At 41.8% G+C, this 140,805-nt stretch overlaps 9 protein-coding genes and 1 long non-coding RNA gene across 25 annotated transcripts in view; 6 read left to right on the top strand and 4 right to left on the bottom strand.

The window, feature by feature from the left end:
• Positions 1-12,643, top strand: part of PARD6A (par-6 family cell polarity regulator alpha) — a 16,003-nt gene extending 3,360 nt beyond the window's left edge. Inside the window, exons 2-3 of one of the 2 annotated variants that reach the window (XM_042438791.1) lie at positions 1,921-2,143; positions 11,350-12,643. In XM_042438791.1, the coding sequence (XP_042294725.1) occupies positions 1,921-2,143; positions 11,350-12,140 (1,014 nt within the window). In that variant the 3' untranslated portion in view covers positions 12,141-12,643. Of the gene's footprint in view, positions 1-1,920; positions 2,144-11,346 lie in introns of both variants that reach the window. The other variant, XM_042438790.1, reaches the window with a different exon arrangement.
• Positions 12,644-16,701: 4,058 nt separating this feature from the next.
• On the bottom strand, positions 16,702-30,812 carry ENKD1 (enkurin domain containing 1). 4 transcript variants are annotated; one of them, XM_042438273.1, is made up of 9 exons: positions 30,708-30,812; positions 24,250-24,423; positions 22,405-22,585; positions 21,777-22,001; positions 21,502-21,674; positions 21,089-21,253; positions 20,136-20,305; positions 19,545-19,681; positions 16,702-18,543 (listed from the first exon to the last, which is right to left on the bottom strand). In XM_042438273.1, exons 3-9 carry the CDS (start codon positions 22,487-22,489, stop codon positions 18,383-18,385), a joined length of 1,116 nt encoding a protein of 371 aa, XP_042294207.1. In that variant the 5' UTR covers positions 22,490-22,585; positions 24,250-24,423; positions 30,708-30,812; the 3' UTR covers positions 16,702-18,382. The 4 variants fall into 4 exon arrangements, with proteins under 4 accessions (XP_042294207.1, XP_042294206.1, XP_042294208.1 ...); XM_042438272.1 differs by lacking the exon at positions 30,708-30,812 and adding an exon at positions 25,460-25,547; XM_042438274.1 differs by lacking the exons at positions 24,250-24,423; positions 30,708-30,812 and adding an exon at positions 26,951-27,041.
• LOC121914670 lies at positions 30,273-32,781 on the top strand. The gene is made up of 3 exons (XR_006100556.1): positions 30,273-30,473; positions 31,261-31,422; positions 32,283-32,781. It is a non-coding gene; the product is annotated as an uncharacterized LOC121914670 (long non-coding RNA).
• A 116-nt stretch (positions 32,782-32,897) lies between these two features.
• GFOD2 (glucose-fructose oxidoreductase domain containing 2) lies at positions 32,898-40,320 on the bottom strand. Of its 6 annotated transcripts, none has more exons than XM_042438276.1 (3): positions 40,247-40,320; positions 38,602-38,946; positions 32,898-35,370 (listed from the first exon to the last, which is right to left on the bottom strand). In XM_042438276.1, the coding sequence occupies exons 2-3, from the start codon at positions 38,858-38,860 to the stop codon at positions 34,472-34,474; spliced, it is 1,158 nt and encodes a 385-aa protein (XP_042294210.1). In that variant the 5' UTR covers positions 38,861-38,946; positions 40,247-40,320; the 3' UTR covers positions 32,898-34,471. The 6 variants fall into 6 exon arrangements, with proteins under 6 accessions (XP_042294210.1, XP_042294211.1, XP_042294212.1 ...); XM_042438277.1 differs by having other exon boundaries at positions 40,210-40,309; XM_042438278.1 differs by lacking the exon at positions 40,247-40,320 and adding an exon at positions 40,165-40,223.
• Positions 40,321-42,310: 1,990 nt separating this feature from the next.
• RANBP10 (RAN binding protein 10) lies at positions 42,311-84,667 on the bottom strand. 3 transcript variants are annotated; one of them, XM_042437489.1, is made up of 14 exons: positions 84,385-84,667; positions 84,049-84,160; positions 74,540-74,592; positions 67,251-67,418; positions 60,256-60,278; positions 56,106-56,290; positions 54,824-54,936; positions 53,637-53,745; positions 51,913-52,061; positions 50,444-50,639; positions 49,798-49,922; positions 48,989-49,134; positions 47,260-47,371; positions 42,311-46,535 (listed from the first exon to the last, which is right to left on the bottom strand). In XM_042437489.1, the coding sequence occupies exons 1-14, from the start codon at positions 84,635-84,637 to the stop codon at positions 46,405-46,407; spliced, it is 1,875 nt and encodes a 624-aa protein (XP_042293423.1). In that variant the 5' UTR covers positions 84,638-84,667; the 3' UTR covers positions 42,311-46,404. The 3 variants fall into 3 exon arrangements, with proteins under 3 accessions (XP_042293423.1, XP_042293424.1, XP_042293425.1); XM_042437490.1 differs by lacking the exons at positions 74,540-74,592; positions 84,385-84,667; XM_042437491.1 differs by lacking the exons at positions 60,256-60,278; positions 74,540-74,592; positions 84,049-84,160; positions 84,385-84,667 and having other exon boundaries at positions 67,251-67,388.
• Positions 84,668-85,803: 1,136 nt separating this feature from the next.
• Positions 85,804-99,357, top strand: TSNAXIP1 (translin associated factor X interacting protein 1). 2 transcript variants are annotated; one of them, XM_042438009.1, is made up of 17 exons: positions 85,804-85,912; positions 86,537-86,569; positions 86,927-87,032; positions 88,053-88,150; positions 88,845-88,974; positions 89,786-89,879; positions 90,424-90,620; positions 91,335-91,470; positions 91,981-92,150; positions 93,063-93,222; positions 93,484-93,614; positions 93,995-94,123; positions 95,078-95,239; positions 96,291-96,400; positions 96,721-96,838; positions 97,657-97,763; positions 99,096-99,357. In XM_042438009.1, exons 1-17 carry the CDS (start codon positions 85,884-85,886, stop codon positions 99,355-99,357), a joined length of 2,172 nt encoding a protein of 723 aa, XP_042293943.1. In that variant the 5' UTR covers positions 85,804-85,883. The 2 variants fall into 2 exon arrangements, with proteins under 2 accessions (XP_042293943.1, XP_042293942.1); XM_042438008.1 differs by lacking the exons at positions 85,804-85,912; positions 86,537-86,569; positions 86,927-87,032; positions 88,053-88,150 and having other exon boundaries at positions 88,850-89,117.
• A 1,006-nt stretch (positions 99,358-100,363) lies between these two features.
• Positions 100,364-111,031, bottom strand: CENPT (centromere protein T). Of its 2 annotated transcripts, none has more exons than XM_042438007.1 (13): positions 110,438-111,031; positions 109,892-109,982; positions 109,097-109,190; positions 108,104-108,237; positions 106,772-106,805; positions 105,872-106,017; positions 105,125-105,658; positions 104,588-104,809; positions 104,205-104,438; positions 103,655-103,751; positions 102,669-102,833; positions 102,159-102,263; positions 100,364-100,691 (listed from the first exon to the last, which is right to left on the bottom strand). In XM_042438007.1, the coding sequence occupies exons 1-13, from the start codon at positions 110,510-110,512 to the stop codon at positions 100,562-100,564; spliced, it is 2,061 nt and encodes a 686-aa protein (XP_042293941.1). In that variant the 5' UTR covers positions 110,513-111,031; the 3' UTR covers positions 100,364-100,561. The 2 variants fall into 2 exon arrangements, with proteins under 2 accessions (XP_042293941.1, XP_042293940.1); XM_042438006.1 differs by having other exon boundaries at positions 105,125-105,661; positions 110,438-111,028.
• THAP11 (THAP domain containing 11) lies at positions 111,015-115,355 on the top strand. The gene has a single exon (XM_042438010.1). It carries the CDS (start codon positions 111,367-111,369, stop codon positions 112,204-112,206), a length of 840 nt encoding a protein of 279 aa, XP_042293944.1. The 5' UTR covers positions 111,015-111,366; the 3' UTR covers positions 112,207-115,355.
• Positions 115,356-117,710: 2,355 nt separating this feature from the next.
• Positions 117,711-131,455, top strand: NUTF2 (nuclear transport factor 2). Of its 3 annotated transcripts, XM_042438197.1 has the most exons (6): positions 117,711-117,867; positions 121,465-121,589; positions 124,307-124,378; positions 126,092-126,190; positions 128,959-129,112; positions 130,908-131,037. In XM_042438197.1, exons 2-5 carry the CDS (start codon positions 121,491-121,493, stop codon positions 129,067-129,069), a joined length of 381 nt encoding a protein of 126 aa, XP_042294131.1. In that variant the 5' UTR covers positions 117,711-117,867; positions 121,465-121,490; the 3' UTR covers positions 129,070-129,112; positions 130,908-131,037. The 3 variants fall into 3 exon arrangements, with proteins under 3 accessions (XP_042294131.1, XP_042294128.1, XP_042294132.1); XM_042438194.1 differs by lacking the exon at positions 128,959-129,112 and having other exon boundaries at positions 117,712-117,867; positions 130,908-131,455; XM_042438198.1 differs by lacking the exons at positions 117,711-117,867; positions 128,959-129,112 and adding an exon at positions 123,345-123,465 and having other exon boundaries at positions 130,908-131,455.
• A 5,604-nt stretch (positions 131,456-137,059) lies between these two features.
• EDC4 (enhancer of mRNA decapping 4) overlaps positions 137,060-140,805 on the top strand; it is a 29,984-nt gene continuing 26,238 nt past the window's right edge. The window contains exons 1-2 of the mRNA XM_042438041.1: positions 137,060-137,255; positions 140,070-140,226. Coding sequence (XP_042293975.1) covers positions 137,180-137,255; positions 140,070-140,226 — 233 coding nt within the window. The 5' untranslated portion in view covers positions 137,060-137,179. The remainder of the gene's footprint in view (positions 137,256-140,069; positions 140,227-140,805) is intronic.

Genomic DNA, 140,805 nt, shown 5'->3' with positions numbered 1-140,805 from the left:
TACAAGGGCTTGGCTATACGTATTTCCAACCGTAGAATTTTAGAACCTTTGTATCCCGCCTAAGAACTCCCTATGGCAGTTTTCTAAATTAAAAACACTTCACTGTGATAGAACTGATAAGTGCTACAAGGAGTAAATGACATTCAGTTTTAAAAAACAAATGTGTGATTGCTTCTTCCCAAGAGAATAAAGTGTTTGTATGATTAAGGTATGTATTTGTAGATGAAGCGGACTGTATGTGAAAGAAAGAGACAGAGAAATCTGTGTTGTTGTTGTTGTTTCTGTCTACTTCAGTTATCACGTTCGTGTAACTGGCTATTTAAACATGATCATGACCATGTACACTGAGCAGGCAGGAAAGAGAAGCATGTTGCCTCTCTGTTAACAGAAATATGATGTACTTTCCATTCCTGACTTGCTCAAGTCCCAAGGTTTTGAGCTCAACTAAGAAGAACTAACCAGGTAGCAAAGAATGTCTACAGGAAACCCTGCAGATTCTGTTTAACAGTGATCCCTGGGATACAACGCTGAGTGTCATAAAAGTATTGGTAGGCGACCACAACTTTATTACACTTCTTCAGTGCAGAACAACGTCTAGTAAGATCCCCACTTTTAATACAATTATTTCATAAAAGGACAACAAGAAATATAAAACAGATATGCAAAACCATTTTTGTTGCGCCAAATCCTAGTATTTAAGTCTAAGCAATTTGATCACACGGAATTCTTTGTTAGTTATATTGGTTACTACTACAGACTGTTTTTACTGCCTTCAGTGAAGTGCCTCAGACAGAAGTTGTCTAGTATGGTTTATTTTTGTTGAGTGTTCATTTTGATAAATTAGCTGGAGTTGCAACAATCCCTGAAACCTTAGGATTTTACTGTTTGCTTTATCCATCTGCAATAAGGGATACTTCCAGACTGGGCTTTTATCATTGCCCTTCCTCGTCTTAGAATTTTACAGGAGAAGTGGTCCAGACTTTGTTGTTTCCCATATTTCCCAACCACTGTTGTTTTTATTTCTTACAACAACAACAACAAATGTGGTAAGGAATAATAGACCAAATACATATAATCTAAAATCCTATTGTTTCGGGCTATGTGGCCATGTTCTGAAAGAATTTATTCCTGACGTTTCACCAGCATCTGTGGCTGGCATCTTCAGAGAACAAGAAATATAAAACAGATATACAAAACTATCGTTTCTCTGAAGATGCCAGCCACAGATGCTGGTGAAACGTCAGGAATAAACTCTTCTAGAACATGGCTACATAGCCTGAAAAACCCACAAAAAACTATGGATGCCGGCCATGAAAGCCTTTGACTTCACATTAAGACCCTATTGTTTGTGATGACTAGAATAGACCATTGAATCAATTTTATTTATCAACACGTTGGCTCCTTTTTCAGTGCATCTACTCTAGTGGAAATTAGCCATTGAGATTCTGGACAATGCGTTTTAATCGGTAGTGTCAATAGCTCTTCCTAGAAGCACCAAAAGTTTGTCTATTTAGCTTATAGACATACCTGGTAAGAATATTTTTAAATGTCCCAGTTTCTCTCTCTTCCTCCCACTTTCCCCCTTCATCTTCAGCTTACTTCAGTTGTTGCAAACTGACCTTAAAGTGCAAAACTCAAAAAGGCGGAGAGGAGGGGATAGAATTTTCTCCTTCCCCATAGATTTGAGCAAAGGCAAACACTGCAGCCCTTCCTAACTGGTCTGTTCTTCTGCATTAATAAGTATTGCCATCTTGACCACATTCTGATGTCACTTGGCCACATGTGTCCTGACTTTCATCTGTGAAATGTTGAAGGGTATGCTCTTTTCTGCTCTCACGCTAAAGCCTATGCCAAAGAAAGCATGTTGGATTTTGCAGTGCCACAATGCTCTTCCTTGTTTTCTCCTTTTGTCTTATATAGTTTGATGCCGAGTACCGTCGCTTTGCCATGAAGCGCTCTGCTGTAGGTGGCTTCCAGGAATTCTACCAGCTGATTCAGAGAGTCCACCAGATCCCCTGCGTGGATGTCCTTCTTGGATACACAGACATCCATGGTGACCTGCTGCCCATCAACAATGACGACAATTACCACAAGGCACTGTCATCGGCCAATCCTTTGCTCCGGATCATCATCCAGAAACGAGGTAAGGAGGTGACTAAGGGACTTCCACTCACTCTTCTTTTCACACAGCACATTCAATTCTACTTATATCAATGCTTGTTTCCTGTCCTTCATCCAAGGAGTTTAGGGCAGGCCAAAGTTTCTACTGGCAGATCACCAGGTGATTTATAGTAGGATGTACATTTCTTGTCTTTGTACTGTACAGTCTGTCCTTGCCTTATGCAGACTTTGCATACACTGCTTTGAGTGTACACGGTCTGCAGGTGGCAAGGGGGGAAATGATGCACGCTCCATGGGAGCGCACCATGATAACAATTAATGGGACTTGAGCATAGGCAGTTTTCAGGTCCGTAATGGGTCCTCCAGATATGGAGAGGGCAGACTGTAATTTATTAATAGCAACTAAAAATGAAAGTCAGTTTTAAAAAGAATTCCCTGCCATGGCTTGAAATGATGGTGAAAATCATTTGATTCACATTATAGCAGGCATCCACATTTCAACAGGAAACCATACTTCCTGAATAAATGAATGAAGCTGAATGCAATTATCCTTCACAGTTTTCGCACTTCTCTGAATTTTGTAATGCAAGTCTCTGATCCAAAAATAGCCCAAACAAATGGACATGTTAGGCAAGGATGCACACCAAAATGCATACCTTTAGAGAAAACGCTCACAAAAATGTGCCCAAATTTTTATACTGACCCTACCTTACCTTTTCCTTTGAATGTCACCTGGAGTGAAAACAGGATGGAGCAAACGTGAGCTTCAGAATTTTATACATTTCAGAAAGCAAGACAGGCCAGTTTGTCCATCCCTAGCCATCCCTCTGTCTCCAAGTTCACCACTCTTCAGGCAGTTACTTTTGACCAGGCCTATGTTTTAGAGCTGTGTTTAAAGTCTTGGATCTAAAGTAACACAAGTCTAGATCCCTCTCCCCATGTTAGCCATGTTAGTCTGTTGCAACAAAATAGGAAAGAATTGTGTGGCATCTTTAAGACTAACAGATTTATTATAGCATGAGGTTTTGTGAACACACAGTTCACTTCCTAAGATGCATTCTCAGGAAGAGGGCTATGGGTCCACCAAAGCTATACTAACAGCATTATTATAGTGCTGTAATAAGCCACCAGCCTTAAAGATGCTGTGTGATTCTTTATTATTCAAAACTGCATGCACATATCATTCCAGTCAGTATATCATGTGTTGCAGTAAACAGGAATATCTCCGTTGCTCAGGGGCTGAATTCCAATTTGGGTGCATTCCAGCATGGGCAGGGCTGAGACTGCACAGGGCAGAACCAAACCAAAGTGGTGGAGCAGATATAACTGTTATCAGTTTGGACATTTTGCTTACCACCCATACGAAGAATAACTCAGTTCAGTGCATATCTACTCAGAGTGTGCTCCGCTGTAACAGAGTCCAGGCTATAAACCAGAGCTCAGTTCCATACATCTTCCTGGACTAAAAGCCAGAGCTCAGTTCCCGGTCTTTAAATAACCTCTTACCCATAGGTTGAAAAAGTTCCTTCTTTTGGATAATAAGTCCAGAGTCCCCAACCAACCAGAATAACAGCAAAAGAAGCTACAAACTGAGCAACATACAACACTCGGTTCACGGACTGAAGGTTCCCTGTAGCAGACAGTTGGCTCCAACTCTTTAGCCTGTATTTTGAATCTAGCTCCTTCCGAACTCTGCTACTATTTGGCACCTAGGAGTTTATCACACTGGGAATAAAGATGGGAGCATAGCGGGATGCTCCCGTCAATATAGCACAATTTGACAAAGATTATCACACAATGTTGTGCGACATTGTTTGATAATCTTTGCCAAATCGTGTGCTCCTGTCTTTTTCTCCCAGTGTGATAAACTCCCTAGCTATACAGTTGTCCATCCGTTTTTGCAGGACATCTGTTCTGGACACACACCCCAAAAACTGGAAATCCATCGATATATAAGCCCTATTGGTTGAATGGTGCCATAGGCCCATGGGCACGCACCCCATTCCAAGTCCCTCTGTTTTTCCCTCATGAGTAAGCAAGGGACGCGGATCCGAAGACCGCACAAATGGAGAGATGACTGTAGTTGGTGAATCTTGAAAGAAAAGAGGTCAGGTAGGAATTTTTAAAAATCCACAAGACTGAAGTCTGCACATTTCTGCTAGAGAATGCAAAAGGTCATTATGCATTTTGGTTTCTTAAGCACCACCACTTTATCTATATAGTAGCCCTGTAAGTTAGGTAGATAAGTGGGTTATGTATTTATGATTTGTCTACAGCTCCCAGACCTGCCAGGGCCTCCAAGGTGACGTACAAGAGCTTAAACATTTAAAACACTAAATGCATGTCTAAAACAATTTTAAGAGGCTTCTTATTAAAATAATTTTTAAACTAGAAACAATTTTAAAAAGCCAGAGCAGCAGCCCCTCATTTTAATAGCAAAGTGTTAGCTGCCTTCCAGAAATTTAGATGGGATAGAGCCAGACAGTTCCACAGTCAGAGTGGTCTCTATTGTGGTACTGTTACTTCTTGTTGTAACAGTACCACCATAACTCCTGGTTGGAGTGACTGCGTTTAAGGCAAGAGTGGGCAAAGTGTGGTCCTTGGGACCCCTAAATGTGGTCCAAGAAGCTCCCAGATCACCAAATGTTTTAAATTTGGGTGGCCAGTTTTTCACTTGAGTGCTCTCCCAAAGCCCCAAATATTGCAGTTGGCTTCCCCAAACAAACCTCAAATACCTCTGCTTGATTTTCCAGGTTCCTAACCTGCATAGAGAACTCCCATGAGTCAAGCAGCATCTTCCTGGGTCAGAGGATCTCTTTCCAACTTGTAGAGGATAGCAAACAGGGAATAGCAGAGCTAGCATGCTTTCCTCTATCAAGGATAGTGAACCTTTGGTCTCTCATATTTTTGATACAAAAACTCCAATCATTACTTACCAACAGTCATGTTGGTCAGAGCTTCTGGAGACCAAAGTCCAAAACGTTTGGAGGGTTAGAGAGATTCCTTGTGCCTGATCTACCTAAAGGAAGAAAAGGCATCTACTTTTATTCAACAGTTTAATTCAACTTCACCAATTGATAAGATGAGCCAGGATGGTGTAGTGCTTTGAACACTGTATTATGATTCTGGAGCCCAAGGTTCAAATCTCTGCTCAGACATGGAAACCCACTGGATGATCTTGGGCAAAGACAACCCCGCTGCCCCAAACAAATCTTGCCAAGAAAACACCAGTATAGGCTTGCCTTAGGGTTGCCAAAAGTTGGAAATTACTTTGAAGGCACCAATACAATTGGTAAGGTGCCTTCTGAAAACTGGAGAGCCTATGCAAATTTAATGCAATTTGCTTTTCTTAACCAACTAGAATTGTCCTTGCGAGGAGGTTTTTGCTCTAAACAGGAGAGATTTTTGCTCCCTTGAGCATTGCTTCCAACATGTAATCCACAGAAAACACCACCCAGTTTATCTCTGGGCTTTATAAGGCAATAAACAGTTGTAGGAGAGGCTATTTTAATAGCTACTCAGAGTCCTATTTTTCTCTCTCTCTTTGTTTGCACTGGAGTATTTTTGAAAATCCAAAAAGACAGAACCTTCCCCAAACTGGTGCCCTCCAGCTGCGTTGGCCACTGATGGGAATTGTAGCCCACGGCTGCCTTAGAGATCTAATCCACTGTAGGCTTGCTGTAACAGTGCTTTCCTGCTTTAGAGTTCAGAATATAGATTTACTGTTTTCCTCTGACAAAATAATAAAACAAACCTTGCAAACAAACCAAAATGAAATGAAGCTCCTTGCAACCTGAAACCAGGACTGTTCAATAATCTGTTGTTTAAAGAAGCTGTAGAAATCAGGGAAGCCACGTGAAACCTATTTGACAATAGTTGCTAAATCTTAGCATTTGCATACTGGAAGCTTTGCTCTTGAAGATTAGATGGCAGGCAGGCGGGAAGAGATGAATGAAACATTGAGGGCAATGCTAGTCATGTCATACTGAATATTTACCTATGGGACTTTTCCTGAATCTTATTTGCCAGCTGATTCACCAGACAAAGCCATGAACCCAAAAATGAGGGGAAAGGGACTGGACACCCCCCAAGTTACACTAAAGATGGATGGACACCCCCCCCCTAAACAAAACCCAATCAGGCACCTAGGATCAGAACCACTTTACAGCCGTAATAGTATTCCCTTAACAGAGTCTTATATATTTCCCTCTTTTCTTGATATACATTATTGTTAATACTTTAAACAATTTTATAATATTTAATATGTTATTTCTTTCATTATATTTATAGAAGTCACAAGGTTAACTGCTTTGTTGTTGTTGTTGTTTCTGTTGCTGTTGTGTGCCTTCAAGTCACTTCCAATGTACGGCAACCCTAAGGTGAACCTGTTGTGGGGTTTTCTTGGCAAGATTTGTTCAGAGGAGGTTTGCCATTGCCTTCCCCTGAGGCTGAGAGAATGTGACTTGCCCAAGGTCATCCAGTCGGTTTCATGGCTGAGCAGGGAGCTGATCCCTGGTCTCCAGTCATAGTCCAACACTCAAACCACACGGTCACACTGGCTATCTAACTGCTTTAGCTGGTGGTATCATTGCTATTTTGTATTCTGAGTTTTTACTGTTTTGTGAAATGCATACATGCAAGTATGCATAATTCATAGTGACCTCCCCTGCCATAAAGGAATTCAGAATCAAAGCATTCCTGACAGATGGCCATCCAGCCTCTGCTTAAAGACCTCCAAAGAAAGAGACTCCACCACTCTCCGAAGGAGTATTTCCACTGTCAGCCCTTACTGTCAGGAAGTTCCTCCTAATGTTGAGCTGGAATCTCCTTTCCTGTAGCTTGCATCCATTGTTCTAGTCTCTGGAGCAGCAAAAAACAAGCTTTATCAACCAATAGTCTATGCCACAACCTTACAGGGCTTGCAAACCTAGCCTGCTGCCTCAGGTGTGATGTTGAGGTGAACTTCAGTCACCTGTTGTAGATGGACTGGGAAGGGAGTACCATCTTGTCCATCACCACAGGTAGCGAAAGGCCTTGTGCCAACCCTGAGTATATAATTGATATAGTTACTTGGAGACTGGAGCTACACTAGGAGTTGTCATTAGTGGACACTTTGCCAGGGTGTATTGTTCAAGTTGGCGACAGCCCTGTGTGGAGAAGACCAAGAGGAAGCAAACTATGATGGGCCAAAGGATAGGGGGCACTCAAGGAGAGTCTGCAAAATGATTCAGAATCTGGCATAGCTTGGATTAGTTGCTGCTGCAGGGGGGAGCAAGACGACTTCCATCATCCATCAGAGTCTCCCTGGGCTAAAAATAAGCTTTTGCGCCAAACCCACAGTGCGATATTTATAACTTAAGAGCTTCGTCTGAGAAGCCCTGTAAAATGAAGGCTGTGCTGCTTAGGCACAGTGACCTGGTAAAAGCCTCTATTCCTTCCTCTTTGGGAGGTTTCTAATAATTGGTAGTACTACGGACTCAGATGAATCAGTGAAGGCCGTTCGGTCTGGGTGCAGGCTGTAAACAACACATACTCAGAGCTTGTGGCCAAGGATCCCTTCCAGGCAACCAGGCAGAATAAAGCCATAAACAGGCTCAGCATTGGTTATTACTTCGTCCAGGCTGACTCTTTGCCAAAAACGACTGCTAAAACAAGTGGACTCATAAAATCTTTGGACGCCAGGACTGACTGCTTCTGTGGACTCAGAGTTGCAAAAGATGGGTGGCCCAGATGGTGAAATGGGTCACGCTCCTCAGGGTGTGTTGTGTAGGAGATTTCAAGACAATGCCAGTGTTGCCTTCTGGGATTTTTAAGCTGCAGACAGACACACTGGTTTCGGTGCTGGGCACCCAGTTGTTCCCAGCTTTTATTACAGCTGTGCTGCCAGAATTAAAGCACTAACTTGTTCCAACCCAGCAAGTCTTGTTTCATGATCATCCTGCCGCTTGTCACAGATGTCTGCAGCATCTTTAGTGAAGTGGATTAATCATCCCTTCTGCTAGGTACGAAGGAGAAGAGTGTGTTGCCAGCAAGGTAGTATAGATATTTGTGTTCTGAAGGTACAGACAGATGAAGCTATCATCTCCATCTAGCCAAGGCTGCCTTTTTCTTCCTCTATTCTTGTTTCCATTCCAGTTAAATATGAGAAACTTTTCCCCTGATATAGACATTACTATGTCTTTTGGGGAGGGGTTATGTTTTTGAAACAGGATCCTATTGACTAAACCATTTCATTAATCATTTAGGACTGTACACAGTGAGGTTTTTGTAAAAGTATGCCTCTTTCTTCAAAATTATTTTAGAGCCGCTTCTCCCTAGTCTTAATCTGACACTTTAACCACTGCATCAGACTTCATATTTAGATTCCAGTCTGGCAGCCTCTCACCTCTTGACAGGGCCTTGGTGGTGGCATATATATCCAGCTCCTTTTGTAGCATCGGCACATGCTGCATCATTTGCAGAACAGCAAGGACTCTGAAGGCATTCTTTGGTGGTAGGAAAAATAGGAAAGAGCAGCCCTACTGAGTTGAGTCAACCACTCAACTTTTTTAGAGCTCAAAGGGTGTGTTTTTTCCTCCAGCAAGGCTGAACCAAAACGTTTTGCTACCTGAAGCAAAGGCCAAGATGGTTCCTATTCCACATAAAGAAGCTGACTATGAAATCCTATTTCTGTACTAGTAATAGAACAGGAGCATTGTCCACCACATTACAGGTAGCAGACCAGTCAAGGCTTAGGACAGGCCATATGCCATGTACAGCGCTAGCATCCAACAGAGAAGAACAGATGGGAGGCTCAGCACTTATAGCTAGGGGATTGTTGTCGCTCCAGCGACTGCTGCCAAAGGCAGTTGCCTCAGTTTGCCTTTTGGACCTGCTCTTCAGTTAGTACAGTGGGCTCTCAGTATCCACTGGAGTTTGATTCTAGGACCCCTCCATGGATACCAAAATCTGTGCACGCTCAAATCCCATTATATACAGTGGTGTAGTAAAATGGTGTCCCTTGTATAAAATGTCCAAATCAAGATATGCTTTTTGGAATTTAAAACAAAAATATTTTCAAGGCATGACTGCTTGACTCCAAGGATACAGAACTGTGGATACTGAGGGCTGGTTGTGCTTTCCTTTGTAGCTCTCTGGCCATAGGATGGTTTTCTCCTTCAGTGTCACACCAAACTGAAATGACATTTTCTTCATAGTCTCAATTTTCCATTATATGAAAGAGGAGCCTAATCATTTTCAGATTAATTAATTACGGTACCTTTAATCCAGGTGATTAAAGAACAGATTTCTCTATTCCTCCCCCTTCCCAATATACATATATCTCTGGCTCTACCATTTGTAGTTGCCAATCCTAAATGTAATCCCAACTGATTTTTATGCCGCCTTCCTCCTCTGGACTGTGCATGTTTCATTATATGCAGCAGCGTAGTGGTAAATACTGAAGAGCAGGTATCCATCATGACAAGCCCCATAGGCTGCTGGTAGATGCTTGGTTTTGCTGTGGGGAGGCTGCAATCTGCCCTTTGCGCTCTGAACTGGCAGTTATTGAGTTAAGTCTGCAGGCCATTGCTCAAAGTGTGATTAAAACTGAATTATTCATATCCCTTTTAATCCGAGCCTGGCATGCAGTGTGTAATCCCAGAAGGGGAAGCTGGGTTCTCCGGCACTGGCAGGTACCACACGTCCGGGTCTGGGTCAGGATCTGACTTACATAGAGGAGGAGGGGAAAAGGGAGCCAGGCCTGCCTAGGATTTGAAGTGGTGGCCCTTTCTGAGGCCCTGGCAATGGCATCCTGGCCTCTTTTACATCACAAAGAGTTAGCATCTGTCAGGGATATGCTGATGACTTCCAAACATTGCTGCATGAGTGGCACAAGATACTTCATTGCCTGAGGCAAAAGACAAGGTGGCACTCCTCCCTATTTTAGATACAGAAGCCAACTGGACTGGCACTAGTGATGGGAAAATATCCCCCACTGTACCTGGGCATCCAGCTGGTTTAGGTGGTAAAAGAGAGGCTGTGTGCCAGCCATAGCTCTGCTTGCCAGTCAGGGAAATGAGTTTTCAGGGGTGACTGATGGGAAGGTGAGGCCCCATGAGTTGCTTTACCCAATGAAAATATTTTGAAAGTATAAATTCCAAATAGCAAACCTTAATTTTCCATGTTATGAGAGACACCATTTTGCTTTGCCATTATAATCCATGGATTTTGTTGTCCACAGAGGATCCTGGAACCAAACCCCAGTGGATAACAAGGACCCACTGTAAATTGATGTAACACACAAGGGGCTCATCCGAGTGTAGAGAGTAAGCCAGGTCGTGTGGGGCTGTTCTTTACTTGGAGGGTCTGTAAAGAGCCACATTTAGCTGGCTTCCCTTATCTAACTTTGGCACTCTCCCAGCAAGAAAGACACATTCAAATTCAGACAATGTGAATGACAACATTTCTGCCACTAGATGATACCGATAATGCTAAAGCACACAGCGTTTGCAAATCCCAAGCTTGTGAAAGAAACAGAACTATCCCAAGGAAAATATATCAGCTGACAAAATGCAGATAGGTAAAACTGAAAAGGACCCAGCATGGTGTAGTAGTTTGAGTGTTGGACTATGATCTGGAGAACAGCCATGAAACCCACTGGGTGACCCTGAGCTCTTTCAGCCCCAGAGGATGGCAATGGCAAACCCCCTCTGAAGAAACTTGCCAAGAAAATCCCATGATAGATTCAATTTAGGGTCGCTAAAAGAAACGACTTGAAGGCATGAACAACAACAAAACTGAAATGCCTGCTTCAATTCAAGGTGAAAATCTTAGCACCTGACAAAGATTTGTGCAAAGTAGCTACAAAACAGGTTCAGTTGGTACTGATCTGAGGGGACTTATGGGGTGACAAATGCAGAATAAAGTGGTGGGGGAAGCAGGACAAAAACATTTTAGCAAATGATTAATTGGGTGGATGAGCATCGGCTTTCTGTGAGGAATATTAGGGGAAGCTATGGATTTGTTTGGAGCAGGGTGATGGATAAACAGGGGATAAAGAAGAGAATGTTGTCCTTTGCATTCCAGTTCTCAGAACTGAACAGCCAACATTGACAAGGCCCAGTCTGACTGAGAATTCTGAGGGATTCCAAGACAGAAATCCAACAAAGGATGAATGGTTGAGTCTCAGCAGCACATACAGTAGCTTCACATCTGACCCATGCTCTCTTTTCTTCTCCCTTGCAGCAGAAGCCGACACCAGCGTCTTTGCCTCTAACTCTCTGCAGCGGAAGAAAAAGGGGCTCCTCCGTCCAGTGCACCAGCGGGCCAAGCCCCACTTGCTGATTGGAATGCCCCAGGACTTCCGCCAGATCTCCTCCATCATTGATGTGGACATCCTACCAGAGACCCATCGGCGCGTGAGGCTACATAAGCATGGGTCAAATAAACCACTGGGCTTCTACATACGGGATGGAGTCAGTGTGCGGGTGGCCCCCCATGGGGTTGAGAAGGTGCCTGGCATCTTTATCTCTCGCTTGGTTAAAGGGGGTCTGGCAGAGAGCACTGGGCTTTTAGCTGTGAATGATGAGATCCTCGAAGTCAACGGCATTGATGTGGCGGGAAAGTCCCTGGACCAGGTCACGGACATGATGGTGGCCAACAGCCACAATCTCATCATCACCGTCAAGCCGGCCAACCAGCGCAACAATGTAATCCGCAGCAGCAAAGCGTCTGGCAGCTCTGGCGTGTCCACGGACAGTACTCCCAGCCAGCAGACACCCAGCCCGGCCTCCCAGTACCTGAGTAACTGCAGCACAGCAGAGGGGGAAAGCGATGAAGAGGGTGACCTGGTGATTGAGAGCGATTTGCCTGCCAGTTGCCCCAATGGTGGTCTCCTTGAGAGCCTGCAACACAGCCTGTCTCTGTATAGCTCTCAGGGCTCACTGCCCTCACTGAACAGTCACAGCGGTAGTGGCAGCCCCATTCGGGGCAGCCGAGCAGGAAGCCTCCGGGAGGATGGCACGGTCTTCACGCTATAGCCCTGGGCAACAGCCTCCCCTATCATATGTGAAATCACCTCGCCAAGGTCAGTTTGGCAGTAGCCAGATAATGGAACTGGAATCTGGAGCCCATCTGGAACGGACTCCTCATGGATGTGCTGTCACAGAACCTTCTTTGGAGACTGCCTGCCAAGGCCAGCGGTGCTCTCTGCAGCCACAGTAGCAAAAATGGCAGATGGGTTGGGAGCAGTAGGGGCCATCCCAACTTCCCTGGAACAGTTCCCATGGGGGGGGGAGGCCCCTTCCTCCTTGTTGAGCCAAAACAATGGGAGTTTTATTACATTTGCTGTTCCTCCTCTTCAGCCCCTGGCCTGTGTTCCAGGCAGAATGGGGATCTATCCCCCTCCAGAGCCTGTTGTCCCTGCCTCCATCCACTGTTGGCACTCATAAAAGTGTTTTGATTTTAGTTGTTTGTTTTTATGAAAACATGCATCAGAGATTAATATAGTGCAACAGACTATTAAACATGGTGTTGTTTTTTTAAAAGGAAAGTTCTCACGTGATTTTTTTAGAAGTGTATTGCAGGAGCAAAGAGGAGAAAAGGAAGACAAAAGTAAAAGGCCTGTGGTGCGTTCAAGTGAAATGGACATGGGTTAGCTTGTGTAGCAGCTTACTCTTATGCTGTGGTTCCTAACTTCATACTTTACTCCTTTTTCCCTTCAGCAATAACCACTGGGGTCTTTAATTTCTGTGAACAACCAGCTTCAACTTACCCCCCAGTAGTTCTCTGTTCTTAGGACCTTTCCGTGAATCCTTGTTTTTCCCTTCATAGGAGCATTGTCATTATTAACAACAACTTTATACCCCACCTTTTCCTCAAAATTGGGACTCAAAAAATACTGAATTAGGTTATGGGCCTTTTAATGATATACATATACTGATGATGGTGAAAGAGCAGTAGGCATTGATATTTTATTATAATAAAATCTAAAGATACTCAAATATGTATCTTTTCCTAAAGCTTCAAGTACACTGTGAGTGAACAAAGTGCATGCAGCCTGTCAGATCAAAACTGTGCTCCCACCACCTCCTTCCACCCCTTCACCCTCTTCATTCCCAGTTTAAAGTTAACCACACTTTAAATAGCTGGGTTTATATTTTAAAAAATGAAGTGGTGCACCTCCTTGAGTAGTTCCAGATGATGCCTAAATGTAGCCTGCAGTCCTGGGCACAGTTGCCCACCCTTAGTTGCATTAGTTGCATGTTTAATTGCAGTGTGTAATGACATAACAATACTGTACAGTTCAGTTTCATTGTCCAGAAGGTAGAAGAGGCAGCAAGAGGATCAGCTATTTCAGATCTGATCCTAACTAACAGTTATGACTTGCCTAATTGGATGAAAGGGATAGGATCCTTATGCGAGAGTGACCATGTTCTCCTGGAGTTTGCTATACAGCAGAAAGGGGAAGCCAAGCATAGGCATGCATTCCAGACTCCAAGGGCAAGTATGCATGGGCCAAAAGGCGTGTATTCTGCCTGGCCTCACATCATCCTGTCTGGACAACACAGGCCATTAGCCTTGGGCCAGGATAGCCCAGTCTGAATGCCAATCTGGTGGTCTCAGACTGAGCCCAGCTCAAAGAGACTATAATCTGGTCCAAAAAGACCAACTGTTTGCCATATACTGTGTCCAGTTCTGGTCACCGCAGTTTAAAAAGGAAGTTGACAAGCTGGAATGTATCCATATAAGGGTGACCAGAATTGTGAAAGATCTGGAAACCATGCCCTATGAGGAGAGGCTTGGGGAGTTGGGTATGTTTAACCTGGGGAAGAAAAGGTTAAGAGGTGACATGATAACCATGTTTAAATAGTTGAAAGGATGTCATATTGAAGAAGAAGCAAGCTTGTTTTCTGCTACTCCAGAGGCCTCAACACAGGACAATGGATTCAACTGCAGGAAAAGAGGTTCCACCTAAAAACATTTGGAAGAATCTCCTGATGGTTGGAGTTGTTCAGCAGTGGAAAATGCTGCCTCCAGAGTGTGGTGGTCTCCTTCTTTGGAGGCTTTTAAACAGAGGCTGAATGGCCATCTCTTAGGAGTGTGTCTTCCTGTATGGCAGGGGATTAGACTGGATGGCACTGGAGGTCTCTTTTAGTTCTGTGATTCAATTCATTTGTGATCTGCGCTTATTCCCAGTTAATCTCAGATCTCTCGCTATCCCCAATGATCATTTTATCTTCTCCAGTTCTCCCGCTCTGCATCCCACTTACTGTTCCTCCGAAGTGTCTCATTTCACCCTTCCCCATTGTTCATCACCCACTCTTTTCTTCCCTAGTAAGAAAATAATCTGAGTATCCAGCCCAATAGTATTTAATGTCATAACCAAATTTAATTAATTACAGAAATTTTGGCTACAATATGTACCTTTCTTTGACTTCTGAAAGAGAGCAGAAGGTAGCAGCAGACTCCCTCTGAGTCAGAAAATTGGTCCATCTATTTCGCTATCATCTACACTGGCTTCATTCGTTTTTTATTTTTGTTTATATCCCAGCTTTTCCCCAACATAAGGCCCAATGCACAGATAAACACAAAGCATTGTTATAAAAGCATTTGCAAAAACATACATTGCAAAAACAGGGGCATTATATAATGTAATACGCTATCATTTAAAACAGTATAAAAGCATTTTCAAAAGCAATAAAGTGGAACACACACGCCGATTAAAAGGCCCTTCTGCAGAACCAGTTAATCACCAAATACCTGTTTAAATAAAATAGTCTTTAACTGCCAGCTGAAGGACAGCAAAGGTGCGGTTTCCCGAATTTCATAAACAAGCTGTTAATCACACACAAACCATACATTCATATTATGCTTGTGCCTGTATTTTTCTGCTGTGACAGAGGTTGGTCTATTTCCCTCTGCAACATTCAAAGCTCTCCCAGAATTCACTGTTGTGTTGCAATATCCCTTCACCCATGACAATTTCATTCCTAAGGGGATCAGAAAAGCCTCTGGCTCTGTTCCATACCAATGATATCATTTGCTGAGATGTCTGGAGGACCCGAGTGGATCTTGCTGGAAAATGTCCTCAGTCTGCATCTGGCTATGGAGACACAGCCGGATGCTTCTTTGCTCCCACTTTCCCCAAACAAGGAAAAGGCTGTGGGAGGACAACTATTGCAATGCAATGGTGACTCCTGTTGGCTCTCCTCTATGTCCTGCAAGTGTGCAGCAACCAAAACAAACAAAAACTAGGCCCAAAACAGAGGTGCCAATGTTCAGCACTGTTTGAGGTGCTTGACCTCAATAGCAGCTCACAGCAGAGTGCAGAAGTACAACCCAGCATGCAGTATTTAGCAATAAAGCACTAACCAACCTGAAATAAGGCACAGGCATAGCTGACTTCTTCCAAAGTCCTTGGAGGCTTTGATCTTCCTGTTGCAAAATATACACAAAGCATTTACAACAGAAGCTCTGACATCTGTCAACATACACTGTTTGCTACAATCCACTTCTCCAACAAACACACCAACTCCTCTCTTCAACCCACACCTGCTCTGGGTTTCAGAGTCCTTATATACATTACTAACAACTAAGGATTGACACCTGGTGTTCCTCACCATTTACAACCATATAATTGTGAAGTCGAAGGCTTTCATGGCTGGCATAACTTTTTGTGAGTTTTTCAGGCTATGTGGCCATGTTCTAGAAGAGTTTATTCATATAATTTATATAATCTTAAAGGGACATTTTGCCCAACAAATCCTAGGAGTGTTAATGGGAACATGTGGAACAGCAACACATGGCTGCATAGATTCTCATCCAGAGAGTTCTTTCCAGACCCTAGCAATGGTCAGGGGTTAAATCTGGAGCTTTTGTGGGTGTAGAATCTTTTGATGTCCAATTGTTGTGGACTACAACTCCCACAATCCCTTACCATGGACTATGCTGGCTGTATCTTCTGACAGTAGTTGAAGGCAGTAACATCAGGAAGGCCAGAAAGCATCCTCAACTCTGGCCTACCAGCACCTCTGATGCAGCGCACAGTATGCCGAGTCCTTACCTTTTTCTCTAGTTCCGGTTTTAAGAGAGAAGCTGAAGGGTGCCATATTGCATAGCTGCCATATTGCACCTTGGAAGCACTGTGAGACTATGGGAATCTGAACCTGTCCTCTTGGAAAGCTGGAAGAAGGTTCAGACTTCTCACATTCATTCACAAGAGAAGGATAGGATACTTGTCACAGGGAACATAGTGCATGTGAAATTTCAAAATTCTTTCATTATCCCCAAATTTGAATGTATTTGGATACATTCGAATGGGGTTTGTTGTGTGAGGCACCAAACTAAACACACCTAAAGTTTGCTGTAGAATTCAAAGATATAGCCATGTTAGTCTGTAGAATCAGTACGCAGAGAGATCTTGTAGCACTTTTGAGACTAACTGAAAGAAAGAACTTGGCAACATGAGCTTTCATAGATACCACTACTTCCTCAGATGCATATAGTGGAGTGGAAACCAGGGACAGACATATATATGTCATTGGTATGTGAGAATGTCGATTCAAATTCATTGCTTCTTCATTTCCATACACAAAAGGATTTTGAATTTGAATTGACATTCTCACATACCAATGGCATATGTGTGTGTGTGTCCCTGGTTTTCACTCCACTATATACATCTGAGGAAGTAGACTCAAGTCTAGGAAAGCTCATGTGTAGGAGGAATGTGAACCACATAGTAAGTTATAGTACTGAAAGAAAGAAAAAAACCTACGTTAAGCAATTTTCTTCTCTGCATTCCTTTTGCATTTGGGTATTTTGTTGGTTTTGACGTTTCAGCAAAAAGAAGAAACCACACATTTTGCATGCAGGAGTTCTCCTGCTTTTGCGGTAGATGAAGAATGATTTTGTAAATCAGCTCAATGATATTTAGATTAACTGCCCTGTGCAAAATGAGAAGGGAGTGGAGCTTATCGTTCTCTCTCAGCACTGTCGGATGAAAAGAAAAGCCAAGGCAAAGAAATACATAAGCCCTGCCACTCCTCCATCTGATGGTGGTAGAGAAATGCAGCTTGGACAAATCTGATAAGCCCACACTTAACACAGTTCATGCATCAATGTCTTGACATGACACCATCTCACATTATCCAGGTACAAATGTCAACATTTTTTCTGTCCCCCCCACCAGTTTTTAGTGTTGGATAAGTCATTTCCTTAAGGAAAGACTGGACATTAGTTTTCACCAAGGAAGAAAATGTGCATATTTTGAGATGTAATGTGGGAAACTGCACATATTAAGAGTCTTTGTCCATCTGCATTCTTCACTCTTGCCAGGCAGTGGCCCCTTCTTAGATCTTGAGCAACATCTTTTCCCCACCTGATTACCTTTAAGGTAATATTTTGGGGTGCATACTTGGGAGGCCACATGCAGCAGAATGAACCAAAGGGCTTTACCATATAATTGTCTGAAGAATTACACATAAGATTTAACTCCAAAGTGAAACTACCCAGCAGCACTATGGGGTGCCATGGACTGCATGCCATTCCCCTGCAGGCCAAGCATACGCTGTATCAATGAACTGTATCAATGCAAGACATGTCATTTGTGTTAACACACGTAGCAGTTACCAACCAAACTAAATATAATTGTTACATGCACTAAGCATCTATTAAAATTTACACTACACAAATGCTTGTGAAAGTGCATAGGGTTTCGGCTTCTGTCCTGTGACAAATGTTTATTAAAAAAAATCTGCTTTAAAACCATCCATTCACTTATGTTATAATTGCACACACTCCTCTAAGTTTCAGCTGTTTGTCAATCAGATGTCTGTGGCTTTTCCTGCACTACCTCACAGAAAGATTAAGAGTTCCTATGATGCAGGTGATCGCTTCCTCTGGTACTGGCTCTGATTTGTCTTAGCACTCATTGAAACTGCCACTGTCAAGCATTCAACCTGTGGCTACCAGGGTTTTACAAGTCACACTCCTAGGAACATGGACATCTTCTCTCCCCCTTCTCCATATCACTCCCCTGCAAGTTTTTTAAAATCTAGCCCATTTGCTTGTAAAGTACGAAGCAGACAGCTATGGGGCCACGGATGTGGAATCTGTGGCTTTTCAGATATCGTTTTGCTACAGCTCCTGTCATCCTTAACTTTGCCCACCCCATATATAGATAGGGTGGAGGGTTCCCCAATGTAGCTGGCCATCTTTTGTTGTTGTTCTTCCTTACAGTCCAGAAAAAGAGAATGGGAAAGGGAGCACCGTCTGCTTCCAACTAAGAATCCAGCTTAATGAAGACTTTGGACCGGGAGAATATCTTGAGTGCCTCCTCAATCTGTGACAGCTTCTTCTCCAGAGCAAGACGTCGGTTTTGGACGCTCAGAGTGTCAACTCGCACTGGAAGCAGCAAAAGGTCTTTCAGGAGCTGCTTTTGGCCTAAGGCAGAAGGAAGAGAGAAGGAAGTAGGCAGGTTATAATTCAGACAGTGTTCAATCTGTATTGATTCATCAGATGCATTCACACAAAAAAGGAAGCCAAGTTGCTGCAAAATCCATGGTTTACCATGAGGAAATTCCCAAGTAAGCCAGGTACAAACCTGGTTGGCAATCCTAAATGGTCCAATAAGCCAAAATCATTGTTTCTTACATCTGGTTAATTTAGCCAGTTGTTCTAGTGCAGGGGTGCGTATCATGTGGCCATCCAGATGTTGTTGGAGTCTTAACTCCCAGCATTCACCATCAGTAGTTGTGCTGGCTAGGTCTGATAGGAGTTGCAGTCCAAGAATACTGGAAAGCTAGATGATTCTCACCCCTGCTGCAGTAGGAGGAGCCAAGAAAGCACGAATGAGTCTTATTTATGATCAGGCAGGATTCTGCAGAGGTCTCTAGCTCTTTGGCTTACCTTTCCATGCAATTGCACAATCTTCTTAGTATTGTAAGCGATTAACTGTGCTTATATAATATAACAAGAGCCCTGAAGGGGAAAACATTCCTCAGCCCCTGTACAAGAGAAAATAGGAAATGCCTCTTTCCAAGGTAGCATCTGCCATTCATGATTTGTATGCAGTTTTAAAATATTAAAAATATGTTGTCCAGTTAACTAGGGACACTGGTTTAATAATTAAAATGACTAAGCAATTAATCAATTGAACATCCACAACCCCTACAGATGCCATGGGTGGCCCCATTGTACTTAGTTGCAAGGTACCTCCTGCTCCAGATTAATGGTCAAGGGCACCAAAGGAACCGAGTAGCAGTAGGACAGAAACAAGAGTCCCATCCCCACAGAAATCTTTGTCTCCAGTTCTACAGACCTAACAAGGTCTTTCAGGGTTGGGGAAGACCACTGCTCAAGAATCTGCAGATCAGATACCTATCCAGAGACAACCTGACAGACACAGAAGCAGCTTGGTGTGTTCAACTTCCAGACCATCTTACTCTGTTTCAGGTTGTTGAGTGTTTCCAGCCGCTGGTTCTCTGGCATCATGGCATGGCCTGGAGGCATAGCTGGGTCAGGCATGTTGCGCTGGCGCTCTTCTGCCTCCTTGCGCCAGTGCTCTTTCCTCTCAATCAGGCTAATCATAAGGGGAAAAAACATCATCAGGGACATGGAGAGCAAGGCAGAGAAAGGTAACAGGGAATGGCATCCTAGAAAGTAATGAAAGGAACAGGGTATGGATTTTACCTTCTCTGCTCGGGATTCTGCAAAGCAGATAGTGTACAACAAGCACTAAGCTGTTAGGAGGGGAGCTGGAGGCAGCAACAGACACTATGATACTCTGTCTACCTTGGTTTTGCCATTTTATATAAGGGATACAATTTTACTATGCTGTTATTTTTAATGGGTCTTGAGCATCCATAGATTTTGGTATCCATGGAGAGCAGAGGTCTTGGAACCAAACCCCAGTGGATACCAAGGGCCCACTGTATTTCCCTTCTCTCTCAGTACCTGTCACCTAATTTTTTTGGGGGGAAGGGGCTTCCCTCCTTCCAGCTACTTCTTCACTGGGAAAGGGTTTTAATACATACTAGCGTGGGACATGGCCCTTCTGCTTGATATTGTATTCTTCCTGCTCCTTACGCTTCTGCTCCAGCAATTCAGTCAGCGACTGTAAAGAGCGTGAACGCCGCATCTGAGCTCGTTTAGCATTCTGGGCATTGTGGCTGACAAAGTCCACCTCTTTGCTGCTTTCCTGGACCTGAAATAAGAGAAAAGCACAAAGCTAGAAGGCAGCAAGATTCTGATGCTGAGAGTCTGGAGACAATGCTTTTCCAAAGAGCTGGATTGGCTCAGAAGACAGACCACTGAACTAGGACCTGGAAGACCTGGGTTCATACGTCCACTTGGCCATAAACCTCATAAACCCTGAACTAGTTGTTAACCTTATCTATCTCACAAGTATACCGCCCTGAGATCCTTGGAAGAAAGATGTGATATGGACGTAACTAAATCAATAAATATATAAGCTAACATTCTCTAGCTGATTTGCAAAAGATCAGAGTGTTCCTGATTCAATAAATTACATTATCTGCAACAAAAACAAGTCTTACTTTCTTTCACCTACACAATGCCCCAGAAATCCAGAAAACTTGGGGATGGGGAGAGAAACAGAAGTAAATATGTGCATGAAAGAATTGAAGTTCAAGCTTTGATGCTGGTATGGGGGTGCAGGACAGACCGCCTGTGTTAGCAAGTGATCAGGGCACCTTGTTCTGCAATTCTTCTTCCTGAGCCACTGTTTTGCTCCTGACACCATGTGTTTGGATCTTGGGAGTTCTAGCATAAAACAAAAAGAGATTCCACAACCCTCAAGGCCTGTTCACCCCGTCATAGATTTCCATTGGTTGTTGCATTCTTAGAAAAGCAGCTAGGATCTGCTAGAGCACCAGCCATTTATGAAGAACAGGAAGCACAAAACAAATGACACCAACACTGGTGAATATAAGCAGCATTTCACCCCCATCCATCCAGCTTCACACACCTTGGTACTGTTGTTTTGTGCTTCTGGTGCAGCTGCTGTATCAACTGTTGCCCTTGACTGGGTACGGTTTGGCGACATTGACCTACGTGGGTGAAATCCTGTGCCACAGCGAGAATACGCTCTCAGATACTTTTGTGCTTCTGGATTTGGATGAATAGGACCCTCCTGAAGTAGTCAAAAAGAGAAAAGTGGGTATGAGACAAAAAATTAATGCATGAGCAGGAAAAGGTCCCAACTAAAACACTAATGCCCTCAGTGAATTAAGCTCAACTCAGTTTACTCCTGAATAATTGATTATCAACTTAAGTTTCTTTAAACTGGGCCACTGAGTGTCACTGATAAGGTGTGTTGCTTCATGCAACTGCAACTAAGTTGGGGAGAACAAACAAGGGACACAGCAGGCTGAGCACTACCTGCAACCGGGCCTTCACTTTGGACTCCACATTCTCATACTTCTGGGACTTCCAGAGGGCTTTCACAGGCTTGGGCTGGTTGAGCTCCCTAGCCTGCTCCTTCTCTCGACACTTCCTCTGAATCTCCCTCATGCGCTTCAGATTCTCCTTCTCATAGTCCTTGTGATCTCTGCCTGTGCAATGAGAGGAATGAAGTATAGCAGCTTACATGCAACCCTGATCTGCTGGGATCAGTAGACTGGCAGCCATTCCTCAAATAGCCTCCCCAAACTTACATCTTCGTGTCCACTCCTGACAGAAGGAGACTCCATCCAGATGCAGCAAAGCACCCACCGTGCCCTTCTGGCCTATCTCCAGAATTTCCTTGGCATTGGGTTTAATTCGTGGAGGAGGGTGGAAGAGACGAGCACTGTGACACGTAGGGTAAAGGCTGTACTCTGGAGGAATGGGGCCAGGGAGCAGGTCTAGCTTCAGAGAGTTCCCTTCCAGCCTCCCTCTGGCTAAGCATAAAAAGAGAATTCTGTGTCAAGTTCTTGCTTTGTCTGCAAAAAGTCCAAAATTCAATCCCTTACACCTTCACCTGGTATTCACTGGCAGCCTCCCACTCAGTTAGCTTCCTGGAAGCTATATTTCATGGAAGGAACTAAGACCACCTCTGAATATCCCTTGCCTAAGAAAACCCTATGAAGTTCATGGGGCTGCCAAAAGTCAGCGGACAACTTGAAGACACACGCACTTCTCCAGCTGTCCACTGAGCAGAAAGCAGGCAGGGGGATAAGAGTTAAGAAGGGGATTGAACCTGCCCACTTTTAGCTCTGGCCCAGCATACCCTAGCATGTGCCCCCACCCAATGTACTATCTCCCATGACACATAATAACTCGGCAAACATGCAGCACACTCACCTGACAGAGGGCGCATATAGTAATCCGGACACAGAGTGGGGTCTGGGGGAATTGGTCCTGTGATCCTGGAGGGCCCCTCTGACATTGCAATCTCAGCAACCAAAAATTGCCAGAATTCTCTTATGTAGGTCTTTGCAGCAGAACTTCTCCTCCTTCTATAGCAATGACAGCTGGGAAGATGCTATAAAGAAAAGGATAATTTTAAGCATTTGTATCCCCTTCAAGAGTCAATGTGGTGCAGTGGTTTGAGTGCTGGACTATGACTCTGGACATCAGGGTTGCAAGGCTTGGCCATAGGTGAGAAAGCGTCTGGTCCAGAGACAATCAATGACATAATGGTTCTTGAGCTTCTTTGCTGAGAACAAGACCTCACTCATTGATTTTTATAAGAGAAAAGCCATAGGCTGACTATATAAGTGGGAAGACCGCAGGCTTCTAGGCCATGTTCTCCTTTCTACTAGCACTGTGAGATCCAGTAACTGTAGCCTGATACCAAAGACGTACACTAAAACTTAGAAGAAATTTGTTTGAATATCAGAACATAACTCAGCTAATAGTCCATCCATGCAGAAATCCATCTTCATGCTGCTACCCCAAGCTTTATTTATCTCAACACTATAATTTAAGATTGGGATGGTAAAAAGCAGATATCTTGTTGCTGTTATTGTTAAGCAACTGAATCTACTGCAAATCACCCAAAGCACTAGTCCAGTTCTACTTTCTGTTGAGCCCTGATAGAAAGAGCATGGCACAAAGGGAAAAGAAGATGAGGAGGGATGAAGGAAAACAAGCAACCTTAAAAGCATCTGTTCTTAGAATTTTCATTGGAAAGATGGTGAAATAAAGATTTCTTCTTTACCTGAACTCTTCATTAGCTAGGTTAGGATATGGCCTCTATGCATATGTTGATTAAAGCCATTAGTAAACTTTTGTTTAAACTGCTACTTGTGTTGTTTTTGAGTCAGTCTCAGTTCTTAGGAAAGCATAGTTAGACAAGGACAAGTCTGCTGATTTAAAGCTAGACCTGAACAGGCTTGGCTTTGATATTTTTTGATATTTAAATATTCTTTGCTTCCTTAGCAAAGGCTGAAGCCTTAGGAAACTTGAACTGCCCTACAATAACTTTTCCACCATTTTCCATGTGTATTAAAAAAGGCAACAGCACACTCATTTCCCCACAAGGCAAAGCTGTACACAAAGCCCTGGAACTGTGCCTGCAACAGACAGGTGCAGCTGTCATGGCTCCAGTGCCATCAGACATCATAAAATCTGCCAGCGCAACCAAGCAGACACAGAGGCAGCAAGAACAAACACCTTTCCTCCCCGCTCAAGCTTTATCAAGATATTCTTAAAGTGCATTTTAAGCATCACTCATCCTACACTGCCTCAGGTAGGATAACACAGGTAGACTGTCGCTGGTTTTTAGAGGAGGGATGGCTTGAGTCCAAGGCTAAACCAGAAGCATTTATTGTAAAGAGTAAAGCAGAGCCAAGTTTGTCCAATCGATAGGTCAAATGCCATCCTCACACCTCTGTTTTAAAAAGAAGAAAAGAACAAGCAAACAAGATAAAGCACTTAGCAGGGCACTCTTGGCCTCACTCCAGGCCTGAATACAGAGCTGTTTATTCTGTTAGCTTGGAGGGCAAACGGCTGTTAAGAGCCAAGTACAAAACAAGCTGCAGGAAGACTGCTTGCCTTTTTTGTGTTCTAGCAATAGCAACAGCAGCTTAATTTATATACCACTTCATCATACCACCTAAGCAGTCTCTAAGCGGTGTACAACTGTAAGCTAACTCTAGTCTACGTTCTATCCGACTCCCACAACTGAATAAATATGCTTTATACCTGAGGCCTTAATACCACTCAGTACGGCATCCAAAGAAGCGAGTTTATATCCACAAAAGCTCATGCAAAAATATAAGAACAGTTCATCTTAAAGGTGCTGCTACATTTCTTCTTCTTTTTCCCCACTTTCCCTGCCTTTTAATGCTTGCATTACAATCAGGTAACGGCAAAGATCTGAAAGAGAAGGAAAGGAGAATTCTGAGATCGGATCTAGGACAGACCTGGAAAGCCTAAGGCCACCTGAAAGAGGGCAATCGTGATAAATTTTTCAAGTGTTAGCCAGTTGCTAAAGCAATGGGAATATTAAAAGAACCCAATTGAGCCCCTCTGTACAATACAGTAAGAATGGAACAGACTGTGTCCAAAGAAAGGTGACCAAATGGTGAAGGGTCTGGAAACCATGCCCTTTGAGGAGTGACTTGGGGAGCTGGGGATGTTTAGCCTGGAGAAGAAAAGGTTAAGAGGTGTTTTGGACTTCAGCTCCCAGAAGCCCCTGACAACTTGGCCCAAAGACAGGAACTCTGGGGGCTGAAGTCCAACATCTGGTGGACCAAAGTGTGGGAATCACTGATCCAATCCATTGGAGGTACACCTCACTGTGAACACAATGACAACAACTTATTAAGTGACACTTTAAATCAGACAGATTACTCTTATAGCACTGCTATTCCACTTTAACTGTTGCATTCTGGGATTTGCAGTGTAAGGAAGGGGATTTAGAATGCTCAGTCAGAAAGCTCTTAGGCCTCACTGAACTACCAACCCCAGAATGCAACAGGAGGCAGCCAGAGCAGTTAAAGTGGAATAGTAGCACTATAAAAGGGAAGTGCAGCAACGTGGTTTGTTTGTTTGTTTAATTTCTATGCTGCCTTTCTCCCAATCTAAAAATGCATTAAAACAAGCATTTTTTTAAACAAGACAATTAAAACAACCTAATTAAAACACTACAAAGTTAAATGTTAAATTTACAGTAGTCCCCAAACTGTGCCCTTTAAGAGATTTTGGACTTCAGTTCCCAGAAGCCTCAGCCATCCCAATAGCTTGGGATTCTGGGAGCTGTAGTCCACAATCCCTTAAAAGAGTAGTTTGGGGACCACTGGTTAAAAACACAATCTAATCCCAACCCCTTCCAGTTAAATAAAGCCTCCTCCCATTAAGACCATTAAACCCAGTCTAAAAGACGGCTGGGAAAGATGTAGCCCCCCCTCACCCCTTGAAGGACTGCAAGGCCTATCATCCACTGGCTCCTGGCCCCAGGCCTCTCTTCCCAGCAAGAGGCTCTCAAGGGAGAAAGGCACAGCCAGAGAGGCTCAGGCAGTTTGATTCTCCCCGCCTCCCGTCTCTAAGCAACCGACACTTCCGGTTGCAAAGCCGGAAGTGGAGCAAAGCCACTTGGGAAATGTAGTTTTCCCCTCTCTCTGTCCTGAAGGGAAAAACTATTTCTTGACATTTATCTGTAAATTCTGTTGAGGTGCAAAAATCATAATTTTTTTTTAAATAATCAAAATATTTGTGTATAAGTTACAGGATTTTATAGCTGTAAAAAGGACAAACAAACAAACAAACAAGTGATTATATGAGTGTAGGATGAACAGAATTCATAATTAACATGCAGGGGTAGATGTGTTGGCCATTTAGCAAATTAAAACAGAGTCCCACCAAACAGTGATGCATAGTTTTTTTGTGGGCTTTTCGGCCTTTGAGGTCTTGTTCTAGAAGACTTTATTCCTGATGTTTTGCCAACATCTGTGGCTTTGGCATCTTCAGAGATATTCTGGGTACCAGCCATGAAAGCCTCCAGCTTTAAACAGTGATACCTTTATTGGCCAACCCAAATGCACAATATGCTTGTTGCAAGCTTTCAAAGCTCAATGGCTTCTTCTTCAGGCAAGCAAGGCGTTACACACTAAACAGGAGGAAAGCAGTGTTACAAATCAAGGAACAGGAGAGGCACTGCAGATTGGGTCAGCTGGAAAAATCAGTGGTAGAAGAACACGTTATGCGCCATCCTGGGCATAAAATGCTCTTTGAAAAAACTGAAAATCTTTACCATGCCAACATGAGGCCAGAATGCACAGGGAAGCCATTGAAGCCCACAAACACTTGGACAACTTCAACAGGAAAGAAGAAACCCTTAAAGTAAACAAGGTTTGGCTACCGGTCCTGAAAAACACCAAAATCAAGAGCCACCCAGGGTCAGGGGTTTTCCCAGCAAACAATGGATCCCCAATTAAATAGATGCCCTGAGGCCTTGTCTTTCAGTGCTGGGGTATTGTAGTATTCTACCATATCCTTTTCTTTGATGCTTAAATTGTTTTTCTAAACGGACAACTGCTATATTAGAAACCTGGAGATTGCAGGAAAAGTTCACAACAACTGCTGTGTTAGAAATTTGGGGATTGCAGGAAAAGTTCACAACAGACAGACTTTTTATTTGGGTTACGCTATCCTCCCCATGATATACCCTTGGTCCCTATGCTATAGCTAGAAGTGAAGTTATGTCATACAGGATACAGTGACAACAATGTTGTACTGCACCATCACTTCTGTCTGGCCTACCAACCACCAGCGGAGTGGCCAGAATGCTGTAGTCCTTGTGTAGCCTAGCAACTGGTAGTAAGGGATGGCAGAGCAATAGCTATAGGGCCTACCAATCACTACTACCAGATAGACCAGGCTCTACTTCCCTGGGAGACCTTACCTATGCTTCAGTCTAGGCAGACTGCCACAGCCTTGGTAGAGATCACATCCTTTCCTTAACTCCACTCTTTGATAAGAATGCCAGCTCCAGGTTGTTATTAGGAGGAACTGCAGGTCTTTTTAGAGATCGCTACAGGGCCCCTGTGTATAAGCTGGGAAATTGTTTTCTATCCCACTAGCATATTTTAACATTCAAAGATATAGCTGTGTGTTAGTCTGTAGTATCAGTACGTAGAGAGATCTTGTAGCCCCTTTGAGACTCACTGAAAGAAAGAAATGGGCTGCATGAGCTTTCGTAGATACTGTATCACTACTTCCTCAGATGTACCTGGAACGGTAGACTGAAGTCTAGGAAAGCTCTTGCTGCCAATTTCATTCAACTAGTTTCAAAGGGGCTACAAGATCTCTCTACTTGTTTTAAAATTGTTCTTGTTATTTGCCGTCAAGCTGACTTTTGGCATACAGTGACCTTATGAATGGGAAACCTCCACATCCCTGGTCATCAACTATCCTGGTCAGTCTTGCAAACTCAGGCCCATGGCTTCCTTTTTAAAAATCAATCCACCTGTAATGTGGTCTCCCCCTTTTCCTACTGCCTCCCGCCCTATCAAACATTGCTCATGATAGGTCCAAAATACAACAGTCTTAGTTTAGTCATCTATGCTTCTAGATATTTTAAGATATGTCTGTATATTTCAGATATTTTATCTCTTTGTGATTAGGAAAGAGAGATGTTCCTATTGCATGTTATGTTCCCACTGATGATGTCTTTGTAAAACAGCATCAGACAAAGAAAACAGTGCTAATGAGGCATGTTTCTATATATGTACTATTTTCATCCTATTCACCACTGTAACTCCACAAACTTTCAACTACTGTAGAGCTATCTATATATCTATTTTGAAATGGTGAGGAGGAGACACATCTTTATTTTTCAAGGCTGTAAGGATCTCAGGTTTTACTGTTTTGTCAAATTCTTTGGGATTCTTTACTCAACAACAGGATGCGATGAGACAAGCAGTAACCCTGTTGTCTGCCTTAATACTGGGTAAAACTCCCAACAAAAGTAGTTCAGTTGAAAGAGAGGAGGCACATCTGTTAAGGAAAAATCTGTACAAAGGAGAAACTGTTTAGCCTTGACAGATCAAGCATATGTAAAGTGGCAGGCCTTCTGTGCTTAGGATTCCCAGATCAAACTTGGAGCAGACTGTTGTGGTTTAATTCAGAATAGTGCTAACAAATTGTGTGGCCAACAGAATATGCATAGATGCAAATAGGTAGGAATGCAGTCAGGAGAAGCGAAGACAACTGAACTTCAATTCAAAGGTGCTGCTTTTGGAAGTTTTACATAGCATTTCTAGTAAATGTAATAGCAGTTGCCATTAATTGCATCACATTTTTCCGGAGCTTGCTTGGATCTCGACAGAGGCCTTGGATAGAAGCAATAACAGTTAAGCAGAGTGGATCTCCGTCTTTTTCATCTGAACTGCTGCGCAACAAATATAAATCTCAGCACAGTGCTGTCCAGAGGGAGGGTCTGGCTGGCCCTGGTCATCTTGCCTGTCCAGGACATGCAAAATCCAAGAACCATTTAGTTTGTACCATTTCTGATCTTTCCCTTTTCACAGACAATGGCTGCCCCTGCAAGGAGTCCCAATGAGAAAAAGTCTGGAGCGAAGGCAGCACCTCCGAACTTCCTTTTCCAACTGGCTGCAGCTTTGGATAACTCCACTATCAAGTCACTGGAGGTAAAGGATGAGCACTATTTCTGAGAGAGTATGTGAAGGAAGAGAGGGCAAGATATCATACCCTCCAATTAATGATCTGCCTGCTTTTCCAGCTACTTTTAAAATATCCCAGTTTCTCCTTCCTCCTTCCACTCCTCCACCTTGACATCAGCTTACTTCCATTGCTGCAAACTATATTCAAAGTGCAAAAGTAGTTTGCGCTGTGAGAAGTTATTATATGCAAGTGTTCCCAGCAGAACTTCCATAAAGTGGCAAAAGCTGCCAGGCTGTTGCTATCTCAATGTAAACCCAAATACAAGCTTTGCAGTTTCCAATGTAAAGTCGAAGGCTTTCATGGTCGGCATCCATAGTTTTTTGTGGGTTTTTCGGGCTATGTGGCCATGTTCCAGAAAAGTTTCTTTGTTGTTCGATTGGCATCCTCCACATGGTAATGGTTCTGTCTCATCCATTACAGTGGCATGAAGATGGGAAGGGCATTCTCCTCCACACCAAGTTGTATGAGGAAGAGATCCAGCGGCACCAGGAACTCTTTCCAGAAGTCAAGCATCTGAAATCTGTTCCTGTGCTCCAGGCTTGGCTTACAACTTACGGTTTTAAAGCAAGAATGACAAAGTAGGTCATGAGAGATTTCTGTATGTTTCCCACTGTGGTGGTAGGACACATGGGGAAAAGAAGTGAGGTCAGGTCTTGGCATCTTGCAAGTTTAAGGATATCAGTTAGCAGTACTGGTGTAAACCTCTGTACAACTAAGCAGGCAGAGGTGGCAAAATGGACCAACTATTGGCTTCAAAGCAAGACAGCTTCTTAAATATGTTGGCATCACCGATAAAGCATTCTGGTGGTTCAAGGAAAGCAAACGTTTCTGAGGTTTTGGAGAAGAGAACCAGTAGCCTTTAAAATCATCCCTCCAGCTATTTTTCCTATTGGTAGACAGTTGTCAGTGGTATACTGTACAGCCTGCCCCATATTCTCAAAGCTAGTCTTTGCCCTCAAGTGAGAATGCTATCCCATCAACCCGTCTTATTCAACTCTCAGCCCAGTTGGCTTCAATATATAAATAGGAAGAGCACAGAGCTTGCCAAGGAAAGTTCCTTTTTTGGACTACAGTTCCCAGAATTCTAAAACTAGCCATTTTGGCTAGGGAATGCTAGGACCGCTATTCCAAAAAATAAATGTTTCCAAGATTGAAGAATGTACCATCATGTCTTGTACCACAGGCAGCAGAGTGGCCTTGCTCCTATCAGTGGACTGAGAATCCAAGAGTTCCAAGTCTACAAATGTTAATGTTTGAATACAAATGTGTTGTTTGCAACTGCCTGGTTCTTTTTCCTGCTGAAAAGTATTTGAAAGGAAAAGCAGGAAAGAGCAGCTTTTCTGGTCCATCTCTGAGGGAATGGCTAATTACCATTCTCCCTTGACAAGTTGATTGGACTACAATTCCCATTATCCAAATGGTGTCCCAGAGTCCTTAACAGGCCACAGAAGTTTTGCCGGAACAACTTCTCCTCTTCCTCCTTGCTTCTCATCCCTCTCATCCCTGCTATCTTGTCTTGTTTCCATCCCATAGAGCTGACTCTGATGTGCTCATTTTCCAACACCCAGACTTCAAGAAGCTCCCTATAAAGGCGGAGGAGACATTGGTCCCTAAGGCTGAAGTTCCACTCTTACCAAAGCAGCCCAAGAAATCCAAAAAAAGGAAAAGCACGCTGGAAATCCTAGTGGCTCCATCTGCCAGTACTGGGAGTGTACTACCTCAAGAGTCTGCAGGTGTAGAGAGTGAGTGGAAAGAAACATGCAAAGATACAAGCTAGGTCTTCCTGGGCTGGGAGAGATGGGGAAGAGTATTTTATCCAGGGTGGGAATATGAGTTGTAACTGATGTGTAGAAAATGAAAAGATTCTACTAGTTCCTATAAAGCACTAATGAAGAAAAGACAGTGAGACCTTTTGAGCTGCATATTTTACCCACAAACAGGCAATTGACCGCAGCAGTTTAAACACAACATCTTACCAAGTTTGTGTCGGATGCACTGGAGATTTCTTGTAGTTTGCAATCCCATCTCCAAAAGCAGCTTCCCCAACATGACCTTCTCTAGATATATTGGATTAAAACTTCCATCATTCCCAACCAGCACGACAAATGAGGGGTGGCTGCCACAAATGCCTCTAATTCCTAGTTCATTTGCAAAGCTTCCCAAAACCAGGTAGTTGTATTTTCCTGGTCTACCAGAAATATCTTCAGCAGAGGAATTCTGGTTCCAGAGACTTTGTGCTGCATACAGGGCAAAGTTCTCTCTTCCTCAAAAGGCAAACCATTCCTGCTCCGCTATCATATGGCCTTGCAAAACTTGTTGTTTGTTGGGATAATTGTCAAGTGAAAGCAGATTGGGTCAGGATAGGAGACATTTCTTGTTCTCAAGCACCTTCTATGATGGAGAAAAGGAAAGGACAAAGGATTCCCCCCCCGCCCCTCTTTTAAGTAGGCACAATAATATTTATCCCAATAGCCTCATATGATTCAGAGACTGCCTTGCTTTTGAAAACTGACTTCATCTTATTTCTAGGAAAGTCTCAGCGCCTGCGGCCTTTGTATCAATACATCAACTATGACAATCCAGAGATGAACAACCCATCAGACAAGGAAAGTGATCTACCCCAAACAGAGGTTCCTCCCACCTTAGAGAACAAGACAGGCCCTTTGGAACTGAGAATAACTTCAAATATAGGTAACAAGCTGGGAACCCACAAGGAGGGTAACAGTACACTTCTCCCTCCACATCCTAAATCATCACGAGGATAGAATGGCATAATGGGTTCAGCTTTGAAGGACCCATGAGAAATAGAAAAAGACAAAGGAACTTGTACTATAAGGTGGTGCCAAGACTTCTTTCTTTTTCAGTCAGAAGGCACTGAGTACACACTGGCAGTGGTGGGACAGAGTCAAAAAAGGAACCAGTCATCTAGCACTGGTGTAGCGGTTTGAGTGCTGGATTAGAACTCTGGGAGACCAGGGTTCAAATCCCCCACTTGGACATGGAGACCTACTCGATATCTTTGAGCAAATCACTCACTCAGGAGAGCAACTAAATGGTGATGGGTCTGGAAACCATGCCCTATGAGGAGAGACTTAGGGAGCTGATTATGTTTAGCCTGGAGAAATTTAACAAGTAACATGATAGCCCTGTTTAAATCTTTGAAGGGATGTCATACTGAGGATGGAGCAAGCTTGTTTTCTGCTGTTCCAGAGACTAGGACCTGGAGCAATGAAATCAAGCTATAGGAAGAGAGATTCCACCTCAACATTAGGAAGAACTTCCTGACAGTAGGAACTATTTGACAGTGGAACACATTTCCTTGGAGTGTGGTGGAGTCTTATTTGGAGGTCTTTAAATTGAGGCTGGCTGGCCATCCGCTAGGGTGCTTTGATTGAGAGTTCCTGCATGGCAGGGGTTGGACTGGATGTTGTGGTCTCTTCCAACTCTATCATTCTACCATTTGAAGACACACAATAACAGCTCACCTTGCCTTTCTATAGCAATTCAAGAGACAGATGGATTCATACTGAGTTTTTAATTTTCTGTTGCAGTTCCATATGACAAAGGTAAAGAACTGAGAAGTCCAATAAGTGCCACTTCAGGAGCTTCAGTGAAAACAGAGGTAGACAAGTCCACTCAAGTAGACATTGATAAGATGCTCAGTGTCTGTGCAGCTCATCTTGTCCCACCACTGTCACCACAGAACAAATAGCACCATCCACTTAGATGTGGAGCTACTCAATGAGATAAGCCTAAGGGCAGCAGAGCTAACTTAGCTCCTCACATTTTTACAATGTTTGGATACTGTTTATTTTATTAAATGTGCCTTCTATCCCTACTGAGTGTATTTCCCTAAGCATTCTTTATTACATTCAAGTGTCAAGCCAGTGTCTGCCTTTGTCTCATTTGTAAAAGAAAGGGGAATTGAATGCCAGCTCAACTGGTTCCTGAGCAACTGCAGAAAAGGACAAAAAAAAAGATAAGGACCTTGTACAAGACCAGCATCTGCAGCTGGAATTAAGGATACAGCTGTTAGATTTAAAAATAACTTCAAAGGCTCAGAAGAGAAAAACCGGGACAAGAAAACAGCTGATCAGTTTTTGATTCTTATCTGTACTTGGTTTCCCTTCCACAGTAAGTCATCACTTCCAACCAAACACAGGAGGTTACTTATTAATGCTTTATATTAATGCACAGGATTAAAACTTAGTAGGAAAACATAAAAAACATTCAAGTAAACAACGTATTTCATATAAAAGTTAGCAACCTTTCTCAATTTCAACCCAAGCAAAGAACAGGTGTGCGATCTGATCATTGCACATTAAGAACTGTCTGAAAACAGCCCCGTGTCCCACAGAATACAAGTCAAAAGGGGCAGTGAACACTATCCAGGGCTTGATTCAGAACATGAGTTGGGTAGCTCTGAGTGTTTCTGTCCAAAAAACAACTTTTCCAAGTTCTGTCTTGATTAAACCTGCTTACCTCACTAAAATAGTTGTTGCCTCTAACAATTATCTCGCCAGCACTCAGTGGAGGATAGCAATGGTCTACTTTTTTCCCCATCCAATCTTCCATCACTTGACAGATTAAATACCTGCCTCATAAAAGAGAGCTTGATTACTAAGCTGTAAAATATTTGATTAGCAAAACTGTCTGTGGGTTTGGCTTCCATTCTGCTAAAGCAACCAATGTCAGAAGACAACCACTGGTGCAATGTGACAGCTCAGTGCAGGGTAAGAGAGAGTGTCAGAGGAGTATGAAAAGCCTTCCAACTCTGACATCTGGCATGGGCGAGAAGCACATGAACTCCACAGCACACTTGTCTATTTCTAGAAAGAGGGCAAAACCTGTTAGTTAGAGCAGGATTTAAATTTAAAACATTTTAATACTGAAACCCAAATAAGAAAGATGGAGCTGTCATTCATGTGTCCATCCTGTTGACATACAAAGGAACAGATACTATGTGTGACAGGTTTTCTTATTTTAACAGTAGGATGCTGACTACTCTCCCTACCAAGCTTGTTCTGAGCCAAGTGCTGCTAGGTATCTTTATCCACTCCCACACAGTAACAGTGTGAGGAACAGGAAGAAGCACTACAGCTCATGGCTACTGAACATAAATCATGGGGGTATTCAGTCTCCCATATTTCTTTAAGTGTTGTAATAAGGCCTCTACTGCTTTTCTATACAAATGGGAAAAAGTATGAAAAGAAGTATGTGTGCTACCTAACCTGGCCCTAACTACAGAAGCTGCTATCAGTTCCTTCTAATCTTAAAGACCAAATTTAATGTTAGTCTCATTACAATTCCCTGGAGGGAGTGTTCATCAAGAAATGTCAGAAGATACATCTTGCATTTCTACAAAAAACAGATGCTTCTCTACCAGTATATGCCATTGTGTGCAACCTGCAAGAACACATATAAGGGAGACTGACTTGCCCACAACGGCAGAGAGTCCACTCTTTTGTTTTAGCTATTTTGAGTGCAAAGGGCAATTCAAGTTTTCTTAATGATACACAGTTCAGTAAGTTTAGCTTTAAAATAACCAATGACACATAGATCCACAACACTTAAAACATTCTACATTAGATTAAAAAACCGAAATGGTTTGGATGTTTTACCCACAAATATAACTGACCATTCTTCCCCCTCCTCCATACCCATCACAAGTAATGAAATGTATCCATCCTAATGATTTCTTCATCCTTCCAATTGGTTCTGCTCTCCAGGAGTCTTTCTATTATAGGTTATTTCGTTGTAGTGCTTCACAGAGGTTTTGATTGGCATCTGGTTCCTCAGTCATGACCTCCACCATTTCCCAGTCCCCAGACCGGCTGGATTTTTTAATAGCATCTACTACACTTTGCATATAAAGGCCATCTTCAAAAGAAGCTGCCATAGCCACTGGCTTGGGATCCCAGGTTCGCTGGTCTTCCTGTTCCTGGAAGGAGTGACGAAGTGCTTGCACTAAGTATACCATCCCTTTGAGATACAACAGGGGGATGTCTTTGAATCCTTTATCTAAAAGTCCTGCATGGACATTCAGAGAATCTGCAAACAAAATCTCCTCATGGGAAGCAGTGTTCTTCTGGCCATACAAATCTGTCCCACGCGCTATAAGGCGTCCAGCCGACCCAACGACCATAACCTCATGAACAAACGACCCAGGCATGTTGAAGTTCAAAGTCACTGTACTACATACGCCTCCTGTCATCAGCATCTGGAAAAAGCAAAAGTCGTCACTGGTGACATGCCGGATGCCACTGATGGCAGAGTTCTGTTTCACAAAAGTTTTCAGCAAGCCATGGACTTTCTCAGCCTTTCGGTTTGTCAGGTGCGTGAGGAGGTCTATGATGTAAGTCCCCATTGTATGCAGGCCACCCCCACCCATCAATTCATCACAGATCCAGTTGTATTTGTGGCTGAGAAGGCTCCCCCAGTACACTCTGACATCGCAGACCAGGACATTGCCCACATAGTGTTCTTCTATTAATTGCTTCATTTTGACAAAAGCTGGTAGAAATCTCAGCACATTGCCTACAAGACTCATGAGTTTGGGATAATATCTGGCAGCTGTGACCATCCTGAAAGCATCAACAGAGGTGGCAGCTTTCTCACAGATGACATTCTTTCCAATACCTGCAAAAGAAGGATATTTCAATTCAAATTCCATGAGTAGGTCCAGACAACTCAAGCAAACATAAAGGTGTGGATCATTATCAACCAATACAACAGCATCACTAGACATGGGGATTTATAAAGAAACAAGGACAAAAACCTTTCATTCCATTTTTTCTGGTAGATCTGTTTTGATTTCACTCACAGAAGAACAAAGGAAGGAAGAACTCTGGAAAACTTCCGGAGCGATTTTTGTTTAAATAAACAAATAAACAAAAATAAAATAAACAACTATGAGCTTTCAGAAAACTAAAATAGTACTGAGACAGATGAATAGATTTCTACTAATACCAACTCAGTTTCACAGCTCATTAAATTACTTTTTAACTTTCTATATATTTTTATATATGTCTTTTTAATCTGTATCTGTTTTCGCTTTTGTAAGCCACCTTGACTGCTGGGTCTTGGAAAATGTAGGAAATGAGTTAATGAAGTTAATTTACCTTAAACTACTGCCTTAAATGTCACACTGCTAAGCCCAAGATCAGAATAACCTGCTCTCTGTCTAAAAATATTAATGTACAGTAGAAGGCACATCTTGAAAAGCTACTGTTATCCAATGGCAGCAACGTCAACATGCATGCTTCAGCATGAGGGCATTCATGTCACCTCCCTTGGAAAATATGGGGTGTGGCGATCTGTGGGTGGTCAAATTTGCAGACTGGAAGCCTGCCCACAGGGGAGTCCCACTGTATATTCACTATTGTATCACAAGTGATTAATGCTTACAAAATGAAAATCAAGATTTGCAGGAGAATGTGCTTTGCAGAATTGTGCTTGGCCACATATAATATATGTGCTCTTCTTCTCACACTGCTAATTACAAGATACAGAAAATCCTTGGTTCATATTATTTATTTTATACCCCTCCTTTCTGCAAGCCTGGACCTCAAAGTGTGTTCATAGCGTAGATCAGTACTTCTCAAATTTTGGGGGGCTACTGCCCTCTTTCCACTGAGGCAACAATCCTAGCACCCACCGACACTTACTTCCTGATACAGTATAAGGTTTAATGTTCTACTGCAAACTCATAACAACCAACCTCAATTGTTGTTCCCTTTGCACTCAGTCACCTTGAGACCAGGAACTGAGCAGCTTGCTGAGCAGCAACAGAGAAGCCCATGCCAGCCTTGCAACAAAAGATGGAATAGACAAGATGCTTCCCAGTCAATGCTTGACTGCTGCTTGCTTGTTGATCTCATGGTGACTGGGTGCAAACGGAGATGCTCCTGCAAAAGGAGGATATTTTAATTCAAATTCCATGAGTAGGTCCAGACAACTCAAGCAAACATAAAAGCGTTGATCATTATCAACCTCACAATCCTTCCTCATTGAGGCAGAGTGGGACACAGCCAGCTTCCCATTCTTCTCCCTAGTGAAGAAGGTTCTCAGCCTGAGAGACACAAAGAACTCTTTTAAAGAATAGACCCTGGATACTCCCCTCTCCTTCCTTCCCCAGAAACGTGCCTTCTCCACACAACTTCAAGTTACCTCCCCCCCTTACACACACAAACATTATTCCTTCTGCTACCTCCTCTCTTAGCCTGTCTGATGAAAGAAAGTAGGATCATTAGTGCAGGTTCAATCTGCCAGCCAAGTCCCAGAGTTTAAGGGTCTCAAATGTGAAAGCCCCTTTTTGCTGGTGCTTCTCCTCCTTCGCCACATGCTCTAACTCTTCCTGCCAGTCAGTCAGTCAGTCCCAAAATGGTGCGGCCAGAGTCAGCTCATGCAGGCAGGTGAAGAGCAGGATAAAAAACAGCTACATAGTGGTTTTGAGGGACCCTGAAAAGAGAGGCTTCATGCAACCCTCATTCCCACAATGGCCCTTAAGGCCACTGTTTCCCCTTGTCTAAATAACCATAATTATAACAAAAAGGTTTAAAACAATTACATAAATTGTCCTATTAAAAACTGCGTATTTAAAACAAATTAAAAGTATTTAAAATGTAACAATGAGAATAAAGATACATCACACACACTCATCATATGACCCTTCTGCAACAATATGTTAAATTGCCAAAAGCCAGACTAACTAAGCCACCATGGTATAGCAGTCTGAATGTGAGACTGCAACTCTGGAGACCAGGGTTTGACTCCTGGCTCAGCCATGGAAATCCACTGGGTGACACTGGGCAAGTCACCCTCTCGGCCTCAGAGAAGGGCAATGGCAAGCCCCCTCTCAAGAGACTTACCAAGAAAATCCTGTGATAGATTCGGTTTAGAATTACCATAAATCGGAAATGGCTTGAAGGCAAAAACACACATACACACAACTAAATAATATTTGTTTATCTATACAGTTGAACAGCCCGGTATTTTCAGGTCAATGCTTTTAGGAGGAACTGCTACCAAATCCTCACCTGGCCATGAAAACTCACGAAGTAACCTTGGGAGAGTCACACACTCTCAGCCCGAGAAAACCCTGTGATGGGTTCGCTTGGCTTGAAGGCAACAACAATAACAAAAACAACAAGTCAGTCTCTATAAAACGGTTCTTGTTTGGAGATCTGCCATCTTGAGTCAGCATTCCTTATGGAGGAATGTAAACATTTCCCCAAGAGATCCCTTCACCTCTCTGTTTCCTGTTTGTCAGGATCCTGAAAACATTCAAATCCTTGCCATACTTGGTATTAAAAAGGAAAGGTATCACACGGCTCAGAAGTCAGACTGCTTTCTACCTCAACAAGTACCCAACAGTTATTTCTTTCCCTAATTTCCATGGGTTAATGAGTAACACACAAATCCCCTCAGCATATATCAAAAGCTATCCTTCAACATCTAAAAAAGAGCTAGCTCTTTTTGAGATCAGTTGAAATACAGCGCTAACAGTATCTCTGGCTGTTTAAAATAAATCAAAGAATGATTTTTATTTTCCTTTCTTCCCAACATTTCTGTCCGCCATTTGCATTGCTAAGCAAATCCGCTCTCATGAACACAGTTATTAAAAATCAACTGGCAACAGGAAAAGAAAAGCAAGAAATAACCTTAGATCCCAATTTATGTTAGCAGCACATACGACTTAATATTTTAGCATTCTTCAGTTCTATGAAAGAAAGATAATGCTCCAAATGAGGCATTCAATTTTATGGTATCAATTATTCAGCCACAGCCATCACCTCTCAGCTGGGATCTGGCAGAGAGAAAATGAACTGTCAATTAGCACCAGAACTACTGGCAAGAGGAAGACACTACCTAGAGCCTTCACTGCAATCTGCCGCGTGAGGGGTGGGGGGATGTTGATGCAAACCAGATCTACGTCCTGGTGCAGCAGAACATCATCCGTCCGACTTGTGTAGAAGGAAATGTCCATTTCCTCAGCTAGCTGCTTTGCCTCCTCTTCAGTTTTCCCCCAGAGAGCCTCAATGGAGAAGCCTTCTGCTCTCAGCAGAGGCACCAGCATCCGAGCCGAGCTCCCCGTCCCAAAGACCCCCACGCCGGGAAGCATCTTCATCTTGGGTTTGGCCCCTCGGTTCACTTCTCAAGGGCTGGACTCAGGCATAAAAACCAGGCTCTTCAGCATCTTAACTCATCCAGTTCCTAAAACAGGAAGAAGAAGAAAAACGTTAGCAAAAGGCACCTTTGGCATACTCTACAAAAGTCATATTTATTGTATATACTCATGTAGATGTTTTTAACTCTTATTAAAAAGGGAACCCTTCCCTGGTGAAAGGCAAGAGTGCAATCTGTCTTGGAAGCACTGATTTCCCTCTCCTCTCTCCTCCATCCAGCCTTTCATGTGAGCCAACACAGCTATGCCTGCCATAACTTTGTAGCTTCTTTGGCATTGTTTTCCTTGGCTTCATCATTCAGATCCTTTGTTGCATGTTGCAAGCTTTACCCTCGACTTATCCAAGGGACATAGCAAACTCCACAACTTTGGCCCCAAAACCTGCCCTCGACTTATACGTGCGGCCGACTTACAGTTGAGTATATAACACAAAAGTAGTCAAAGGCTGGTCATTTAAGTTCAGCTTCACACAGGTTCGATTCCTGGTTTGGCCATGAAACCCACCGAGAGACTCTCAGCCTCAGGGAAGGCAATGGCAAACCTCTTCTGAACAAATGGTCTTCTTGTGCATTACTAGTATTTGTACACGCTGCTATGGCCTTTAGCTCTGAGGATCAGATTTAACTTCTCCTTGAGAGGTTAAAGAGAGCTAAATAGGCATATGTTGACACACAAGCATGTGTGTGTGTGTGTGTGTATGCATATGTATGAATACATGTGTATGTGTACATGTATGTAAATATATGTATGTGTATATATATGTGTGTATCAAACAGCTGTGTGATGCTGAACTTATATAACCAGCCTTTGACTTTATACATATACTGTACTGTATGTGTGTATAGCTGTGTGTATGCATATGTATCTATATATATGTATGTGTGTGTATGCATATGTAAGTGTATATATATGTGTGTGTGTATCTGTGTGTGTATGCATATTGTGTATAAATATCCGTGTGTGTGTATAACACACGCACCACCCTCCACTCACCTGAACAACTCGCCCCTCCACAAAACGTCCCCTTGCACCAAACCCACGAGTTGTTAAAGACCCTCAGGCTCCTCTTTTGTCCGATCAGGAGCAACAGACGGCCAAAGGCTCAAGAAGGGGGCTGCCCGACCAATCCAAAGGAAGAAAGGAAGGAAGGAAGGAAGGAAAGAAGGAAGAAAGGACCGCCTTGGGCGTGTTTGCTGCAGCCAAACGGCCCCACCCCAACGCAGCCCACGTCGTCATAGAAATGTTACCCAGGGGGCACCCCTTCTTCGGGGCCCTACTACTCGCTCCCTTACGGTCGTTTTCGCCTCAGGAAGGCCTCCTCTTTCGTACCTTTGGCTTCCCGCCTCAGCGACTGAGGAAGACTGTGAGGGGAAAAAGAACAGCCGTCGGGTTCGAGGGTGCGCCCCGCCCCCTCTCCCTCGGGCTCCTCCCCCGCGTGCGCGCGCGCCTCCCTCGAACCTGACGCCCCCCTCCCTGCCTCTTCCCTCTGCGCACGCGCAAACTCCCTCTCGCCTGAGTCGCCCTTCTTTTCCCAATCCCTTTGCACTTTTTAAAATTCGAGTCCGCGCATGTGCATAAGGGAAAAGCAGCGCCACAGACGCCATTTTTTGCCCGGTTTCTTTCTTTAAAGGCGCCGCAGGCCCTTTTTCCCCCCTCTCTTTCTCTCTCATTCCTGACAGGAACGTAGCTAAAAACAAAAGGAAACAACCCTCTTCCTCCTCACACAAGTTGAGCATTGTCAAAACCAAAAACTGTGGAGTCCCGACAACATACCTAAGCATTCTAAGCTCTTTATATCCCTCTCTGCCCAGGCTTATAAGTTAAAATACACAACCCCATATAACAATTAAACCATTCACACGTTAAAACATACCTTAAAATAACAGATAATGATTTTGTTTATATATTTTGTGTGTGACTTGCTTAAGGTCACTCATTGGGTTTCCATGGCTTACTGGGATTCGAACCCTGATCTCCATATTTGAATTAGAGCATAGGAGAAGTGTGTGGTGTTTTCCCGTAATCTGTTTTAGGCCTTCTTATTATGCAAGTGTTTTGTTGCTTAAATGTGCCTTTTAAAAAGTCTGAGGGCAGTCCTGAGGGAATGTAATTAAAACACGTAGCTGTAGAAAACAGTTAGTTACTTGAAATATGTAAAATGCTTGAGTTACTGAGGAAGTAGTGAGTGTGTTGTTGTTGTTTTCTGAGTGTGTGTGGCAAGGCAGTTGCCAATTGGGGATGTAGCAGCCAAAGGCCACTCCAAGCCCTCTTCATGTTATCAGACAAGGGAAACTGGAAGTATAATCCAATGGCAATCCAAACGCAATCATGGGGTTTCACGTTGTTGTTGCGTGAGAGGTGATCACACACAATTTCGGGCAATGGGAAGCCAGTTCAAACACAATTCGCATTCACGTAAATTAGCTGAATTAGCGAATTCAGGTGAATGTGTTCTGGCCCCACTTTCTTTTCATTTGAAATTAAGAGAAATTCCTCCCATGTGATAAACTCCCAACATGAAGTGGAAGAAGGAGGCAGCATTTGAGCATCCTTGCCTCCGCTTCCTCCATGATTCCGGGTTTCTTCAGTCTTCTTCTTCTTCTTCCCTCTTGTTTTCTCTTCAGGCTTTCTTTCTCCTTTTCTCTTTCTGTTTCTCTCTTGAATCCTGTGTTGGAAAAAAGAGCAAAATGTCAATTAAAAAACAGGGAAGAGAGGAAAGCCCCTTTCCTGAGGTAAAAAGTTGGCTTTATTGCCTCATGCAAGTGGCCTGCCTCATTCAGAGGATGCTGCAAGATATCCAGATGTTGTCATCTTTGTGTGATTTCTTACTGCCTTGCCCCTTTTTCCCCCTGCATCACAGAAAAATTCAAGTGAAATATGACATAGCTGGGCCTCTGTTTCCTAGCGTCTGCAGCAGTCTACCTGGAAATGTCTTAGTTTTGCATGTGACTTGCAATGACACATTTGCTTCAGTCGCACATCTTTGTATGTATCCTGTTTACAGCTGAACTTGGTCAGTTTGCACTGCAGGACACACCGACAATCTAACTTTTTATACTTAGCAGGGAACAGAGAAGCATTGAGCAGGAAAGTTATCCTGGTAGTTTTCTGTGAGTTTTCCAGGCTATGTGGCTGCATTTTGCCATTTTAAAAAAAAAATACACACAAGGATCTGACATACTTCTCTGCACATTTCTTAAAATATTTTGTACACACTAGTGTATGCATGTTTCAATTTATATGCATGTTGGTTATCCATTTAAATACGTACAAACACATTTCTGTATCATATGCATTTTCTGTACTCTTTTAAACGTGCAATAAAAGCATTAAAATGCACACACACACAGCATCAAAATGGAAAACAGGAGAGTGACACAGGACACCGGCAGCTGCACATGGATGTATATTTTAATAAAAATAATTCTGTCAAAATACAACAGAATGTGGGTTTCTTTACCATATTCCCAGTACATTTTTCCAATATTTTTTATTTTCTTCAGTTAAAATTTCCTCCCCTTGGAAGGTTTCATGCTAGTGTTGGATAACTGAACCCACAAATACTAAGCAGAGACTGAACCACTGTGTGCATGGCTTGGCAGGATGTCCATCAAGTCATCATCCCCAGTGAAGAAAATATCCCAAGTAACGTCTGAAGCCTCATAGACCTCAGGTTCTGCTCAACCTGTCTGGTGACTGGGGTTTTTATTGTCATACAGTTGATGAAACTACCCATTAAAAAGGAAAAAAAGTAACCGGAAAATAAACCCAAGCGTCCTGACATTCCATGCTAGAGCTGGTACCTGAGTTTTGAACAACAGGAAAAAGGGATCAGAGAATAATTCAAAGGTTAATCTATATTTTATTAGGTTGTTTCCTATTTTCATCCTAGCTTGAGATCCAAGATGAAGTCCAGTATCGTACTGTCAGCCACCCAACGTATTGCTGTCAACATACTGAAGATGAGAAAATACACCCCCCCCCCCAAAAAATTAGATTCAAAGAAACAACTCAACCCAAAGATTTGAACGTTAAATATTCCTTTGCAATTCACTTCACAGTACTCACACACCCACGCACACAAATTGGTTGCATCAAAGCCTAGGCAGCAACTAGTTTTGCTGAGGGTTGATGGGGAAGTGTGATAGGCAAAGCGTCAATGTTAGACAGTAGCTTCCCAACAATTCCACTGCCAACACTTGTTGTTCCCTATCCATTTTTTAAAAAATCAAGGTTGGCAACCAGCATCCTAGATACCCAACTGGAACCCACCCATCACCAATTGGTTTGGGATGAAGTCCTAATTTGAACTGAAATTACATTGGAGTTTGCAGAAATATATGTATGGAAGACAAATGTAAGCAGAATGCTTCATGATAGATTGATACTTCTCATTTTCTGATTCAGGGTTTAGTATGACTTTTAAATCATTAATCTTAGGAATCTGCGTAGGTCTCATCTTGCAAGTCATATGGGCTGGCTAAAAAATGCTCATTTGAAAGCCGAGCACTCTACAAAAGGAACTGGTTTGGATCAGAGCAAAGAGAAATGAGTCCACAACATCCAAGAGAGGTTTTGGCATGCCTCAGAAAGATGGTTTCTCACCCAAGTTCTAAACAGATGATGCCTTTCCCTCTACATAACTCTCTTGCCACTTCTGTCACAATTCCTGTTCCTTTGTGAGCTTTTTTGGCTCGTATGTTTATGGGTGGGGGACAAGGGTAGGGTTGAGAGAGGTACTCTCTTGATTTGGGACCATTCGTCAAGATTTCAAACCATAGGCAATTTTAAAGCTATTGTATTAAACAGATAATTCCACCGTTGGATTGGAGATCAATCACAGAGAGACACCATTAGATTCTGGAGCTGAAAATTCCTAATGTAAATTTTACAGGCACCATAACAAAGGACTTTCCATCTATAGGATCAATGTCTACAAATGGGAAGATGTTACGAACTCTGCAATTTTACCCCACAACCCAAACAAAAATACTACCTATTACACTTGAATGCCATCTCTCTGAAGACCATTTATAGAAGAAAATTAAAATCTAGGGCCGGATGTATTGCAGTGAAATGGTATGAGAGAGGGGGAAAGAATCCACAAAGGCTGTCAAGAGAAGTATCTGAATACATAAGGGACAATTTTGTTACACAAGTGTCATGGCTTGAATAAACTAATTTTCTTTCTGCATTCTCTAGTTTGATCTTCTAAAAGGAATTGTTATAAAAGGAATTAAAAATGTGTGGCTTGTTAGGGATGAAATCCCATCAGTTCTATTCAGTATGACCAATAAGGAGTGTTGGCAACTGCAGTCTGACCACTCCTGAAGGGCTACATAGCCCCCATCTGTGGATTGTGGGCCTTGACATTTAAAAAATCACATTTTCTAGTGGAAGTTTCAAGTGTTTCTGAGCCTAAACATCAGCTGCACTACAATAAAGAAACTTGAATCATGCACTGATTTATACTGAATGTTTCCCTATATTGTGACAAAGAGCTCCTGCAATTTCTTCAGGATCATGAAACCAAAACCCAAGCAGATTGTCTTAGATCAAGAACACATAGTAATCCTTGTTCTTTTCGAGGGACAAAACCAACACAGACAAGCCCTGGTGGGCTGCAGGCAGGTATAAACTGCATTATGCCCATTACTGTTGTATTGCGCTTGCATATATGCATCACTCCCATTCTAAGCCAAAGGCCTACTTCCCATCAAATATGTTCATTTGTCTCTAGGTTACTTCCTGTTTGTGATATGAAAACTATCATATGATTTGAAACAATACTTTATGTAAATACTTTAACCTGTTGAATTTAAGAGAATTTCATTTTCCTCCAGGAAAATGCAAATGTTGAAATGGGCCAGCAACCCAAAGATGATGAAGTTCCATTTATCTACCCACATTCTAGATAAAACAGTTTTTAGTATAGCATGCTTTTCCAGAATGCACACTAACATAGGTACGCACATCCTCACATACATTCGCTGATGTGTGGGTTTCCTAGCCCCAGTGTCTCTAATACTTTACAGGGGATATCATTTTGGAAATGGACAGCCTACCATTAAATGAAGACTACTCCTTGAAGTAAAAATTGCCAATTAAAAAACAAGAAAAAAATATTGGCTTATGTCACATTTTAGTTTGCAGCTAATTAAATGAAGCTAGTTTTTCATCCTGTTGTCAAGGAAACAATCAACAATCTTATATTCAATGTAAAACTCCAGACATGCAGGCAACGAGGGAAGTATAAGTTGCTTTCTATATGCCTGTCTCAGTTTCAAAGCTAGGCTCATCAGCTACAGCGATCCTATTAGTCACAGGTTAATGAACAACATATGAAGAGGCAGATGTCAGCCAAAATTAAGGCCCCTAGGCAAGGGCCACTAGCCCAAAGAGGCAAAGAAAAGACTGATGTTATCGAGTTTCTGATTTCCATTCCACTTTAAATAAACCCTTTGGATGTCAGAACCATGCAGCCAACAAAAAGAAGACACTCTGTACATTGAACATGGCCACTTCTTTGAAATCTGCTTTATACACCTCTCCCTACACCTCTCTACATCTGTCTATGGGGAAGCCCTATTTGTAAAACCAGCTACCTAAATTATTGGAAGTGTTTATGAAGCTCTACTGAACCTGGAATTTCTTGGTCTAATGTATGACTGCTAAGGTCATCAACTCAGTACAGTTCTAGTTGTTCCTCATAGCGTTTGGAGTTAGATTCCAGTACAGTAATACTTTTAGGGGACAACTGAATTAAGGGCAAATCAATGTGTTGGACACCTTTTGTTCTATTTCTTAACTTCTAGGATGGAGATTCCAATTAACTTTCTGTCAAGCACATGCACACACACACGCACGCACACATACACACACACATTTGTACCACATGGCACAGAAGAAATAAAGTGGGACTGACTATTCTGAAACAGTAGAATTTTGGTTGGATGGGTCAGACTCAAATGAATATAGTAAGACCTCTTGCTCTTAAAAAGAGGACTAGTGCTAGAGAACAATACTGCGTAGGTAGGTTTGTATGCTGACAGTTTCCTCTTGTAAAAATGAAAACAAAAACAAAAAACTGGGCATCACCAACTCAAGATACACTTTTATCTCTAAATTAATAGAAACCAGCTCAGCACAAACTCTCCAGATATAAATACTGGTGGCTCAGTCAGAGAAATAAAATAAAATAAAGATAAAATCCTAAAGTCAGAAGGCGCTACACATCAGAACGACCAGTGAAAATACTGAGTGCTGCAGCAGCTGCAAGGCAGAGCAGGCTGTGGTGATGATGGAGGGTCCTGCCAAGCAGTTTCCATGGTAAGAAATGAAGGCGCAACATGGATGCCCCCCCTTCAGTCAGCAATGTGTCCTTCTGCTGGGCAGCGTGTGGGGAGCCTGAGGGGGCAGTAGGAAAATGCGAGGCAGGGGAAGTGATGGTGGCAGCACCGGAGGGGTCACTCTGTTTCACTCAGTGGCTAGTGCAAATAGTCGTCCACTCTGGCAAAGGAGCAGGAGCCCAAGCCCACGCGAGCCATGAGCCGCAAGCACTCCGAGGCCTGGCCCAGGGCAAGCAGCAATGGGGGCTGCTTTGGCAGGTTCTGAGACTCTGAGGACAAAAGAAAGAGAGAAGACATTACAACATCTGATGGGACATAAAGAAAGTACCACTCATACAACTTACCTGCTTTTCTCTCATGCCCCCAAAGACTAATAAGATGCCTATTGCAGAGAGCTAATTCCCCTCTGCCAAAAAATCTTGTTTTTTTGGGAGATGCCTTGCTACACAGCTGGAGAAAACAGGTTGCATATCTGTAACTGGAGTTTTTTTAGTGTTCCACACAAATGGGTTATCCTATGCCTGTGCAGTGCACAGTACAGAACCTTCCAGAATATCAAAGCAGCATTCTTGGCAATAGACCCACCCACCTCCAGTAACTTTATATAAGGGGCTTCTCACCAAAACCACTAGTCCTATGAAGACCAAGGCAGTAATCCATAGGACCAGCAGGACATGATAATGGGAGAATGAGCAGGGTTGTGTGAGTGCACAGACAACTACTCAAAGAACCACAGTTACAGGTATGCAACATGTCATTTTTCATGGTCTCTATGATTCACAACAAATGGGAGACTAGTAAGCAATACACATGAAGGAGATTGGAGTGTCATCGTAAATGAGTCAGATGTTTACTGGACATCAAGTGAAATGCAAAATATCCAACATGAAAACATAAGTATAATGCCTCCCACCTATATAAGGCAGCAATGGTATAGAAGCATTTTCAAGAGACAGAACTATCCTGAAACATGACAGCCATGTATCCACTTACCCAATATAGCGCTATTGAGTGCAGCACACACAGGTTCCCTCTGGGTTGGATCCAGCTGCTGTCCAACAGGGCAGTTCCATGGATCAGAGTAGGCAAGCAAGCTGAATGCATCCTGTGAGAGGAGAAAGGTATGACCAACACTGTAATAAAAAGAGATTCTGGTTCTCAAAGCTGTTTCTTAGCCCAGTTAAAATAAATGATTAATTTTGCCATTTTAGAAAAGCATAGTTAGGAAATGTTAACTTTGGTTTGACGATTAGTTATTTTCACATTACAGCCTTCAAAGTCAGTTGCAACACCAAGGCTGGAACAATGAAGATGCTAAGAGGGCAGAAATGGAAATTAGTTACTCCAGTCCAGGGGTGACCAAATGGTGCGAGGGCCACTTTTCTCCCCCAAAGCAGGTCACACTGCTGCAGTTTTTGCTGAAAATACAACCTGAGTATAACTGAAAGGAACTTCTAGTTTTAGTTTCCTGCATATTTCTGCCAATATTCAGTTTTTTGGGGAGTGAGTGGGTTGTGAGGCATAATAACACCAAACTATTGCATTTGAGTGAAGTTTGGTGACATCTGGGGCAATTTTCAGGCAGCTGTTTGCCAGGAAAAAAATGAAAGTATCCAGGAGACTCGGGGATGCAAAAAAGGAGTTGCCAATATGTTTTCCTTATGCCTGATCTAAACCACAGTTTGCTTATTTTATCTTTAGTTCAGACAATGGTTTGTGTCTTTAACTATGTTTATGTTCAAAGCATGGGCTAGTATGATCTCAGAACTGAGATCATACAGCCCGCAAGACCCCTAGGTTGGCCGCTGAAATGCCCAGAGCCTCCTCTCCAAATTTTGGTTTTTTTCTGAGATGATTTTTTGAGTGATTTTTCATCCCTAAAGCAACCCAAAGCCTGCAAACTCACCCAGAAATGTGACAGTTTGCTTCCCCCAACTCCTCAAAGCCCTCTAATTCTTCCCAAAAATGTGAAAAGAAAAGGTCATCTGCAAACCAGCCAAAATGGTTGCTGGAAGTGACTTTACATCACTTCCAGTATGTTTGAAATGTGTTGGTGCAAACTGATGGGATGGGTGCCCTAGGCAGGGAAATGGTTCCTATCCCTCTTGGCATTCATTTACGTTTTAAACCCACTATAGTGAATGCTGCAGCATGGAGCAGAGAAGAAGGAAAGACTAGTTGAATGGTCTATGAAGCTGCCCACACCTCCAATTCAATACACTGTAACAATCCAATCACCAACAATGTGTAGAGGAGTAAGCGTGTTATCCATGACACTTTATTAATCTGCAAGCAAGACAGGCACAAGCTTTCCTTTTTGCATAGCCCATGTCAATGCAGCAATTCCTACCACCTTCGCATGAAAAATGGTAGACCCTCCCAAAATAGGGCTGTCTTGGTAGCTGTACCTCATTTGTGAATTCCTTCCTCTTATCTGTTCTCTTAGGTATCAGATATGATGTTTTTTACATGCTAGGTCAAAACAAGGGCTTTAAAGTGGTTTCTAGAGTAATAGAAAACTGATTGTGTTGTGATCCTTCTATCATTTTTTATAATTGCTTATTACAGTACTTCATTTTTGCTAATTTTACTGTCTTTTCTTTTCATTGTAAGATATTCTAAACAAACAATGCTGTAAGCAGACTTGGATTTTTTTTATCGAAACACAGGACAGAAATATTTTGAATGAATAAAAAATAGTAACAGTTGCTGTAAAACACACCTGTAACATTTTTTTATGTGTTGTATTCTTCCCATATTCTCTGCACAGCTGTTCACTCAAGGTCTGCAGCTCCCGTCCAAACTGGATCATCCGTTCAGTGGCAGCATGGTTTCCTCCACAGAGCTGCCTCTGGGGACAGCCATCCTCTAGAGCAGAAAAAGACAGAAGAAAAGTGTAGGTGAACTGAGGTGTTTCTACACAACAAGGCAATTACCACTGCCTAGGCCCCATAGAATTGTTCACTTTTAGTCAAAAGGTACTTTTAAAAAGGTCTTAATTAAATAAATATCCTCTGAGGGTAAGGGACTACATCACGGAGATGCAGGTCTCTACGGACATGCAGAGGAATTGATATGCCACCAAACATTTGGCAGTTTCTCACAGCTGTTATATATGGTTTCAGTAAAACCAAAAAATGCCCAAAGAGGAAAGAAAACATGGAAACGAAGAGCAAATAAATGAAAACAAGCACAAAAAGAAAAAGAAAGGAAGGAAGAAGCTTCCTTGATCAGAATTTGTCAAAAGAAAATACTCCTTATGTTACAGCTAGTGCAGCAGAGGAAAAGGAAGTAAGGAAACAAACGGGCATGCCTGCCTAAGCATGTGCACTGATGATGGCAAACAAGACTGCCATCAAATGCAGCTCAACTCTGCGACGATCTGTGTGAAGTTCCACACAGATGCAAGACCCACACGTGAATCACAGAGGCCACAGAAAAAGAAGTATTCTCATTCTCTCATTCAATATACACATATATTGCTGTTTTCTAGAAAGGAAAGGAAAGCATGCCTTCCACCATGCACCCTACCCATGCTGGAATCATCTGTCTGAAGGATCTCTTCATGCTTGTAAGTGCCATTCATTATCCTTGTAGCAGAATTTTCCAGAACTCCGTTGGGGTAGTGTTCTGCTTCCATCTCCATCTCACTGTCACTGCATTCAGGAAAGAAAAAGGATACTATAAAAGACTGAAATACACAGAGAGTCCTGTTTGAACATGAAAGACAATCTCAATGGCTGAAACACACTGCAAGATACTGAGCATTATCAGCAGACTTTCAAAATGAAATTACTTGCACTGCTATGGCAGTAAAGTACAATTTATACTGAAAGGAGTTAAGTTGGCTGGAGGGGGCATTATTTGGGTGTGTCTGGGGCTTACACACAGCAAATTTACTGCAGTATCTTCTCCAACTTGACGCACTCCAGATGTGTTATAACTACAATTCCCATAATCCTACAGGCAACGTAGCTGGTCTTCGGTCCATTGCATCTGGAGGATGCCTATAAAGGCAAAGGATGTCCATTATGGGCAAAGGGTACCCATAAGCATACAGCTTGAATGTAAAATACATAACCCAGTATCAGTTTCCAAACTCATTGTTGAACAGCTGGCCACTACAAAGTTTTCCTAGAAAAGGAGGTTCTCTTCTTCCTGGTTTTTCTGTGCTAACCTGGTTTCTTGGTTGCTGGTGCTGCTGTGCTGCTGGGACTTGGTAGAATCTGTGGAGTTGGACTCTGAGTAGTTCACTGACGAAGGGGATGATGAGGAAGAGGATGACGATGATGAACTCAGTGCAGGATATTTACTGTGGCTCTGTTTGTTTTTTATGGAAGTGACTCCATTACTACAGCTTGGGCTATCTGCTCCTGAAAACAAAAGAAAAACAGTCAAGGCTAGAGGACCCTGCTCTCTTCCATTGTTACAAGTATCATCAAATAATAATAATGGGGAAGGACCTCTAAAAGAATCCTTTGAAATAGCCCAGTGAGGACTGAGCATCCTCAGTAAACACAGAATGCTGAATGCTGGAAGGAGAGGAAGAAACAGCTGAGACAGGAAAGAGAATTAGTATCCTGGGAGGGGGGTTTTCAGAAGAAAATGCATCCTTACAAAGCCTCAAATGACTGCCTAGTATAGTGTTACACTTTAAAACAACCCCCAGCCTTCTTGCTTTTTTCAAATATCTGCCAGATACATGCTGGAAAAGCCTGGAAACAAGAACAGGAAGTGATTTTCATCTTCCTGTCTCCATTCCCGGAACAGGGGGATTATTTTGCCAAGTCCTTCAATGACTCTCTTGGTGCTGCTGAGGTGAGAATGAATTGGAAATTGAGGACTCTGATAAATGAAAAGTGATTTCTCCAAGAGAGGAGGACAGGGAATGGAACTTTACTCAGAGAAAAGACAACCAAAATGGCAGTAGCAGAAAGAGAGAGTTTGGACATGAGACAATTGTACATCTCTATTTATTATTGATTAATCCAAGGTTTGTCCCTCACTGTAGCCACAGTACAGACAGGCTGAATACATAGGTACAAAGTATGGGATAATACTAGCTATTCTGTATCTAATATGTAATTCCAATGATGGACTTTTTTCTCATAGCGCAACATCATTTTAGAGACTTTTTAGCAAGCAAACTTAAGTGTAAAAACAAAGAATTCTTCTTGATCGCTAATTCTTTGGTGGAATGGTGGTTCTTTATGGATGTGTAGTACACAAATAATTCCCCCGGGGAGTCTGAAAAACACTAAAAAGGTTCCTGCTATCTATTTCTGCCAAATTCAGCATATGCTCTAAGGCTCTTTACAAGTCTCCCACAGTGCTACACGGATACTAATAGGCCAGACAAGTTTAGGTACAAAGACTTTGGCATAATGCAACCATTTCCAGTGCTACAAACAGACACTGATGTGGAAGTTGCTTTTAAAATACTGAGGGGATATGAAGGGAGAGGAGAAGGAAAGATGTTCAGACTTGATGCAAGATAAGGTAAAGTGTACCACTCAAATTTTATTCCACAAATGACATTTCTCAGAATTTAGGGAAGATGTTGTAATAGTAGCTTCCAGAATAAGGACAAAATAATTAGAACAATGCTAAGTAACTGACTGACATAGCAAAGAAAGAAAAACTTACCAGTACTGTGAAGGTGCAAGTTATTAGAGCCGTGCCTGGGACTTAGGTTGGGGGAGTTCGGATAGCTGTCCTGGGATTTGGGGCTGCGGGCGCTGAAACAACGTACTTCACTGTCAGTTCCATTCACCATCTCCACAAATTGCCGGCACCTGTGCACAAGGGGAAAAAATAGGGAGAGTTAAGACCAAAGTGGCCGTGATATATCAGAATGGGAAAGGATCCTCTGAAAAACCACTTTGAAGAGGTCAACATTGGCCTGTTACAGACAGCCAAAATAAAGCTGCTTCAAGTCACAGTGGAGGTATGGTGTTTCAATGATGCATGCATCCTAAGAGTTCAGAAGTCGCACCAAAGCCACGCTCCAGCCCTAAGGACTGGAGCGTGGCTTTGGTGTGGCGTCTGGACTCTTAGGACACATGCATCATTGAAACACCATACCTCCACTGTGACTCGAAGCAGCTTTATTTTGGCTGTCTGTAACAGGCCATAGAAAGCAAGCCTCTGAGCCAGTGATGACCAATAAATAGTTAGAGCTCACAGGATGATGCATTATGTGAATGCCCGAGTCAAACTCCTGTGGCAAGAAACTGGGCACAAGCTGTATGGACTCAGAACAAGTCCTTTTCCAAAACAAGTGATTTGTATGCCAAGACACGATTGCTTCCCCGATTGCTAGAATCCTTAGTAATGGGAGTGGATCTCTCTATCTCTCCTTTTACATAAGATAAAGTTAGGAATTCTGAACTATATCAACCATATATAAGCCTGGGCATGTATTAAGATCTGCAAGGGAGGGCTATCTCATAGTCCCACCATGCCTGCAGGAGAGGTTGGTGAGGAATCAGGAGACAGCCTTCTCTGTGGCTGCTCCCAGGCTGTGGAGCTCCCTTCCATGGAGGCCCTATTGGTCCCTTCTCTTCTGCCTTTTTGTTGGCAGGTAAAAACATTCCTATTTAGGTAGGTCTTCTGAATTTTAACTATGGAGTTATAATGTGTGGGTAATGTGGTGTGTTGTACAGGGTGCTCTTCTCTTATGCGGGGGATCTGTTCTGGACCCCTCTGCATAAGGGAAATTCCGCAAATGCTTTAAAACAATGGGGTCGTACATGTGGCGTAACATGGCACGCACAGCGTGGGCATGCACATCATTGCCCTTTATGGCAAGCCTTTTATGCCCTCTGCCTTTTATGATGCGGGTGCTCTTTACTTTTTAATTTTTAATTTTTTTAAAACCACGTTGGGTTTTAAATGTCCAGGGAAAACAGCAGCCCCCCTATCCTGAATCTTTATTAAGAATATTTTAACTGTTTTGATCATGTTGTTAATAAAACTGATACTTAATTCTCTTTTAACTTGTAATCAGTATTTTAAATGTCTTTGTTTTTTAAACTGCTGTAAGATGCTTTGGATCCCATTTTGAGAGATAGGATACAAGTGCAATCAATCAATCAATCATTTTTATTCTTCAGTTATGGATTATTGGCTCCCACTGACCTGATTGTGCTATTGTTGCCAGGATTGCAAATAGATTGAGCAACCTTTCACTGAAAAAACTGCCACCTCTTATCTTTTCTGCGGCAGACTGGAACTTGGTTCGAGGAGGGTCACATATTCAGAACTGCACATTGCTAATAATAGATCATAAGGTCTGATCTGGTTTCAGTCTCCAGCTATTCTGCATGTTTTACATCTTAGGCTGCCTTAACAGATCTGACCATACTCACTTTAACATGAAGAGAAGGTTAGGATTGTGCTCTAGAAGTCCTGGGTATATCTGCTGTGTGGCTTCAATGGCTTCCCCCACTCTCCCTGTCAAAACCAGCTTTTGTATTCCTACAGTTGAAAGAAGAATCACTGAGATGCAACCTGCCTTACTATTCCAATGGCAAGCAGTGCGTAATTCCATATACAGACAAAGAATCAGAATTCAGTTTGTCTACCAGACAGCTCACCAAGGCAGGCACTTTTCTCACTCAAAATCACATTATGAAAAAATACACAGGATGCATGGAAGGGCACAACAGACATGAAGCTAATTTCTTCATAAGGTCATCCCATGGGCATCAATATTTGGCATTAGATCCTGTCCCTGCTACAATTAATGAGAAGATATGGCAATCAAAGAGCAGGGCTTTCCTTATGATGGCTTCTAATCTCCCCAGATGTTACCAAGGGTGTGACTGTTCAAATGTGGCTCTTTGGAAATGTCCAAGGAAAACAGCCCGCCCCATCCTGAATGTATATTATTTAGAAACCAAAGCCAGATATAGTAGACGATGTCTGTATCCCTGAGGAGGTAGAGCATCACCACATATGGGAAGCTAGAAAGTTGCAAATTTTCCTGATGGTTGGTGCAGGGATACTTGAAAGTTCTGGGTCAGAGATGGGGAACTCGTGGAGTCCAATAACTTCCACTGTTGAATTCAAAGTCCTATCAGTCCCAATCATGACTAGTGATTGGGAACAATGGCGAATGTAGTAAAACAACATATGGAGAATCAGAAGTTTTCCCACAAATGTTTTTGTGGGAGGGAATGATGCAAAATGTCCAGTCCCTCAACTTATCTGCTAGTGGTGAGTTGTGGGGCTTTATTTACAAATACATAGTTTGGACCTTGTAAATGACCTCTCCCTCCCTGTCCTGTGTGGCTTTACTCATTAGTAAAGCTGTGCTGGTGAAGGACAAAGGACCGGCCCTCTCCCTCCTTGATGCATGCTATGATGCACGTCAGGGAGGTGGGGGCCCGCTCGCTGGATGTCATTCCCCTTGTGGGGTGTCAACTGGTGTAGTCCATATCCCCCACACCCCCTAGTGACACCACTGCTCTCCATGTAAGCTTGCAGACATTGAACCAAAGTCACACGGCAGGCAAGGAGAGAAAGTAGTATAAATTATAAGAAAAATACTTACTTTGCCTATTCTTTATAGAAATCTGTTCTTCCTGGATTGTACTCTCTGTTACTCTGGCAAAGGCAGTTGCTGTGGCACAGTACCCATGATGAACCAGATAGGAGGAGACCATACTGGAAAACATAAAAAATGAACAGTACAATGGGCATCATAATCAGTGCAGATCCACAGCAACATTGAAAAAACTATCTCTAGGAGGATGGAATTAATGTGAGGTCAGCTGTGTGGGTCCCAGGGCTGCTCTTGCTCTGCTTCCTACACTGAAAGCAGGCTACGTATTCTGTGCTGAACAAAGACATTCTGGGAAGGGAATGACAGGCCACACTGCCATGACATTCACATAAATGAGCCACACAGAAATTCAACTATTGAAGAAGAACAACTGTGCTGCTTCTTTGCTTTAATTTCTATTCATATGAATAGTAAAGCTAAAGAATACTATGAGCCTAAGGAAAATGCGTGGGAAAACCCAAAATAAATTTGTTTTAATAAAAGTAAACAGCAAATGGCACTGGGACAAATGATTAGGAAACCTATAATAAACCAGGAAATATACCACTTGCCTCACTGAGGTCTGCAGCTGTTCTATCACTCTGTCTCGTGCTTTCTACAAACCAGATCTCACATTAGACTAACCAGTGATTTACATCACCCAAAATAAATTAAAAGAATGAGTATAAAAACCTCAATAGATATACACTTTTATGCAAATCCCAAGCCAATAGATTCCTAAGAGAACATGTGCTAAAATAGGTTGCCCATTGATTTTGTCAGGCTTCATCTAGACTTGGTTTTACAGGAAGCAAGAACAATCAGATTTTTATCACTTCTAACTTTCTGCTGCACAACAAAACGTATATAATGCTTTTTCCCCTTACTCCATTGCGGACACAGAGAGAAGTTGTTAGTTTTCTCTGAACTACCATCTTCCCTTCAACATCTGGTTTCTTTGCATGCTAGTAACTTGTCCCCATAGAACCTAAAAAAAGTCATCGAGTCAAACAGGTTTCTGAAAGCAGCACATCACTCTGAAGGTGAGGCATGTATGGTTTTAGAAAACAGCACAATAATAAAACAAGTCCAGGGCAAGCAGTCAGCTCTTTTTTTTGTTTTTACTCATTGCCATCCTGATACCTCTCAAACACCAGCCTACTCATCAGTGTAAAGATGATAAATACCAAGGGAGGGAGTTGGAGGATGTACTTTTACTATAGACAATGCTAAAGTAACAACTGGTTTAAATTAAAGTTTTCAGGCAAAAGCAACCAAAGCACCCACTCACTTCTGCAGCATGGTTTGCCATTCACCTAGCCGGTCACCTATGGGAAATCTCTTAATGGTGCCCTGAATCTTTGTTCGCCACTCTCTCATATAATCTTCAATGTCAAAAACAAATGGCTGCTGCCCAAAGTTGGCATCCACTATCTCTCCGGGTGTCTGGAGCCCGACAGTGGGATACAGATTGGCCTGCCAAAAGAAGAAACCCACATTAAAATCCCAGGCCCTTTAGGGAAGGGAGCAACAAAACAAAGACAAAATGTTTTTCTAAGGGCAGAAGACTTAATCTTTTTAAGGGAATCTTGAATGAAACCATCAGGCCAGATAGATGTGATGGATACTGTGCAGAAAGCACATTGCTGAAATCTATTTATAAGCAATCAACTAGCTAAAAAAATGTTTAATATAAAAATCAGATTTTACTGGATCTTCTGTGATTTCCAGCACTAGTTTAGGACCAAATGATATAAGCACGTCCTTATAAAGGGGGGGGGGGGGACCTGCACATTTTCCTGGGGGGCTTCAGTTTCTAGAATCAGACAGGAGAAATGCAACAGAGAGCAGTATAATGGGCAAAAAGTAATGTGAGTCTTGTATTTGGAGAAATGCAGGTTAGAATTAAATAAATAAAATTTAATACATTTCTGTCCACTGACAGTTACAGAATGCATTTCATAATGTGTCAAGGCTGAAATGTCACTTTTCCCTTTACTAACTATTTATTTCCTTTATAAACTATTCTAGTTACCTGTAGCTAACATTTTTCATAAGCACACTCCTACACATCTTTGCAAGAGAAACAAGCATTGTGTGGGGTAAGCCTTCCCACCCATGACAGAAAAACGAGAGGACTGCTTAGAAAGCAAAGCTGGTAATGACAACTGGAAGAAAACTGTCCCCAGAATATGAAGACAGGAAAGATTTTGAAGTCCAATCCAAATGGAAATCCATGGTCATAAATGAACTTTCAAATCTCATACAGACATCAAATGCCCCTTGGCTGACAAGTGAAGAATATTCTAGCAAAACAAAGGAGTGGCCATGCTTAGAATCAGATGGCCAAAAGCAACCTTCTCCAATGTGCATTCCTCCAGATGTTTTGGAGTACAGTTCTAGTGGGACTAAGAGTTGTAGTGCAAACAATCTGGAAGGACACAGGGTGGAGGAGGTTAGTTTAAGCTTTAAAGAATAATAGAGCTGCAAGACATGGTCTTAAGTGGATTAAGAAGATGCTATTTCACCCACATTTACATGCCCTTGCTGTAGGAGTTATACCAGTTAATGAATACTGGTACTGTACTCTTCAGTGCATTGCCAGACCACAGAAGGAAACCAAAAAGCTAAATGAAAAGATTTAGGAAAACCCTTTCAAGCAAAAGTATGACTAATGAGAAGATGAAAATATTGGGGAGGTTTGGATAAAGAACATCTTAAAGGTAAGTGAAGATCAAGGACTTTTACTAAGTGCTAAATAGCAAGGCAAAGTGTTTAGAAGTGAGAGATGATTTCTTGTGTCTAATAGGTGACCATGAGGGCAAAACAAATTTAATATAAGCAAGTATGCCACTGATTGCAGTCTAACTGTATAACATCTCATCAGTATATGATGAAGCTGAGGTGTTCAGAATGCTTTCCCCCGAAGAACAGGGACCACTCACAACTATGCAACTTTTATTCTAATGCCACTGAAGAAGACAACATACATTAGTCTTGAATTTGTAAAAGAGTACATGTACTCCATGATATTCTAGATAATGAAGAACTCTATTTTTCTCACAGAACTCTGAATTATCACAGCAAAGAAGCTGGTCAAGGCAAAGATGAATATAAACAGAGTAAGTATGATACTCTACACACAGGTTATCTACCTAGTTCTCAGATATGGTAGAAGAGAGGGGAGTAAATCAGAGAGAAAATTAGCCAGGACAGCTATTTAAATTACTGATATTCAACTGAGAGTGAACACTGTAATGATCTAATTTGACATTTACATAGAGACTCTGCTCTTCCATTGGTTCCTGAACTCTTTCTAAAAGAAAGAAAAATAGTATTTACAAACCATCACCTGAAGAGCAGGTGCACCTGTTGTTGCAGGCAACAACAATTAGAGAGGCATCAATGGATAACAGCAGTGGAAACCTAGTATCTCAAACCTTCAAAGCAAATGCAGATGTATGCTCTTCACTGAGTAGGAAAGTGACACTTACTGCAAATGAGAAAACTTTCTGTTTTTCCACAGTCAGAAGAAAAGGGCTTCAAAACCTAATTGGACTACAGTTCATATACTCTCAGGAACTTCAAGCACAAACAGAATTTCCTCCTGGGTTGCTGAAAAGGTGCCTCCTAAGTTAAGCAAGAGACACTTAATATTTGTACTTCCCTATAGGCTTGCTTGCTTTTCAAGACAACCTGTCATCAGTGCTTCTAGTTTCTACCTGGTGTATAATTCTGCTTTCTCTTCAATCATACCTGAACAGTAAGAAACAGTGTATCGGCCATCATCTGTGTCTATATGTATCTGCATTTTTTTAAAGAGGGAAAATAATTTACATGTACAGGGTAATGTTTCTGTCTGAACCAATAAATGTGTAGAAGCTGGTAAGTCAAGTTTTAAAAATCAGTTCATTATGTAGCTCTCATTGCAAAGGCCCCCAAAAAGGAATCTCTTACCATTAATAAACATTTCTGTAGGAACGCATTAGGTTACTCACTGCATTACTCATTAGCCATTCTGTTTTATTTTGGGGGAAGGGAAAATTAGGATTGATAAAGTAAGATTGAGAGTGTACTAGTTTGAGCGCTGGACTACAACTCTGGAGATCAGGATATGATGTCCCACTTGGCTCAATGGGTTTTCCATGGCCATGAGGCTGGCACTTTAATTTATTTTAATTTCCTGATCCTGACAACACACAAGATAATAGTGTAAAACTTGAACATTTCCACTCAAAATGCCACTAAAGCCAAGCTTTAAAAAAGTAACTAAAACGTTATTTGGTACCCTCTGCAAAAAAAAGTTGGTATAATTCCTATTTGTTACTTTTGAAATGTAATTTCCTTGTACCCTCATAATAGACACACACACACACACACGATTTAATGAATCACAAATAGTTCTATTACTTGTCACTTATTACTTCCATATGTTCTGATGTATTGGAGCTTGAGTTTAAAAACATCAGTGAACAAGCAGCCATCAGATTAACATCTACAATAGAGGCTGGCAAAATATGACCCATGGGACACATGTGGCTTTCCCAGGTATCTTGGACTCTATGATGCATTTTTGGCAAATAAAGGTCCGTTTCTACATCTGAGGGCACTCCTCCACTTTCTTGTTTTCCTTTGCCCTTGAAGTCCCACCAAATGGACATGAAACAGATGTAACTTTTCCTTCTCTGATGTTTTTACGGATGTTGTAGAGCAGCATGAGTTCAGGGGAACAGAACTGGCTCCTGGCCTATTTCACCCATACATACCCAAAATGGCCCTAAACTGCTCCTGAGTAGTCTTGCTGCTCATGTTGAAAAGAAAGCCTTAGTTCACCATGTTCACTGAAGATCAGCTGCTCCAATTCGTGAGTTAAGGGGAAAGGGGCTGTCCTGACTGCAATATATTTTGCATTACACAACATAGCAAAACATTTCAGAAACTGGGAATCCCCCTTTGTTTCCTTATTGAATTTGTGTTGCTCAACAATGCACTAACAAGTTATTTTTAGTTTGCTAAAGGGAGCCAAGGCAAAAATGTAACCGTCTGGGCTGTGTTCTTTTTTTTAAAAGGCTTAAGTCTTCTATTGTTTACTTTGAAAAATCAGGCCATATCCCTGCAAAAAGCTTCAAGCTGCAAAGGGATCTTCCAATACAATACGATTTCCATACAAGCATTGTACTTCCAATACTTCTGTTATCATAACATTTTAAGTTTTTTGTTGGTTCTCGGCAAATTCCAGGAAAAGCTTAATAATTGCCAGCACCTTTCTGAAACTGTTTCTCTAAGGAATATGCCAAGCCTGACTGCAACCGGAGCACATCAAGCACACAGTCTAATCCCCTTCCAGATGGCATAGCAAAGGCAAAATGCCAGTACATCCCAGTCACCCCCTCCCTTCAATTTGTATCTTTTATTACAATACTGAAAACAGTTGTACTTACAGGGAGGTCTGTAAAGGCTATACCTGTGGGGGAAAAATATTAGAATTAAGACAACAAACTTTCCCTCCTTTCTTACTACTTCAGCTTTACACATACTACAGTGTATCAACAAATTCTAAGCTGGCCCCTAGTAGACATAAGTGGACGTGACATAACAGAACCTCCCATTCATTTCAATCTTCTGTGACAAAATGCCCAACAAGAAATTTTATACTATAATCCTATTGGGTTTTACCCTAGAACAAGTAGGGGAGAAATCAAGGGGCCCTTTGGTGGTGGTTGGACCACAACTATCTATGTTGGCTAGGGTTGCTGGGATTTATAATCCAGCAATATCTAAAATGCTACATAATCTCCTCCCCGGCTTTGTAGGTTGCCATATTCAAAAGAAAACCATATAGGCCCACTTAAGCATTGCATTTTCTATCCTTAAACGATACTTCAAGGCACACCTAGAAAAAGACTTTTTGTGCTCTTACTGATGCAACACTCATGGACCATTTCTGCCTTATACAATGTCCTCTGATGGTGCATGTCCTCTATCTGAGGCCAGTTACAAGCACATTAAGATGGTGTCCCTTGCATAAAATGGCAAAATCAAGCTTTACTTTTTGGAATTTATCTAGTTTAAATATATTTTCAAACCTTGAATCCATGGATAAAAAGAATCCGTGGATATGGAGGGCTGACTGTAAAAAGATGTCCCTTATATAAAATGGCAAAATCAGTCCCCAAGCTGACGACCACAGAGGCTGGCCTGGGACTGCACCGCTGTTTGGAAAATATCAGTCAGTTTGGCTCCTTTTCCCCCTCACTCACTCAGTCAGTTGTTCATGGTGCCTTTGCGACTGTGGACAGATACACTGGGCCCTGTGCATTGGAGCATAAGGCACTTTTGCACATGGAAGTCAATAACTCTGCTTCCTGGAAGTGGAGGATCACGAGGCAATGTGCAAAAAGGCTCTGCGCATATGGAAGTCAATAACTCTGCTCTCTGAAAACAAAGTTCACAAAGGAGTGTCCAAAAAGGCATTGATGCACATGGAAACCAATAACTCTGCTTCCTGGAAGGAGGAGATCATCATGAAGCACTGTCCAAAAAGGTACTTGTGCACCTTAACTCTCCTCCCTGGAAGCAGGAGATCATGAAGCAGTATCCAAAAAGAGACTTGTGCACATAGAAGTCAATAACTGATGACGCACTGTTCAAAATGTGACTTGTGTACAAGGAAGTCAACAACTCTGGTCCCTCAACGTGGGGGATCATGAAGCACTGCCCAAAAAGGGATCTGTGCACACGGAAATCAATAATTCTGCTGGCTTCCTTTTTGAACAGTGCACAGAGGGTTATTCTACTTCTCTTGTGTTCTATTCAGAAGCCTCCTGCACACAAGAGCCTCAAGCTTTGGGGGTGGGGGGCAATGGCAAGCATGCTGCGCCCCTGCTTCTAAGGAACAGTTATTGACTTTCATGTGCAGAGTTACTGACTTCTGTGCCTTTATAATAAACATCAACTTCTTATCCTGGATTTGCAGAAGTCTCTACCACAATCTCCAAGTATATTTTTAAAGGCTTTGCCCCCTAGCCTACTCCATCCTGCACTGTCTGCCTTCTGTGTTAGGGAGACACCTGAGAAATATTGCAAAGCAGACTCTCAGCTGGTCAAAATGTCTACCTTCAGAACACAGGAGTAGGTCCCTCCTACCCGCTTCTCTCCAGGAAATCTCAGTGTCCCACCCATCCCCTCCCCCATGTTCTTAGCAAGCCTCCTCTATCTTCCACACATTCCTTTCAGGAAGCCTATTTTCTTCCTCCCCAGCAGACCTCCCAAATTTGCTGCCATCCATCTCTCAACTCCTCGTGCCTCTTCAAGCACAGTGCGGACCCTCCACATCCTCAGAAACTATTTCACTTCCCTGGAAGGAGGAGGCGGTGGCACTGGGAGTTGCAATTGCAAGTTAACATGGATACTTGTGAGAGGGTTTGTGAGGGAGGAGAAAGGGAAATTCTCCCTTCTTGCCTCTGCACTGGCCAATGCTCCAAGGCTGCCACACAACCTTTGAGCAAGACCTGCCTCCTCACATGCACTGCTGTCCATGCATCCACCAACCCTTGACTGCAAGTGCCTGCCCAACTAACAAAGAGTGTTCCCCCCCCCTTTGCACACTTCTTACCCCAGAACCAGGAGCATGCTACATGTCTATGTGTCCAGCTGGTGACTCCTTCCACTGAGCAGTTGGTCAGATGCACAGTCAGGGGGATGTGACCCACTTGCCGCTCCTCTGGCCATGGAGGGCACCAGGCCAGACAGCAGAGAATCCCCTGCCTTGTCCCTCGCCTAAACTGCAGGAGCTCCCTTGCCCACCTGCTTTCTTCCGTTCCCTGCTCTCATCACTTTGTCTCACACTCAAAACCTGCCAGCTCCAACTCCTCCATTCCAGACAGAAGTGCCATCTGGGAGTAGCTGCTGCAGCTCTGAAAGTGGAGACTGCACATGCTCCTCATAAGATAAGCCAGGACAGCAGGGAACCCCCTGTAAGGACACCTTAGGCCCTGGAGGTCTGTGGACCACAGGATAAGAAGTGCTAATTTAAACGATTTGTGTCAGTGCAACAGAGAAATCCAAGAATTGTGCATCTGACCAACTGCTTGAGTTAACCGATACAAGATACTGTTTGTCCAGACATTCTCAGACAAGATCAGCATTCAGATAAATCTTTTTTTAAAAACAGGACAGCACAGGTTCAGACGCCAGGAATTCATGCAAATGGCCTGTCTATAGTGTATCACCTTATTAGAGGGATTTCCATAAATATACAGTGGGCCCTTGGTGTCCACTGGGGTTTGGTTCCAGGGCACTTCCCCCACTAGTGGATGTTCGGGTCCCATTAAATACCATGGCATAGTAAAATTGTGTCTCTTACATAAAATGCAAAATCAAGGTTTTGTTTTTGGAATTTATATTTTTAAAAAATACTTTAAGACTGTGGATGGATGAATGAATGGATATAAATCTGTGCATATGGAGGGCTGACTGCACAAAAGCAGGCCAAGAATATGTTACAGATGTTTACATTACCAGAATGAGAGTTTACCCTATTTCTCTCCTCCTGCTAGAATTGGGGTTTGCATGAGAGGCTACCCATCTCTGGTGACACAGTTGCTCTACAGGCATTTAGAATGCTGTCACCAAAACAGGAGCATGTCAGGACAGATTGCTTCCCATTTTAGCAAAGCACAGCAGCTTTAACACGTACAGATGAGCAATGCTGCAGGCTGGAGAGGACAAGAAGAACATCATATAGGAAGGAGTGGTGTACTAAAACCACAAATGCTAGTGTGGTGGTAACACAGTATTTGACTGTGAAAAGAAGTCAGTTAGATGCTCCAAAGGTACATAATTATTCCTCCCATGATCAGCAAGCTCTTTCAGAAACAGTTTGCCATGACAACTTTCTTCATTCGCCACAGTAAGAGAAAAGTTCTCTCTTCAAGGTTGCCAGAACTCTTAAGATCTTCAGAGGAAAGCTTTCTCTTACCAGCCACTACCATATGTTTGCTCTTGGTGAGGACACAAGAGAAAGCCTTCTCAGTGGCTACTTCCACCTATTGAAACTCACTCCTGCAAGCTAAGCTGGCCCATCCCTGCTCTCCTTTCACCAGATGGGCAACACTTTTTCTTTTCAAGCAGGCTTTCAATATATTTTAAGTACTTGGAAGGCTTCTTATTCTGGGGTGCTTGTTTTTGTATATTATTAGTGGTTTCATCTTTTTAACTTCGTATGTTTTTGTTTTATTTTTATTTATGTCAGTTTCACAAAGAATACTAAATCAACCACAAAATGTTCGTAACTTAGTATGTTTTTAATTATTTTACATTTCTAACTTGCTATATTAATGTGATGTTTTTAATTCTGGTTTTAAAATTGTATTTTTTAAAAAAGTATCTCTTGCCTTAGGCCCAATTTAGGAGAAAGATGGAATATAAATAAATAAATATAGCCCAGCATACTAGTTTGCACCCAGATGCTTAGTAGAATCCACCAGGAAGGTGCGATGGCAACAGTCCTTTTGCATTCTTCTGCTTTTAAATATGGTGGCACTTTGATTCCCAGCTTGGCCATGAAACCCATTGAGTGACCCTGGCAAGTCACATGCTGTCAGGGAAAGGCAATGGCAAACCTCCTCAGAACAAATCTTGCCAAGAAAGCCCCCTGATAGGTTTGCCTTAGGGTCACCATAAGTCAGAAATGACTTGAAGGCACACAGCAACAACAAACATATTGGAGGATCACATCTAAAGCAAGCACCAAAATAAATCTACATTAATTTCGCAACCTTCCTTTTATAGCTGTCTAACACATCTTGTGGCAGTGAATTTCAAAAGACGTTAGATGAGAGGATGGATTTTCAATGGTCTGCCCAAATATACTGCCAAATTATTTCACCATGTATCACAAATTTTAGTGCTGAGAAAAAGAAAATAGCCTCTCTATATTATTCACACCATGCAGAGGTCTATCAACATATTATACCTTAATTTCACCAGTTTAGGCTTCCTTTGTCATTTTTCAGTAAGTCAATGGTTTATTTCATTCTTCCCAAACTTGTTACCCTCTGGCTGTGTTGGACTACAACTCTCATGCCCTGCAACAGTATGGCATGATGGCAGTTTAATCCAACACAGCAGAACCGATTTAGCAATTTAAGACTGTACCCCAAATAGAGCTGCAAAGTCCTAGAAATAAATAGGGGAAAATTGGACTGGAGGAGTTGAAATTAAAAAAAAAAAATTAGGGGCCCAGAAACAAAAGCTGAATGCAACAGAAATTGTGGAATCAATAAAAAAGATGAAATCCAAGAAGATCCAAGGATCAGATGGACTATTAGTTGGACAAGATATTGGAAGATCAACTGCTTTTACTGTTGCAGAAAAAAAATGAATTAAATTTTAAGTTCAGGTAAAATTCTAGATTCACGGATATATGCAAATATCGCTTTGATACTAAAGGAAGAAAGAGATTTGACTAATTAAATAATTAGCAGCCTATTTCTTTACAGAATAATTATTATAAGATTTTTTCCTGATATTTCAATCCATCTGCTAATCGAAAACAATTTTGCAGAATTGGATACATTCAGATCAACATGTGTTTTTTTTTTAACCTAAAAGGCAATTAAGAGATAATACAAGATGTGTGCTACACATTTTAGACTATCTAGATAAACATAATGAAAAAGAGGCCATGCTGATTGTGTTAGATGCTGAAAAATCCTTTAATAACGTAAACTGGATGTTCATGTTAGCTTTGATGGAAATAATAGATTTAGCTAAACATTTATTTCTGGATAAGGATTACAAAACCCAAGTGGCTCAAATTTTGATGAAAGGCAATAAGACAATACCTTCTGATATTCAAAGAGGTACATGGACAACTTCCAAGATTATTATTTAACTATCTTTAGAGGTTTTGATGAGAGCAATCAGAGAAGAAAAAATTATAGAAGGAATTAAAATAAAAGAATTTGAATTTAAGGTTAGAGCCGTTGCTGATATCATAATTATTTTGCAAAATCCTTTAATGGGAGTAAGTTCTTTGACAAAAATATTGAAAGATTATGGAGAAGAGTCTGGCTTGAAAATAAACAGAAAAAGCAATCATGATGACTAAACATATGATAAAATAGATAAAAAAATCTTTTGATGGAAATGATGAGATTTAAGATGAAGAAAAATGTAAAATACTAAGGTGGCACTCTGACTGGCAGTAATACAAAATTTATTTTTGAATAATTATGTAAGAGTATGGAATCAGATCAAATTAAATTTGCAGAACTGGAACACATTAAACCTATCACTTTTAGGTAGGATCTCTTTTGTAAACAATTTACTAACAATACTCTTTTTGTTTCAAATAATTCCTATTCTAACAAAATTATGTTCCTTTTAAGCAATTGCAAAGAGACATTTTGTGTTTTATCTGGCAAGGAAAGACACCTAGATTAAAATTTAAGGTCTTGCAAGATGAAAGACAAAGAGGAGGTTTAGACCTCCCAGATTTGAAACTGTATTTTCATGCTTCTACATGTGGTCTTATTAAGCCAGGTGTCCCTCACTGTATATCTATGAATTTCATTTTTTCTGCCTAAGTATAGTACCTTTCATTTCTTCCTGTTGAAATTCATTGCTGGTGCCTTTTGTTTCCTTGTTGTTGTTGTTGTTGTTTAGTTTTTATAATACTTTTGTGTTACTTTATGTTCATTTTAGTTAGTTTTGTTTGTCATTTGAATCATAGAGATTCTATGGAAGAGACCACAAGGGTCATCCAGTCCAACACCCTGCCATGCAGGACAGGTTAGACTTGTTGTTGGGTTTTTTTTTTAAGGTTTCCTTGTATGCCTTTTAGATATGGAAATGTACATGTATTTGTTTGTATGTTTTGTTCTTTAATAAAAATATTATATTATATATACCCCAACTGGAGGAAATGAACAAGCGAGTAGAGGTCTGTTTATGCCAAACTATGATTCCATCTTGCCTGAAGAAGACTGTGGAGAGACCATTGCTGAAAGATCCCTCCTTGAACCACAACAATTATTAACCATACTGGGCCATTTCCAATCTACATATGATATTCCATATTTTGGCAAGGCACAGACTAGTTTGGTGAGATCTCAGCTCTAACGTTTCTGTATATTATGGATAACATATCTGTTTCTATTGGACTTCAAGCTTAGCTTTAAGACAATGTTTTGGTGGATGATCTGCCCTGGGCATGTATGTCACTTGGATCTCCCAGCAATTTAAGATATGCAAGTTATTCACACCTACTAGCATTAGTACAAATAATTATGCCAAGCTATTATCCTGGTTTTGTTTCATCCCAGAAGTTTTGTTCTTGATTGCAAGATAGAGCTTGAACAAGGAGGGTGGACAGTTGCTTGGTTTAAAATTTGAAAAGAAAAGTAAGATGGAAAAACGTCTGCTTGCCTACCTAAGCTGTGACCATTCTTTGTGTAGAAGCAGGTGTTGTTGATGAGGTTCACACAGCAGCCTATCACATCACCAGTTGTGAACGTAGGGCCATAGGGCTGCCCTGTCCCCGATGAGCAGAAAGAGTGTCCATCATCACCATGGTAGCCATAAGAATGCTTATCCCAACCTAAAAGAGAACAAACATCAAGGGCATGTTTAAAGGGTGGCAGTGATGAACACAGGAACAGACAGGAATCACAGAATGTAAAAGCAGGAAATGCACATCACTTGTCTCATACTAGTACAAAATGGCAATATACAGTAGTCTCATACAAAACAAGGGTGTATACAGCTGTAGTTAACATTTCTTAGAGCCAAAACACACTGCAGAAATAATCCAGTTTGAGACCTCTTTAACTGCCCTGGTTCAATGCTAGGGGATCCTGGGAATTGTAGTTTGTTGCAGCACCAGCACTCTCTGCTAGAGAAGGCTAAATGTATCACAAAACGACAGTTCCCAGAATTCCCTCGCATTGAACCAGGGGAGGTAAAGTGGTTTCAAAGTGGATTATTTTACCCTCAACTTATCCATGGGTCATATCAAAATCCATAATTTTGGTACTAAAACCTGCCCTCAACCTATACATGAGGTCGACTTATAGTCAGGTATATATGGTGTACACAGTATGTTAAATATGCTTTTCTTGTATGACAAATTTTCCCCATTCTCTGCATTATTTCTAGCCTCTTTCCATGCCTGCTTCCCCATGGCTTCCCCTTTTCTTTTTCCCAATTTCTTGTTCTTATACATTTCTCTTCCCCAAATGCTTTGAGACCATTTTCTTCTCTTCAGCAAAATATACTAAGTCGTAGAGCAGAACAGGAGTGCTTACTGTGCCTGCAAGATAAGAACATCTTAGCTGTATCATAAAATGTCCTTATATGACCCACTTAGGTAGTGTGCCCAACTCTGCTTGCAGCTAGAATAGCTCAGAGAACCATCATCATCATATAAAAGCTGAAAGGATCTTCTGCTGAATGTTCTGGTCTGGGGAGTTATTGGACATACAAATTGAAATTATACATTCTAGCTGCCATTTTTGTATACTGTCATTGTTTAAACTCAAGAGCTTGGTTGGGTGTGTGGACCGGGGTGAGTCAAAACGGCTGCTTAGTTCTAGTGCTCCACGAAACACCAGCAATTTTTTTCACAGCTCTCTTCACAATGTGAGCACTACGATTAAATTTTTGAGGTGACCTAATCCGGGGAATCTTCCAGTCACCATTTGGGAGCATGAGCCATGATTTAAAAGGCATGTTCTACCTAGAACCTGCTGACACAGAGTCTCTGCCATAAGTGGAGGAAGACAATATGGTGCATGATGCCCCCCAAAATAACAAGGCCATGACAGGCAAGACAGACCCCAAAATGGGCGACCATCTATGAGAACTTTTTAAAGAGCAGTGATTAGATTATAAGAAATAAATTAACAATATTCTATGTCTTAACTTTAACAAATTTACAGCTTGCATTTCTAAAATTGAGACTAGTGTGTAGGAAGTGTTAGATCTTGTTTGAAGCATGGACGTTTACTCAAGCAACTCCATATATGTTCAAATCTCCTCGAGCATAAGCTCAGGACGAAGAGAACAGAAACCACCGGCTTAACCTGAACTTTTGCGATATGCCTGAAGGCAAGGTGAATAATGGCAAGATGACCAAATTCACTATAACATGGCTTGCCCAACTCTGCCCAGACTTGGGATTAATTGTAAATGGTTTAGAATGTGCACATACTGTAGGTCTCCAAGTATGCAACCCAAGCAGTGGGCATCAGAGAATATGGGATGCGACTGTAAGATTTATATGCTAGCTCCTCAAAATGCAAGTTCTAAGGATGCTTAATACCTTGACCAATCTACAATATGAGCATATTGAAGTGCAGATTTACCAGAAGAGAAAGGAACACAGACCTGTTTAGGTGTAGTGTTATTGGTTGGGGGGAGGAGGATTAGGTGGAAATGCACGTGAAACCCTAAGGGCTCCTCAGAGCACAGGTTGGAAACCACTGCCCTACAGAAATTAATCCTCATGCTACCAATTTATATTTGGAATAATCCATTGAAGTAAAATGTTGTCCAGTAATGGAGCAATAAGAGCATGGTCTCTTACTCATGACTGCAGACGGGAAAATCAGAAGGTTTAGACATGATAAGGTTTAGACAACCTTAACTTAGGATGCTCCTCTAAAACTCTTCATGGTCCAGGTGTAAATAAGGGGATGGGATAGCAACAGAAAAATGAATAGTACTACCATAAAATGTGAAGGCAGAAAACTAAAACAGTACCAAGAGTGGTACATTTTTGTCCAGCAAATGAGGTTCAAAGCAGAACTTGAACATTTTGCTAGAGGTTAGATATAGCAGTCAAAGTACATCATGGTCAATATCAACTTTCAACACAAGGCAGGCATTTGATCAAATGTGTTCACAGGTACTTCTACTGGAACCTAAACATAGTTAAGTGATACTGACAGCAAGCTACAGAACTATATGCCTCTCCCTTCGCCATTGCAGCATACATTCCATCAATTTTTCCCCAACATCCCTAACCAGTGTTAGCTTCAAATACAGATTTCACGCTGTTACTAAAAAGAAACCTGGGTGGGGGAAAAAGGACATAAAAACAGCAGTTGTGTAAGGATTTGGGGTTTTATGGGGGGGAGTGGATTATAGTTCTCAGAAGGATTGTAAGTCTCCAGACAGAATGGGAACCTGTACATGGATTCTGGGAGTTGCTGCTTAAAAAATAAATAAATTTTGTAGTAGATAAAGCACTAACACACCACAAGATTTGAGTCTCTCTGTCTAATTCTGCATCTATGTGAGGTGCATGAGAGAGACTGAGAGAGTAAGAAAATGAACAAGAGTGTGAGCAAGCATGTGTGAGAGAGAAAGAAAAGTCTGGTTGAAATGAACCAACTGCTAGGCACCTCTGTTGCATTTAGCACTATTTGAATCCTGCTGCTTGCCAAGAACCAAGTCCAGAATACGCACCTGCATCCCACAGGAAGGCCAAAGGATCCTGAAAGGCCATCTTTCAACAGCTGCAGAGAAGGCCTCTTTGTTTTAATAGAAGTTCCTTGTAGTCATAAAACTAACTCTTGTCTAGCTTCCAGCAGATTTATGTTTGGCACCATACTGCAGACATATTTTCCATCTCTTTCTCTTTTAATGTAAACCACAGGTCCCAGTCAAGAAGGCACTGAAGCTTCATATTACACTAACCACAATCAGGTCATCATGGACTAAATATACTCTGCTGTTCCACAGGCACTCATGGGCTTGCAAAGGAGCCAGGTCCATTCCATGAGGAAAGCTACCAAAATAACCCCACACTACACGTTCGGGACAAAGAGTCCTGGCATCACAGAGCCAAAATGACAAGGAAATTGCTCCGTGTTCCCTGGGCAACAGCTTGCCTCTTGGATTTCCTCTGAGAAATTAAACTCCAACTGCTTAGACTGAAACTAGTTTATTTGTGGTTAAATCTATGTCATGTAAGGTGGAATTTGGCACACAATATGGTAGCTTGAGTGATGTTATTTCTCTTTTACAAGCAGCAAATTTCAGAAAAACACTACAGCTGTGTTACCTTGGAGATGCTGACTGAAGAAAACGGATTCCTTCTCTTCTCGACAAAAATGAACTCCAAAACACCACTCTAAAACCTCATGGAGTCTACAGATAGCTTCCAAACAAACAAACACACAACCTAGGCACATGACAATATAAGCATTTATTTGTGCTCTGACACACTACTGTCAACATCTTTATTTAGCATGACTCAGAGTATGTACACCAAACATCTGCACCTGAAAACAGCCTCTTCTTTCCTAATTCAGAGGCAAAAAACAAAACAAAAAACAGAGTGACCTACTTCATTCTGAAAGCCACAAACTTGTAATCATCTAATTTAAGAAAGATGAACAACATCTGACGCTTGCAACAATAGTTTCTGGAGTGAACACCCATATGACAACTCAGCAGTGGAATCCCCAGTATTTTCCAGAACGGCTTGACCACCACACCCTTGAATCACTTACCCACCCAGGTCCTCTGGATCTTGAACTGCTCCCATTTTCAAGTCAGGTTAAGTACAGGAAGCATGAATCGATAAATGAACCTACAGTAAGCATTCAGACATAAGATATTGAGCCAGCCATCTTCTAAGCCCATTTACGATAGGGACCATTGCTACTTTCTATCAGTACCAAAGATGATAAGGAGGAAATTTTCTAATCAGGAAATTTTTAATTTGGTAAGAAAGGAAGTAACTGTACAAAGAGAGCATAAACCACTCTTCTCCATCCTAGTGCTCTCCAGATATTTTGCCCTACAATTCCCAAACTGTCTGATGGTTGGCCATGGTGTTGCAGCTAAGCATTATTCTGGCAGTCCAGTGGTAGGGTACTTAAAGCATAATGTTGAATTGCATTGAATGACTTCTTTTAAAAAGTAATGTATATTGAAAAACCTTTGATACTCAATATTAGAGTCTTATTTGTATTTCTCATTTACTGAAACTGGCCCTCTTTGAAGTTTCTAAATATGATGGTAAGTCTATCTAGAACAGTGATTCCTCAACTTTGGTCTTCCAGATGTTTTTAACTTCAGCTGCCAGAATTCCTGACTGTTGGCCAAGATGGCTGAGGCTTCTAAGAACTGAAGTCCAAGACAGCTGGAGGACCAAAGTTTGGGAACCACTGATCTTGTCTGTCACTGAGGCAAAATTCTTGCTTCCTGTTACATCTGACAAACCACCTGGACTCAGTAAACCTGTTTGTGTTTCACACTGGATACTAAAAAATCAGGAGGTGGGGATGAGTCAAGCAGAAACTGAATGGCAGACTACAACACACAGTTGGCAAATGGTGTTCAACTTGACTGGCCACTAAAAGTCCCAGTTTTAGGCTCCATCAGCAATATTTTGAAAAACTTTCAAACTGGGGTTGATTCTAGTTCTGAATCTTTGCTGTGATCTTTCAAATATCATGACAGGTACAATTCCTGTATTCGTTTCTGAAATGACTATACTTCAAAACTAAAAGCCAGCCTAAGCATACGCAAAGGAAAGTATTCAGCTTATAATATTGTGCAGATAGTCCCCGACATCTGTCATTTCTAGAACCTCTTTGTCAACCTACGTTTGCTGGAAAAACACTGGCTACAATCCAACCCTCTGGTCAGTTGAATGGGCATCCTTTTAGAAGCTGAAGCAGGATGCATTTCTAGCAGTTAACTGCAAGAGAGTTAAATGAAAAACAGAGCTCCAAAGCTCTGCATTTACAAGATCACATGAGCCACTCTCTAATAATGTGCACAGATCTCGCCTGACACGGTCATTTTCATGTGACCTTGCAATCAAGTTCATAAAAAACTAAGCATGTGCAAATCTGGGCTAAGCAAGAGGCAGCTATTAAGGACCGATCATTAAATTAGTATCACAGTGTAGAGGGTTGTTCTGTTTTTTAAACGACCGAAGAGCAGATGCAAAAATTAAGTCAAACATGGTGATATAAAAAACATAACATTGTCTTCTCTTCTTTCTGCACAGAGGCCTAGTACTGAGCTTAAATAGCAACATATGTTGTGTCTGCACATCTTCTTCAAAAGAGCACAGTACTATTTACTGGGGGCAGCTGTCAGGGTTTGAGAGGAAATATGCTTCCATTACCAAGGCACCTCTGCACCCTTCAACTGAGATATGCATCCAAATACTATCATTGATTAGTCAGATAAATACTATAGATAAATGAGGAGTTTCAAGAGGCTTAGACTGGTTAGTCTCCTGCAGCAAAATGAAAAGAGTTTTGCAGCACCATAGGAGTCACTAACAGTCTGATTTGGGGCAAACATTCATTAAATAAAGCCCACTGTTGTCCACTTCATCAGATGTATCCAATGTAGTGAGCTACAATCCACAAAAGCTTATACCGAACTTTGTTAGTCTTTAACATTCCACAAGATGCTTCACTGGTTTTACAAAGGAGTTACCAAAACATCCACCTTAAATAAGACTTCGGTTTAGAAACTTAATAGCATTTCAGCTTAATAGTATTAATGATGGAATGAAATTTGAGAACATATAACCAATACAGCACAAATACTGAAGTCTACATTGACTAAGAACAGCGCAACTGAAATAGGTAGAAAAACAGATATACCACATCTGGGAGAAACAGTGGACAACAGAAATGTCATAAAGAACATCTACCAGAGGACAGAATTTTTTAGCAACATCTATTTGCTGCCTCCTTCACTTAACATAACAAGATATTCATGTGGTAGAATAAAACTGAGAGTAATCTTCCTGAATCTGATGCCCTCCAATTGTTCAGCAATACACCTTCCATAATTCCTTACCATATTGGCTTGGGCTGCTGGGAGTTATAGACTAAAACATCTGGAGAACACCAGGTTAAGGAGAAGCTGGTTGCACAGACTGAAAACATGTTTAGAATTACAGAAGAAATCAATCTTCACATAACTCATCAGAAGCAGGCAAGTTATTAGGATATTTACCTCTACTTAACTGGGTAGCCTTGGTCAAGTCACACTCTCTCAGCTTGAGAGGAAGGCAAAGGCAAACCCCCTCTGAACAAATCTTGCCAAGAAAACCCATTGATATGGTTGCCTTGGGGTTGCTATAAGTTGGTAACAACTTGAAGGCATACAACAACAATCTCTGCAAAATAATGCTTTCACCTTTGTCAGATCAGGTGACAGTCTGTAGCTGAACAAAACTAGACTATATTCAAAGATATCTCAAGTTACAGAATAAATAGGTAGATGGTTTACAACAGGGGTGGGAATTGTGAAGCACTACAACTGCTGTTGAACTGTACATCCCGGCACCCCTAGCCTATGGCGAGTTACAATCCAAACTACCTAATGGGCTGCACTCCTGGTTTACAAGAATAACAATAGGGAAAAACAAGTTTCTAGAACAAGTATCCACAAAGAAAAAGGCTAAAGCTTAGCATCACATTCAGTATCATGTATTTTCGGAGCAGATTTCTGTATGTTCCTTAGGCTCAAAAGTTTACTGTAACACAACAGGAAGATCAGATCTAGGTATGGAAACAAAGTCTCAACTCAGCGAAGGTTTCTCCAAAGAAAACTCAGCCTTCAGAGTCCATATACGGTGGGCGGGTTTTCCTCCCTCTGAGAACTGCATGATATCAATATAGTGATGATTAACATTCATCATAGGAAGAACTCCAACAATTCTTAACAGTGACTCACCAGGAAGTCTGTTCATGTTGACACCTTGGGCTGAGAGTCCTATCCCCATGTACCTTCAAACAAACAAAAGTCTGTTAGCTTAGCAAACATATTCAGCCAAGTTACATCACAGTGTTGCTCTTCCATATTGGAAGCAAAGTCTGAACAGGAGGAAGTCAAAGTTATCAATAAGCGGAGATTGTGATCAGATTCTCTCCAGAGTTAAGCATAAAATGGTTAGAACGGCAGCTTTTTTTAAAATCCATTTTTGGATTTTTGGCTGTGCCAACTGTTTCTAATTTTGTTAGCCTTTTATAAGCATTCAGATATAAAAACCTGTGCGTCATAAAGATGTACAGTACAATACAGGGCTATTATGTTAGTCAACTGGGTAAGAATTCTGTCCAGGGACAAGCTGGATCCATCTTAGACTTGGCTGGCTATTCTAAAACAGCTGCTACACCTTCAAGACAGAATCATCACACAGCAATCTGGAGAAAGCAGCTGTACAGAAGCTCTGCATGGATGCTTCATCTTCATCTCCACAGAAGATGCTTCCTTCTTCAGTGACTAAGCAGGGTGCATTGTCTGCCACAGATAGCATGTCTGAATTATCTCTTGCTGGCAGGAGTGATTCTGTCACTGTCTCCAAGGTTCAAATAGCTGTTAGCATTTTTATTTTGTGATGCCTGACAGAGCTTTGTCACTCTGCTGGTGGTTTCAAAGCTAGGAAAAGTAATACATTTTCAAGAATGGATAGAATTCAATTGCCATTGCTGATATTTTTTTGCAGTAGACATTTAAGTCCCGGCTGCAAAGGATTTGCACAGGTGGACTTATGTTTTAAATTTTAACTTTAGATGTAATTTCCTGTTCATTTTAGACAAGGGCTACTCAACCATGGTACTCTGGAACTGGGTTTCACAAGAGGTTGCTAGAAGTTCCACAAGTGATCATTACGAGGGGGGGGGGGAGAAAAAAGCTTTTTTAATCTGTATTTGTATTTTTATGCAGGGGTTCCTTGACATTTGACAATTATTAGTTAAAAAGGTTGAGAAAGGCTGGTACAGTGGTGCCTCGGGTTACGAAATTAATTCGTTCCGCCATTCCCTTCGTAACGCGAAAATTTCGTAACCCGAAATAGCTTTCCGTTAGCGCTGGAAGCCTATAGCATTTGAATTTCGCGCCGAAATGAATTTCGTAACCCGAAAAAATATTTCGTAACCCGAAACAGTTTTTGCCAATCCAACTTTTTCGTATCCCGGAAATTTCGTAACCCGCGCATTTCGTATCCCGAGGTACCACTGTATATAGACTAACTATGTATCTCTGGCTAACCTTAAGTTGTATAATGACTGACATAAAATGCTGCCAAGACACAAACAGCATAGTTCTATGCATGTTTACTGAGATGTCATTCTCACAGTGTACAATGGTAAGCATGCTTAAGATTATACTCTGAGATCAGTTTTGCAATATATACAGTATTCATATCCTGCTAGATTCTTAGGTGACTTGTTTATACCCCAAGCCATATAAGTATTATCTTTCTCTCTCTCTCTTTAAAACAAGGATACACCTTCAGAAACTCTCACAATAATCAATAAGGAAGGACACACATGTACATTATTTCAGTAGCAATTCGTCTGTTGAAATGGGACACTCTTGTCAGAAACAAGGGAATTCTATTGGGTTCATTTACTACGGTCAAGAACATCTGACAAGTTATCTGTCCAGAAAAAGTGATTCTGTAGTGATGCCAGAAATAGCAAGGGAGTGTGTGTGCTTGTGCACAGTGTCAAAAGTTTGAAAATCCATACAAACGATATCAATTTAATGACTGACACAAAAATAAATATGTGAACTTTTACATAGCTTTGTTATTTTTTCTGCTTCTTTACTGTTTTTTCAAATGAAAACAATTCTGACATAACAGAATTCTAGACCTTGATCCAATGACTAGACCCAGAAAGAGCAGACCTATTAAACAAGTGTTGAATATTAAGTCAACGGCCTGATACAGACAGGCCAAAATAAATCTGCTTCAAGCCACTTTGCAAATATGCTGTTTAAATGATACATGCGTCCTAAGAGTCCAGAAGCTGCACCAAAGCCATGCTCCAGTCCTAAGGATTGGAGTGCAGCTTTGGTGCAGCTTCCAGACTCTTAGGACGCATGTATCATTGAAACACCATACCTCCAAAGTGACTTGAAGCAGCTTTATTTTGGCCTGTCTGTATAGGGCCAACATTTGTATAAACCCTATGGTTTCAAAAGGGGCTAGCAATTAGATATGGGGTGTTGCAGAAACCCAAACAAAATAGTTTCCATCCACAACTGGGAATCCTTTCTTTATTTGTTAGTATCTCACACAGGAAGGTTGCCAAAGATCCGTGTGCCAAGGCACAGTAACTGTTGCTCCCACTCCATGTGAGAAAAATTAAAAGGCTGTCCAGTGGGCACTTGGCACCAATCTCTATTAGCCCTGGAGAGATGGCAAACATTCCAATCCTATTTTAAAAAATACCTGGAGCAAAGCATTTTATAAAGATAACGAATTTATATGAAAGACTTGAAATACTTTATGAAACTGCATACCAGAGTTGAAGTACTAGTTCTGACAGTCACACAGTTCTTGCCCTTCACTGTATTAATAGCTCATCCTCTTTCTAAAGAATAGCCGCTCTCACAGTCTGGCATAAACATTCCTTTAGTAGAAGGCTGTTTCTACAGACAGCTAGGTTTCCACACACCAACCCAAGTAAACTATCCAGTCATATTATGCCACACAGCTTTATACAGAAATTATATCTAACTATCTCACTAACAAGAAAGAGTAGCACCTATGGCACTAACTGAAAGAAAGAGGCTGGTAGCATGAGTTTTCTTAGACTTCAGTCCACTTTCTCAGAGACATGGAGTGGAGAGTCCAGGATCAGACCTATATAAGAAGGCTGTCTGCTTAGTGATTTGAGAGTTGGACTATGATTCTGGAGACCAGGGTTCGAAGCCCAGCCCAGCCATGTAAAGCCACTGAAAGACTTTGAGCAAGTCATACACTCTCAACCTCAGAGGATGGTAATGGCAAACCGCCTCTGAAAAAACTTGTCAAGAAAACCCAATGATAGGCTCACCTTAGGGTCACCATAAGTTGGAAACGACTTGAAGGCATCCAACAACAGCAAAAACAACAACTGGACTCTCCACTCCACCCCATGTATCCATGCATATGAGGAAATAGACTCAAGTCCACAAAAATCTCATGCTACCAGCTTTTCTTTCAGTTAGTCTCAAAGGGACTACAAGGTCCCTTTGCATACTGATTTCCCAGACTAATATAGCTATGTCTTTGAATAATACTTTGTTAGAAGATTGTTACTATTATTCCCATTTTAGAGACAGAAAGTTTGACTTTCTTCACTGGGAGGCCATGGCTGATTGTGGATAAAATGTCGATGATGCTACAACACCAACACTACCAAGTACTTTGGTTAAAGTAGAAAACTTACCAGAATTAGTAGGCAGATTTGTGCATGGCTCCACAATAATTACAAATACCTATAGTGGGTCCCTGGTATTATCTGAGGTTTGGTTCCAGGACCCCAGTGGATATCAAAATCTGTGGGTGCTCAAGTCCCATTATATATGTTGGGAAAGTAAAATGGTGTCCCTTATATAAAGCTAGTAAAATCAAGATTTCCCTTTGGAATGTATATATATTTTTAAAAATTTAAGACATGGATGGTTGAATCCATGGATACAGAGGACTGACTTTACTTATAAGACAGTATTAGAACATCACAGGATCCTTATATATGGTCATATAGTTTATCCTCCCAAACTAGCAAAGAAATGTAAGTACAGTATCAGCTCTATAGGTAGTGCACAAAATACCAATATACTTTTTTAAAATGTTAATTATCAGATCCGTTGTCTCTTATCACCATATTTGGGGGTAAGACAAGCACTGTGTTATATACTGACTTGTATAAGCATACTCAAACTGGAAAGCATGGGCACATAGAACAGCTTGCCTCTAGCAAGAGTCACTGAAGAAATTTAGCTTTTGGATGCCTGCAGGAACACAGTGTGAGAAGATTTGTCTCCTTCACTGGGAACTGTCTCTATACTGAGTTGCCCTAGCCTCTTTTTTCATGTCTTTTAGCCACTGCTTGATGTCAATGCCTGTTAGCTTTCCCTTGTCATTACAGCTAGCTGGCACTTGTACTGGCATGAACCTATCACTCTGTAATGCTCACTGGGTGCATAATCATCCATCTTCTTGCAATTCAGAAGACAGATTTTCAGCTATCAAAAGATGAAGATCCTTAGAGACGCTTCTTGCTCAATGAATGAATCTACAGAACTATACATATATCTATATATGATCTTCCTTTCTATGTCACTCCTTGGCATAGTATATTAAATCCCAATGAAAAATGATTTCAGATCCTTAGGCTATCCTGAAGAATACCTACAGGTTGAATTTCCTTTATCTAGATTTCCAAAATCCTAAATTGTCCACATGTGTGGCTGAGAGTGACAGCTTTGCTTTCTGGTGATTCAATGGATGTAAAGTGGGTTTTTTTCCCTGCACAAAATTATTTAAAATATTATGCATAACATTCCCTTCAGGCTATTTATAAGGTGTATACAAAACATGAATTTCATGTTTAGACTTGGATCTCAAATCCAACATATGTCATTACGTATAAGCAAATATTCAAAAATCCAATATATCAAAAATCTGAAACACTTCTGGTCCCAAGCATTTCAGATGAGGGAAACTCAAGATGTATATACTAAAATCAGAAAATATGAGCTGCATTGAGGAATGTAATTCCTGAAAACCCACTGAACATGTTAGTGGCATCTCATTTTTCAGTCTTCTCAAACAATTGTTACCTTTGTTTTGAAAGACATCCTGTAAGTCTCCACTTTGAGCTGGATTTTTAGCCCTTAATTCTTCAAAGTATTACAGCAGGGGAAAGGTAAAGTTCAACCTGCATTTGGCCCCTCACAAGGCTGTTTTGCAGACCCAGAAAGTTCCTCATATTGTACTTTCTTACTACCAAAAAAAACTGGGCAAAAATGGTTTTTCTCCCAAAGGGACAACAGTGTCTCCCCAAGCCTGGTATGCTAGGGAGACAGGAGTATCATTAAAATAGCCCCAAAACATGGCAAAAGAGCAGCAAATAGCCTAATGATTTGAAAGGCCTGGAAGAGTTGGACATTTAAGTGAAAATACCTTCTATTTTTTAGGTGAGGACAATAATGGAGGATGTGGCCTTTGATGGTCTCACTAGGGGACCAATTTCCATCCCTGGTAGTTGACTATCCTTGCACTTCAAATATCAACCCTTATTTCTGTTCCCATGTGAACAACAGCCTGGAACTCTCTTCTTTTTATAATAATGGACATATGCTTTCTGCATTGCTAAGAGTGACTACTTAAATAATTGGAAGAAAAAAGGAATACTACATACAGACATTTTATTTAAGATGCCTTAAAAGTATGATCGTAGCTTTGCTAAATCCAATCTCTATGAGAGGGACTTGACATGTCCACATTTAGGTTAATCGATTGTCACTGAAGTCTGAGAGGTGCAATCAGTAAATAATTAATACATGTTTGTGTAATCATAAACATGTATTAATTATTTCCTGATTGCACCTACCAAACAACAGATTAACCTATTCTCATCTCTTGAATAAGGGCAGTGACCCTTTTTTGAGCCATAGTTAAAATTCAACCTCAGCTGACTGGATTTATGCAAGGACATTTGCCATGAATTTTATGGTCAAGATCTTAATCTAGTGTTCCTGGAGACGGTAATCCTGCCATCTTTATATGCCACAAAACAATCACAAGTACCCAAGGGAAAGCCTTTATTAACTCAGTTAATATCCAATAAAAACACCATGACAACCACTTAGGGGATTTCATGATGAATTTAATTTGTCCACTCAGCTAGATCAAACTAGTATTAAAACTAGGTTTTGTTCAAGATCATAGAATCATAGAGCTGGAAGAGAGGCCAACCGCCTGCCAATGCAGGAATCCTCCTCTAGAACATCCCTGGCAGGTGGCCAACCAACCACTGTTTAATAACCTTCAATAAAAAAGACTCCACCATCTTCTGAGGGAGTCTACTCCACTGTCGAAGATCCCTTATTGTCAGGATGTTCTTTAAAACATTTAGCAATCTCCGTGACCCATTTAGTCAGTACATCACAAAGAAAAGTACATCTATCAGGACATCACAAAGACAACCTGGTCTACTCCCTCACCAATAATAGAAACCCTAACTTGTTTTGATCATGACTTGTTGCGATGACTGAAACTGCAACTATCGATTGTCCCTGGCTTATTTCCCCAGCTGTCTGCCCTAAAAGAGGTATTAATGAAGGAGATGGAAACAAACTAAAAATGGAGAAGATGGTATGTTCTCTGCCTTGCAATTTCTGAATTAAGCAATAAACCATGGTTAACATGGTTATCATGACATACAGATGTGTTCTACAACTATTATGTAATGCTGGCATACATATTAAGCATCTTTAGAAAAGATAGAGACACTAGTAAACTCCAGTCCTTGATGCCAGTGCTGTTTTCTAGTTAACTATAGCACCTAAATAAAAACTTCTGAAGCACATTCCATTATTTAGCTATTGTTCATGACAATTTTCCATTGCTAACTATTTCCACATCCTTGCAGAGATTTCTTATACGTAAATGCATGAAAGTCCTTTCAAGTTTAAAAGCTGTTCAAATTTCATTGTCCCACTCTATATAACATCTGCAGTTTTCAGAAGGAAATTACTTAATTGCTTGGCAATGCAGCTTCAGTTTTCATGAAGCAGTAAAGGCTTGTCCCAAATTGAAAAACAGAGTCCAGATTGGTGCCTATGAATTGAACTTCCTGAAGGTCTGGAAGCTAAATTTCATGTGAAAAAATTGCTTCTCCTTTTAGTTGCCCAGTTTGAAGGACAAAGAAGCATGAATTCTGAATAAAACTAGACTATGTGCCACAGGAGTTCTCGTTTTATTAGATGTTTTTTCAGGATCCTATGGAAAGATGGGATCAAGTAAACTCTGACATAAGACACAGGGATCCATGTTCCATATTTTGTTTGCCCAGTGAAGATTAATGAATACATCCAGCTTAAACCAGGAGAAGACTGGAATTAGATGGAGGCAGAGTTTTTCTCTTGGACCTGTAAAGCACCATAGATGTTTCAGGATCAAGCTTCCCAGTTTCCAAAAAGCACTCTCTGCTTTTCACCAAATGATCAACAAACCTCTCAACTGTAGATGCCTAGGAATCTCACATCTGTGATTTATCTGCAGGAAAGATAAATGGAACACCTCTCTAAATTTACTACTGTTTCACCAAAACCAGCCTAAAGTGAGAACCAAGAGCTAGTGTCAGAAGACAGCATGGTTAGGAACTTGCCAAGGCCTGCAACATAAAACTGTACAAGGGATTCAATGCCAGTTCCCAAATCTTGCGTTCTGCTCTTCTTCCATCATGCTGTTGCAGTCCTACTCATTTGCTTTCTCAAAGCATCGAAGCACAAACAAGAATGAGGAGTGTGACAATTCACTTGCATTTTGCTATTCCTCCAGGCAGCTGAGGTGAATTGGCTCAGACAAGTGGACAACTTAATGTGCAGATGAGACACTGGCAAGAAGTGGCAAGACCCAATGAAAGCACTTTGCCCAAGAACCTTTCAAAAGGTGAAACCTATTATTAAAAATCAAAAACAAACAAAACAAAGCTAAATTGTATGTACTGTACTACTACTTGTCATTGTATGCCTAAGTAGAACACGCAAAAGGAAGCTATATAGGCTTTGTACAAACCCTGGTATAATTTAGCAATACAAAAAGCAACTAGATAATTCAAGATCAGATGATGCCTGATTTCGCAAAATGCTGCTGTGACACTAAAGAGAATGAAGAATCAGAATTAAGAGTTGTTCTCCGTCCCTTGAAGAAATATTGGATTTATAATAACCTATTGAGTTCACATTTATGATTTCAGCATTAATATTACAGCACAAAAAATCTAAAGCATAACCACATCAAAATACATGCTAACTAAGTTAATGTCTCATGGCTAACATCTTATAGACGCCATTCAACTATCAACTGCTCTTCATTGCATGGATGTCAGATGAGTTCTAGATCTGGCCTCTACTAGAACTCAAGCTCATTTTTCTCAGCTTTCTTCTCTCTGGCAAAACCCACCTCCACCACTTTTGCTTCAAAAGAACAACATAAATGTCAGTTATCTAGTCACTGTCAAAATTACTCAGCCTAACATAAGAGGTCTGGAGACAAGGAGATTAACCAATAATCATGTTTTGAAATCAAAGCCTTTTCATGACGATGATTCAATAGAGCAAAATTCAGCCCTTTTCCTAATGACTGAGGATGACTGATCTTTAGTTTCCACTGTCTCATACATTTCACTGCCCATTTACACTGTCAAATATACAGAAATGCCTAGCATAATTTAGCTACATCCTTTTTTGGGAAACGACTAGCAATGAATCATCATATGAAGCTGTTTTCCATTAAAAAAACTAACTATTGGCTCAGTTCCACTTGGGTCTGTGGATGGTTTCTCTCCATATCTCCCTGCCATTGCCATATTGGATTTCAGTCCCAACACCCTAAACAAGCCACACTGGAATGTTAAGATGTAAGCTTGGTATAATTACACATAACAGCCAGCAAAGAGAGCAACATTATAAACACCCTTCATCTCAGTATAGATTACCGACTTGGCATTTGATGACAGGAAGTCAAACCAGTTTTTTAACTTGAACTAGCGCTGAACCTGAACCTTAAGCTGTGTTTTCCAACTGGACCTGAATCCAAACCCAGAAAACCATCCCAGCTTCTTATTTTAAATTGAAACTGGCAAGTCCCTACTTTAAAATTAAAGCGGAGCAATAGCTTGGGCTGCAGGGACACACATTGCTTTGTCCCAGACTGAACCTTCAAGGCATCCCTATCTAGTTTACAAGCAGAATCCAAAGACATAGCTGTGTCAGTCTGTAGAATCAGGATGTAGAGAGATCTTGTGGCCTGATACAGACAGGCCAAAATAAAGCTGCTTTGAGTCACTTTCGAGGTATGCTGTTTAAATGATACATGCGTCCTAAGGGTCCAGAAGCCGCACCAAAGCCACACTCCACTCCTAAGCGCAGCTTTGGTGCAGCTTCCCGACTCTTAGGACGCATGCATGATTGAAACACCATACCTCCAAAGTGACCCGAAGCAGCTTTATTTTGGCCTGTCTGTCTAGGGCCTTGTGTCACCTTTGGGACTGAAGGGAAGGAGTTGGCGGCATGAGCTTTTGCAGACTGCAGTCTGCTTCCTCAGATGCATCTGAGGAAGTAGATTTTAAGTCTATGAAAGCTCATGCTACCAGTTTCTTTCTTCCAGTTAGTCTCAAAGGTGACACAAGATCTCTCTACATACTAGTCTGCAAACAAGCATTGAAGCAGATACTTACCCATCTCTGCCTTTGCTGACTATCTTGACTTCGAAGTAATAAATGCCGCAGGCCGCAGGGATGGGATGAGTAGCCCTGACGGAAGCAGCATCCTTGTGGTTCTTCCCATGCCCTGAAAGAAAGGGAAGATGGTGGAGGAAGGTCAGGCTTTAAGGCTTTGTCTGGCTCAAGGCTATGGAATTCTGGGAGTTGGAGTTTGATGTGGGGCCCTCTGGGCCCCACAACAAACTCCAATTCCCAGAATTCCATAGCAAAGGGCTAGACAACATAAAGCGGTGCCAAACCGGATTATCTCCCCAGTGTGGCTGCAGCCTTATCCCTCCCTTCCCTCTCTACCTTTGTAATGGACGCGGAGGTTGCCCTGAGAGAGGCCGATGTAGTTGTACTTATCCTTGGGGCTCCAGGCGCGAGGCAGCGGCGTCTCGGCCAAGTTGACGGCCGGGTAGAGCCTTCGCAGCCTCTGGGCCAGCTCCTGCTCCTCGGGCGGCGGAGGAGGAGGCAACGGAGGCGGCGGCGGAGGAGGAGGAGGCGGCGGCGGAGGCAGGACCGCTTCTCCCGGAGCTAAGCCGCTGGCACCCGCGTCCGCCATCTTGGATCGACTATTGTGTCAGCGCTGGGGAGCGGGCCTCCCTTTGGCCCCCGCTGGCCAATGGGAGGCCGGCTCGGCCACAATGGGGCCGCGGGGCGTCATGGGAAAGCGAGTTCCGCTCCTCGCTAAACCAGTTCAGCTCCAGGGAACAGAGACTACAACTCCCGAAAAGCACCTCGAAAAGAGGCCCCGCCCACTGCGTCGCGGAGGACGCCGGGAGCAAAAGTCCCTCCCTGAAGAATATTCTGTGGAGAGGAAGCGAGTTTGTTCAAAGCAATTAAATCACCAAGACTGACTGTTTAAGACAGCTTAAACTGCCCTGGGGAATCGTGGGAATTGTAGTTTATCGTGGCCCCAGAGCTCTATGACAGAAAAGGCTAAATGTCTCACAAAACTACAGTTCCCAGGGTTCCCTAGCATTGAGCCAGGGCAGTTAAAGCAGTGCCAAACCGGATTGTTTCTGCAGTGTGTTTTGGGCCTGAGGCAGCTTTAACTGCCCTGGCTCAGTGCTAGGGAACCCTGGGAATTGTAGTTTATTGTGGCCCCAGACAGAGAAGGCGAAATGGCTCACAAAACTACACTTTCTTCAACATCTGAAGGCCTCAAGAGGAGAAATGCCAGGACCGCAGTTCTCATGAAGCACCCTCAAAACATTATTATCATTACTATAGCCAAATGCATCTGAGGAAATAAAATGCAGTCTAGGAAAGCTCAATCTGCCAACTTCCTTCACTAAGCCTCAAAGGTGCCATAACAATGGTTCCCAACCTTTGGGCCTCCAGGTGTTTCGGACTTCAATTCCCAGGAGCCTCAGTCATTGTTTAGGAATTCTGGGAGTTGAAGTCTCAAAAATCTAGAGGACCAAAGGTTGAGAACCACTGCGTTGGAAGATCTCTCTGTGTATATCCTGATCCCACAGACTAACAGGGCTACAGCTTTGAATTGTGGCCCTCCAGATGTTTTGGACTGCATCTCCCAGAATCCCTGACACTTGGCCACAGCGGCTGAGGCTTCTGGGAAATGGAGTCCAAAGGAACTTGAGGGGGGACCAAAGTTTGGGGATCCACTGCTTTAGGCCTTTCTAAGAAGGGACTCTGAAGGGAAGCTGCTATTCTACTTCCGGGTGTTGCTCCTCCAGGCGCCTCTAGGTGGCGCACAGGCCTCGCAAGAGTGGAGCTGGTTGCTATGGCGACCAGATGTAAACATTCTCTGCAGGCTCTGCTTCTCTTCCTTTGGCTTCCTGGCCATGGAGAGCCACGCCTCCATTTTCTCAGGGTGAGTCCTCCAAGTCCTCCACCCTGGAGAAATAACCCAGTCTGGCTATGGAATTCTGGGAGTTGGACCTTGTTGTGGGGGGGGCCCAGGGTGGGTTTTCTTGCCAGGTTTCTTCAGAAGGATAATATGTCTTAGGAATAAAATGATGTATTTTGTAGAGAGATCAATACATAATAATGTGAGAGTGCAAAGAATTCAACCTTTTATAGTTTTGCCTTTGCTGTGTTTGCAAATTTACATGCAAATGTAAATTATATTAGTTATATAATAATAATAATACTTATCAAGGCTATCGAAGTGGATTACAATTTGTTAATCAGACAATATTGGAATCAAAGGAACTAGACAGGTGGTGACTATATAAGGAATTCAGTTAGTTTCAGTTTATATGTCTATATCTATTTTTAAAAGTTTTATTTATTAAAGATTTAAAAACACAATACAAAAAGAATTGCATATCTACAATGTTCAAACAAATATACCCATTAAAAACAACAACAACACAACATTAGACAAACATGTCATTGCTACACTATAATGTAGCAGGGACTAAAATTGGATGCAGTTGTGGAGTTCAGCAATGTCTTGTGGTCACACAGTGTTTCTTCCCCCTTTTTATTTTAGGACCGGAATAAACTATCAGGAATCTGACAAAAGGTAGTATTTTTTATTCTATGCATACCCTATTCTTCCTCATAACAATTGAGGGTGACTAATAATCAGTGATTAAAACGAAAGCAAGAGACTTTGGGCTCAAACAGACAAACCAAAATGAAGCTGCTTCGGCTCACTTTGGAGGTATGCTGTTTAAATGACGCACGCATCTTAAGAGGCCAGAAGTTGCGCCAAAGCTGTGCTCCAGTCCTTAGGATTGGAGTGTGGCTTCCGGACTCATAGGCTGCTGCAAGATGGGTTGCAAGGGCCACTGGCTGTGTGTTGCAGTGATGTGAACCCTCCTGTTGCAAATCTTCTCAGTAGCATCACCATTTATTTCTCCTTGTTGCCCTTATTCAGGGTCGCATTCCAGCAATCCTTCCAGAATACAGAAAGCCAGCTAAGCTTTGCCCCCTTGCACACATCATCTCAAAAGACATCATTTCAGAAGAAACCAAAAGCTTTGGTGAGTGGAACAGTGCCAGCAAAGAGGTGCCTTGGGACCAGAAGCAGGTCCATCTGATCTTAGTATCCTCCTGTGATTTGGGTAGCCTCTGTAGTTGAAGGTCTAAGCAAAAGGGTGCCTTTTGGGGTTGTTTTAATTGTGAGCATGCATTTTAAAGATGTCACCCAATGGGCTTCTGTGGCTTAGTGGGGATTCAAAACCTGGACTCCTACAGTTGTAGGTGAATGAAGAGTCAAACCAGTACACTATGCTGTCTCCCCACCCCCTGCAATTGCTTCCTTGGTTGTTCACACACCATGATTATGATGGTGTGCCTCATAGCTTTATTTTAAATATTTATGTTTTCCACCCCAATACCAGAATGCCCAAGGTGGCTACCAACAACAAATTAAAACAGTGGTTAAAAAAAAGAACTGCAGATAAAACTGCACCTAAGGAAGAAAGGAGGAGAGAGATCAGTGGTGTTCTGACATATTGAAATGGGAGCTTTATAGCCATGTCACGGGGGAGTCCAAAACCCAGAGGGAACAATGATTAATCTCAATGTTTGTGATCTTCTGTGTGTGTGTGTGTGTGTACGTGTCAGTTTGATATTTTCCAAGAGTTTATTTTCCCAAATTCAGGGAGAAACACATTATCTCAAAGGCAGCAAACCAGTTCTAGCAATTGCCATCTGCACTAGGAGCAGGTCTTTTGCAAATTTAAGCTTAAGTGCCGCTTACCCACCTATTGTCTGCCGTCCAAGTACTAACCAGGCCTAACCCTGCTGAGCTTTCAGAATCAGACAGAGTATGTTCAAAGTGATGTGCTCAACCCTGATACAGGAGGAAAGGGAGGGAGGGGAGAGAAAAAAGGGGTCAATCCCTTTCCCTAATGTTTTCAAGACTCCCAGGCTTGTTTGGGGTGCAGAAAGGAGCTCTTCTCTTAGGTTATGTGGTTACAGGTACTTTTCTAGGGGGTTTTAGCTATTGCTAAAAACAATAGCAAAAGGGGTTATCATTTTTCTTTTTAATTTCTTAGGTTAATTCTAGCAGCCAGTTGTCATCATGGCCTGCCTATGCCCCAGGGCAAATGATCCTCCAGAACCAAAAACCTTGTACTCTTCCTGAATGGCAACGGTATGTGTGGGAAAGAGGTTTTAATAACACTGTTAAAGTCTTGCAAGCTCAGGGTTGAGGTTTCCTTCCTTCCTGAGTCAATCCATCTGGGCAGTTGGTGACCAGAGCTATTCAAGGTCTTTCGTTCATAAGGTTGCCATAAGTCAAAGCTGACTAGATGTCAAATAATAACAACAAACTTTCTTTGGACATCTGGACAATGCTGTCTACTCTGGCAGCAGATTCTCAAGCAGAGAAAGCATTTTCTTTTGTCTGCTTATCTGAGCCTTCTAGCTAGAGATGCTGAGACTGAGGCTGGGGTCTTCATGGAACACAGCATACAATATATTCTATCACTGAGTTATCCCTGTCCCCACTTGCCACAATTGATGTTTCCTCTTTTTGTGTCGTGTTGACCAAGATTCATCTTCTGCTCCAGAGGACAGAAAGTAGTGATCTGTTTTTCATTTCTGCAAGGACCACATTGGTTAGAGTTATGGGAATTTTAGCTTAACACGTTTGACGGGAAAGCCCCACAGGAAGAGGGGAATGGATATTAAACAACCTTTCCTATTGTGTACCTATGGTTCAGAGCTTGCTGACCAGCTCACTGCTAAATTCTCCTGCTTGAAACTTTGATTTCTTGGTGGAGATGCTTAAAAATGTTATCAAACTGTGAAAGAAGTAGCATATTATTCAATCGCCTGTCTTTCAGCACCAGCAAAGGTCCTATTTCTGGGTCTGTTGCAAAGCCACGCTACCTTGAAGAACTGGAATCCTATTTACAGAAAGAGCTCCAAACTCTGGACCTTACTAAAGGAAAAGTGCAGGAACTGAGGCTCCAGGTCTGAGCACCTCTAAAACAGATACTTGTGACTATACATTCGCGATGAGGAATGTGTGACTCTCCCACAGTGGTGTGGAGTTGTGTTGCATCATACTAACACTATGAATGAAAAGCTTCTTCAAATCTTGTGCAAATAATCTGGTAATCCATTTTTTTTCATACCCTTGAGAGGGTTTCTTTTTAATTCTTAGACATTTTGGAATCAAAACCCCTTCTTCTCCTTGTCTCTCTTTTTAGGTTTATAGTACACTGTCATCACTGAAATGACATTCTCTTCTTAGTCTTGTACAGTACTGTTTTAAGATATATTTTAAGCCATGCTTTTAAATTAATGTTTTATATTAATTTAATTCTATAGACAGCCTAATATTATTTTATACTTTACGTTTTGCATATTTTTAGCCATATGTGGTTTCACATGTCTCTCTTTTTTATTCCGTTAAGTCACCTTGAGTCCCACTTTTTGGGGAAAGGTGGGATATAAATAAAATGGTTTGATTGGAAGAGCCCTAGCGCTGCTCCAAAAAATCACAATGGACAGTCCCCAAAAGAATAGAGTGAGTAGATGCAGAAGTAATGTCACCAAGCAAAATGCAAGGAGCTATACTGCAAGAACTCATGCTTCTTTAAATCAATCTGAAATAGCCCAGCATAACTTGATATACATCTTTTCTGTGTGATGAGAGATGGACTATATTCCATTGCTGTGACAGTGCTAACAATAGTGTTAATAGTCAAGCCTCAAGCATACAACAGAGTGGGGCGATACTGAATTTATTCTCTCTTATTTTACTCTTCCTCCACTCCAGCCTCATAGAGAAGTGTTTGAATTCTTCATGGAAGAGTTCAAAACATACAAGCCTTTGTTGGCTTCCATCAAGAATGAGTATGACCTGACTATAGGTAAGAAATGCTGCCATACTCAATATAACAGTAATTCTGAATGAGCAAATTTGCATAGCTAATCCACAAATGCCAAGCAGTGTTCATTGGTAAAAATTATTAAGTGATCTTTTGGATTTAAACTCTGAGAAGTCCAAGTAGCAAGAGGAGTGGGAAGAGATTGTGAGAGTTGTAGCTTAAAAGAAATGGAAGGCCAAAGAGTCCTCATTCCTCCTTTAAACTCTCACTGTTGTATGTTTTTAATTGTATTGTTCTTTTAACTTGTAAGCCACTTTGTGTACTAATTCTAGGGGGGATGTAAATAATAATAATAATAATAATAATAATTATTATTATTATTATTATTATTATTATTATTTGGTGTGTGCCTTTCAGATTTATGATAGGGTTTTATAGGGCTAACAGTGTGTCCCTAGGCAAATGCAGCAAAGCAACTGTGCCCAAAAACAAAGGATTTTGAAAGAGCAACATGCATTTTGACACTTTGTAAGACCACATTCATAAGTCTTTAATAACATGAAAACTTTCCTTTTATCGCTTGTAGCACATCTTCAGGAAAAGCTCCGCTCCCTGGAAGCTGTGAACGGTATTCTGGTCACAGCTTCTGATCAATGTACCCGACAAATCCTGGCTATTCAGAAGCAAGAGAAAATTGAAATAACAAACCTGAAGAAGGAGAGACTCTACTTGCTGGAACTTATTGACAACATGAAGGAGGAGAAATGCTCTTTAGAGTTGCAGGTAACATGTGGCTCTGCCTATCCAGTTCTTATATAGCTGGTCCCCTAGAACCTAATTTTAAACCCTTGCTAATGCAATTGTCTTTTTCTGAGATGATGCAAGGACACAGTTCTTCCACAATCTCAAAGTGAAAACTCAGGCGGGTTACACACCGCCAAAAAATACATATTCCATACGTATTAGGGTTAAGAAGGGGCGGTGCTTCCGCACCCCCCTAACCCTAGTACGTATGGAATACGTACAATATGGCAGCGCCCCTTCCACATGGGGGGCCACCATATTGACGTAACGGATGCTCTGCACCCGCACGTGGCGCACCAGAAGTGACGCCGCCAGTGCGCCCTTTGGCACTTGCAGCGCCTCTTCCGGGGCCCAAGAAGGAGCGCGATTTCTGCGCTCCTTCTCTGCAGCGTCCGGGAGTCACGCCGTTTAAAGGCTGCATCTCCCGGACGCTGCAAGCGGCGGCGGAGCCAGACCACCGCTTTTCGGCAGTCTATAACCTGCCCCCATTTTTATGCAGTAAATGGCATGATATCATAAATTATTTCAGAAACTGTCACCCCTTTTTCAGTTTCTGGGGCCTATCAAAAGGCACTTGCTTTGGGGATTCAGTACAGTTACTGTGCTTGCTTTCACCACAAATGTTGCAGCCACTGGCAATATGAGGCTGTCACATGCAGTGATCTCTGGCATCTTCTTTCTTACGTGGCACAGGTGGCTAAAATGCGAAAGGCAGTGGCAGAAGAATATCTCCGGTATCTTAATGAGTGTGATGCCCGCAAACTGCTGCTCTTAGATCTCAATGAAATGTGCCGTCTGAAGGAAGAAATTAAGCTCACCAAGGTGCAAGGTAAAATAGATGTTTTTTTCCAATTAAGGCCATGCTGGCTGATGGATTTGGGAGTTATAGTCCAGAAAATAGCTTCTCCAAACTACTGTCAGGCGCACACCTTAATTTTTCCATCTAAAAGCAATCACCGCATGGGCAGCTTAAAATTTTTTGTTATGTTTTGTTTAATTGTTATCCAATCCTAATTTTCCTAAATAAAGAGTTAAACAATTTTCTTTCCTTAATTGTATCTCTATCCATGTTATTCTATTTTTCTGTTCCTTGAATGAATGAGAATTCCCACCACATATGTATATAAATCCAATCTACTCCAGCCCCAAAGCTCACAAGGTAGTGAAGAAACTTTATCGTAATTTGCCTGAGTGAGATAGCCTATGTAAGAACAGTCAGGGAACATTCCCATTTCCCATTCTGGTGAAGAATCTTATCCCACTAGAGAACCATGAGTTAAGCCACGGTTACATTGGTGAATTTGGGTGTGACTAAAGTTGAAACCATTTTCTCTTAAAGAAGAGAAAGGTGAGGACACGGTTAAGCTAACACTTGCATTAAAGATGGCACGGCAGGACCTCACCAAAGCCCAAGTGGATCTGAACACCATGAGAGCAAACTATGGAGATGTTGTGCCCAGGAGAGAGTTTGAATTGCAGGAACAAAAGTACATCAACTTGCATGAGAAGGTACTTGAGTGCACTGTGCCCTTCTGATGCTTCCTGGGCTGGCAGGTTGTTTGTTGGTGGAGGAGATCTAGAGTGGGTGTCTCTTCCTTTCTCCATCTCATAGAGAAGCTATGGAGGGCTTTTTGGAGCTAAAGAAAGTCTCTGAGATGCCCTAGGAGTCACATGCTGCCCATGGGTTTCAATTTGTCCACTCCTGCATCGTTGTGGGGTCCGTAGCTCTAGTTTCTTCTTTGCAAATTGCCACCAGGAGTTGTCACACATCAATGAGCGTTGCACAGAATGGTCAGTTTTAATTGAGAAAAAATACCTTGAAGAGGGGAGTGCCTGGATCACAAAGTATCTGATAAGGAATAGTCAAAAACTTGTTTGGGGCACATGAATTTTCAGTCCTTATTCAGTTTACCGACTGACCTGTTTCAAACTTTTGTGCAAATAAGGAACTGAACAAGGAATTAATGACCAGCTTCAGCATCATTATACTCTCTCAAGATCCTTCCAGCTTTTACAAGTCAGTGTTTCTAACAAGAGATCTGAATGTTCCAATTGCAAATCTCCCCACATCCCCCCCAAGAATTATGGGGATCACAGACGCATGTTGGGTCAGGGTCAGTACTATCATGAGGCAGAGTGAAGGAAGTGCTTCAAGTGGCAGAGGCCAGGGAACTGCAGTGGCAGGGCACCAAGTTCCTCAGTCATTCCTCTTTCTTGGAGGGCCAAGCAGTGTGTGTCACACACCCTGCTATTAACTGCCATAGAGAACCCTTTGTTATTAGTAATGCTGAAGTTCAAGTGCCAGTCTAGTCAGCTTCCTTTTCCTCGTGAAGAAATAGGTCCTGGGATGACCCTGTATGGGATATGCTCTCGTACTCCCATCCCTTGTGCTTACTTTGCTCTCTTGTCTTTTCTTTTCAGATGGAAATTCTTCAGACAGACTTTGATGATCTCCGAAATGAATATGATACGATGCTAGATGTACACAAGCAAGTTTCTGAGGAGCGAGACCAGTTCTATAATGACCTAATCAATGTCCAGCGTTCCTCCACACCTCGGCCCCAGTGGGACAAATGTGCAGGTATACACTCAGAACCATAGAGTTGGAAGAGACCGCAAGGGCCATCCAGTCCAACCCCCTGCCATGCAGGAAATCACATTCAAAGCATCCCCGATAGGTGGCCATCCAGTAGAAGCAGTATGATTTGAGATAATTAAGGGAGAACACTCAGTCATGAAGAACACATGTGTAATGAAAGCCATGCTAACTGTTCTTTTCATAAAGAGCTTCTTCTTGTTATTCAGTATGTTGTGACAGCTTTGCATCTTTCTGTTCCTGTAGATGTGATTGCTGGTGGGCCTGAGCGCTGGAGCATTTTGTCAGAAGGCAAAACTAGTGACCAGCTAGTAGATGTACTTTTGGAAGATCTTGGCACAGGACTTCTGAGAGAAAAAGAAACCTTTGTGGGAATGGTATGCCTAACAATGGTTGTTGAATTCAGGGGAAAGTTCATTTATTGTTTTTTATTCTTAAGAGCTGCATTCAAATGTTTAGTGGAACTATAGGTACAAATCATACCGGTCCCATAGCCATGCCTTCAGGGAGAGTCCGCAAATGCAGTATGATATGTTGCTCCATATGAACAAACCAGCTGTAGCAGTTTTCATCGACACTAGAAGCAGGCCTTTTGTAAATCTTCTTCCAACTTATGGTGACCCTAAGGCGAACATATAATGAGGTTTTCTGGGCTAAGAGTGTGTGACTCACCCAAGCTCTAGCTTGTGTCCTGACTCCTGCTATAGGACTGGTATTTCAATATTTTTCCAGAATCTGATATTCTTTCTCTACTTAGGGGAAAAATGAGAGGGTCCCAGTGTTCCTGAGGTGTGAGGGTCAAGTTAAAAACAAGAAAATGACCAAAAAGGACGTCGTGGCCATTCTAAGGGAAATATGGCGAGAGAAAAATGCATCTGATCAACAGGTATCTTGGTTTTGCTAATTTCTAATATGGATATATCAAAAGCAGCATCCGCAATAGAGTCACACAATACATCCAGAGTCACCATTATTCACAGCTGCCACACAATGCACCCTGTCTAATTCTTGCATTGGTGGGCGACTGGACTAGATGACTTTGGGGCACTCTCAACTCCATGGTTTTATGAAGCTGACAAAAATGCCACCATACCCTTGGAGGACCTTAAGGAATAAATTTTTTTGACAGCAAAAACAGGCATGGGAGAGCAGGGTATCAGTTGTCACAGGGGATGTGGCACAAATATCCTCCAACATTTCACAGTTGAGAACTGTGACACTTGTGGCCAAGATGGCAAAAGTTATTAAGGAGGAAAAACACAAGCTAGGAGATGGTGCAGCAGTTTGCTTTTGCCTGAGCCTTCTGGGAATTTTGCCCTGTCCTCTCTCTTGCTGAGTTAACTGAGTTCAAACTATCTTTAAATTTTGAACATTATTAGTGTGCAGCAATTGAAATAAGCTGAGGAGAAAGAGGGAAGGTGGTAGAAGAGAGAAGCTTGGACATTTTACAAATGGATTTAAAAAAATAAGATGGCAAGAGGATTAGTCAGGACTGTCCCTAATAAATCAGGATGGTTAGAAGGTATGAGCATGTGAGGTTTAACCTCTTGCACTAGGATTAGCAGATAGAAAAAGCACCCATTGTTACCAGTGGGAGGGTTTTTTCCCCTTGAGACCTTTTGTGGACTGGAGCTGGAGGGGTATTATTTAGGATTATAATCGGGGAACAAAGTGTTAAACCCACCCTTCTAGTGTACAGCAATCCCACTGAAAATCCTCTCTTCCATAACTGGTTGGCCCTGGGTTATTCTTAAACAAGAATAAGAAAAAGAATAACATCTAGTTTTGCCTTTACTCATAGCAGCTGAGTATTGCCCTGAAACCATGGTCTTTTTTACAGAAAGGAAAGCAATCCAACCTTGCAGAGTTCTTTCTCAACTACTTCCAGAAAAAGTATGGCGATATCCTTGCTTTTGACTGGACGTACAGCATCTATGAAGTCATCAAGCTTTACCGATCCAATGAAACGATGACCACGTTTTATAACATTCTGATGGGAACTGTGAGCCGTTTACCTTCTCATATTGGGTATTTTTTAGGCGTGCACAATATGTAGCTCAGGAAATTGGGCCATTTTCTGCAAGGAGACACTGAGGCAAGTGTTGGAACACATGGGACATGCTTCTGAAGTTTCCACCAACTAGCATCTTTGGGATGTTTTGGACATCATCCCCTCAGTTTCCACATCCTGGTGGTGGGAGTTGTAATCCAAAGCATTTGGAAAGCTGCCTCATGGACTGTTCTGCTTGACAAGAGTTCATTTTCCATTATTTCTTGGCTATTTTTTACTATTGTTTTAGATCAAATGTGTTAAAGCTTTGCCAGCCTCCCTAGGTTGTGGGAAGGGAGTCAGGAAGAAACTGTTATAAGGATAATGGGTATTACAAAATGTTGTCAAGAGTATTTTTCTGGCCCGTTCCTCTGCAGGGGCATGTTGGGGTGAATTTAACATTGAAAGGCCCTTTTAATATAACCTTGTATTAAGTCCTAGCCTGGTAACCATTAGGAGCCTCAGGCATGTGAACAAGCCAGTGCCCTTGACATAAAATGCTGTCCAAGGCAAATTCCCTTCCCCGTGCCCAAAATGAAAATTCAACCTTCGATCCACCTCCCTTATTCTGGCTAGTAATTGTTTTAAACAAACAGGCTGGAATTGTCTTAGTACAAGGCTGTCTTTTAACACTTTGTGCTGGACCCCAGTTGCTAATATTGCAGCTGCTTTCCTTTTTATTTGTGGGAGTCAGAAGAATATGTACTGTCACTAGCTCAAACACAATACTGTACTTGAACTGAACAAACACACTGTGAGACCAAAGGGCATCTTTGCTGAGGATCTCAATTTCTTATGTATTAAACTAGGATATTTCATGTATGATGTTTGAACTAAAGTATGGGCCACAGTGATCTTCCAGACATTTGTGGACTGCAAAACCCATCATCTCTCACCATTCACTGTGTTGGTTGTATGTGCTGAGAGCTGTAGGCCAAAAACAGTGGGAGAGCCACAGGCACTTGTGTGCTTTAACCTAACCCTGCCACTATCACTTTTGCAGCTGGATGAAGGAGTATACCACAGCCATGTCCGTGAAATTAGTACGCTGTTAAAGGAACTGACTGATGCTGACACTGCAAATACTGGCCAGCTAACAGCTGAACAATTTATGTAAGCGCTTGAAGTAGGGAAGTGTTAATTTGTACTGATGTGCAGAAAAATGGAGCAAATAAGCAGAACTGTGCAATAGTGATTTTAACAAATTTAAGTGCAGCTGTTTTGAATTGTGTGCTTGTGTGGCTTTTTATTCGTTACTTTCAGAGTATCTTGGAAAGCAAAAAAGGGAGACCGGATGTCTAGCACAAAAGTGTAGTGTGTGGTTCTGTGTGAGTTTAGTTACACATAGTTGCCTTTTTTTGGAACAGCTGATCTATGCAATGTTTTTAAAATGGCACAGCTAAGGTGCTTTCTCTTCTCTTCTCTTCCTACAGCCTTGCCCTGAAGGCAGCTTTCCCTTTAAAAACTGAAGAGGAGGTTCAGGAATTACTTGACGCAGCAGGCTACAAGCCAGAGATCGACGCTATTATGTACAAGCATCTGTTCCTAGAGGTTAGTTACTTGTGGCATAGAATAACAAATGGGGAGGGAGTATGGTAGTGAGAACATTGTCAACACATGGCTTTGAGAACACTTGCATTAAAATATATCCAGCCTTTTTAAGCAGTCGCTGCTCAAGGCGCTTTACAATATCTTAAGATGAAAATCAGAAGATGACTAGAAATGGGAAAGACAGCTATGAAAGAACTAGACAAGATCCTAAACAGTAAAGATATACAACTGAGCACTAAAGTTAGAATTGTCCAAGCCATTGTATTCCCCATCACCATATACATAATGAGTGAAGAAAACTGACAAAAAGAGAATCTACTCATCTGAGATGTGGTGCTAGAGAAAAGTGTTGAGGATACCAGTGGACAGCCAGAAAGACAAACAGATGGCTCCTTGAACAGATAAAGCCTGAAATCTTCCTGGAAATTAAGATGATAAAATTGAGGCTGTTGTACTTTGGACACATCATGAGAAGGCATGAATCATTGAAAGAAGCAATGATGCTAGAAATGGTAGAAGCCAGTAATGAGAGAGACAAACCACGTGCCAGATGGATAGACTCAACCAGGGCGGTCACCCAGATAATGATATTGCCCTTCTGTAAATCTCCTGTGGTTTCATTTGCTGCCTGCATTTTTTGTTCTCTCTACAGATTTGTTGAAGCAAAATATCTGCACCCTATCTTTTCACTGGTAATGCTAAGAGTCCTCTATTTGGTAGCATTCCTAGGCTATCTGAATTTCTGCCCTTGCTCTTCCCCATAAAAGGAACTCAAAGGAACCAACAAGCAGTCTTAAAAGGCTTTTGTGGTTTTGCAGGATGAAGAGGGGAAATCAGAACTCCTGGTTACAAAGATCAGAAACCAATATGTGAATGAGAAGCAAACTTATCTACGGGAGCTACGTACTGAATTAGGAACCTTGTTGTGAGTATCAAAGCTCTGAAAGGTTCAGTTTCCTAAGGTTAGATCTTGACTAAATTGAACCTACTTTCATGTCCCATTACCTTCAAAAAGGTCCAATGGCCAAACATACACTGCTAGTGCCAACTGGGCTTATTTAAGCATATAGGCTTTTAAGATTGTTAAGCAAGGAAGTATGTATTCTACACACACACAGATGTTAGGCAGCTTTAGTGCCAGCATGTATACCTGCAGCCATTTAATAACTGGTGAGGGGGTGTTTGGAGGCACTAAATAGATGTGAGGCAAGTACAGGCAGAGAGAAGACCAGTGTGGTTTATGCTCACATAGTATAACAATCCTACCTGATACTTATAGTCCTTGCATGTCTGAGAAGTACTAGTTGAGTCTACTTTATCCAAACTGTTTTGGATTTCAGAGCTTTTGGGGTATTTGCATTTGCATATATACATGAGGTATCTTGCAGATGGTGCCCAAGTCTAAATACAAAATTCATTTATGTTTCATATAAGCTTATCCACATAGCCTGAAGGCAATTTTATACAATATTTTTTATAATTTTGTGCATGAAACAAAGTTTGTGTACATTGAACCATCAGAAGGCAAAGTGTTATTGCCACCCATGAAAAAAGTTTTGGTTTTTGAAATATATTAGATTTCGGATAAGCAAGATTCAATCTACATATAGCTATATGCCTCTGGCCTGGAACCAGTTCCTGATATCTCTCTGTCAAAGCACACGTTTTCATCCTCATGTAGTTAGGCCAAGTTAAAGAACAATTTGGAAAGCAGAGCAGTAGTGGAACTCCTTACAATGGGATATTTTAAGTTAGAGGTGGGAATTCCTGCTTGTGCAGAGACGGCATGGCAACTCCCAGGATTCCTTGCTGTCTTATGCCTACTAAAGCTGCTAGGAATTTGAAGTCCAAACCCATCTGTAAGTGATTTCCACTGTATATGTGACTGCTCATCCCTATGAATGGTAGATTCAGATGAGAAGATATACCATCAAAGATAAATTAGCAAGACTTATTCTTCTATAAAAGTAAAAGCAGATAGATACCACTTTGGTGGGAAGGTGACAGCATGCAGTGCAGTCATGCTAATGATATGACTGGAGACGTCTTTGACAACACTGGCTTCCTCAGCTTAGTAACGGAGATGAGCACTGCCCTCTACTGTAAGACATGACCAGACAAACTAGTCAAAGGGGAAACCCTTACCTTTTATTTTTCTGAGCTTATAAACTAATCAGAAATAGGCATGGCACTTTTGATTCTTTGTACAGTTGAACAGAAGACTTCTCATTGATTGTTTCGCCCTTCTTGCATACAGGGAAGTGAGGCCAGATGACCTAAGGGCAGCTTTCTGTGCAATTGACCATGGTCTGACTGAGCAAATGCTTGAGTCTTACATCTGTTGGGCATTCCAACTTCCAAAGGAGCAACTGGATTCTTCTGTCACCATGCCGATAGATCTACTGATGCAGAGGCTTATGGGTGGAGATATTAGATGCCAAGGGGCTATTTCAGGAGATCCAAAGAATTTGCTTTCAACTACCCCAGCAGAAGAATTGGAGGGCTCCACCAATACCTGAATAGCTCATATCCTCTTTCTCTGGTAGCATATCAGATTTATTAAGGTAGAGGGTGAATGGATGAGTTTCACAAGACTAAAGGTTGTTCACACAAAGTGAAATGACTTTTTTTCTTCCCCACTTACTGAGTCTGGTATATAACCCCAATTGAAACCTTAGTGAATTGCTGCTTTATCCTACTGGATAATGAAATGTTACAGCTATATCATTTTTAAAATATATATTTTATTTGTATTTTAAGTTTCAGAACCACCCTTACATCTAAATTGATCCCAGAACTGTGCACAAAATACAGTATTTAGAAAGGAAAAAATAGGAGAGAAGTAACTTTCATACTTGGCCCCATGAAATGAAAGACAGTAAAATTAGAAATCAAACAGGCAGCACAACCTAGGTATTTTGCTAGAATTTTCACACCAAACCTATTCAATCTATGTCTCTTTACTAAACATAAGATTTAGTTGAATAGACCAAGGGTAGATGAACGAGTGTTTTAAACCAATCAGTTCACTGTTTGAGTTTAATATTTTTTTTTAATAGACTGAATTGCAAGCAGGCAAATGATGATGCTGTGAAGAGGCATTAAACTCTTACTGTCTTTGCATTAATAAATAGACACTAAGTTTTAAGGGGGAAGGGAACAGCCCAGTATTTTTCTCCAGGAATACTGTTAGTAAATACTTAACATGGAGACCTGTTACGAAGATTTTAATTATTAAATTTAACCTGTAAAGGGTTTATAGTCGTTTCCACTCAATCAATTGTTGTGCCAAACAACTATCATTAAAATGTTTTCCAAGCCAAATAAGTTTGAATTGGAAAGGAAAGCTGAGTCTATTAATGTTTACTGGTGGAGAAAAATATCCAGAAAGTTAGAGACTGCACCCGTAAGCCCCTCGGATTTTGCCTTCAAGAAGACTGAAGAGAGAGAGAGAGAAAATAATACTACTGTATATGTTTTACTCAAACATACTTAGAGAAATAGAGAATGATGTAACAAAAGTGCAGGTATAGGGACAAAGCAGTTTCTGTATGACAAACTGAGGGAGGGACATCTAACATCCCCCCTTCCCTATATTTTCTCTCATAAGTGCCAAGAGCCTGCAGACAGAACTAGTGTGTGTTCACTATTTCTGGGCTCATGTTCTTCCCCCTAAAATGGAGAACAGACTGTTTTCTGTATAAGAACATTTCGCCAGCAACCTCATCGTAGTTTGGGAGGGATTACTTTGTTTCCACTAGTGGCAACAGGAATCAACAGCTTTCTATACTCCAGAGGCAAATGACGCTCTATCAGCACATTTAAAGGTGTCTTGTCTGTTATCAGTCCTTGCCTAGATAGAAAGAAGGGATTTGGGAGGGGAAAATATGAGTAGAAAACACAAAGGATATGTCTGACTTCAGTTTACAACTAATAATAATTATATCTATAAATCAAAGCATTTACATTTTATTAAGAAACCCTGGCTACCAAGCAGAAAAACAGTTCCTGGCTAAATCTGCTCATTCTACACATTTGCAATGAATAACATGTAAATCAGAACAACTGAGAGGTGAACTACATTCATTTTTTAAGTGATAAGATAATTCAGTGTATCAGATTCTTTAATATTAGCCAGAAACAGCAGGTCTGAATCTCACACAAAGAGACATTAGCCCACAAAATAGACATCTTGTTTGTATCTATTGGTCATATGTTCCCGGAAGCCAGGACAAGTAATATGCCCATACATGCAACCTGTTCATTCTACTCTAGTCCTCCCTACTAGTGACTCCAAAACCAGGGTTTATGAATTCTAGTTCACAGGAGCAACACACCAGGATCTCCCATTCTCTTAGCACACTAAACCAACTCCTCCTTGAATTGTTTTAATAGTCAGACAACAGGAAGGAACAGAATGGATGCAAACACACGGTATGCAGCATTACAGACATTTAGGCTGCTTACCCATAACTATGGTTCTCTGAGTGGTCATGTGACCCTTAGAAACTTCTAGCAAAGCAACAAAGAAACTTCTGAGCAAAGCATTTGAGCTTCTATCACCTTAATTCAGATGCATAAGCACCCTCCGATTCCATGTATGCTGTAGCTCCTAAATCCAGAAACAAAGTAATACCAACTAATGAAGAAGAGAAGTGGGTTTTTTAATTCATAGGTGACCACTAAAGGAACCACAATTACAAGCAACTAACGAGTTCACCATAATTTCTGCAACTCATGCACATGGCTGATTAGCAAGCTAAAAGTACTGATGGAATACAAAAAAGTCAATATATGGTTTCAACTCGTGAGAGGCAACTTTTATTTGACAGAGAGTGTCAGACATCCAGTTGCTGATCCCTAGCAGATGAGCTGCAACCAACAAAATCTGTCTCTCTGCCAGTCCTACAGCTATAGTATGAGATTCAGGAGAGGACTGGCTGTGTGACCTCTGCATTTTTAATGTATGGCCACTGAATAGCAAACCCATTTAAAATGTAAAGCGAGATCCAGCACACTAGCTATTTATCAGTCTTTCAACATCAAATGAAGTTTCCTTTTTGTTGTAATCTATTTGTATTCAACCACTTTTTTATTTCGTATTAACCGCAGAGCAGTGTGAATCCCACGAAAGTTGAGGTTTTAATCCCTCCTCCCCAAACACAGTTGCAGAGTGTTGAAAAAGAAGTTAAGCCATTAACCATTTTTTCCAACTATCAGTTGCTTCTTTCTTTTATGCTTAGCTGGATAGTTTAAAAACTAGCTATGAGATCACTTAGATTTGTTCTGCAGCCCCTGGAAATAATAAAAAATTACTTACCGCCTCATGAGAAGCTCCACATCAGCTGGCTCTGCAATCTTTCGTCTAGCGTGATTTGTATAGACTTCCAAGTCATCACTCAGATGCTTAAAGTACAGGTTCACACTGTAAAAGTGATGCCAATGTCAGTTGAGCAGGTTACAGCCCCTTCCCTCTGACCCAGATGGGCTATGTTGCATGGCCTCAACAAAACAAAGGGTTCCAGAAATACTTATTGCCTCAGGTAATCAGGAGGAAAAAGATTTGCGAACGAGAATCACAAATCAAGTTATGAGGATAGAAACTGACAGTACAACATCCTTCATGCTATGCAGTACTTGAGTCTGTTGGCCAAGTACTAAAATGGGGAAACCTCTTCCCCCACACCATTAACTAAGACGCCTTGAATCCCTATAGTTGAATCCCAATACTGGGAGAAAGGCGGGATATAAATAAATGAGTAAATAATAATGATAATAAAAACAACAACTAATATTACTAAGCATATGAAAGGTATTTCGCATTACTCACCACCTCTCAACAGCCTTGAAAGCATCCTTGGCAACTGGCATCCTCACATAATGACTAAATAATGTTTTTATAAAGCTGCTGGGGAGCGCTGGGGAGTGTTTTGTTCTGGGCACTCTCTCAGGTCGTTTTGAAGCCTGTTTAACAGAATGCTGTTTGATAGGAGACCTGCACAAGAATACAATACATGTTAAAGTATCTAAACAGAGAACTTTGCAATAGAGAGTGAGGAACCTGTGACCCTTCAGATGCTGTTAGACTCCAGCTCCCATCAGCCCTAGCCTGCATGGCAAATAATTAGAGAGTATGGGAGTTGGGGTCCACCAGGAACTAGGTAGTTTTGTTATTATAACCAGAAATTTTGATCCTGATAGCACTAGAAAATCCATATCTTGCCTTTTTCAAAAATATTAGCTCAATGTTCAGATTTATTGGACTGTCAGTAAACCAAGTAGCGTGTGTGAAAGCTCTGAAACAACTCAGCTAAGATGACAGCCTGGAACAAATTGTTCCTAAGGTGCCAAAGTTCTTCTGTAGCTGCTATTGTTTGGACAGTTTGATAGGTATTTAGCAGTTCAGAATTCCAGGACACATTTTAGCATTAACAGCTGAAATTTCAGGACTCCTGTGACAGGAAGGCTACAAAATCACAATAGTTTCAGAAAAGGTTGAAGACAAGTTCAGCATGTGAAGGTGGCTTATTCTTCAATAATTAAGCCCACCCAGTTACCACATAATTATAATTTGAGAGAAGGACTTCTGGATCAATAGGAACGACTTCCAAGAAAAACACTAAATTCTGGCTCCCCTTAGGTTGGGAAGCTGACTATTACAAAGGGCTGAAGGAAACCTCACTGGTTCAGAAGGCCAACCACCCAAATGTTTGCCTTTTTTGATTGTTGTAGGCAGAATGAGACAAAATAGCAGTAATCTTGTCATACTCTGCTCTTATGGGGTGCTCTTCTATTTTAACTATAGTATGTATATACCTGGAGACAGACACTTTCAAAGTATGTGGCGTTGCCAACAACGATGTACACTGAAAGGCTCTAGCACGCACAAATGCTGGTGTCTTCACAGTTGGATCTGATAGGGGAAAAAAACACATAAATTCTTTGCATGCCATCGCCGGTAAGAATTAAATGTGAGCTACAAAACTGTTGTGATACACAGTAAAAGTTACTTGCATTTCCCTTTGTGTAGATGACCTAATACTATCCAGCAAATTACTGAAAAACTGGATTCTGGATTAATTTAATAGCAACTCGATTCTCAAGACTGTGAATAAACCTAGCTGAGAACTCTAGATAACAGCATGAGTATGGGACACAATATGAAACATATAATGCCCTATGACAGAGCTGTGTTTTTTTTTGACACATTCCCTAAGGACACTTTCAAATGTGAAAAAATAATTCCCTCTCTGTTCTGAACAACTAAGGAAATATGCTATACAGGCCAGGTATAACTTTTAATTGGCGCTGCTTTCATCTATAGTCCAACCCCTATAGTCCACCTTCCAACCACAATTCTCCTCACCAGTTTTTTCAACGTCTGTTTCAGCATCTGACATCTCCTCACAATCCATTTCAGCTTCTGATATTACGTTGTGTTCTGTTTCCATGTCCAACATTTCTTGGGGTTCACCTCCTTTACCGGATTGTTGAGTTATTTGATCTACTATTTCCTTTGTGGGTGGCCTTTCCAACTTCTTAGTGTTCCTTTTGCTTACTGTTGGAGTTTCAGTGCTGATTCTTTGGGAGATCTGAATAGCTAGAGACAAATAACAAATAAGCACACAATTTAATTCAATATCTTTTAGACATATAGATATTGCATGCTACACTTAAGACGTTCTGCTGCATTCATGAAATTCCCAAATGTGACAAATTTTCCAAATATACATATCTACACACACTTACCCTCTTCATTGGGGAAAAGCTCCTCCTCCTTGTCAGCTTCTGATATACTCTCACCAGTCACAGTTGGAATCACACTCTTATCCAGCTCCTCAATTAATTGTGTCACAATTTCTTTAACTGAATATCTGGCAGGCTTCTCATGGGGCAAAATGGATAAATGACCTGGCTGTGCTTCTTGGACTTTGGCTTGAACAGGTGTAGATGATCTTACAGAGCCCATCCCTAGATTGGCAGAAGTTAGTTATGTAGAAGTTACAGACAGTACAACATATAAGCAGGAAAAAACATCCTAAGGTACTACACAGTGCCTTGAACATCTTTCCTCTGTGCACGGAGGGAGGAATATCATTTTCCTTCTAGTCTTTCCCAGATGTGGCTCAGAAGCCACAGGTTTTTCATGTGGGGGAAAAAAAATAAAGGCATTGAAAGCAGTGAGTCTTCCAAGCCACCTGCAGTACAGAAGAAAGATACTAGAACTGAAAGGCATAGGAGAATTTGAAGATATATTTCCCCCCAGTTATGCTGCAAATTACTTACCAGTGTTCAGATGCTTTGGGGTACTTAACAATTGTTTCATAAAAGTGTTTCCAGTCAAATTCTCTTGCACGTTCTCAGGAGTAACAGGACTTTCTGGGAGAACAGCCTCCACCCTGCCAACTTCATCATAACCTTGTGTCAGTCTCTTCTTTTGGCTGCTGTATAGCAATCCTCCTGCAATATCCTGGAGGCTTTCTTGCTCCTCTTCTGCTGGACTATCAATCTTTTCCTTCAGCATAATACCTGCCTCATCCATGGACTCAGTCTCTAGTGTCCAAGATTCTTTCTGAGCACTCTCCATCCCTTCAGCCTCTCCATTAGACTTTGCAAACTGCTTGGGTGTCTGATTAGAAGCCAGAATGCTCTCTCCAGTTAAAGACTGCTGTATTGAGGCACGGTGAGAATGAGCAACAGAAACCTCCTCTTCATTCTGCCTACGGAGCTGAGGCTGGGCAAAGAGCTCTGTGGCAGCAGTGTGCATCTCTGCATCACTTAACAGAGTTTCAATCTGAGAGTCCACACAGTAGCTTTGTGCTGCTGGAAACATTTCAAGAAAAGATTACTGCTACAAATGGTGACATTAATCCATGTACCTGAACCATTCTACACCCACATTCCACCATCCCAAAAGAACACCCAAACCCTTGTTTCGGTCTTTAAAAGAGAAGGGCTATTCCTATTCAAACATATTTTGCTCACAAATTACTACTCAAATAGGCATGACAGACTAATAAAATACAAACTCACATTCTTTTGTATGCAGCAAGTTTTGTTCAATGCCTCCTTCGAAGTCCTTCACATTAATGCCTTTGTAATTCTTTGGCCGACGAATCAAACCCTTTCTTCCAGCAGACTGCAATGGTGCTGGGGTTCTAAAAGATACCTCAAGAGACCTGAGAACATAAGAACAGAGCCCACATTTACCACCTTTAGTATCTAGCATTAATGATTAAATCTCTAAGAGTGGCCATTTTCATACACTAAAGCCCTGTGTTTAGAATTATCAGATGGCACTTATACCAGCCTTAGTGAATCAGAGCAGGCAGTTTCCAAATCACTGCATCAACACAGCTCATGTTTCTTAACTATGCTGAAACCAAGCCCAGAGTACAGAGGAAACTTGCAACACAGATGGTGGAAGATTCTTCCCAACCAGAGAAATAAACTGAACCAGAAGCAACGGCGCAGAATGTAGTGCCACACAATTATCCAAACAGAAATAAAACTAAAAACCCAAAACAGCAAAGGAACAAGCCTGACTAAAAGACATGGGGCAGGGCAGTCCTTTCTAATACTGTAGTTCAACTGTTGTTTTTTAAACTAAAACATTTAGCAATGTGACAATGAGAGAGGGGAAAAATGTAAACCAAACATTAATTTTAACACAAGCACAAACTATTTGTTGTTCCAGAGTGCAGTGTCACTTTAAATAAAAAAATAATATGTGGATGCTCAGGGCTCACAAAACATTGGGAATACAGTCATACTGAACTGAGCAGCATATAGAAAATCTGCCATCATTTGTAATGGTTACATTCATCCCTTCCTACAGTATACTAAATTCCAACTTTGATTTATGATGTTCAGTAGAGGAGAAAATGATTTCACCACAATCACAGAGCGAAGCGGTTCTATGTCATAACTTACTTTGTCAGGGATATGTTTTCCAATGATGGCTGAGCTGAAAATGAAGACAAAACACTTATTAGGTGGGGATGTGAAAGAATGCTTAAGTTACCATATATGTCTAGCATATCTAATATGAAGTAACAAACTATGCCTTACAATCTAAGGCAAGAGAGAAACCAACCTATTTTGATATTATGAACTGAATAATGCTTTATTCATTCTGCTTCTATTTGCTCTTTTTTACATAATTCAGAATGACTTCTATATAGGATTTCCAAGGCTAACTCACTTGTAATTCATTTGATTTTATTTCAGCAGCAGAACTGTGTTGTCTACAGTCAGGTCATTTACAAGGCATTGCAGAAATTGATATCCCAAAACGCCATCTCAGAAAAAGCCTCTCCTGTAGTTTTGTAAATTTTAAGTATAGAGGAACACTTAGAAACAATCACAGTGCTAGTAATTTTTTCTGATTATCCTAAATGTGAATAGGATGTCTTAGAAACGAGGCGGTTACATTTAGTCAAGTGCAATACTAGACCTTATACAAGTAAGCGAGGATGGCAAAGAATAACAGTGCACCAAAAAATTGATTTATGGGACCAATGAAGAGCAATGAAAATCACTGAAGAATTTTATTCTGATGCATTTCCCACAAAATATGAGATATCAGAGGTGGTATTGGAAAGGGTTAGTGGGTCTCTCTAAATCATGGTGACTTCAGAAGCATTCTGTTCATTGGCAAGTCTGTGTCTGAACCTCCTGAAAAATCTGTTTAGCTCTGCATTTTCCCTGGATGAAAACGGATCGAGGTGTAAAATTCTGAAGCAGATATATAACTAACACAGAATGTCAACGTTCAGAGTCTTCCTATTGAGAAAATCTGCTTCTTTATTCAGATTTTTCAGAATGTGCTTTGCTGACAGAGGACATTTTTGTCCACCAAAGTGAAAAAAATGAATGATTGTGAAGGGACCATGAACATGTTCCTGTTCACGTGGGGTATTTGTTATGGTATTGCCTGAATAATCACATGTCAATTCTGCACCATATCATGAAAAGGAGATCCATACACCCACAAAAAGCAACATGGCTAGCACAATAGACAACTTATACACAAAGGAAGACCTGGGATAAAGACAAAGGGAAGACCTGAGTCAGGTCCCAAGGAGAAGAACACAGCTCAGCTTCCCTTCCTTGTTATCATAGAGTAGGGATGGGCAACTGCCAGGAATTGAGGGGCTGTGCCACCCCACACAGGAACCCTTATAAAGCAATACCTCCCATGTCCCCAATAAAATTAATAACATTTTAGGATTTTCTGGTTCAGCCTGACTTTTCAAAACTCACCAGTACTTGAGACCAGTTGGTTATTCACACCTCTCTCAAACTCAGACAGACGAATCTTTTTCGACACAGGTCTGACTCGTGAAATATGGCACTTCTCTTTTGGAGCAGAGTCAGGCAAACTGATTTCTAAGTTGCTAAAAAAAATGACAAGACAGCTCTTCAGTAGAAGGAAACAGTAGAGTGTATTTTCTGTTTACCTTCCAACAAAGAAGCCCCACATGCCAGCCAACAGCTATGGAAGTCTCTCAAAGTAGCAAGTAGTACACTTGCCATTAAGTTTCTGCTAGAATAGCCTTCTGCCTTTACTGATTCTCCCTAAAACTTCCATTATTAGAAGTATCTTGTAAATTTGATTCAGTCCTCTTTTGCAGTAACAAACAATTCCATCTTCCCATTCCTGCACACTAAGTCAACGTAAGACTTGCACAGTTTTGTTCAGTCTCTATCACATATCAGGAGACATCAAATAGCCATCCTTCAAACTGGTAAAAGGCTTTCACATTTAATATTCTGTAGATTTATACCAGCGAGGATGTCATTTAAAGATGTAGGTTTCCTAATAACTTTCATGTTTTTATTTATGATTACATAATTCCACTTCAGACAGGCATAATTTCATGGAAACTGCTCTATTTCTATTAGGAATAGAAAAGAACTCAGAATGGTCAACTACTTTTTTGGGGCTATATATAGCTATATAGCCTTTCAGGCTATATAGCTGTTTTTCGGGCTATATAGCTGTATTCCTGACATTTTGCCTGCATCTGTGGCTGGCACCTCTGAAGACGCTAGCCATAGATGCAGGCAAAACATCAGGAATACATTCTTCCAGAACCCGGCCACATAGCCTTAAAAACCCACAAAGAAACCCCTATGGTACTAAGTCTTTTTACCCATACATTTCATTAATTTCAAAAGGATTCACTCCAAGTAAATAGTGTTAGGATTACTGTTCTAATATTATCTTATTTAAAACAGAAAGAAGCCACTTACCTGCAGGGAATATGTCTCAAAGACCATCGGCGGACTGGCTCTGCTGGTTTGGGGGAAGTGCGTTCTTCAGAAACAAGAGGGGAAACTATTGGCTCTGTCAAAAGAATACAAGAGAGTCTATTTTTACGTAATCCCCAAATCCATCCAAACTGAAAGTGGTTCAGCCAAGAAGGCTGCCCAACCTCCCAGCAAGCTAATGGAGGCACCGCAAAAGAAACAAATGCATTTGGAGCTAGGTCTATGCTGAGCTGGAGAGGGGAACTAAGTCACCAGCTTCCCAGATCCAGCTTTGGCTGCATTGCCAACCACTCCAGCAGTGATAAGACTCCATGAGGGAAGCCTGCAATCCAAAGGCAGATTAGTGATACATGAAGCAGATTTTGAAAAATAACCCGAAAAACCAGACAATACTTTCTGAAGAAATGTCCTGCTGGATGGCTATTTGTGCTGCAGAAGACCTCCCTACGTCTTCCTTGTCCCATCCATTGACACAAACACAGATTATACATGTGAAAAGGGAAAGAGCCTATCAGGTTTAAATACGAACTCAGTATAAAAACTGTTGTTGCCAAGCCTTCATTATCTCCGTTTCCCTTTGTTTCCCATACAAACAAGAGGATCGCAGGTTTACAGTGTTTTAGATGCCCCACGTTTTATAACAGATAGCTCTCTTGAGAGCGCTGAGTGTATGCGCAAGTGTGACCCTGTGCGCACAAAGTAAACCTATCCCCTCCTCTTCCTCACTTGGGTCTCCATGCCTCCTCTTTATCCACCGGCACCCTTTGCCCAACTTACGCGTCTGCAGGACCTTCCTGAGTAGAGTCCGAGGTGTTGCGCTCTCCATAGCCATGGAGGTGGTGGGTCTTTGGTAACCGAATGGCAGGTTCTGTAGGAAGGAGAAGTCACAGGTATTGAAGCCAGGCAGGAGACCTACGCTGCTGCAATGTTAACATCTGAATTCAGTGAGTCTCAAAGGGGCCTCAGGATCTCTCTGCATTAATATTATATCCAAATGCATCTGAGGAAGTAGACCTAGGTCTATAAAAGCTTCATGTTGCCAACATCTTTCAATGAGTCTCAATGGTGATGCAAGACCCCTCTATCTCCTGATTCTACAGACTAACATGGCTATATCCTTCAATTCTGGAGACCAGGGTTCAAATTAAGTCTTTGTCTGGGTCAAGTCTATGGAATTCTGGGAGTTGGAGTTTGTTGTGGGACAGGGCCCCACAACAAACTCCAACTCCCAGAATTCCATAGCCTTGACCCAGACAAAGAGTTAAAGCGGTGCCAAACCGGGTTATTCCTCCAGTGTGGACGCAGCCTTCCTTCAGAGGCTACCTTTTTGTTCTCCAACCGCAAAGAGAACCGCCGCGGGGTCCCGGGCTTCTTCCTCGCGGCCCTTCGCGCGCTCATGGCTCCCTTTTCCTCCCAGGCAAAGGCTAAAGGAGTCTCCCGACGACGAAAAGTCGCCTTCTCTCCCGCTCAGATATTCAAGCTGCGGACAGAGCATAGGCTGCTCTCGCGATATTTCCTCATTTTTTTCTCTCTCGCGCGCATGCGCGTCTGAGGCCTTTCCCGCGCTGCCTGCCGGGTAATGTAGTTCCGTGGCAACGGAGGCACAAAACACACTGCAGAAGTAGTGCAATTTGAGACCGCTTTAATGGCCCTGGCTCATTGGGGGGGGGGATTTTAGGGACCGTGTTTCTGTGAGAGATGGAGACAGACTGCCGCACTACACTCTTACAGCACTGCTATTCCACTTTAAACCGCTCTCTGGCTGCCTCCTGTTGCATTCTGGGATTTGCAGTATAAGTAAAGTTGACCATGGACTTGTACCATAGAGCTGCACCTAGGCATTCCTAGAGAGAACATATTAACCAAATCCATGAATAATGAAATTCGCAAACACGGAGGGATGAGTATATCTGATCTATATCTATATCTTTGAGTTCTAATTCTACGTCACGCGTCGTCACTCGCTGACCGTGAGGAGAAAAGGCGGGACCCCTTGCTTGGACTCCTGCGCAGTGCCTTATGGGAAGCCAAGTTCGGACGGCGGCGGAGGCGCTGCCGCGGTGCCTTGTGGGGCGGGTAGTTCCGTTTCCTGTGGCGCCGTAGCAGAGGGCGCGTCGGAGGAGGCGGCGTCGGCGGCGTCGGCGGGAGGGAGCAGTAGGCCTGGTCCTGGGGCGGCCTTGTGGGAACTGTAGTCCGGGCGGAAGGCGGAGGGAGGGAGGGCCCGGTCCTTCCCCCGCGGGCGGCCAGGAAGGATGCCGGGCTTCACGTGCTGCGTGCCCGGCTGCTACAACAACTCCCACCGGGACAAGGCGCTGCACTTCTACACCTTCCCGAAGGACGCGGAGCTGCGGCGGCTGTGGCTGAAGAACGTCTCCCGCGCCGGCGTCAGCGGCTGCTTCAGCACCTTCCAGCCCACGACGGGGCACCGCGTCTGCTCGGAGCACTTCCCCGGCGGGCGCAAGTCCTACCTGGTGCGGGTGCCCACCATCTTCCCTTTGCGGGGCGTCAACGAGCGGAAGGGGGCCCGAGGAGGCGGAGGGCGGAGGGCCCGGCAGAGCAGCGCGGCCCAGGCCGCGGCCCAAGCCTCGACCCCGGCCGCCCAGGCCGCCGCCGCCCAGGCCGCCGTGCTCCTGACCCTCCAAGAGGGCGGCGGCGGAGCGGCTGAGGCGGCCCAGGCCCTGAGGGCAGGCATGGGCAAGGCGGGGGCCGGGCTGGGCCTCGGGGAGGACGTCAAGCCCATGGACCTGACCATGCAGCTGGAGCTGGGCGGCCCCGCGGCGGCGGCAGCGGCTGCAGCGGCCATGGTGGGCTCCCACCCGGTGGGCCTGGCCTTCCTGAACGGGCCCTTCTCCCCCGAAGGGCCCCCGGACCACTCCTACTCGCTCTCCTCGGGAACCACTTCGGAGGAGCTGCTGCGGAAGCTGAACGAGCAGCGAGACATCATCGCCCTCCTGGAGGTCAAGATGAAGGAGATGAAGGGCAGCATCCGGCGCCTGCGCCTGTCCGAGGCCCAGCTGCGGGAGGAGATCCGGGAGAAGGACCGCCTGCTCCACGCCGCCAGCCTGGCCGCCCGCAAGCGCCACGGACTCTGAGGGGACGGCGGCGGCGGCGGGGAAGGACCCTGGCAGGGAGAACGAAGGAAGGAAGGACCCTCCACTGAGTGGCCCAGACCTCACCACAAACGAACAAGGAATGAGGACTCCACACTTCGGTGCCCTTTGCGGCAGAAAACCGGACACCAACCCGGGTTCGAAACTCTCCCGGTGGAGAGACGGTGCCCTTTCTGTCACTGCGGGAACCGCAGACTGACCCGACCCTGGCAGACCGGGCTTCGAAACTCTCCTGAGGGAGAAACGGTGCTCTAGAGCCTGGCCTCATAGTCGCCTTGACAGAAAGGAAGGCCGACTGACAGCCGCTCCCTGGCTGGCTCTTTTCTTTCCCTGGCCAAAGTTTTTAGCCACTGCCTGGACATTACTCGCCTTTGACACTGTGTCTGCCCACAACGGAGGTTATCTCACACACACATCGCTCCCCGTCCTCATCCCGTCATTAAACACATCCGCAACTGCGATGGCGCAAAAGGCTTTCAAACCCCACCAGTCTGCGGCAATAACGCAGACTTCCATTGATGCAAAATGCTGGCCGGCGTCGCTTTGACGACAGGTTAATGGCAACAGCATTGGAGCAATGTCGCCCGAAAGTCTTTTGCGCCATCGCAATCAGACGGGTTAATGACGGGATCTGTGCGACGGCATCTGAAAGTCCTTTCCGCAATCGTGTGGTATAGGAACGGGACAAGGACGGTATAACCCCCATGTGATAATCCCCGATGAGCATCAACTGCCAAGGCTTGGCTGAAACGTTTTTTAAAAGACAGCCTGGGTTACCTTTGGCTCGCTGACTCTATACCCCTTGTATTATGTCCCGTTAAAAGTATCGCTCTCGGTGGTGTTGACACCGTTGAAACGGATCCATCTTTAGCCTCGCTGGGGAAGTCTCTCTTGTCAAGTGGGATGTTTCCACTAAATATGTGTAGGACTATAAGCTGCCGCCGCCGCCGCCACCAGAACTCGATTTACACTTAGTACAAAGCTAACGTTGAGGAGAAATAGGTTCCTTTTTAGTGACAAGCACACTTGGGCTGTAAAGCATTTTGTTCTGGAGTAGTTTGACAGAAATCCCAGTGGTATCCATGGCATTGTACGATGGTTATTTTGCAGTCAGCGTCTTGTTGAGCTTAGAAAATGTAGGCATTGTGTATTTTCTTCATCCTTCCATATGAAAGACAAGGGGGGTGGGGGGTGGGATTGTGGTGTTTTCCTTCTGTCTCTCCCAAACCTCACGGAAAATCACTGATGGAGAAGACTCCAAATTACTGTGCCATTTCTGGTGTCCTTAACAGTGAGAGAGAGCAAGAGGCACATGCAGTTTATTTCCCTATGTTGCAGTTGTAGTTGCTGTTTTGCCTTTCTTTCTTTCCCAGATGTAGGGATTATTGTGGCTGTGCCATAGTTGGATGGCTCCATGCCTTTCAACAACTGCTTCTCGTATCACTTTTGCTCATTTTTCTTGATTTACGATGCAGTATATTTGCTTTTCACTGAAGTTGCAGTGCAGTCTAGCTAACGGAAAAGGAAAGAGATTAACCTCCAGTGACTGTGTAGATCTTCTCTGCTGTGGAGTAAGTTAGCAGAGCTAGTCTCTGACTGATGTTTGGTATAAACTAGTGGCACAAACGTGAACTGACAATTGAGTTTGGAGGAGTTAGTAGTATAGTCGCTCTTAGTATCTGCCGTTTCCACTTCCATGGATGAAAAAAACACAGGACTTCAAATCCCATGGTTTTCAATGATGATGCATGTGTGCGCGGTTACTGTGCCATAGCCGCATACATGTGCAACCATCAGGAGAAATGGGGCTCCCCTTCCACAGATGCTTAAATCCACGATGGCAAGCCTGTAGTTGAGATGAGAAGGCTGTACTCTTCAGATTCAAACCAATCTAGGCTCGATTTGCATGGATGGAAATGAAAGAGGAGTCAGACCTACAGTCTGATTCACTTCAGTTAGAAATGTATTGCACCCTTCAGGCTGTTACTGCATATGTATATAACTAAATAGATGCTTCTGTTTAATACTTCTAGGCCATTTGGTAAGAGTTCATTCCCATAATCCCCCGGTCTCCCAGTGTGTGCTCTGCACAGCTTTGTGAAGAATGTCAGGACTCCCTCCACTAAGAGGAAGGGAAAAGTAAAACCAATTCTCTCAGGTCCTTCTGCTTTAACTAAAAACCAGACTTAACTAAAGAAGCTTTGGTCATGTGGAACTGATGAGCTTCTTGCATTTCTAAGTGTACCTTCAGTTTGAATTATTGTGACTTGCTGGGATTGGCTAGTGTCAGGATGTCCTCTTTATTATTTTGGTTACAGTGTTTTTTCATATATATATTTTATCTAATAATCTCAAACAAAAAATACCAGCATATATTGCTTACGTATATTGTACATACCTAGAGCAGTGAAAATGAAGAAGAAGAAGAAAAAAGAGTGATCCTTTTATGCAAATTGAAAAGCTAGAGAACACACCATATAGGAAATGTAGGGCTTACATGGGCCTTGGTTTCCCCCCCGCCATGTATAGATGAGAAGACCTGTGGACTTCTTTCCATGCTCCAGAGCTTGTGTAATTGACTGTGCAGTTTATTGGGAAATATAGCAGAATGTAAACCCTAATCTTTATGGATTTTGTGGATGCCCTGCAGTAGGTATTGGGGAATTGATCTGTTCTTTGAACAAGATAGTAGACTGTATCCAGTAATTTGAGTAGAATTTGCAAGAATATTGTCCATTATATCCTTTTATTTTTGGTATTGATTTCTAACTTTCTTTCTGCTTGCTGTCTTGTGCTTCTTAGATAGGGAAGGAAAATGTAGGCAACCATTGTGTGCCCTTAGGTTATCCTCGGTCACAGTTTTCATTTTGCCCCGTGTGCATCTGTTGAAAGTTTAGAGGGCACACCGGCTTTCTCTCTTTGTAAATAAGACTGCATTCTACCTGGATGAAAGTGTTTCAGAGATGTATGTTGTGACAGTTGTGGTACTTTTCTACCATCATTATGCACTAAAGTATGTTCAGTTGATTTGATTACAGGACTGGTTATCTGTTGGACTGTTCTATTTTCCTGGTTATCCTGAGGTGCTAACAAACATGCTTCATTTGAATAAAGTCTATTTTGTTTTGTTAGGCTCTGGTGTATACTTCATGAGTGTATACCATGATGAGTAACACACCTTCACATACTGTTTCTTCCTCCATGACAATCTTATTTGAACGTTGAAAATATTACACCTCATGCATTTGTCTTCTACCTGTCTTAGATAAGAGACCTTTGTCTGTTAAGATGTACTCCTAGATGTATGATTACAATGGATTCATGCCTTGATCTTTTTGATATCCATCGCAAATTGACATACAAGCGTCTTTTGCCCATGCCCATAATTCTTGGTATCATTTCATCACCACCTTTCTAATGTGAATCTGATGTCTAGTAGCTTGTAAATGTTTTTTTAAAGTACAAAATAAATACCAATCTTCTTACCTTTGCTGCAGCTTTTAAAGAGTTAGCAGCTATACAATACAATTTCAGTTAGTCTCAAAGGTGCTACAAGAGCTTTCCACATACAGCTATACAATAGTTATCTTTCACACATTTGTCTTGGGAATGCAGATAGTTGTCTGTGAACAGGACCTCCATGCTGTTTCGGGGATGCATATTCTCAAGGAAAGGAAGCATGGTGTAATGGTTTGAATGTGGGACTGTGACTTGAGGTGAGGATATGAATCCCTGTTCAGCCATGGAAACCCACTCTGGGACCTTGGGCAAGTCACACCTTCTGAACATCAGAGGGAACCACACTCTCTTAACATTATATGAAGGTAAAGGCAAAAATGTCTGGTCAAATTTTGGCCAGAAAACAATGTGAAAGTGTGTGCTGGATGTACATATATGAAGGGAGATTCTGATAGCCCACCCTTTCACTTTGTTGTTAACTGCTTTTCTCTATCTGTATGAAGGATACACAGTGGGCCCTCAGTATCTGCTGTGATTTGGTTCCAGGACCCCCGGGGATACCCAAATCCATGAATGCTCAAGTCCCATTAAATCCAAAGTCTTCCCAAAATCAAGGTTTGTTTTTTGGAATTTATATATTTTTAAAAATACTTTCAAACCATGGATGGTTGAATCTGTGGATAAAGAATCTGTGGATAAGGAGGGCCAACTGTATACATAGAGGAGAGGTTCCGATAAATGGCCTTTTCCTAGGCTCCTAAGACTTTGAAAAGATTAAATACTATGTGAGGTTGAAGGCTTTCATGGCCGACATCCAGTTTTTTGTGGGGTTTTTTTTGGGGGGGGGCTCATAGCCCAAAAAACTTATTAAAAAACTATTAAATACTACTTTGAAACACCAAAAGGAAGAACATTTAGTAGTTTCCTATTATCATTTTTTGTTCAATGGAATAGGGGTTTGGATATGAGCAAATCCACTCCAAGGGTGTCAAAATGTTTAGCTGCCTTATATTCAGTGGTTCCAGTCTGTAATTCCCTGTTCTGCAAACTGCACAGGATTATAGGTCCAAAACAGACTGCAGGAATAATCCAGTTTGAGACCGCATTAACTGCCCTGGCTCAGTGCTAGGGAATCCTGGGAAATGTGGTTTATTGTGGCGCCAGAGCTCTCTGACAGAGAAGGCTAAATGCTTCACAAAACTACAGTTCCCCGAATGTGATAGCATTGAGCCATGGCAGTTAATGCGGCGTCGAAGTGGATTATTTCTGTGGTGCAGATGCAGCCATAGAAAAAGGGTGGACCTGGAGCAATGTGCTGAAGGAGATCAGACTGGCCCGAAACACACTGCAGAAATAATCCAGTTTGAGGCTGCTTTAAGTGCCTTGGCTCAGTGCTAGGGAATCCTGGGAAATGTAGTTTCCTGTGGCCCCAGAGCTCTCAGAGAAGGCTAAATGCCTCACAAAACTACAAATCCCAGGATGTTGTAGCATTGAATTCTGGGCAGTGAAAGCGGCCTCAAAGCAGATTATTACTGCAGTGTGTCTTGGACCATATAGGCAGAGACGGCCTCCTCTGCGTGGCCCTTCCAAAAAGAGGGCACTGGGGGTCCCCAAACTGTGCCCTTTAAGAGATTTTGGACTTCGTCTCCCAGAAGCCTCAGCCATCTTGGGCTATAGCCTGGCATTCTGGGAGATGAAGTCCCAAAAAACAATCTCCTTAAAGAGCAGTTTGGGGACCACTGCTTTAAGGGCCTGTTCCCACAGAACCCCAGTATGTGCTATTCCTCTCTAGCCAGCTTGGGAAGACTAGTGCCACGGAGGGAGGCCCTTGCCTCCTTTCCATCCTGAGGCTGGAATTGGTACCCTGAAGAAGGGCCAACGCCTCCTCCTTCTTCTTCTTTCCCTCAGGGATGATGGGCAAGGGACCAAAAAACAGGATCCCACCATGCATTGCGGCCGCCTCAGCTTTTTTTCCCCTCTTTGAAGAAATGTATGCCGGGAGCTGTAGTCCGCTCGCTGTCTTCCCAAGAGGGCGGGACTCGCTTTCCCAGCAGGCGCGCACGCGTCATGACGCACGGCGCGCGCGGTCGAAGGGGGGCGTGGCCGGAAGGGGCGGCGCTTGCAAGCGCTGTGAAGGGTTTGGGCCGCGCTCGGTGCCGCCATTAGCCGAGTTGGGGCTGCGAGGTGAGTGGGGCTTTTTCTTCCGCGGGAGGGAGAGTCATGGACTAGGCCTGCGTCCGCATTGTGGGGATAATCCGGTTTGGTACCACTTGGATTGTTAGGGCTCCTGGCTATGGAATTCTGGGAAGGGGCCACAACACACTCCCATTCCCAGAATTCCATAGCCAGGAGCCCTAACAATCCAGATACTGTAGTACCAAAGCAGATGATCTCCAGAGTGTGCTTCTTATGCTTCTTATGTCGCCTTTCTCCCAATACAAAAGGGACCCAAGGCGGGTTACAAGAGAGTTTCCTCCTTCCCACGTGGTTCCTTGACTCCTCTATTTCGCAGCGCGCGAAAAGAAGGGCTGCTCCTCTTTGGGGAAATGTGGGGCTTTTTAGGAGCCTTTTCATTTGTCTTCCAAAGGTCTTGGTCGCATGAATCCTTGGCCGAGGTCATAGTACTAGCCCTTGTACTTGGTAATACGTACTAGTTAGGCTCATGTTTAAGGAGGAGATGGTTCTGAAAGCCTAGAGCCCAAGGGTCCAAAACACACTGCAGACATAATCCAGTTTGAGACCGCTTCAGCTGCTCTGGCTCAATAAAAGGGAATCCTGGGAAGTGTAGTTTTGTGATAGAATTCAAAGCCGTGACAGTAACCGAATCCTTCCAACGCACTTGGTTTGACTTAACTGAGTGCTTGGATCATGATAAAGTTCCTTGTGGCCCCATTCTGTTCATGCGGAAAGATATTCTGGGTTGATGTGACATTTTATATTACTTACTATAGTCATCAGTTATAGGATGGATTTGTAAAGATGTTGCCTTGTTCAATGTTTTTATGACTGCATATCCATTGCAGTTGTCTTTTTTCATATTGTTGATTAGTGTACTCTTTTAGATACTTTCAATAAAAAGTTTGGAAAGGAAGAAAAAGGTGTGTTTTATATGCTGTGAGATACACAATTCCAGCTCTCCTCAATGGCACAACCTCAGTGTTTGAGACGTGGAAATCAGAGCTCCTTGTCTTCCTTGGTGTTGGCGTAACTTCATTTCAAACTTGATTTGAAGCTTGATTTACTAAATTGATTTCAAGGTATTTGGCAAATGTTAACAGGCGATGGTGAAAAAATGTCGATTGGTGAATGAAATAAAAAGGCTGTGGAGCTGTCTTTGACATAGTAATGGAGATGAGCACTGCTCCCTACATTTAATGACTTGACAACCATATCAAAGGGGAAACCTTTACCTATACCTCTGCATTTGGGGCCTAAATGCCTTAAAAGGCACCAGATCCTGTCTGATCTTTGAAGCTAAGCATGGTCAGCCCTGGTTAGTACTTGGAGGAGTGACTGCCAACAAATACAATGTGCTGTCGGCTATATTTCGGAGGAAGGAAATGGCCAAAATCCCTATGAGTAGCCCTTGCCTAAGAAAACCCTATGAAATTTATAGAGTCGGCATAAGTTGGCAGCTAACTTGGAAACACATGCACACACTTAGCTCTGCTTTTATGCTCTGCCTGGAAAGGTTTGCCTCTAACCTTACTCTCCTGTTAACTTTGATGATGAGTCCTGGCTTCCTTTGATAAATATATGTGGTATTAAAGTTAGAAAGAAATATTTGTGCTGTGGTAGGAAAAAAAAAAACCTCAGGCATCCGATTGCGTAGCACCTAAAAATTTCATACTGATTTTCTAAAAGCTAATTTAAAACGGGTGTTTTACTATATGTATCATGTCAAATAATAGCCTCGTTCATAAAGTTTTCTGAACTGACTGACCGACTATGTTTCCATGGCTACATTAATCTCCGATTAAAATGAACGTGCCGGTCATGCTGTGTGTACTTGATCTCGCAAAACCCAGGACTGAGGAACTGTCTGCTCTGAGCTTTCCCTCATCAGCATCTCTTAGCTCTCTATCCTTCTGTCTTGTTCCTTTATGCCTAAAACATTTATCACTGTTAGGAACTGCCTCCACATTGGCCACTAGTCATTTTCTCTGACATTACTGCCGGGATGGAATCATAGAATCATAGAGTTGGAAGAGACCGCAAGGGCCATCCAGTCCAATCCATTCTGCCATGCAGGAGATCCAAATCAAAGCATCCCTGACAGATGGCCATCCAGCCTCTGCTTAAAGACCTCAAAGGAGGGAGATTCCACTACACTCTGAGGAAGGAGTGTATTCCACTGTCAAACAGCTCTTACTGTCAGGAAGTTCCTCCTAATGTTGAGGTGGAATCTCTTTTCCTGCAGCTTGTATCCATTGCTCCGGGTCCTAGTCTCTGGAGCAGCAGAAAACAAGCTTGATCCCTCCTCAATATGACATCCCTTCAAATATTTAAACAGGGCTATCATATCACCTCTTAACCTTCTCTTCTCCAGGCTAAACATCCCCAGCTCCCTAAGTCGTTCGGCTACTAAGCAGGGGTCAGCTCTGGATAGCAATTGGTTGGGAGACCTGCTAACAAATACCAGGTGCTCTGAACTGTATTTTGTAGGAAGGAACTGGCAAAACCACTTCTGAGTATACCTTGCCCAAGAAAACCTTATAAAATTAATAGGACCACCATAAGTCAACTGGGGTGCACACACAGACACACACACACACACACTGTTCTTATTGCTGATTAGACAGGCCTTCTTAGGAGGATATTCTTAGAAGAGTTACTCTGATCTCTCTGTGGCCTGTTACAGACTGCCAAAATAAAGCTGCTTCGGGTCTCTTTGGAGGCATGCTGTTTAAATGATGCATGGGTCCTAAGAATCCAGAAGCTGCACCAAAGCTGCCCTCCAGTCCTTAGGAACAGAGTGTGGCTTTGGTGCGACCTCCGGACTCTTAGGACCCATCCATCATTTAAATAGCATACCTCCAAAGAGACTCGAAGCAGCTTTATTTTGGCAGTCTGTAACAGGCCCATGAGATCTATCTAGCCTTTCTATGATTGTATTATTCTGCAATAATGTGGATTTCTGTCCTGTGTCACAAGAACACTTAGCTTCGCTTCTTATGTTAGTTTTCTCTGAAAATTGATGTTACAAGAGGTTGTTGATATAAATTCACAACTACTCTCGCAGTATCTGCATTGTCTACATTGTCTATTTCATTGAGGTTCCTCATACTTTGCTAGATACTGAGAAAGCAGTGAGACTTCTTTCTGCTTTCTAAATATGTATGTGTGAAGCTCTTCAAGAGTCATGATCAACCACTTGCTGCTAGGAAGAAGAGATGAATTCCAGTTTTGTTGGACTTTGAGCTTAATCTAGGTTCAAGTGAGCCTAGTCTTTTAATATGACTGAATAGCTTGGAATCTCCACCTTTCCACTCAATGGAAAACGGTTTCATATTTCAAACTTTAATTCTGATTTCTGAATGGTGACCAAAATGCTAATCAGAGAGTGTTGTTATAGTGCTGGAGTCTGTAAGCAAGCTGCAGTTAGCTTCACTGCAGCAATGCAAATAGGAGAAAGTTCTCTGCAATGCTGATGGCTAGATCCCAGGGAGAAAAAGTTAGCTATATGAAAAATATGGAAGATTCTGGGAAAAGACCAGTCTCTTGTGCTTGTGTTGTTGCTCTGGGCTTGTTATATTTCACTCCTCTCTCTTGTACTTTCAGTTGCAGCCTCCAACTAAGGATTCAGGATGGGAGACAAGCCTATTTGGGAACAGATTGGTTCCAGCTTTGTACAGCATTACTACCAGTTATTTGATACAGACAGGACTCAGTTAGGAGCAATATACGTAAGTAGCTACTGGAACAGAATTCTTGTGTTATTTTTAGTTAATGTTTGCTTACCTCCCCAACACCACCCCATATAGTTCCTTAAAATCATTGGTTGTCTGTCATAAACTATGGAAGAATGGCTGGCAGTTATAAGTTAGAGAAGCAGAGTTACATTCACATTTATGTCACTGAGGTCTTTACAGTTGGTACTGGTGGGATGCAGGTAGCTTTAAAATCTAGTCTTAGACGCCAAATGACTCTGCAAAGCTTTATTTTATTTTACAAAGGGAGAACTGAGGCAGGGAAATAATGGCTTGATAAATGATATCCAGTAGCCTTTCCCAGTCAGAAGCGCAGCAGGGTGAGGAAGGCAGTAATAAATAAGTCTGGAATGTTTAATCAGTTTATTGATCAGAGTAACACTTGAAAATATTTTGTTCAGCTAAAACGGTGCCCCTGGTTTAGCTAATTAATTGAATTTATGCCCTGCCTTTCTCCCAAAATGAGATTCAAAATAGTTTACAGTAATTTAAAACTTGATTGAGTTAAAATGTTATTTTACAAATGTTAAAAAGGAATTAAATAATGACATTATTAACAAACCACAGTTAAAAACACATAATTATCAATAAAAGATAAAAAAGATAGCACACCACTTCTCACACACTGCTGCTGCATAATTAGATTTCAAATACCTGCCTGAATAAAAAGGGATTCATTTACTGACTTAAAGAGAGCAGGGAGCAAACCAAGCAGAGCTTCTGTGAAAGGGATTTTCACTGCTTGGGAGCAGCCATGGAGAAGGCTTTTGCCTGTTTCCTTACCAAATGCACCCACAAAGGGGATTTGACAGAGAAAACCTTCCCATACAGATTTTAAACTCGAAGTGGCTCATGTAGGAAGATGCAGCCTTTCAGATAGTTCTGGACCCAAGCTGTGTAGGGTTTTAAGGGTTAAAAGAAAACACTTTGAAATCTGCCTGGAAATGGACTGGTAGCCAGTGAAGCTATTTCAACAGGGGAGTAAGAGACACCATTTTACTATCCATTGTATAGAATGAGCATCCATGCATTTGGAACTAAACCCAGCAGATATCAAGAGCCCACTGTAGTCCAGATGGGATGTAATGAAGACATGTATCACTGTAGCCAGACCTAACTTCTCAAAGAACAGGCTCACCTGGCACACTAATTTTAACTGTGCCAATGCACTCCTGGCCACAGCTGAAACTTGAGCATCCAGGCTTAGATCTGAGTCCAAGACTACACCCAGGCTGAAAACCTGACATTTCAGGGGGAGCGTAACCCCATCCAGCACAGGCTGAATCCCTGTTGCTTGAATTAAGTTTCATTTTATTTGCTCTCATCCAGTCTATTACTGACAGCAAACACTGCTTTAGTGCAGAAGCAGCGTCCTTGGAATTGGATGGAAAGGAAAGAGAGAATTTGGTAGGTTCTGCTTTTCAAATTACAATTGCCTGGATGCCTTCTGAAAGTTGTTTTTTAAAAATGAAGTGCCTTTAGAGATTGCTTGAGCCTGAGCCTATCAGTATTCAGATGTCATTGTGAAGAACTATAAACTTGGTTGGAAGAGAAGAATGCATTTGACCTAAAGACATAAATACAATAGACATACCATTGTATATAAAATAAACTGAAAGGCATGTTTCATTGTCTGGAAGTAAAGAAAGCCAGGGAATAGAGTGGAGGAAATCTGCCTTTACCAGAATGATGGTGTATGGAGGGAATTAAAAATGGCACTCTTTGTTTTAGAATTTGACTTCCAGCATGACTGAAATGCATGGAAGATTGTTGCCCTTATTGGACAATATGTCTAAGGATGAAAGACTTCCCAAAATGTGTATATCCAGAGCAGCTATGTAAGTTCAGAATGGTAGGTGCTTTTTATCACATTCCACTCTCAGCAGAAAATCTAGTGCTATGTTAGCAGGTAGTTTTGCACTTTTGGAAGTTCTGTTGAAAAATAGCAGATGGTGGCAACTGCAGTTAAAAGAAAGATCAAAATTCTCCTGGACAAAAGAGCGAAATGCAGCTGCTTATAAAAAAATTATGTTTCTTTCCTCTGTGAGTGTAGAATGACAGTTTACATCAGTGGTCCCCAAACTGTGCTCTTTAAGGGATTTTAGTCTTCAGCTCCCAGAATCCCAGACTATTGGCCAACATGGCTGAGGCTTCTGGGAGCTGAAATCCAAAATCTTTTAAAGGACACAGTTTGGGAGCCACTGGTTTACATAATTCTGTGTTGTTAAAACACTAGGAATGGCTCCAACAACTGCCTCTTCTGCATCTTATGGACGCCCATTGAATTCAGTGCAGTTATTGGAAAGAAAACCTATTCCTGCACCACAAGGGAAATAAATATATAATAATTTTGCTCAGGAGCCTCTTGGCTGCAAGAGAGGTCAGGTCACAGTGTACAAAAAAGGCCTGGGCAGCAAAAGTTGGAGACAGTGATCTTACAGCATGGGGCAGGAGTAACAAGCACCCAAGCTGAGTAGCTGGGATGTTTCTTGAGGGACATTTATCGGAATCCAGCTGGCCAACTTTTTTCGGTTATCTGTGTTAGCTGACTCATTGTTCTTACCCTATGGCTGCTGTTCAGGAATGGTTTGAGTAAAACCATTAAATTTTAATAAGAGTTTAAGAATAATTTGCACAAAATGAAATCTTCCAATTGGACTGTGACTGTCTTTTCTGGTTGTTATTATTTTCAGATAGATGCCTCATGCCTTACGTGGGAAGGACAACAATTTCAGGGCAAAGCAGCTATTGTTGAAAAACTCTCAGTAAGTATTCGCACTAGCTTTGAATGTCTGATACATTTTTATTCAGTCCAGTGCTTCTTTCAGAATATTCTAAAGCATTTTGGCAGTAGCCCTGCCCACCACCGGCTACCCTATAGGTGTCTTCTTTTCATTTGAACCAGGACATTGTACTGCCTGCTCTGTTTCAAAACCCTACTTTGGACTGTGATAGTCGGTGACACCTCCTCAAAGAGCGGAGGGCATTGGCCTTCTATGTGGAGAGAACCAGCCTTTTGTACCTCTCTCAGACTATTGTTTTGCTACTTGCATCAAGAAGAGATTGCCTATCTCTTAGCAATGCTTCTCCAAGTGGGTGATGTTGACTATGCATAGAGAACTAGCTCAGGTTCAGGCTCATTTCACAAGGGTGATTGCTGCCTCCTGTGCTTTCCTACCAAGTTTTGAGGACTTTGGTTGCTGTGCTTATGTTTGTTGGCTGTTCATTTCAGTAAAGTTTGCTTGTTTACACTGACACTCCTGCCTCCTGCTACCTAAGCTTACTAGTCTCCCAGTTGTGCGAGTCAGAGAGACCATGAAGGAGGACAGGTTGCATACCTGTAACTGTAGTTCTTCAAGTGGTTATCTCTGTACTCACACAGCCCCACCCATCCTCCCCTCATTGTGTCTTGCTGGTTCACATGGATGGCTGCATCAGTGTCAATTGGACCTGGTGAGTTTCAGTAGGAAACCCCTTATATAGGGTAGTTGGAGGTGGGTACGGCTACTGCCAAAATAGTTCAAAATGCTGTAGAATGTTCCAAAAGGTTCTGCACAGGTACAAGATAAACCAGTTGTGTGAGTTTATAGACGACCACTTTAAGAACTACAGTTAGAGGTATGCGACTGTTCTTCTCTGGGCAAGCCACATTCTAGCTTTACATCTGCATTGCATATTCTCTATATGGTACAGTTGTCATGTCCTCCATTGTGGTTTCAATACTTTTTTTGTCTACAAAGTTTCATTCACAAATTTAGCATCTCATGTAAGTAATACAATATGCTAGTAAAATGCCATACCCCTGCAGTTGCAAGGCTGAGAGGAAGTCCAGTTGCATGCCAAAAAGCGGCAGCATGCAGTGGCATCATGGGGTGCAGGTGCAGTAGTGGTACCTTCAGGATGTGGGTGATACCTGGTCGGGCCCTCCCTCTACGCACACTCCACCCACGATGTCCCCACACTCCCAGCCCCACACTCTGGAAGGCCATAGATTATGCATCCCACAAAAAATGATTTAGCAGTTGAATTTAATGCCTTTTAGGGGCTTGAATTTTCTGTATTCATCACAATATACTTTCTGAATGTACAGTATTTCTGCATCTGAGAAATGGCAGACTATCAACCAGGTATAAGTTAAATGCCATTAAATGTTTGATTTTTTTGTGGTTTTAAGAGCAATTAAGCATGGTATAGCATTGTAGCCACTTGTGTTTTGTAACCATATATCCAAAAGAAGCGGAGGTGGTATTCTAATCTTATTTGTGCTCTAGTGTAAGCAGGATATTCATTTTTATTTTATAGAACTGTTTCTCATAATTTGAAATCTTAATCCTGAGATTTTAATCAAAGCATACATTTGCATCATTGAATACCACATCTCCTTTTCTTAAACTTATTGAATCAGGTAAATAATTTTTTCAGATGCAGAAGAAAAATTGTAAGAGAGTGAGTAATAGAATTTCTTGTTTCTATTTCAGAGCCTCCCCTTTCAAAAAATACAGCACAGTATCACAGCGCAAGACCATCAACCCACACCTGACAGCTGTATACTCAGTATGGTAGTCGGGCAGCTTAAGGTATGTGCTGTTCTCATCTTTAGACCCTTTGAAATTGCATTTTAGAATTCTGTTGTAGCCCAGTTCAGGTATAAATGATAGCTTGGATGCCACAGATAGGCAATGGGCTTGCATCTGTCCCTTTCACTATTCCATGGATTGTTCAATCTACATAGAGAAAAAATGAGTACCAAAAGAGAAACAGGGCAGGTAGTACAATGTCCTGGTTCAAATGAAAGGGAAACACTTATAGGGTAGCCTGTAGTGGACTGAGCTCCTGCCAAAATGCTTCAGAGTGTTCCGAAAGAGGCAAGCCATTGTTTTCACTTTAAACCTTTGATCAATCTATAGTCAAATATCTAACTCCAGTACCATAAATGAGAAAGTCTACTCTTTATTAGATCATGGAAGTTGAATGGCTTGCCATTCCCTTTCCCTATAGTGTGACTCAGAAAAAGTTAAAATAAAGTTGGAGTACACTTTTGGATGCAAAGGCCCTCATGACTCAGTTGTAGTTGTTAAATAGGTACTGCAACTAAGTCAGGCCAGTGCTTTTATATTCAGCTGTTGCCCTATCGGACAGTAGATTTTAATCAGAAACCTTTGAATTTATATTTTAAGGTCTTTGGTAAGAATATGTCATGTGATAAATTATGTGCCCATTTCACAGACTGTAGACAACAGTCATTGGCAGCTTTGGTTTGGAAGGGTGTGTAGTGGCTGAATCACATCCTCTCACCATGTCATCCTGTTTCAAGGAATGAACTATGGAGAAAAGTGTAAGCAACAGAGAGCCTGGTTAACACCTCCAAGATAAATTTATTGGGGTCCAGAAAATTTATGCTGATAAGTCAGTCTTCAAGGTATTATAAGACTGATTTTGTTGCAGTAGACTAACATGTCTGCCTCTTCAGAAGTTCTTAGGAATGCAATACTGCAGTGAATTTTGAAGATTTGAATGTTCAGATTATTATAAAAAGCAGTAATACAGAATGCACCAGAATTAGTTTTTAGGGGACACCACATTTAGCTGTATAGAGTAGTAATATGTATTGTAATTGGTACAGGAAGAATTGAGAGGAGTTAGGATACACAGCATCCTTAGTACACAGAGCCTTGTGTGGTTCTACGATGTAGGCATTTTTAGCTGACAAAGTAGGTCTGTTGCATAGATTCATTGGTGCTGAGTAAGCACGGCTCTGCCTATGAACAACCTCACAGCTCCCTCATTCTGCTCACTGCTAACCTCATCACTCTGGTAGTGACAGCTCTGGCTGTCCTGTGGAAAACTGCTACCTCCTCTTCATCATCTGGAGAAACCAAGACCTCTTATTCTAGGGAGAGTAATTTGCTTTCCAATCTTCATTTCTCATGGCTGCTTCTGGGTTTCGGGAAAAACCAGGAACATGTGCTTTAGTTGGGAGGCACACAGAGCAGTGACACTGTACGTTTTGATAACTGACAGGATCACATTTGTGAAAATTCTTATCCACCAGCTAAGGGATGTATATAGGTTTGCTTTTGTATTTATTATTTGTAATTTACATTCGTTATTGGTGTATAGTCAATACAATCTATGTTGTTCTTTCACACAAGTGGTCTTGTTTCATCTTGATAATTTTAGAATCTCTACTGTCTAGTGCCCACTTTTTACAGAATCCTGCAGAAGGATATGCAGAGCTTATGTACAGGAGCTGGATGGAAGTTAAAGAAGTTATGTTTCTTAGAGTTCTTCCAAATATAATGCAGAAGGAAAGATTTGCTTCTGCATCTTGTTAGAAATCTATTTTATGCATTTTTCCAGGCAGACATAGGTAGGATGAGAAAGCAGAAGGCATTGGCTCTTCCTATACCTTTTGAATATTCCAGTTGAGAATGGCTTATAGTACAATATCACACTGACAGCTTCATTATGCATGGCTTATTAATGCATTACTAAACCTATCTGGTCCTGCAGATCAAATCACTTAGAAGGTGCATGGATAGCCACTCAGAATGGGAAACCAGAGTAATCTCGATATAGTAGAACAGAGTGCTGTCTAGTGTGTTGTCACACTATACAGTATTTCACAGATCAGCAAAACTTTTCTAATAGACTTTACTCACATTTCAGGTTGTTTTTTTTTTAATTTCCTTTTTTAACTTCAGTCATAAAGGCTGATAGCTCCATGATAGAGTATCTGCTTTATATGTTAAAGGACCCAGTTTCCCTCAATGGCATTTTATGTTTTAAAGATTCCTATATGTGAGGAGCTATGAAAGATTTTGGAGAGTGTCTGCCAAATGAAGTAGACAGCATTGGGAAGGAAGGAACAACAGTTTGACCCTGTGTAATAGAACGTCACATGTTCAGAGTTTCGTGGATGGAAACAATTAATTTTTGCAAGGTTTAATTATTAGCTGACAAAAGGATTGTTAATTAATTTATTTTTTGCAAGATTTACTAAGTACTGGTTTGAAATAACAAAAATTACCTGCTATAGTAAAACCTCCAGCAAAAGAGTTAAAGTAAAAAAAAGGTGGGCCTTGTAGCTGTGACCTTGTAGCATATGGGATAATAATGAACTGAACAAACTAATTTTCTTGTTTTTTCTTACTACTTATTATATTGTTTGCTGTATATATATGTATGCATCAACAGTTCAGGTATCTGTGTTTGTTAGCAGACCCAGACTTGGAACATTCTGTGTAAGCACAGTAAATTCACTCACAACAGCTTCTCAAGTGACACAGGCATTCTGTATTTTCAGATCCTGTCCCTTTAATGGTTTCTTTCCTCTTCTGCTCAGGCAGATGATGACCAAGTTCTAGGTTTCCATCAGACCTTTTTGTTGAAAAACTTACAAGGTGCCTGGGTGTGCACCAATGAAGTCTTCAGGCTAGCACTCCACAATGTTTAGCTTCTGGCTTCCTCCTACCTCTGAACTTCGCAGTCCTCACTGAGTAAGAAGCATTCTGCTTGCCCCTGTGTCCTAGCTGACCTTGAAAGCTGAAAAGCATGGCCATTGCTTGTGTGTTATCAAAACAGGACTGCAGAATGAGAACTCTGCTTGTCTCAGAATTGTGGCTTCCAAACTGAGCAGGGAGTTGGTGTCTATTAGCAAGCCGATGCTGCAAAATTAATTTAAGCACAACTGTATTTTTATGCTAACCAGTTATTTGCTTAACATATCCCAGACCTTACAAACCTGGACTTATGTGTGGCATGCGATGAGTGCTTGCCTCCTGTCTGATACTGTCTGTCTTAGCTAAGTTAAAGCCTGTAGGTGTATTTGTGTAGTTTTTCTCCCAGAGCAAGGTAACACCCACAACCAAGGGCAGGTTACTGTGTAAAGCACCATCTGCTTTAATACTACAAAAATCAGGTCTCTGCTCCGAGAAGCTTGCAGCTAAAATCACAATTCTGCTTGGGAGATGGGAAAGAGAAATGCCCAGGCAAATGAAAGACAAGCACAAGTGGCAGAGCTGCAAATATACAGGCTTTGTTTCAGTTGAAGATGTGGATTAAAGGATTAAGCCAAAGGCTTCACAAAAAGTTGGGTTTTAAAGAAGGATTTGGCCAAGTGTTTTCAAATTGCAACTCTAAAAATGTTCTTGGAACATGCAGCATGGTTATATGCATATGCTACATTCATCTGATTTAGTTTTTAATTTCCCCCCCTCCTGATTTAGTTTTTAATCTGTAAGGCAAGAGCCAAATGTTATCACGGTGTGAAATGCTTGCTTGTGAAAGGAAGCAGTTTTATTTATATCCCCCCCCCCCCCACAGCCCTATCAAGATGCATTTGTAAAGCATTACCTCTCATTTCGATCTTAGAGGAAGCAGTGCATCTGTACTGTGGAGCAGAGCAGGGGCAGACCATGGATGAGCATGCAACAACTAAGAATTGTCATGGAATCCAGATCTAGTTTTATATTTACATTAGTGAGATTTTGCAGATGCAAGACAGAAGTTTCCATTTCAGCACAGGAGGCAACCCACAGTTAACTTGGTACAGCATGACAGTCAAGTGCCATATGAAACATAGGTCATAGCTAAAGATTCCCCCATAGCCTTTCCAAAGTAAATTTGCAACTTAGTATCCTAGTAACAGATGTATTGACTTGTTATCAGCTCTTTGTTGTTATGCAGAAACTATGGGACCCAGAAGTGGTTTCATGTGCCCTGTGTATTCTTGAAAACAGGGTAACCTTTCCATTTTATGGTGGCCTTGTTAGAAACCCCATTTCATTACATGTGGCGACTTGATGGCATCATCTTCTATCTCTTGTAACATATCCTCTTGGACTTCCTAAAACCTTATGCTTTTTGTGTAAGCAAACCTGCTTGAATAGGAAATGTTCATTTTTCTTCAATCACAGTCTCTTGTGGAATGTGTTGCAATCTCTTGCACAACCATAGGGCTGAGAAACTCTGTTCTAAAGCATGGGTTTAAATTCCCAAAAGAAAACAAGTTTAACACTTCCAGAAGGATAGATGATTTCTGTAGTGCAGTCATAATTGATGCTATGAGAGTGAACCACCTCTCAGTTTCCTAGTAGTTTGATTATTGTCCATGACATAATAAATCTGCACCATTCAGACTGAACAATGCATGTCCCAATCTTAATTGTTAAGTAGCCCAGGGATGAATTCTCAGCTGTATTGAAGCCGTGTGAGTGTACATGTACATGTTTGTTTTGTATTGTTTGCTGCAGTGCAGAGCTTCTAAAACGTGTATTTATTCTGTTTTCACAGGCTGATGAAGATCCTATTATGGGATTCCACCAGATATTTCTATTAAAGAACATCAATGATGCTTGGGTTTGCACCAATGACATGTTCAGGCTAGCATTGCACAACTTTGGTTGAGACCGCATCCCTGAGGCATCTGTCGTTTTCTTTTCTCCTCTCCTCTTTACAGATATTAATCACACTCATGGAACATTCCAAATATCATACACAAACTTGCAACACTGCGGCAAGCCAGCAAGACCTGTGATATGCCCTTCCGAAGAGTTTTTGTTGTATCACTAGAAGAGTTCCTTGTGCATGATGTTTGGAAGTTAGACTTAGCTGCATTTGACAAGGGAAATGTGTGTTTTACCAGCATGCCTTGGGAAGAATCCATAACACAAAAGATTGTGTTTCTGTACTGACAAGTTTTCTAATAACCCAAAGAAACAAAAGGAAAGGAAAGAGCAGCAGCCTGAATCCAACTCAGATATTGATATTTTTTTTTTGTTCAGATGTTTCAGTGCTACACATTATACAATAAAACCATGCAATTTTCCTAACACTTTAAATTGTTGGAATTGTTCAATCTGTAAGTAGAGTCTTGCATCTCCAACTATATGTCTGAATTTGGAACACATGGGTGGACATAAATTTGAAGTTGTGAAAAGTGTCCATAGCTGTTTTGTACTACTATTTTGGCAGTTGTTGAAAGGCTTAAATGTATTAATTGATGGATTTTCCAAATACTGAACGAGACATTGCCCCCCCCCCCCCCCAAAAATCATAACCTGGATTTATATTAATTATTTATGTGCAGATCAGATCATTATACCGAACCATTAATATTTTATTCTGTTTTTAATACAAAAATAGAATGAACACATGTACTGCGGACAGACTTGTTTTCTCTGCACTGACCTTTCCAGATTAGTATATTGGCTTTTGGTTCAAGAACTGGGTTTTGAATTGTTTACAGAGTTTTGCCCTTCAAGGGAACCTGTTTTCAAAGTAAGGTGTTGCCCCTCAAGACATTGTTAACTACATTTTTTATGTTCTGTGTCTTACTGAGTGTAACCTCCTGAATATCCAGATGGAATTTTTGTTGCAGTTATGCAGCAGCTGCATGCACCAGTAGCAGCATCTTGATTAGTTAAATAGTTTCAACATTTACTATCTGCTGAATACAGTATGTATTCCTGCTGTGGAAAGCTTGGAATAGAGACTTTTTTAGTTCAAGATGGCTAGATCCTGGTAGGTTACTTATTCAACTGTTTATTAATGTGAGCTGAGCAATCTTGTATTCACAAGCCTTATGTCATTCAAATATTTTCTACACTTAACAAGGCAGTTTCAAGCATACACTGGGGACTTGAACAGGTATATTCTTCAATTCCAATTGCTGATGGTAGCCAGAACAAATGTACAGTTCTCGGATGTTTTCGTTCTCAACTGTAGAAAGGAATTTATTTGATGTGTGAATTGATGTTGCTGCACCTGCTTAAGGGCAGCTGTTGTCTGGACCTGCACAGATACAAACCAACAACAACATTTTGAAGTTTATCCAAATGAACTAAATTTCTAAAGCCCCCAAATAACCCAGTTTCCAAGAATTCACTTTTAGCTTGAGTGTGTCATGTAGATTCTTTGCACTGATTCTTCTAGCTCCTTATATTTTCATAGTCTTGTTTCCTTACTTAGAAAAGATCCAGGTGATTGCTGCTTTTCCCAGAAGGCCAGCATTTCTGAACAACTGTAGCTCAGACCACTAACCCTGCTTACCAGCAGTGTTGCTGCTTTATTGCAAGGACTTGGCCAGTTATAGAAATGTAATTAGCTTGGGCAGTGAGACTTAGGTTGGTATCTGTGTCTTAACGTATGTGTACAGGTTTCATTTCAGATAGTTCCAATGCTGGATTTATTTCCACGTTTGCTAAGGATTACAGCATTTGGCCTTCAAAGCAGGTGACAATACGAAAAATGTTTTCTCCTTGCAAGGCCGCTAGTAGGAAACTGATGTCTCCTCTATATGAAGTATAAATCTCACATGACTTCACCTTATCCAACCCACTTTGTAAGAATGTGGAGGAAAGGGGGTATCACATTGCTATAGAATCATAGAGTTGGAAGAGACCACAAGGGCCATGTTTTAAACTTAATGATAATGATGTCAAGGCCTTAATAAGAGCAGTGTTCAGTAGCCATATAAAAACAAAATGCCTTACAAAAATTACTTAAATGTGAATTTCACAGGGATCACACTTTACTCTTTGATTAAGCGTATCAGGTGAATGCTTTTTGTCTCTGTCAGAGGGGACTGACTCTCCCATATCCTATGGTTCATGTGGTCTTCAGCCTCCTAATATTAGCATGTACCACTGTCTTAAGAATAATTTTCCCACTAAAGGAAATATGAAGGACTGTAAATGAAGAGACAGTTCAGAGCATCAAGAAAGAACAAGTTATATTCATCCATCCAAGTCTGAAGAAGAGACAAGTTAATGCAGCCTGCTCTGCTTAATAGAAACCATTGCCTTGTAAACTGTATGTTTTGCAGGGAGAGGATAAGTGTTGGGTCATATAAAGTTTGTGCAGTTTGTGTCCCAGCTTGTGTGAAATACCGGTAGTCTACCACCCATATATTGACTTGCCATAAAATGCCAGTTTTTGTAATTCAGGGCTGCTTTTACTCCTTGTAGGACTGTATTAGGCTTGATGAGTCACAAGTTGTATACGTCTTAGACTCATATGAACCGTTTGTATATCCTCTATTGCTTTCCCCCTTTTGACTATACAAAAATGCATCAAAAACATCGTTTATGAACCATTCATGGACTATTCAGTGTGGCAGCCATAAACTGAAAATATTACATTCAGGTAAATACATCACCTAACATACTCCATAATTGCAGGTATTTGTACATGGAATAGAATATAAACCTTTTACTATAATACAGTATTGTAGAGTTTGGGTTGTAGAAGAAAACTGGCTTTGCCAATAAATAAGCTGAGGTTATGTGGAGTTAGACTACCTATCTATTCCTGTATAATTTTGGTTTGTTAAGATTGTACCTGTAGCAAATGTATAAATAAAGACTCTTTAACTAATAGTGATGCTTAAGTGTTATTAGCACTTAAGAACCTAGGTAATAATGAAAACTAAGGTAAGGTTGGGATTGTCCTTCAAAAAACAATAGATAGGAATAGGCAACCATACTCATTTGTCCCTATTTGAATCTTTGTATAAGGAATATTTAGTCTCTAGAGCCACATTCTTATGGCTGTAGTGATAAAAGAGATAAGAAAACTTTTAAACCATCATACTACCAATATTATTTGTTTACAGGAGTGGTCCTTTTCCTCTTCGCACCTTAAGAGTACTTTCCTGTTATATCTTGGAGAGAGGCTGGTACTCTAGAACAACTAGTCCACCTGGATAAAAGTGTTAATTCAAATTAACTTCACATCTTAGTGACTTTTGAAAGACAAGTGAACTATAGAAATATTTTTTTCTGTTTTGCCATTGATGTACGTAAACATACAAATCGGTAAAGGGTTTCCCCTCTCATCATATCCTTTTGAAAGCTGGTGTAGTGGTTTGACTCTGGAGACCTGGCTTAAATTCCTGCTTCAGCCATGGAAACCCACTGGGGCTGCATCTGCACTGCATAAATTATCCCATTTGACACCACTTTAACTGCTGTGGAATTCTGGACATTTTAGTTTTGTGAAACACTTAGCCTTCTCTGTCAGAGAGCTCTGGTGCAACAACAAGCCACCATTCCCAGAATTCCATAGCATTGAGCCATGATAAAACAAAACAAGCTTCATTTATATACTGCTTCATACCGCCTAAGCAGTGTCTAAGCGGTTTACAGTTGTAAGCTAATTTGCCCCCAACAATCTGGGTACTCATTTTAGCGACCTTGGAAGAATGCAAGCCTGAGTCAAGCTTGAACCCTTTTCCTGGTCTTGAACTCGCAATCTTGTGGTTTTGAGTGAGTGGCTGCGGTACAGGCATTTAACCACTGCGCCACCAGGGCTCTTAATGATAGTGTCAAACTGGATTATTTCTGCAGTGTGGGTGCAACCTGGATGACCTTAGCTAAGTCACACGGCCTCAGCCTCAAGGGAAGGCAAAGGCAAACCTGAACAAATGCTCGGTGCTATGCAATTCTTGGACCCACTATCAATAGTCTTTGAGAATTCCTGTAGAATAGGAGATGTCCCAGTGAACTGGAGTAAGATAAATATTGCCCCATCTTTAAAAAAAGGAGAGGAGACCCCAAAAAATTACCTCCCAGTTACTGTACTCTGACATCAATACCAGGAAAGAAGGGATGTGGATGTGGCATATCTTGATTTCAGTATAGCCTTTGCTAAGGCCCCCCACAATATTCTGGCAAACAAGTAAAATGCAGGATAGACAATGCAACTCTTAGGTGGGTTTGTCAATAGTTGACCTGCCAAACTCAAAGGCTGCTCAGCAGTGGCTCCTTTTCATCCTGAAGATAAGTGACCAGTGGGGTCCCCCAGGGCTCTGTCCTGGGCCCAGTGCTATTCAACATCTTCATCAATGACTTACTTGGAGGACAGAATTGGGGGCATACTTATCAAATTTGCAGATGACACCAAATTAGGAGTAGCTAATACCCCAGAGGACAGGATCAAGATTCAAAAGCTGGACCAAAACTAACAAAATGAATTTCAACAGGGAGAAATGTAAAGCAATGCACTTAGGAAGGAAAAAATGAAATGCATAGCTATAGGATGGGTGATACCTGGCTAAAGGAGACTTATATGTGTGAAAGGGATCTAGGAGTCTTAGTGGACCACAAGTTGAACATGAGTCAACAGTGCGATGCAGCAGATAAAAAGGCTAATACAGTTCTAGGCTGCATCAAAAGAAGTATAGTGTCTAGACTCTAGATCAAGGGAAGTAATAGTGCCACTCCATTCTGCTTTTTAAAAAGAACATGAAGACATATTTCTTTTCCCAAGCCTTCCCACCATGAAAAATCATTCTTTCCCTTACCTCTTTTCATTGACGACCCTGGATTGTATATATTGACTTCCCCCTTTTCTCTGGCCCTTTGCTGTTAGTGTTGTATTGTTTTTAATATTGTTTTTTAACTAATTTCATTGGAATGTTTTTATATGCTGTTGTTCGCCGCTTTGATCATGTTTTGGAAAAGCGGGATACAAATAAACTAATATTATTATTATGATCAGGCCCCACCTGGAATACTGTGTCCAGTTCTGGGCACCACAGTTTATAAAGGATGTTGAGAAACTGAAGCCATGTGTCCAAAGGAGGGGGACTAAAATAGTGAAGGGTCTGGAATCCATGAAGCCCTATGAGGAAAGACTTAGGAGGCTGGGGATGTTTAGCCTGGAGAAGAGAAGGTTAAGATGCGATATGAGAGCCCTGTTTAAATACTTGAAGGGGTGTCACATTTTGTAGACTTACGCCCACTTAATATAACAATAATAGTAAATAATAATAATAATAATAATGTAGAGATCTTGTAGCCCCTTTGAGGCTCACTGAAAGAAAGAAGTAAATTTACAGTGCTTTCTAAATAAAGGTTAATAATAATAATAATAATAATAATAATAATAATAAGTTGGCAGCAGGAGCTTTTGTAGACTTCAGTCTGCTCCCTCAGATGCATTTAGCAATAATAATAATAATAATAGAGAGAGCTGTTGTAGAAGCTTTGAGATTCACTGAAGGAAAGGAATTGGTAGCCATGAGCTTTTGTAAAGCCTACATTTGGATATTGAAGAATAATAATAATAATAATAATAATAATGTGGAGAGATCATGTGGCCCCTTTGAGGCTCACTGAGAGAAAGAAGTTGGCAGCTATGACCTTTCCTAGACCTCAGTCTACTTCCTCAGATGCATTTGGATATAATAATAATAATAATAATAATGATGATGATGATGATGATGATGATGATGATAATAAGGAGAGGTCTTGTGGTCCTTTTGAGGCTCACTGAGAGTCTCCTTCCTCAGATGCTTTTGGGGAACAGAGTTTATTGGGGGCCACTGCTTGAACCCTTTGGTTCTGAGGCAGTCTCTTGAGCGAAACAGCGCCCTCTGCTGGGCGGAACCCTAGTGAGGAGGGACCCGTGTTCCTGGGCGGAGGGAGCGGGAGGGACGGACCGGAAGCGGAAGTGGGTGGCGCGTCGCAGTGCTGCTGCTGGGCCTGTCCGGCGGGTGGGCGACGAGAGACAGAGCGAGGCGGCTCCGCTCCCTGCGCCCCTTTCCTCGCCGCAGGGGCCCCATGGCCTCCGCCAGCATCGACATCGAGGACGCCACGCAGCACCTGCGGGACATCCTCAAGCTGGACCGGCCTTCGGGTGAGCAAGGACACGGCCTTTGCTACTGTGGATCCAGAGGCAGCTCAGGCTGCGTCCGCACTGCGGAAATAACCCGCTTTGGCAGCCAGCGCTTTGGCTTATCTGGCTCAAGGCTATGGCATTCTGGGAGTTGGAGTTCGTTGTTGGGGGCCCAGAGCGGAGCTCAGCCGGGAGTTGATATTATAATAATTATAATAACAATAACATATAATAACAACATATAATAATAATAATAGTTTATTTATATTGCATCGATAAAAATGGTAGAGAAGACGCAATGAAGATTCATATGGCGTTAAATTCAATTCTGTTAAAGCAGTTGCTCTTTTAGTTTGAGGCAGCAAAAATAATATAATAATAATAATAAATAAATAAAAATAAACAAATATAAATAATAAATATATAAACAATAAAAATACCTTGGGGGTGATATTCAATAAGCCGTTTCCTTTGAGTGGAAGCGGAGGAACGATATGGGTATTAAGTCATTTGCAGTAGGAGAGCCCTTTATTCTGCCTCTTCTTTCGGTTACAGTGACTGTTTGTAAACCGGTGAGCAAAGGCGATTTCAAAGACCTAGTGAAATGTGTTACCAGGTTTGCTTGAATGTAATACAATTAAAGGCAAACTTAATTTACAGTTTCTAAAATAAAACCCTAATTTTATATCCTTTATTCCTGTGGAAAAGGAAGACTGATCCTGGAGCCAGTTTCATTTCTCTGGGAGACATTGCCTTTCAGTTTCTCTATGACTGGAAATGAAATGAAAGCAAAATTTATTTCTTAGCGTGATGTTTTCATGTTTAATTTCATATTCTTACTCCCATATATTAACACAGTTGACATAAAAACGACATACAAAGATAACAAACGTAACTCCCCAACCCACGCAACTAAACTAAAAATCCTCTACCCCCCCCCAAAAAAAAACCCTCCACATACAAGAAAATATAGGAGGCTTCCAATTTACTGTCTTATTGTTATTATTATGCCTTTATTCCTACTCCTTCTAATGATAATTCTTAATAAACACTACATGGTTACATTTGTAATAATTATGCCAACATCACACTTCTGTTTAATAATATATTCTATTACAGTTGTCCCTCTGGATCCACAGATTAATAATATAATCATATAATATACTTTATTTATATCCCGCTCTTCTGGGACGATCAAAGCAGTTCACAGAGTCTTTAAAAAACACACACATCATAAAAACATGCGTCAAATATATCTATACAATTAAATACCAATAAAAAACCAAAGCAGCGTATAACATAAACATGGACTCTATCAATCGCAGTAAGCCATTTCTTTCAGAGGACATCTGTAGCTTGAAAACGTTATTAAGTATATATACATTCCAAAAGCAAACCTTGATTTTGCCATTTTATATAAGGGACAGCGTTTTACTACACCACTCTATTTAATGGGATTCAAGCATCCCTGGATTTTGGTATCCGCAAGGGCCCTGGAACCCAGCAGATACCAAGCTCCCTCTGTATGTTTCTAACCCTAAAACTAAAACATTACTTTGGCTCTTCTTCATAAACTCCGCAATGCTTTCTTAACCCTTTAAAAATACAAATCTATAGTTAAAGTATTGAGTTTATCAATTTCTACAAGCTCAGATATTCTAAACAGCCGCTCTTCCTGTGTTATCTGTCTCCTTGTGTTAGTGTTCTTTCCATTTGAACATCTTTTCTGCTCATTTGGGTTGAGACTCCCATAACCATTCAGGGTTTACTTCCTGGTTCAAAAAAAGATGTCTTCTAGACCTAAACTAGCCCAGGTGGCCAAAAGCAGAGAAATTGTCCATCTCCTGTGGGGTTAGTTGTAGTGGAAGAAATATTTTCCCCAAAATGGAGATTTGAAGGGCTCAGAATTGTCCTTGGAGATCCTATGCAGTTCCTTGTTTCATTTTCTCACCCATCTATACCAGATGAGAGATGCCCCATGAAGTTTTGGCCTGTCTTTTCTCTAGTTCTGTATTTTTTGTTGCTTCCTATACGCTCAGTTCCCCTCCTGTTTGCAGCAAAAAAGTAACACAAATAGCACAGCCACCATTTACTGTAGTTCCTCCTCATCTATCCAGCTTTTAGGGTGATTGCAAGCAGTAATGCCTGACAGATTGCCTAAGTTCTTTGGCATCATTTTCCTTTGATTCATCCTTTACATCTTTTGTTACATGCCCCTATGTTTTAGCCTCAATTTATCCGTGGGTTGTATTCAAAATCCATAATTTTGGCCCCCAAACCTGCGCTTGATTTATACACGAGGTCAACTTATAGTTTACTATACATGGTATTTTATTAATCTTTTGACTTTCATTTGTCCATTACTCATTAAGTGGAGTAAAATATTCTGAAAATATTCCAAATAAATACAATTAGCCCTTCATATCCGTGAAAAAGAATAGTTTTGCTAAAGTGTTGTAATAAAGTCTGTGCTAAAGTATACATTCAGTGGCTGGAGTCATAGACTGAGTTATGGCTGGCATTGGTTTGGAGTGATGTCTGAACTGCCAACCCATAGCTAGGGTTAGAAGGTATGCCCTGAAATGTTTTCACAAACATTTATTTATTTATTTCCCATCATTTCCCCAAGCTTACAAAACTTAAAACAGACACAGCTAAGGGAAAAAATCTCTACACTTTATACTAAGTATGGCTGTGCATTTCATTCCATTAGTTGTAGCCTTGCAAATAACTTTAAAAATCCAGTGAAAATGAAAGTGAAAGCCCAGATAATTCACATTTTAATCCTGCCCTTGATGCCCATATAACCTTTCTTTTCTTTTTTTTTCCATTCAGGTTCTGTGAATGAAAACCAAAGATCATCTAGTTCGTACAATGGAGATCTAAATGGTTTGTTGGTGCCAGATCCCATTGCAACTGGAGATGGAGTTTCCTTAACCAAGCCTGTTCCTCAAACAGTTCCCCTGGGAGCACTTCAGGAGAAGCAAGTCATGTAGGTATCTTGGTGGATGGAAGGCAAGCAAAGTGGAGAATACAGCATTTGCGTAACATAGGTCTGCTGAACTTAACTTGGTTGGTAGCCACCTCTTCTACAAATACATCATTTCAATCAGTATTCTAGGTCACTGCTTAAAAATTCTTTTAACTCTGTGCAGCTTCTCTGAGAAACCTAGGTTGTTATTTTGCTGCCCCTGAAAATGAGCAAGGGTACTTGGACAGTTGGTTTAGTGAGGGTAAATCTGTACAGTCATAGAAACGTAGGAGTTGTCTGCACAGGCTGAAAGAAACCGCCCTGCCCCATTTTGGAATTCATCTGTTCAAATGAGACACACGTCCGAAATGGGAGGAAAAGAGACTCAGTCAGGCCACACTCTGAGGCGTTACATTGGAGCAAAATAAATCCTAAATTGCTCCAGTTCAAGGTGGAAGGAGCAAGCTATCATGCTTACATGTAGACTGTGTGCCAGTGCAGAGACAGGTGGAGGAGCCAGGCAGCCGAAAGAAACAGTCAGGAGCAGGTACCTTGAATTGGACAAGCTGCCCGCACCTTTGCAAGCCATAATTTTTTGTT

The sequence above is a fragment of the Sceloporus undulatus genome, chromosome 8 (assembly GCF_019175285.1).
Source record: "Sceloporus undulatus isolate JIND9_A2432 ecotype Alabama chromosome 8, SceUnd_v1.1, whole genome shotgun sequence".
Taxonomy (NCBI): domain Eukaryota; kingdom Metazoa; phylum Chordata; class Lepidosauria; order Squamata; family Phrynosomatidae; genus Sceloporus; species Sceloporus undulatus.
Note: the sequence above shows the minus strand (reverse complement) of the source record. Positions and strands in the feature narration are given on the sequence as shown.

Bases quoted from the DNA above. Each gene is read 5' to 3' on its own strand.
- CENPT (XM_042438006.1), bottom strand. From the start codon at position 110,512: ATGAGCGCGCGAAGGGCCGCGAGGAAGAAGCCCGGGACCCCGCGGCGG. The intron at 109,983-110,437 runs GTAGCCTCTGAA...TCCTTCCTACAG, and splicing joins TGCGGTTGGAGAACAAAAAG to AACCTGCCATTCGGTTACCA. The intron at 108,238-109,096 runs GTAAGTGGCTTC...CATTTTTTTTAG, and splicing joins TTGAGACATATTCCCTGCAG to CAACTTAGAAATCAGTTTGC.
- TSNAXIP1 (XM_042438009.1), top strand. From the start codon at position 85,884: ATGGAGAGCCACGCCTCCATTTTCTCAGG. The intron at 93,615-93,994 runs GTATGCCTAACA...TTCTCTACTTAG, and splicing joins AAGAAACCTTTGTGGGAATG to GGGAAAAATGAGAGGGTCCC. The intron at 94,124-95,077 runs GTATCTTGGTTT...TCTTTTTTACAG, and splicing joins AAAATGCATCTGATCAACAG to AAAGGAAAGCAATCCAACCT.
- NUTF2 (XM_042438194.1), top strand. From the start codon at position 121,491: ATGGGAGACAAGCCTATTTGGGAACAGATTGGTTCCAGCTTTGTACAG. The intron at 124,379-126,091 runs GTAAGTATTCGC...TTTCTATTTCAG, and splicing joins CTATTGTTGAAAAACTCTCA to AGCCTCCCCTTTCAAAAAAT. The intron at 126,191-130,907 runs GTATGTGCTGTT...CTGTTTTCACAG, and splicing joins TGGTAGTCGGGCAGCTTAAG to GCTGATGAAGATCCTATTAT.
- GFOD2 (XM_042438276.1), bottom strand. From the start codon at position 38,860: ATGAAGATGCTTCCCGGCGTGGGGGTCTTTGGGACGGGGAGCTCGGCT. The intron at 35,371-38,601 runs GTAGTGTCTTCC...CTTCTTTTGCAG, and splicing joins GATTGCAGTGAAGGCTCTAG to GTATTGGAAAGAATGTCATC.
- THAP11 (XM_042438010.1), top strand. From the start codon at position 111,367: ATGCCGGGCTTCACGTGCTGCGTGCCCGGCTGCTACAACAACTCCCAC.
- ENKD1 (XM_042438270.1), bottom strand. From the start codon at position 25,486: ATGATAGGCCTTGCAGTCCTTCAAGGG. The intron at 21,675-21,776 runs GTAAGTTTGGGG...CTCATTGCACAG, and splicing joins TCAGGAGTGGACACGAAGAT to GCAGAGATCACAAGGACTAT. The intron at 21,254-21,501 runs GTAGTGCTCAGC...TGACTACTTCAG, and splicing joins AAGTGAAGGCCCGGTTGCAG to GAGGGTCCTATTCATCCAAA.
- RANBP10 (XM_042437489.1), bottom strand. From the start codon at position 84,637: ATGGCGGACGCGGGTGCCAGCGGCTTAGCTCCGGGAGAAGCGGTCCTG. The intron at 50,640-51,912 runs GTAAGTTTTTCT...TTTTGTTTTCAG, and splicing joins CTTGCACCTTCACAGTACTG to GAGCAGATAGCCCAAGCTGT. The intron at 49,135-49,797 runs GTAGGGTGCATG...TTTCTGCTCTAG, and splicing joins GACAGATGATTCCAGCATGG to AGGATGGCTGTCCCCAGAGG.